Genomic DNA, 144,179 nt, shown 5'->3' on the forward strand with positions numbered 1-144,179 from the left:
CTGTCCCCAAATTGCGCCAGGATATCATTTGTGAAAAGGGTGTTTTGCAACCTTGAAGGGTGTCAGTGTCTCTTGAAAGCAGGTCTGGTTCTTTCGCTGCCTACCACGTGGCCAGCACTATACTGAAGGCTGTGGTCTATGATTCACCCATCCACTGTACTCAACGCTCACAGCCGTCTCGGATGGTGTGTAGCCTTGTGAATCCCATGGAAATGAGGAAGAAGCAGAGCCAGGGCACCAAAGTTGCCCACTGCCAAGGCTCCAGGCTCCCACCCACGGTGACTACGGTCCCTACAGCCGTGTGGGGTTTAATATAAATTAATCACTCAGCCTGCAAGAGAGGCTCTTTCTGCCTCCTTCCTCTCCCTCCATCTGTTAACACTGCAGTGCCGTTGATAGTCAGCACATCAAAACCTGTCAAATGGGACAAAACGAGATAACAACACAGAGATTAAACAGTTGCCCCAAGTCAGTCGCCTTCTTTCAGCTTAGAATTTGCTTTGAGTGGGGACTTCTCAAATTGGATCATAGGGTCTCAAAATGAGGAAATCTAAGCTCCAAGAGGGAAGAGACGGGTGCTCAGACTGGTCTTCTGAATCTAAAAAAATGCCTGCCTCCTAGCAGGCGCTTTATAAATGTTTACAGGGATGGCTGGGTGGCTCAGTCTGTTAAGCATCTGCTTTGGCTCAGGTCATGATCACAGGGTCCTTGGATCGAGCCCGGCATTGGGCTCTCTGCTTAGTGGGAAGCCCACTTCTCCCTCTCCCACTGCCCCCTGCTTGTGTTCCCTCTCTCACAGTGTCTCTCTCTGTCAAATAAATAAATAGAAGCCTTAAAAAATTTTACAAAAAATACCACAAATGGTAGAAATAATATCTCAGTGGCATTTGAAAGGTCATAGCCATTTTTCTATCTGAGTGAGCCTACACCAAGAACACCTGAAACCACGCTGATTCGCGTAGACTCAGCTCTGTTCCTCCTCTCTCAGCTCCACAAAGGCAGTAAGAAAACCCAGAGCAGAGCCCGCAGACCCTATAGGGGGCCCACTTCCCTGAGCGATCTCTTCCCTGAGCGATCTCTTTTCCCAAAAGGGAAATTTCAGAACAGACAGGACTAGGATGCCGCAAGAGAGGCAGTGAGGGACAAGGCGCATTGGAGGCGTTCGCTCTCAGGGCCCCCGGGTCCCTCCCTCACCTTACTGGCTCCCCTTACTGTGGGCCTTGCTCCAAGGGAATCCTTTCTGTCAGCCGGGAATCTAATTGCCTGTAGAAATGCAAACCTTCCCATGAAAACGTAAGATGCTAAATCCTTTGTTTTTACCTCCCTGCGGGTGAGTTTATCCAATTCCTTCCTGAATTGAAGGAATGACATCCATGCAATGATATTTAAACCATGCCCTGTTGGTCCAAATGTGTATTTTTTTTTCTAAAGATTTTATTTATTTATTTGACAGAGATCACAGTAGGCAGAGAGGCAGGCAGAGAGAGAGGAGGAAGCAGGCTCCCCGCTGAGCAAAGTGCCCCATATGGGGTCGATCCCAGGACCCTGGGATCATGACCTGAGCTGAAGGCAGAGGCTTTAACCCACTGAGCCACACAGGTGCCCCCAAATGTGTATTTTAAGCGAAATTTTTATCGAGCTAACTATAGACATATACACAGTTTTATAATGTGTAATGTGGGGGACCTTATTGTCTGGATCCAGCTTCCCGCAATGGTAACACCTTTCAAAGCTACAGCACAATACCACAGCTGGAACACGGACGTTAACGCAATCCATTGATTTTGTTCAGATCGTCATAGTTTTACTTGTACGCATTTGTGTCTATTTAGTTCAATACGATGTTGTCAGGAGTGGGCTCACATCCGCCACCACGGTCAGATGGTGAGCCCTTCTGTACGTTCCCTTTTACAACCACACCGTCCATCCTCCCCCCAACTCCCCTCCACGACCTCCATGGCCTCATGGGATCTTTCACAATTTGAGGGCGACATCTGTTCCTTTATATGAATTGACAATAACAATCTAATCATTGATAGTTACACATTTTTGTTGGATGCATCTTTTTTCTTTTCTTTCTTTCTTTTTTTTTTTTTTTCATGTTTCTTTTACTATTCCGGAAATCCACTTCACTTCATCTTTTCACACATCCAGGATTATTTTCATAGGATAAATTCCTAGAGCTCACTTCTCATTTTTTGAAGTCTTGATTGGATCACTCAGAGCCTACCTCATTTAGCAGCTTAACTCCAAAGGAAATCGAGGCCTTCTTCAAAACACTAAATCCATGAACAGTGGACAAAGACCGGCCAGGGCTAGGATATTCAAAGGAGGCCTGCAATTCTTGAAGGCAACTTAAAAAGGAAAGATGCAGTTACATTTGGGGCAATAGGAATATTACTGAAATTAAGTGTGGGTCGCTAGTTTGAAGACAGCAGTTATCTGGAAGTGTGAGCTCTGCTTTTGTTTATCAGACACCTTGCCTGGCAGCCTCTTCTGTTATGATGGAGTAAAAGTAAGGAGAGGAGGTCAAGGGAGGGCATATGAGGCCAGGATACCAGCCAGAGATGATAGAACCTTGAGGCACATAGCTCCCTTTGAGATGCAAAAGGCACTTTCAGGCAGGAAGAGGTCTGCCTCAGGGCGGCAGGGTTGGGGGTGGGTGGTGGTGGGGTGGTGGGGGGGGGTGCGGGGGGCAGGTGGGCAATTTCCAGAGGAAACCAGGTGAGACATGACCGTAGTCTGGATCAGGGACACAGGAGGGGTATGGAAGCTTCCAGAAGATATTGTCAAAAGAATTAGAGGAGGAAAACCCATTTAGAGTGAGAAAACTTGATTGTCTCAGAAGAAGTAGAGGTGTACGAATGGGCAGGGAGAGGATGACGAAGAAGTGGGTCTCACACGGACCTCCCGCAGAGAATGAGGTCTACCAGGAAGAAGGTGGAATATGTGCTGGAGGTTTTGCCTGCTCTGGGAGAATAGATTGAGTCACTGGGCACAAAGAATTCCCTTTTTTGTGTGCATGGGCGGTGCTACCCTGAGACCTGGGCAAGGGGCCCCTGTCCTGGGCCCTGTGATTCTGAAGGTCCCCTCTACAAGTTCTGTCTTTCTCTACGGAGCCATGAGTCAGCTGGGCCAAAAGATGTACCCATTCAGAGTCTACATCCACTGCCATGCTCTAGACCATCATGCTCTGTCATGTCGTAGACCAGAAGCCCAGAATTCCCTGCCCAAAGGGTCTCAGACCCAATCAAGAGCTCTTGTGAGCCTCCCTGCAGGGGAGAGGGGGCCTGTCCTACCAAGGGTAGGTAGGTGCTGGGTGTGCACCTGGGCCTGAGGCATGACTGTTTAGGGCTATGGATGAAATTCCATTCTGGGGGCTGGGGTGCCCACAGGCAGGTACATGGGGCCCTGCACGGTGAAGGTTGGAGCCTGTGGTAGGAAAAGAGATGGTGCAGGCTGTGGGCCTTGAGCCTTCACTCATACTTTTCCCCCAGCCTGCAATAGTTAGGGGCAACCTCTGGGTGAGACCTGAAATGGCTCTAACTGTGCTGCCTGCTGCCTTGTCCCATTGCCTGGAAATGCCTCTGATCTCATCTGGATTTTCCGTTGGAAATTGCTTCATTTGTCAATTTTGTCAGGCTCCCGAGTAATTACTATCCAGAGTTCCCGAGGTCTGCCCTGCACCACAGTCTTCGCCGGCCGTCCCAGCGTGCTGAGTGAGGCACTCCTCCCTGCCCACCTCTAATTCCTGACAAATGAAGCACGGTTTAAAGTAGGAGTGTTAGGGACTGCTTTCAAAGGACAAAAGGTCTTAACAGGGCAGCATTGCCCAGCTTATTATAATGCAATGGCTAATGTGTAGCCGAAGTCCAGAAATGCCCCTCACAACTCTGTTTATAACGCAGGCCCCAAAGGACTCCTCTGACCAGGAAAGGGTAGATATTCTGCAGGTGGTCTTGTGAAGGAAGGTGGGGAAAGAAAGAAGAGTGACAGATTTTCCTACCGTCAGGCGGCCCTGTTTTGATTTTTGATTTTCTTTTTTGTTTTTCTCAGAAGTAGCTGGCAAGCTCTTCTGTCTTCTGCCCCTTTCTCCAAGTGGTTTCCCAAAAACAATAAGATAATTGTCCCATGGCTTGAAATTTCTAACAGCGATCCTCCCCATTCTCCCTCTCTTTTGGCCACTCCCCACTGATCCACTAATAACGCTCACTTTTTAGTGCACAAACAGTGCCTCCTTTCCTTAGGAGGCAGGTGGAACAGGCATCTTTACAAACTATCTCCAAGTCCTGATGTGGTAAATTTCAAATGCTGTTTTTCTTTGGGGTGTGTGGTTCCCTTCATCCTTTTCCCCTTAATTTCATGGGCTTTGCCCCATCTCAGTTCTTCTTTAGGGACTCACATTCCCAACACGTGACCTGGATAAGCAAGGGTCTCGCTGAAGACCTTGACTCAAGGCCTCGGGGGATGGACTGAGTTAGCATTGGCTCAAGACAGGAAGGATGGCAGAACATCTGATAAGGAATGGCAAATGCTAGACTCTGGGCTTCTTCTGGGATTTCACGTGGCCCTATACTCATCCATTGCACCAAGTAAACCAAAATCCAGTGGTGAGCCCCAGGACTCACCAGGACGACTCAGAGACATAGCACCACATGCTCCTTAGTTCCTTACTGCATGCCTCCCTGCTCTCTGTTGGGGTTCATATAAGAGGCTGAAGGCTAACATATGACTAGGTCAGAAAAGGCAGCAGGCCTAAGAGTGAAGAGAAGTCGAGACAAATGATGCTCTGTTTGCCATATGTCAGCCACGATGGCTGATTAACCACAGGGCAGGCTGCAGTTTTCAGAGATGTAACACATACCAGGCTTTTTAATTATGCCCATTAGGACAGGACTCTGATTTCCCAAGCTCCCAAAAGACAGTTTCTATGAACTATAGACCTATGAGCTCAATGTTAAAACGCAGCCAAAATTCTACCAGGTTACTGAGGCGCTTGTTCCAAAGCATCTAGAAAAAGATGCTAGGGTCACTTACATCCAGCACGGGTCTGCTGAGGACAAACTGGAGCAGGTTAATAACATCTTTCTTTGACAGGGTCCTGTTGCGCTGGTCAAGAAAGACCATGCAGACTTCAGCAGCTGAATGACAAGGACTGTCATGGTCTGGTTGTGGACAGGAGAGAAACACATGATTGGATATATGTATACATGGGTACACTGGTACCTAGCTGAACATCTGGGCACCAAAGGCACTGTTTAATGAATGCAGAGAAGAAACATGTGCACACGTCTGATTGAGAACTCCCCCCTTCCCTGTGTTGCATTTGACTTTATTAGCTGTGACTTAGATGGAAATATAGATCTTCAGAGGACAGGAAGCTGTGGAAATCTCTACCTCAGCTGATAGATACATAGATACATTTTTCAAAGGCTGGATTCAAGAGTGGAATCAGGCAAGATGATATTTACCAAAAGCACCTAAGAGCATAAGAGAAGACATGGCTTAGCAGTGGCTCGTGGGAAAAGGTTTGGCAGTTTGTGCCAATAGAATCTGCAGTTGTGGTGTGACGTCGCCTGTAATGCTGCTTGGATCTTGGGCTATAATATTAAGGTAGAGGGTGGCTGCCTGGGTGGTACCTTAGCTAAGCAGGTAACTCTTGGTTGTGGCTCAGGTCATGATCTCAGGGCGGGTAATGAAATCAAGTGCCCCACTGGGCTTTGTGCTCAGCATAGAATCTGCTTGAGGTTCTCTCTCCCTCTCCCTTTGCCCATCCTGCTTGTGCTCGCTCTCTCTCTCTCTCCATCTTAAAAAAAAAAAAGAATCAGAGAGTCTGAAATTGAGGACATGATTTTCCATTCTGCAATGTCCTGGTCAAACATCATAAGAATTTTGCCTCCAATTCTGGACGTCATGCTAAGAAGCTGGAATGAAGAGAGAATCTAAGTTAAGTAAAATGACCTGAAACACTCAATCAAGGAAGGTTACAAGAAATGTAGATGAGAAGTTTCAGAAGTCGGAAGAGAGAGAGATTTACTGTGTGAAGTCTACCTAGACCTCTGTGATGCCCTCAATGTGCATATGTGATTTCAAAAGCTCTGGAGGACCAGGTTACAGTCTATATAAGGAAAGCTCTCCAGAGACGGAATGCTGGTTAATCCCAACACACAATGCAATAGATGAGTCAAGACAACACGTAACTAATAAAAGGCCCTCATGTAGAGTGGGAATAGGAAACTGGATACTCAGCCTGGTTTTAGAAACGCCCCAAAGCCCTTAATGGTCAGAAACATCATCTTTCTGCCCATTGCTTGAAACTCTGCCATTAGCACCCTGTCCCTATAGCTTAAGGCTTTGATTCCTGTTCTATGCAAACACCCATGAAGGTTCTATCAGTAAATTATATATAAATGTAAAAGAAAAAGAGAAGTGAAAAGTTTTAAGGTGGAGAGGGTAAAAGGAAGACAGAGGGGTAGGGTAAATTGGGGGATTTTAAGCATAGGAAACCTGTATTCATTTCTATTTGCATGCACCAAATCCTGGAAGGGGGTGCGGAAGAGTCCTACCGCTAATGAACTGAGATGATCCCACATTCACCAACCCCAGGAAAGGGCGCAGGGCTCCATCCGGCCTCGCTCCCAGCCCAGGTCCCGGCTTCAGTGTTTCCAGGCACAGGTGGGAGTTTCTGCTGCTGACTCAGAGCTGGGCACAGACCGAGTGCTGCATCTCCTGGGTCCTACCCAAAGATTCCCCCCAGTCAGCAAAACCCTGCATGAAGCCCCACGCCAGTGACAGCAGAGGGAGCAGGTGCCTGGCCCTCCGCAACACCCATCCTGGCAAGCTGGAAGTCTGGCTGGCATCACACCCAGCTCATTTCTGAGAGCTCACTAGCTAGCTATTTACTGGGAGGGAGCCTTGGCGAGAGGCAGTTCAGCAGAAATGTTGCCCAGGCCCATTCACCCACTCTGCTGTGGCAACAGAGGTTTATTGCCCTGGTGGAGTTTGCTTTATGATACAACATTAGCAAGCTTATTTTTCAGGCTGTTCCTAGCCCGAATGGCCAGGGAACAGGCGAGGCAACTCCTCCATCACCAGAGGCAGGAGAGAATGCTTATTGTATTTCCCTAACTCTGTAACAACGGAAATTTGATTTATTTTAGAGTTAATCCATCACCCTCTGGCATCCTTTCAAGACAGGGCTTGAGCATAATTGCAGGATCTGGAGAAAATGGGGAAGTCAAGTTCAATTTATTCTATTAACATTTAAAAAACATTTAATTACGATAAAAACTGAAAAGCATTTAATGTGAATAGGACCATGGCTTTATCTTCTCCATGTGTTCATCCCACTAATCACTCTCTCCCTGCTGTTACTGGCCTGTTAGAGCTTTGTTCCCTGGCTTTGAGGGTTTCCATGAGCCTTGGCTGCAGGGTCACCATGGCTGGCCACCACAGGGGGCAAGGATTTGGGATGTCCACTCAGCACATTTCCAGGCTTAAATCCGCGCATTCCTTTCTGGATGGCCCTTGCGCTAACTTCTCCTGATTTCTACTTTTCATATCTTCTCCAGGTCCCTCTTCCCATCTAGGGCCAGGGGAATGGGTGGGGCAGCTGTGGGTGTGGGGAGAGATGGCATGCAGGTGTCCCGCCTCCCCTTAGCTGTCCCCTCAACAGGCCCTCAGTCAGAGCTGGACTGTCCAGCAGCCAGAGGGGGCATTGTGAAACAGAGGCATCCAGGGACATGATTTTGAAAAAAAAAAAAATTATATTTCATGTCTTTCAAAGTCACCAAGGTAGTAATTATGGGAATGACTAGCCTCTTGTTAGATTTCTTTATATTTATTTTATGATGAGGTATTGCTTTTATTTTTAATTCATATAATAAGACTTTGGTAAGCAGACAAGGGGATCCCCCAGAGATCTAGATTCCTAATCTTGGAAGCTTTGAATATGTTGTGTGATATGGTAAAACCAAATAAATTAGGTTGCAAATAAATTGGGTTGTTAAATGTTGATTTTTAAAATAGGGAGATGACCCTGGATTATCGAGGTGGGCCCAATGTAATGATAAGGGCTGTTAAAAGTCAAAGAGGGAGCAGAACACACCACCAGAGTGAGGTGGTATGGGAAGGACACCAGCTGCTGTTGCTGCCTTAAAGATGGGGGAGGGAGTCATGGGCCAAGGAGGGTGAGCAGCCTCCAGAAGCCAGAAGAGGCCAGGAAATGGATTCTCCCCGAGTGCCCAGAAAGGAACAGAGCCTTGGTAACATGGAGACCTATTGGACTTCAAATCTACAGAACTGTAAGATAGTCACTCTATTGCTTTACCTCACCAGATTTGTGGTAATTTGTTACACAAGGGGTTGGAAGCTAATCTAGGCCCTGCCTACATCAAGGAGAGGAGAGAGGGGCTTGCAGCCCCATCCTCAATGCCAGCAGAAACATTCACTGCTAAGCATCTACCAGGTGAAAGGTGAGGCCCTGGGGCCTGGTCCTCGCCCAGCAGGAGCCTGGGAGGCGAGGACATGAGTGGGGCGCTCCGTGAGGGTCTGGAGAGGAAGTTTCTGGAGTTCACTTCCTAGCTGGGTAAACTTGGAAAAAGGTATTTAATGTCTTTGCACTCCACCTGCTCTCATTAGAATGGATATAATAATATTGTTGAGGATGACGAGAAGAACAAACGCGTTAGGATCTGTAGAGGAGACAGAACCGCGCTCGGTATGCAAGAAAGGCCAGGAGAGTGTCGGCTACCATCATCGTGACTGGTATTGTCATCACTGGACTCCAGGGAACTTAAAGAGTGGTTTAAAAAGTGACTAACAGAACATACTAATAAAAAAAAAGCTGCAGGATACAAAGTAAAAAGAAAAAAATGGGTTTCAAGAAAGGAAAGTCACAGAGATAATAAAAATCATGAATATTTACCAACCACTTCCCGTGGATCAGCACTGTGATAAGCCTGTATCTTTATGACACTAGGAGGAAATACCAGGGCAGGTGTAGTAACCGAGGTTTAGCAAACCAACCCGCCCAAAAATTAAGAGGCCAAGCAGGTATGCAAACCCATGCTTTTGCACTTTTAGCCACGATGATTACCTCTTCACAGGCAGGGAGAACACACGTTGGAAGAAAATCAAGAAGGGCAGGCAGGTTAGGAGAAGCAGGAGGCTGGTATGAGGGAGTAACTGGGGCTCAGGCTGGGAAGCCAGCGGGTACCAGACAGTGATGGCCTCGAACAGCAGGATTTTATTCTTTAGAGATGAGCGAGCCATGGAAGGTAAACAAATGGTATTCTAGGAGAATGAGTCCTTGCAGGTGTGCTGTTCATGGAATCAAAACCGGGGATCCCGGATGTAGACGAAGCACTTGGGGCATTCTCCCACGTGCTGAGGTCCTGAGGGTCTACGCTGGGGGGCACCGGACATGAGGAGTAGGTGAGGGAGCGAGGTCCTGTAAAGGAAGCATCAGCAGGACCTGGCTGGGACAGGCTGGCAGGACGGAGAAAGAGAGAAGAAAATCAAAGAGGAGAAAATCAAGCTAAAGGGGCTGGTATTTAGTCCTCAGAAAAGTAGGAGCTGAGGCAGGTGGGATTTGGAAGGCTGTGATTCTGATTCTGATTACTCCGAACCGTGGGGGTCTGTATGCGCGTGTGCACCTGTGTGTACACAAGATTACTGTCTTTTTGAACCTCAATTTTTTTTTTTTAATGTTTTAAAATGGGGATGACTGTGCCTGCCTTCCCCTCTCACATTTCCAAGGAGGTTCACCGGAGACCATCAGTGTGGAGGTGCTTTACAGATAAGGTTGTAAAAATAGAATGTACTGATTAATATTAGCCGCCCCGGCAAGACAACCAGACCAACGAGCCACTCCAGGATAGAGCCTCAGCTCATTGATACTCATCTGGATGAGGAGCTCAGGTTCAAGTTTTAGAAAACCAGTATGTCCACATGCAATTGAGAATCTTCCTTCAGAAACCACACGGAGCACTAACCACTAGCTTTCCCCGAGGCTTGGCCGCCAACCTCCCAAATGAGGCTTGGATGCCTCATTCCTAGCAACGGTGAAGCTGCTGCTGCTTTTTTTTTTTCCCCCCAGAAAACAGACCCATTAAAAAAAGCTCAGCGGTCGCAAAGGGAGCTCTGAGCCTTGCACAAAGGGAAGAGTCAGTATTGTCACACTGAAAACATAATTAAAAACAACTCTGCCTCCTTTATCTGAGACATGGAAGAAAAATGAGAGGGAAGACGACAGAAAGAAAAAGCCCTTATCTCTCATTTTTGTTAATGATTTTTTTTTTTTTTTTTTGGCCTTTATAGCAAAGGGTCACTGCCAAATTGTATCCATTGCAAGCTGATGCCTGAGTGTGCTGAGTTGAACCTGGCACACGGCTGGGACGGTTCTCCGAGTCTGGAGGGGTATAGGAAAGCCACCCACCACGGCGAGGGGAGGCAACAACAGGTGCAAAGCTGTCCCAGCGCACATCCTGGGGCAGGTTTGCTGCCGTGGCACTCACGGCCAGCTGCCTTGCCCAAATCCGCCACAGTGAGTTGGAAGATCGCTTCTCCGTGTCTCCATTCTCTGCCCTGCCTTCCTACAGTGTGTCCCCATCCCCTGCCACCTGGGGGACCCGGTGGTCACCTGCCACCCTGCCTTGTTCTCTTTGGAGCATGCCATCTCAATGTTGAACTATTCCCCCAATCCATTCTCCACACAGCTGTTCAGGTCAGGATTAAGTAGAAAGGAAGCACAATAGCAAAAACAGGAAAAAAGGAGAAAATCTGCTGACAAACAAGAGGCAGTGGACAAGCATCTCCCACCCTCTACATGCCACCACCTCTGTGACCTGAGACTTAAGTCCCCTTGCAGTTTCCTTTGCCCCTCTGGGCAGATGCCAGGCCTGAGCCCGAGCTCACCCTGCGGGGCAGGCTCCTGGCAGAGCAAAGCCACAGGCTGACCCCGTGGGAGGCCGATGGAGAGCTGTGCGGGTTAACAACACAGATGGTGGCCGGTGAGTGGGAAATTTAAGGAAAACAACCACACAAAGAGTTTTATGGTGATTTAATTAAAGCATTCAGTCACAGAGTCAATAAAAGAAGCAACTGGGAATGAGGAGGCGTGGGCACGGGTGAGAAGAATCTCTTGGGAGAAGATTGGACGGTGCAAGAGTTGACAAGGCCCAGAGTCCAGGAGAGAGGCTGTCTCGTGGGGGCAGGGTCAGGAGACATGTACCCCCTGACTGGAAGCTGGGAGCAGGGGAGGAACAGCACCTGTACACCCTTCCCTCCACGAAGCCCCAGGCACCTCATGACCTCTTGACCATGGTCCCCCCAGAGGCTTGACCTTGAAGATGAGGGAAGGCCCATGGAAGAGCGGGAACAGTGTTCTGCAAGGTAGAATGACAGCACTTACCCTACAGCTGGTCTGGGAGAGCAGAAACGTGGTTAGACTGGGGTTACTATGGTGGGGAACTTGTTCCAACCAGCTAACAGGAAATAGGTCAGAAAGTTAAAGAACATGTTTCAGCACATTTAGACTTTCGGCAGAGGACCGTGAAATCTCTTGCTTCCTACAGGTTCTTATTTTAATGAACCCAGTAGATCAAGACTTTTCCTTGAGGGGCGCTCAGCGTGAGCTGGTGGACCTGAGAGCTGCCTGCTCATTTACTAAGACCTGTCGATTCTAACGCCTTTATGCTCCTCCGTCCCCCACTGTTTTTCTTGGCTGTGGTTCAGACTCTAATCTTTTCTTCTTCTGCATTATTGAAACGTCCCCCTTAAATGGTCCCCCACCTGTGGTCTCATCACCTTCGCCTTCCAGCCCACCTCCTCCCGCCTTCCAGACCGATGCCTGGAAATCACGTCACTGATCAGCTCATGCAGCTTCCTAATATCCTCCCTGGCTTCCTGTCACCCGCGGTCTCATTCCTTGATGGTAAGACTCGCTTGGGATGGTTGGTGGAACAGATTCACAGGTCTCTCCCTTTGAGATTCTAATGTACAGGTCAAGGGTGAAACTCCTGAATTATGTTATAAATAAACATCCTCATTGATCTTGTGATCAGGGCCATGGGGGAGAAATGCTGTTGACAGTGTATCGCTGACCTTTCACTTGTGACGAAGGTCTATGCTGGGCTGCTGTGCACCTCTCCGTTCTAGCTATCTTTGTACCTTGAGAACTGAGCTGCATCTCTGGGCATCAGTTGCTGGAGGCCAGCCAGTGTGGGTTCTGAAACTGGGATCCCAAGCAAGAGGACTGTTCAGAATACCAACCGCAGGACAGTTCAAGTTCATCGCCCAACTCTGGGCTGGTAGAAGGCAGGATTGGGGGTGCACTTGTTGTGGGGAAAGAGAGGTTTATTTTCCTCTTTTCTTTCTTACAACAAAGATGAGAGAATAACATACTGTAGGTAGAAGGGGGAAAGCAATAAAAAAAAAATTATATAAATAACTTGTGTTCGCTGCCTCCTGTTGTTCTGAGACAAATAGCTTAGTAAGTAAACCAAAGCAAGGCAGACATTATGGTCCCAGCATTAAAACGAGCTTTGCCATGATTCTCTGAATTGCATGCACCTGAAGTTTCAGAACTCCAGATGGCAGAACAGTGAAGTCAGCAGAATTTGCTTGGACATCCTCAAACCCCTCCCTCTGGCTTCTCCTCTCATCCCGTGTTGCCTTGCTCTGATGTTTGGTGTTTTCACTTGGGGTCCAGATACTTGGAGCCTCTGCCATAGAGCCTTTCTTGGCAGCCCACCTGCCCCACTCACCCCTCTGCCTACCCCATTCCCATCCTACCCCCGACCCTCATTTCATGGCTTCATCACTTGCTCTCAAGATGGGGAATGATCTGATAAGCCAATCCCTACTAAGGTTTCAACGCCTGATAGTGCTCCCTTTTGGAAGTGTATGTTTTACTGGGGAATGTCTAGGAGACAAAACTCTACCCAAGGTTTAACTAATGGGCAAATTTTTGGAGAGAAAAAAAAAATTTTAGAAGAGTATTAAAATTAAGAAAAGATGGTTATCCTTTCCCATTGATGGCTTTAACCATTATATTCTAGCTGCTATCAGTGTACTGACCCCGAGTATGTACTTGACAGGCTGGCCTAGTGCGTTGGACTACAGAAAGATTGGTCTCTGACAGCTGGAGCCTCCCTGGATTTCCTTGGCCCACTAAATGTTAATATAACTATTGTCTGACAAAGGGGATTAAATATATATTTAATGAAAATGATAAAAATTGTTTTTGCTATCTCTAAAGAATTTTTCATTCAAATAATTTTCAAATTTTAAAAAAATTGGTGTCAAACCATATCTTTACGATTAGAGGTTTATTGATTTATGGTTTAATAAAATACTATGACTCCTAGTCTGCCTCCAGTGATCAGTGTCTTAGCATAAGAGTTTCCCTCATCCCTGGTGATTCTCCTGGTCTCCCATTCAGTGTTCTCAGCCACAAGCCCCAGTTTCCAGTTTGGGTCCTCTTCCCATGACCTGCTGACATGCCAAGATGGAAGGTTCTTTGCTGTCTTTTGTCTAAACAGTGTTTAATATGGACAGAAGTATCACTCCCTGTATTAGTTTCCTAGGGTTGTCATAACAAGGAACTACAAATTGAGAGGCTCAAAACAACAGAAATTTACCCTCGAGCAGTTTTGGAGGCTAGAAGTCTAAAATCAAGATGTGGCCAGACTCATGCTCTCTCTGAAGGCTCCAGGGAGAACACTGTCTTGTCTCTCCCTAGTTTCTGGGGGATGCCAGCAATCCTCAGCATTGCTAGACTTGTAGACACATCACTCTAAATTCTGCGTCTTATCTCCACAAGGCCCTCTCTCTGTGCGTTTGAGTTTTTGTTTTCTTGTAAGGGCAGAAGTCACTGAATTAGGGCTTACTGAGATTTAGTATGACTTATCTTAACTGATGGTATCTGCAAAGACCCTATTTCCAAACAAGGTGATATTCTGAGGTTCTAGGTGGACATGAATTTTGGGAGGATACAAGTCAACCTCATATATTCCCCTTGCCATTTCCACCCCTGGTTTCCAAGTTCTGTGTGCAATGAGCCCATCTAAATGCCCATCAATTTCTTCTTTTTCTTCCTGACTCCACTCTCTTTGCTAATGCCTTAAGCTCTTTCTGGAGAATAAAATGTTCTCACTCTGATTTTCCTATTGTGGGGGTTGAAAACTTTTTGCTAAAGAGGGCTGGGGCCAAGAGTGGTTGGTGCTTCAGTAAACTGATCCCCCATCTCCCTGCACACAAAACTTGACTTTTTTTCTCAGCCTGTGTTCTAGTCAGGTGTGGCCTTGAGACCCGGTTCTAATCAATCGAATCCAAAGGGAAATCACGTGCTCCATTCCAAGACTGGACCCTGACTACCTCCCATCCAGGATCCTGAAAGCTCTTTCTTTGTCTGCTGGCTTGAGTCAAATGGGCAGAGTAGTCTTGAAAGCTGGGTGCTAACAGTGGCAGAGCCAGGAATAGAAAGGAGCTGGATTTCTATATCACTTCCTAAAAGAGGGTGACCTGCAGGTAAGGAGCGCCATTTTGGATTTTATACAAGCAAGAAACAAACCTGGATTTTATTAAATTTGGGGGGTTGCTTGCTATAGGTGTAGGGGTCCAGTCCAATGTCACGTGTATATTAGCGGCAGAGGCATCGGCTTCAAAGACCCTTTTCTTTTGATTCTCATTCCAGTATTCTTGTCACTTAACTGTTGCACACCAGTTGAGCTTTAGTTATTCCTATGACACAGTATTTCTTTCTTTCTTCTTTTTTTTTTTTAAGATTTTATTTATTTGTTTGAGAGAGAGACAGTGAGAGAGAGCATGAGTGAGGAGATGGTCAGAGAGAGAAGCAGATTCCCCGTGGAGTTGGGAGCCTGATGCAGGACTCGATCCCAGAACTCCGGGATCATGACCTGAGCTGAAGGCAGTCGTCCAACCAACTGAGCCATCCAGGCATCCCGACACGGTATTTCTTTGTGACAAATTTTAAGACCATTTGTTCTTTGGCCTGAGTCCATGCATGGAAACATAGACATGTAAGGTCATGAGAATCAATGAGGATACTGATAAGTCCATTTCTTCTGGGTATCATTGGGTACCCCACCCATGATGATTTTTACTCTGTATCTTAGTCTGTTTCAGTTGCTCTAACAGAATACCACAGACTGAGTGTCCTCTAAACAGAAATTTGTTTCTCACAGTTCTGGAGGCTAGAGGCTGACTCCATGTTTGGTGGAGAACCACTTTCTGGTTCATAAATAGTTGTCTTCTTACTATAACCTCACAAAGCAGAAGAGATAAGGGAGCTCTCTGGGGTCTCTTTTATAAGGGTGCTAATCCCTTTCATGAGGGCTCCACCCTTGTGATCTAATCACCTCCCCAAAAGCTCCATCTCTTAAAACCCTCACAGTGGGCATGAGGTTTCAACATACGAATTTACAAGGGACATGAATATTCAGTCAACAGCATTCTGTGTTGGTTTTATGATTTTATCCAACTATGACCACTGAATTTCATTTAAAGTCCTCTTGTGCTTTCCCTCGGACACCGGTGTGCCCTTTGGTTCTCTCTGTGGAGAACTGTTTTACTTCAGAATGAAACTTCCTTCAACCATGCCTGGCTGCCCATCTAATTCTGTTTCCTCACTAGGTCTGAGACACTTTGGCTCCATCCAGAATGTCCTCCTTGATTACAACCAGGGGTTAACCTCTTGATTCTTAACCTTTTTTCCAAGGACCCTTCCCTTAACTTGGGGGTGTCAAGAACCCAAATGCCAGCTACAGAGCTAGCACATTGAAGTATCAATATCCTTCCAGATTTTCTTTCCTGGGGGGGGCGGATTCAGGACTCCCAGGGGAAGTATGTGAGACTGGTAGGGCCAGCATTGGTGTTTTGGGGCGTGGGCTGACTTTGATCTATTCCCACCCATACTTTGTGGATTCCTTTGACCTCTGGCTGGTTGACACTTCAAAGAGCTGCACATTTCTTATTCTACCTGAGTATTTCTAGTTTTGTTATATCCGTTAAGATTTTCCTTTCAACCAACCCTGCTTCCCTTTATCCCCTGATTTTAAAAAAAAAATCTTAAAGCTTATTTTTCTAAGCTGAATGTCATGGGGCCATTTTCTACTTTGTTTAGTCTATTTGTATCATCATTCTACTGTTCTCTTGCTTGTACAAGCTCCCAGTTGAGCATGAACATATCATTCCAAGCTACTTCCAGATCATTAATAAAGCTGTGAATGAAGACAGGTTCTTACCCCAAACCCTGTGGCACCAATTAGACACTTAGCCCCGCATGGGCTCCTTGGCAATTTATCATTACCCTATCGTCTTTCAGCCAGAGCTTAATCAATGAGGCTGGGTTCTTATCCAAGCCAATTTTAAGCTAAGTTTCTGAGGAAACTTTCTTGAGACCAATTGCCTTTCTGAACGCATCTACTGTCTTCCAGCTGCTCAGTTTGGAACACAAAAACCTGCCACACCATTTATTGGGCTTAAGAATTGTTGAGAGTGGTAGCATTCAACTCTTTTTACTTCCAACAACCTTCCCTGTCTTGAGGAAAGGAGATGGAAAGAGAACTAATTCACTGGCACTAGTCCCTCCTGTTATTACCGACACTGAATCATTGCTAGATGGGGTTGAAAGAGGGAGCACATCTTTCATTCTGGGTAAGACCTTGATCAACCAGTCCTGCCTCCCAGACATACCTGGGTGCAGAATCTAGCTAAGGATCTAGCCAAAGGAGGCCAATGACACAGGCGGGTGCCCACCCACCCATGCTTAAGGAAACTGAGGATCAAATCACAATTATTGAGCATGGATTATGTTTTGAGAATTGTGCCAGGGACACCTGTACAAGGCTAAAGAAGCTACCTACAGCCTACACCCTCAGATGGTTCCATGTCTGGAGGTGGTAAAGAGTAACCAGATTATCTGTCTCTCGCTTCTTTCCCCAAAACTGTCAGCCCCTACTAGGGCTTGAGATATTAGAGGGTCCTGACAAATAAAAATATATTCAAAATTATATTACCTGGCACAACAGTACATTAACATCTATGAATCCTTACCCTTCTCAGTTGGCCTAGGTTATTAGAGAATGGGATGTGAATGGGTACTTTTCTTGGATGATTTATTTAATTGAGAAACTGTCATGGAGGCAGCCTGGGTATCTGAGTCAGCTCCAGCACTAGGAATGTGTGGAGGACACCAGAACTGGGTGGAAAGCTCTCCGGGGCTGTTCTTCTAGAACACCTTCTCAAAAGATGCTGCTGGAGTCCCTGCACCAGGATCACGGAGGTGATCATGTAGCAGATTCCTACATCCTATCTTAGAAACTGAAGTTTCTGAGTATGAATCTGTATTTTGAACCAGCACACCTGGGTGGTTCTAAATCAGGAATTTTAAACCTGAGGTTCACAGACATGCTAGAGCAAGGTTCTCAACCTTTAGCACACAAGAACTCACCTGGAGAATGGGATCAAAGACAATGGGATATAAGCCTTACAGATTCTCCTCCAGCAGGTGTGGGATGGGGCAGGGAGCCTGCCTGGAGTCTTCCTTAGCATTCTAGGTGTCTAATGCGTGTGGTCTGGGGACCTCTCCATGAGTAACCCTGCCTACGGTTGTCTCAGGAATTCTAGGGTCTGCCAGCCCCATCCCTCCAGCCCATTCCCCAACAACTTACATGCAAAACTTCCACATACGTGTCTCCGTACCACTATATAAGGAAAGTCTTTTACTTTTTTCTAATCCCCAAAAACATTTAAGTCCAGCAAAAAAGGCTAAAACACATTGAGGTAGGTGCAGGCCCTTCTTACTGGTTCTGATACTTAATTCACCTCTGTGCAAGCAGTGCAGAAGAAAAAAAAATACATCTATCAGCCAGCAGCTGCAAAAACTGCTCCCTCAGGTAAGATGTTTGCTGCTCAAATGATGCAGAAACAGAAGCTGGAGGACAGGAGCTCGTGGAGAAGCATTCAAGCTCTAGGCTCCGATTCATCTATCTCCCTGCCCAGCCTTCAGGCATTGTTTTAGGAAAGACAACTTTAAGATTTAATAATACGACTAATAATTTGTTTGTGTCCCTCTTCTTGACCTGTCGGAAAGCCGAAAGCCCTGTCTTTTCATTTCTCTGTAGTTTTCACCTGCATTTGCCCTACCTAGCTCTGATTATAGCCTCGTCAGGTTTTGTTGTTGTAGTTTATCTCCTTTGCTGTTTTCAACTTATTTTGTGTTCCAACAGGAAAAAAAAAAAAAGGATGTGCAGATGTTGCTTTTATCTAGCAGTCAAGCTGGTGGAGAGAAACACAAAACACTTCAAGGGCAGGATTTTTGGAGTAAGCGCCAAGTCACCAACCAAAGCGGTCCAAGAACATTGCACAATGGAGGGGGAAAACTTGAGCTTTGGAGGCAGCAAGATCTCTGCAGCTGCCTCCTCTGTGACTCCAGGAAGGAAGTGGACACTCTCCCAGCCTCAGTTTCCCTCTCTGCCCATAGGCAGATGTCCTTGATCCCCTTCTGTGGTGTGGGGCCTGACATCTTCTTATCCTAGCCCAGAGGATTCGGTGCGTTCTTCTCCCTTCCAGTGGATGCCTCCCCACCCCCACTTAGGGAGCCGGCTTCTGGTTACTGCAGATTATGTGTAGAAGTGGAGGAAGGATAGATACCCCCACCTCCACAGTAAAGCCCTATAAGCCTCCGTGGAAGGTCTTCTCCCCCAAGTCTGTCCAATTCCCTGCTGATGGATAGCACCGCTCTTCTCGGCTTCACATGGTGCCCAGAATCACCGGCTGAGCTATCTTGGTCTCCCCACATCCCTGTCCCTCCCTAGTCCTGCAGGTCTCTAGAACCACGGTTCACTTTCTCAGTGCCTAGACTCTGTGCCTCCAAATGCCTACCATCTGGTGGTCAGAAAATGAGGACATCCCTCACCCTTACTAGGCCCTTCCCGTGGCAAACCAAGCAGTTCAGCGGTTTGACACTCTTTCTATTAAGTTCATCCTTCCTTCCCTTTTATAGGGCCTTTGAATGACTTCAGCCTTTTTCATGTCACATGTGAACAGTGCTCAATGGAAGAGGTCCTTGTGGAGAGGGCTACTGCGAGGGCCTTCAGCCTCCCCAGCGGCCAAGGGTGTGGTAAGTCACTAACTCAGTCAAGGCATGCCCACTGCACCCAGAGCAGGGAGCCTGGTCTTTGCAGACAGAAGGCAAGAAGAGCCAGCACACTTCTAATCTGTCAGAGGGGGAAATCATGCCTGTTGATGGGGCTGTACTCGTGTCTAAGTGAAATAACACCTATAAAACCACCCAGCCTGAGTGTCTTGGTATCAGGAGCTGTTTAAGGAGGGAACCTTGGTTAGACCTACCTTTAGTCTTCTCATTGATTCACTTTCTTGGCAAGAATTCTTTTTGCTGGGAATTCCTTTGCTTCTCTTCATTTCTGTTTCATTTTTAAAAGATACTCAGAAAGTCTCTAAACTTATTCCACTGAACCACATGGCTGAAGTTAATTATCCTCATTGTTTGCAAGGAGACGTAATTCACCGGGCCTTGAATGTGGTTGGCCCTGGAATGCACTACACTTGGCCTGTGACTGGCATCTTCTAAACCCACCTGCCCCGGTTCCTCGCCCTCACTCTCAGCATCTCACATTCTCCCTCTAGAGCCTCTTGCTTGCCGATGGCCTGTGTTCCACACGGGCTCATCTCATTCTGTTGTCAGTTACCACGCATTCCTGGATTAGACCAAGAGTTCCTTCCAACCAAGGGAGCCTATAACTCTCACATATAACTGCCCCAATATGTCAATTTCAATTGCTCTTCTGTGGAGAATCTCCTTTGCACATTATCACAGAACCACTAAATTCCAAAGGGAAAAATAATTTTTAGATTGGTTATGATTAGACTTATTATTTTCTTCCTCACTCTGCTTTAGCCACACCAGCCTCCTTTCTGGAACAATTTCCCCAGATACCCCCTTGGCCTCCACACTTAACTCTTTCAAGTCTTGACTCAGATGTCTTCTTCTTCAAGAGACTTTCCCCACTAGGCTCCAGTGCCACCTGACCTCTTCCCACTTTTTTTGACTTCTAATATTGTGTGTGTGTGTGTGTGTGTGTGTGTGTGTGTGTGAGAGAGAGAGAGAGAGAGGGAGGGAGAAAGTTGTATATTTATAGTTGCCGGTTCCCACTAGAATGTAAGCTCTAGGAGTGCAAGGATTTGTTCTTTCTGTTCCTCACTAGGTATCCTCTATATTGATATATATCCCCTTCTATGTATTCTGTATCTAGAATACACCCTGGCACATAACTACTTATATATAGTTGCTGAATGAGTGAATGAATGAATGAATGAATCACTTTGTCAGATAATATATGGGCTCAGAGAGGTGAAATGAAATAGCCAAGGTCACACAGCTACCTGAAGATAGAATTACGAAGGTACCTCAGAACTGTCACAAAGTTTATTGTCTTTTCCTCTGCCTTCAGCTGCCTCAATTATCCAGCACAACCCATAGCGCTCTGCCCTGAGGGTCACAGCTCCTAGGACAAAGCGAGGGGATACTCCAAGTCTGGCCTTCAGCAAGGATTAAAGACTATAATGCCCTTAATGTCTCCGTTATCTGCTTCTTTCACTATGTTTCGGCTTTACTGCTCCTTTTTCACCTCTTCAAATCTACCTCAGGACCTTTGCACATACAGTTCCATAGAATGCTATTTGTCCAGCTTCTCCATTGTCTCCTTTTTCATCCTTCAAGTTTCAGCTCCAGTGTGCTTTTTTGAGAATTTGTCTCTTATTACCTCATCAAATAAGTTTCAGTTTTTTCTCTTCATATTTTTCTTCATCATATTTGTCACTCTTGATTCCTGCTATTTGTTAAGTGATTCTCCTCCTGCAGCGCAAGGGCCACTTCTACTTTGCTCACCTTAGTGCAACCAGAGGCAACAGTGTCTGTAATGAATGAGACAGTGAATAAATCTGTTATCGAATAAAATGCAGAGGATGTAGGGATTATTACACATTATTTCATATTGGCCATCACAGCCACATTTTGAACACATAACATCTGAAGAAGCAATTACCAGTGGGTAAAAGGCCTTATAAGCTAACCACAGTTGTCCAAGGAGACCTCACAACATATGCCATTATTGTTTATGTTTGCTTGGGTCTGTTTCTAATTTGCCAAGTAGATCCCAGGCAAGTGACTTGATATATCTTCATCATGGTGGAAACCCAAGACCCAGAAAATATATGTCCTATTGCATATGTATATATATAACTCTGTTGGTCCCTACTTATAAATTAAGTGATATCAAACTGTAATAACACTTAAATTCATGTTCAATTCAAACATTTGGGGGGTGTCTTGTCTAATATCTGTCTTGTTAGGCTATACCTAATTGGAATTTGAAACTATTTTAATAGATCACTGAATACATATTCACTGAGAACTCATCTAGTGCCTCCCCCTGAGAAGAATCTAGGAGAGCTCTAAGATAATAGCCCTGTTCTCAAGAAACAGACTATTTAGTAGGATGAGTACACTTAATACACAAGATGCCTGCAAATAGGGTTATACTCCATAACGGGTGCATTTAGCAGGACTGACAGTAAGTACAATGGAATTCAGAGGGAGTAAAATAAATGTGTGCTGGAGTCTTAAGGGAAAGGTTTATGAATGAGGTGGCATTTAACTGGACTTTGAAGGATGGGGGGGTATAAATCAAAATATTTATTGAGTGCCTACTGTGCATAGATACTGTACTAAGTCCTAAGGCTGCTACGAAGAGTTATAAGACAGGGTTTCTGCTCTTGGCAAGTTTTTGATCTAGTTGTAGAGATCAGACATAAATTAGTGAAAAGTTAAATAACATCATGAGAGATAAATAGCAGCTTAAGACAACAGCAGCACAGGAGATGTCAAAAGGCATTGTGGGATTAATTACTCAAGGAACGGGGCTCCTGGGTGGCTCAGTTGGTTACACGTCTGCCTTTGGCTCAGTCATGATCTCAGGGTCCTGGGATTAAGTCCTGCTTCAGGCTCCCTGCTCAGCGGGGAGCCGGCTTCTCCTTCTCCCTCTGCATCTCCCCCTGCTCTCTCTTTCTCTCTCTCAAAAAATAAAATCTTGAAAAAAATTACTCAAGGCAGGATGTAGGTATTCAAAGCTCTAGGAGGTCAAAGAAGATGAGCTAGGAAGGCTTTTTAAGACACAGGACTTAGATTTATGCTGGAAGGATGGGCATGACTGGCTAAGATGATGGGAAATGAGGAAAGACATCTTCATGGAGGAAGAGTAGAGAATGACATCAGCAAAAATATAGAGGCAGGGAAGGAAAACCAGATGTCAGAGGAAAACTGAATGAACTAGATTGGCTACAGCAGATGAAAAATTGTGGCACAGAGTAGCAGTTAGAAGTAAAAAGGGGAGAGAGTTGAAGACCAGATCATGAAGGCAATGAAAACTATAGTCTTTTGTTTACAGATCACCTTCCCCACAATGAAGAGGCACTAAAGAATTTGCACAAGGGCATGGCATTTCTGAATGATTGTCTGGCAATGTAAAAAATGGAAGGACCGGGGCGCCTGGGTGGCTCAGTGGGTTAAAGCCTCTGCCTTCGGCTCAGGTTATGATCCCAGGGTCCTGGAATTGAGCTCTGCATCGGGCTGTCTGCTCAGTAGTGAGCCTGCTTCCCCCGCTCTACTTGTGATCTCTGTCTGTCAAATAAATAAATAAAATCTTAAAAAAAATGTATGGGAGGACCTGGCAAGGCCAGTGGTTGCCATTCACTGTGGGAAGTGGGTAGACATAAGAGAGAGAAACTGTGGAAGAAAAATCAACAAGTTTTCATGGTTGGATGAAAATGGAGTTGAAGAGTCAGTTGGGCCACATGTGGGTCTTGAATGTTTCATACCTGGATTTCAGGAGGAAATAGGTAATACCCACTCACCTACACACACGCACATTTATTTACAAGTGTGAGCTATTTGCCAGATGTCAGGCGTAGATGTTAAAAATACCAAGATGAGTCAGGCAGGACCCTGACTTCAAATTTCTTACAGCTTAAAGTGAGAGGCCAATAGTCTACAGGCAATTTCAGGGTGCCCCATATCTTCCAGAAACACTCATGGGCATTGTCATATAGAGAAGTGTAGGAACCAGGAGGAGGAACTTTTAGATTTCATTCATATGGAAAGGGATGTAGAATGTCATGTTAGATGCATAGAACTCCAAGTAAGAGAGGGAAGTGTCCAGAGGCAAAGGCAAATGTAGGCTTAAAGCTCAGTGCAAAGACGGGGAGAGAAATGTAGATCTGGAAGGGCTTTATTTAGAGTAGCTGTCTCCAAAAGAAAAAGTATTGAATGAGAGGAGATGGAAGCCAGAGTCTGAATCTTAGATTACAGTTATATTTAGAATGGACAATTTAGATATCAACTATGATGGGATAAGTACAATCAGAACAGAGTTGAGCAGTGCATATCACTTGACTTAGAGAGGTTTAACAACAGTGGGGGGCTGCAGTGCAGAGGTCAAGATGGGGGGATTAAGGAAAGGTTATGGAAAGGAACATTTGGTCAGAACGTTTAGGACCAGAGGATTCCTTACCTAACTAACTTAGTGGGAAAACTGGGTTACATTAATGCTTTTTTTAATCATGGCTTTTCAAGTGTGTCTTACTAATGGTAGTAAAGCGTCCAAGTTTATAAATGATCTGCTTTTTTATAATAATAAATCAAAGCACCTTAATTTATCCAAATAATAATTTTGTATTCACTGACTTGCATTTAGATACAGTTTCTTGGGTGGGAAAGAAAGGTAACTGACCTGGGAATTGGGCATAACTCTCAGCCTATGGCAGGCCCACCAACATTAGTGGTTCATACAAATATCAATGGCACTGGTGTGTATGGTTGAAAAATGCAGAGTGGGTTAGACAAACTATAGGTTCTCTTGGAACTCCGTATTTCTATCACACAGTGATTTGCCAGTTTAAGGTCATCGGTTGCAAGCTTCCAAAGGATGGGGAACATGTTTTGTACCCCTGCCAGATCTGACATACTGGTAAGCTCTTGCTCATTTTGTATAGGAATGAAGTCATGGAGGCCATCAGGAGTGCAGTACAGTTTCAACGGAGCAGAAAGAATTTTTTAGTCTTTGGCCAGGAAGATGATTAGAGATTGGAAAATGGAAGTAAAATAAAAGAGGGTAGCTTTTGTAAGAGCTTCCTATCTGTGAATGGTCATTGCTTCGCATTAGGACATACATCTGTGCTTGGATCAGAGTGACTTAGGTTGGGTATAAGAAAGCCCTTCCTGGCAATAAAGGCTGATAGGTACTAAATTGAGATTATCAAAAATAATGTGAATTGTAGACCTCTCAAAGTGTTTGAAAAATGAAAGCAATCTATGCCTGAGGTTTTAGCCCTCTTTCTTTCCCCTCAATGATATAACCATCCTGGCCTCAATCTCTCATTTCTCTCCTTGAAACATGCCTTGGAGTGAATTTTCTATTTATGAGAGTTTTGATAGTAACCACCTCTGGACCACTCTCGGGGACCTAACTCAGTCTATTCTATTTCCTAGAAAATGAAAATGACTTAGTGTATCTGCATTGAACACTAGACTGTGAATGTCACAGAGTAAGGTGCCACTGGCAATGAGCAGTGGGTGTGAGACGAGATGGTGTGTGTGTTCTATGTGACTGGTTCAGCCCTTCTTCCATTCGGAGAGCTAATGTGCTCGCTCTCTCTTCCTCAGAGGAAGATCCAGCATCACTGCTTGTTGTGAACTAAAAGTTTTGTTTTTTCAGTCAAATACGTCAGGACTGGAAATCATGGACGTGAGTCCGTGATACTTCACTTTCCCCAGCTCTTTCCTGCCCTACCCTCTGTTTACCTTCATCCTTTGATATATTGTCTTGTACCGTGACCCAGCATTCACTACAGGCATTGCTGGAGTCTTTAACAATGTTGTCTTCCCCTGACAGGTGGCCTTCAGCTGGGGAAAGGGTCAGAGAAATTTGAACACAAATTTTTGTCCTCTGCCACTTGGCCTCAATCTGGATACTCTCTCTTCTTCTCCCCTGTCAGCTTTCTACTCCCTTTTCCACACTGTTGCCTCTGCCAAGTTCATATTCAAAGATGCTTTGAACAGAACGCAAAGGCTGCCAGAGCTGATTATAACTGCACACGGATTTTGTTATAGGACATAGATTCTTCTAGCCTGAACATTTCAAATTGACCTATGAGAGGTAAAAAGAATGAGCATGTGATTATTTTTCCCAACCTTCTCTTCTTTCTTTTTGCTTTCTGTTTAGGGGAATACATTTTTTTTCCCTTCCCTGTGTGTGTCTATTTTTATTCTCTGTCCCCTGCACCCTTACTTAAATCTAACATATTGATGACTTCCACTCCTTACTCAGTACTCATTAGCAGAAACTACTGTTCAGTTCAGTAAAGGTGGGTATAAATTCATAGGATTCCCTAGAGGCCAGAGGAGGAGAGATTCAGAGAAAAAATGTCATTAAGCACTGATTTGAATGCTCTGTGCACTTGGGGCGTAGTTGTGTCAAGTGGGAGAAAGGGAGGATCTTGGGATCTGATCCAGGTGAGTTCCCTAGGTCAGCGGGACTCAGTGGTGTATGCATATGGCATGGATTCCAAGGACCATAGGGAGTTATGAAGGAAAGAATGTAAACTTGCAAGAGGTTGTCTGTGTTCAACTTCCGGCTGCACATCTCGCCAGCTGCTTGATCTCAAGCATGATCCTTACTGATCTGAGCAGTGTCCTTTGAAATGGGGTAGTAACAGTTCCTTTCTTACAAGGCTTAGGGAAGAAACTAGAGAATGCTTATAAAAACATTCAGAACAATGCCTAGAATATAGAAAGCAATCAATAAGTAGTAGCTATCATTATGTGTTGTTCCTTTTACTATTGTCTCCTGTAATCAGCAATTTATGACTATTATTTCTTCAGCTATCTCTGGGACAAGTTCTCAGTTCATGAAAATGATGTTCAAAACCAATCATTAGCCTTAGAAGAAAGGAGCAAAGACAAGGACAATTTGTTCCTTAGACAATTCTAATAATTCTAGATTGATAACAATTTATTATGTTTTCTGTATCACCCAAGGCATTAATCTGCTATTGATTTATCTCAGTTATATCTTAGTTGTGACGTGTGTGTGTGTGTGTGTGTGTGTGTGTGTGTGTGTACAGAGCATACTTAACAGGATGATGAGTGAAATGTTTCCTGTTGTGTCAGGATCTCTGCAGCGGGAGACTGGGGAGGTGGGGGCAGCTCACAGGTCTGAGAGCTGGAACACCAAGGAGTAGAGGAGGTCAGGCCTGAGCTGAGTCTTTATCAGAAGGTAGTGCTGTGGGTAGGCTCCAATGGCCCTCTGAAGAATTCACACACATGTCTGAGGAGAGACAGCCCACCACTGGGCGCCCACTGCATGGAGAGCTTCCATGGCCAATCTGGGTGAGTTAGAGAAACAGCCATGAGCAGTGGGGAAAGGACCACAACGGTGACCCGCTGTGTAAGCAGACATCTGCCTTCCTCTGTCTATTTTCTCTCCACCCCAACATTATTGGAAGGGTCAGGATTTTCAGGGTTAGGGCATAGAAGGTCTCAGAGTCATATCACAGCCCCGAGTCCCAACGTATTCTGGGTTAAATTGTGTCCCCCCAAAATATGTATCCCCTAGCCCCCAGCACCTCAGCACATGCTCTTCTTTGGAAGTGAGGTCATTACAGTGGACTCTAATGATAAGAAAAGGGGAAATTTGGACACAGGCATACACAGAATTAGGGTGATCTGAAGAGACACAGAAGAATGCCATGTGAAGACTGGAGTCATGGTACCCAAGTCCATGAATATCTGGGGCCACCAGCAGCGGAAGATCCAAAAAGTCCTCCCTGAGCACTTTCAGGCAGAGCATGCCCCTGCCAGCAGCTTGTGTTTGGACTTCTAGCCTCCAGAACTATGAGATGATACATTGCTATTATTCTAAGCCACCCAGTATGTGACACTTTGTTACAACAGCCCTAGGAAACTAATATGCGGCTCAGTGCTGTGGTGAAGGGAGGGAAGGAGACATGATTTAAGTCCACTGAAATTTGAAACTGGGCTGCATTTTAAGAGCCAAAAATGATGGGAAAATTATGGAACCTGCCTAAGATCTTATTAAAGGGTGTGCTATGTATTAGGAAAAGGAGGTTCTACAGAGCAAGATGGAAGCAGTGAGTGGAAAAAATACAATTATTTTATGTATACACCCCACCGAGTTCTGACGGCTCAATAAACCAGTTACACACAGATTCAAACGTTCTCTGCCCACCAGATGCTTGGGAACTTTGCCAGAATTATTCTCAGGCTGCATGCTTGTTGCCATGACAATGTAGGTAAGAAACAATCGTATAACTTCTCCAGCTTATAGACCAGAATCAGTGGTACGGCTAAATGCTCTAATCACTAATGCTTTGTGATTAAATCTAATGTTTAATGATGAACCCTTGGGACTGAATTCTGAATTCCAATAATGGAACTTCCTCAATGTAAGAACTGTTTCTTAGAGGAAAGACTCCCTTTCATATCTTGCCTTTGCCTCTAGATTAGGACAAAGAAGCTCCACACCCAAGAGTATCTGTATCATAATCTAATTCCCGGAGGTCTTCATCAAGCTCTGCCTGGATAATGGGCTTTGTCCCTCCTCCCCAGTACATCCCACCGAACTGCCCCATTAAGTTAACGCACAGCCCCAAGAAGGTGTGGGCTGCTAGCTGTGTTTCTGGGGTGGATGGCCATGCAGGATTTCTTCCCTGCTCCCTCCTGGAGACTGAAAGCAGGCAGGAAAGCATTTTGGCAGGCTGGGGAGTCAGTTATGTTCTTCCCACCGGACCTCAGTGGGGGCTTATTGCTGGAATTAGCACTTCCTCTCTTTCAGGACAGCAAGGGCCACTCAGCTATGCGTTCCTTGCTACAAACTTTCATTTTCTGTGCTTTAGGGGAGATGGAATTAATTCGTTATTTTCCAACTTCCTTGATAAACTAGATGGCCTGGGCATGACATTTGTTTTCGGAAATGGTGGCAATCTTAGAAGAGGAGGTGTTGAAGGAGCCGATAAGGGATAGAGGGTTGACTAGGGAAGGCAGGGTAAGATGTCAGTCTGGGCCTATTAGGGTGCTGTGGTGCCCAGAAAAGAAAAGAGAGGACACTGTGAGAGGTCTGAGCAGGGAAAAGGGAACTCTGCTACTTAGAAGCCTGATTCCTTTTAATATTTATCTCCTAGCCTCCTAGGTACTCTTGGTGGGAAACCAGATTTCTTCCTCTTAATAACTAATCCTTCTCCCCGTTTCAGTTGGGCCCTGGATGTTGATCCCAGGACATTTATTCCTGCTCCTTATAGTTGCCTCTGCTGGGGAGAGAGGAAAGGAAAAATGGAAGCCAGGATGAAAGAGATCTATTTCCTTTCTGTAAAACACGTTGTGAGGAGCAGGGGGTATTAGTAGGTACTTCTGTCTTTAGCATTGTTAAGAAAATCCTGTTTCTCTTTATAAATCAGGTTTTCCTGACCAATTTCCCTTTCCTAAAATCCATGTTTCTTGACCTCTGGGATTCTACCTTGTCTGGCTTCACTTTCCTCTTACGGGCCAGTTCTTTTCCATTTCCTTCTCTGGTGCCTCTTCCTCTACCAGTCCCTTAGGCACTGCTGTTTCTCCAAGCTCACTCTTAGCCCTCTGCCAGTCTTTCTTTCCAAGTTATTTCACTCGTCTCATCATGAGTTCATTATTTCACGGATGACTTTCAAACCTATATTTCCAGCCCAGGCCGTTTCCCGGGCTCCTGGCTCAGCAAGCTCACTTCTTACTAGAGACTTCTCTTGATCTGTAGGACATTCAGACACTTCAGATAGAAAACATCTGAAGTACTCTGTTCATTTCCACTCTCCAAACAGCTTCCTCTCTTCTACTGCCCCACAGTCCATTTGTTGGCAAAACCGGAAATTCAGAAGTCTTTCCTAACTCCATCTTCTGCCTCATTGCACAGCCAGCCAATCACCAAGTCCTAATAATGCCTCCATCTACACAGGCCTTGGCTCCACCCCCTTCTCTCCTTCTGCGCTGCCACAATCCAGATCACTGCCATCTGTCCTTCAAGGATGCATGCAAGATGTGTGAATTCTCTCGCAGGCTTGTTTTTTGGCATACCTTCAAAACAACATTGTTTAAATGTAAATTCGCTGTTTATTTAGAGGGAAAGCACAGAGAAGTAAGACCCGTGGAAGGAGCACTGAAATTACCTTCTATGGGAAGGGTTGGCAAACTAAAGCTAGTAGGCTGGCTCCCGATTTTGTAAAGTTTTACTGGAACACCACCATGCCCTTCATTTCTGCGTTGTTTCTAGCTGCTTTCATGAACAACAGCGGAGTTCGGAAGTTGAGACAAGCTGGCCAGCAAAGCGTACATATTTACTATCTGGTTCTTTACATAAAATATTTACTGACCTCTGTTTTATTGTTTTCAATGATTCAGCTGTGACCCCACACTTGGGTACCTCCTTACAAAATGATTCAGAAATCATCTGCCGTATTTCTACCATTACCCCTGGTAGCATTGGGAGGGGATGGCTGAGGCAGCACAACCACAGTGGGTGTCTTCAACAATGAGAGCACTTATCTAAGCCTTCCTTACATACAGTGTTTCTACTTGTCAGGTCATCTGAAACGTACAATTGTATCTATCTTAATACATTTCCATTGATGTTTTAGAAACATAGTGAGGTATTCATTTCCCCTCACAGATTGACACCCCAGGCACTATCAAGCTGGCTCCCTTTTACTTGGCTCTGATCTCATCAGAATGTTGCATCCACCTCCTATCTGGTGTTCCTGCCCCAAGTCCTGCTTTCAAAATCATTCTCTACCATGTAGATAGAATCATCTTTTCCAAATGCGTATCTGATGATGTTACACACCTGACAAGCCACGTTGCCGCGTTTACAGACTTTACAGTATATTCTGCACTCTGCAAAATTGTTTACCAGCCCTTTAGAATCTGGTCTGAACACTGCAATTGTTTACCAAGAATTTACTTTCTGGATCCAGCCTTGTTTTTGGCAGCATATCCTGTCCCTCACCCTCTCTTTTTATACTCCAGTCATATTTCTCTTCTTTCAATTACTAGATGTTACCAAGTTTTTCTCTTCTGGGTCTTAACTAATTATTTTTCTCTGTGCAGAACACTTTTCCTTCACCCTTGTCCCAACCTGGCCAACTTAAACTCCACCTTCACGGATCAGTAGAAACATTAGTTTCTCAGATAGGTTTTTTCTGTCTCCTGGATAAGATTAATCACGCTTAGGGCTGCCTGAGTGGCTCAGTTTGTTAAATGTCTGCCTTCAGTTCGGGTCATGATCCCGGGGTCCTGGGATCAAGTCCTGAATCAGGCTCCTTGTTCAGCAGGGAGCCTGCTTTCCCCTTTCGCTCTTCCTGCCTCGCCCCTGCTTGCGTGCTAGCTCTCTCTGGGTCAAATAAATAAATAAATTCTTTAAAAAATTAATAAATCATGCCTAATCTCCCTATACTTCCCTTTTCATGACATTAGTCATTCTTAGTGTTCAATTACTGGTAAGTTTCATAAAGACAGAGATCATGACAAGCTTGTGTCCCTCAAGCCTAAGTAACAATTAACAAGCACTCAAATATTTATTGAGTAGATAAATAAATGCTTCAATGAATGTATGAGTGCAAGAAAGAATGATTTGGTAGCTTTCCTATACTACTCCTTATCCCCCAGTTTCTCATCTAACTGGTAACTAAACCTGGGGCATTCTCATTTTCACCATCTCTCACATGTTTCTGCTTTTCTATCTTATACCTGGACCGTGGCTATAATGTCCTATTTGCCTACAGTATGGCAGTCTTATGCAATCTCCATAGAGACATTTGAGATAAATACCTATGTCTTTTCCTTTCTGGTCCACAGTACAAACTCAAAATCTTTTTCTTGTTTGATCAATTTCTGCAGCTCCATTTCTTCCCCATCCCTCCTCATGACCTATGCCCTAGCAACACCGAATTACTCAGAGTTCTTCAGATTATGCTAGGATATTTCATGCCTTGCAGCTTTTCCTCATCTTCCCTCCATATTTAGCACATCCGGTCTCATTTTGTCCACCGGGAAAAACGTGGTGTACTTTTCAAGACTCAGTTCAAGGGTACATCTTCCATGCAGGTCTGTGTCCCAGATGAATAAATGTCTATCACAGCACCAATACTACTTTTTTGTATGCATTTGTTTTTCCTGACCTTTCCCACTCTTGGGGATAGAGGACAGATCTGATTCATGTTTATATTCCCAGCAACCAGCCCAAGGTTGGCAATTTTTGCTGAAAAGCGGGATGAATGAAGATGATCTCTAATGTCTCTGCTAACTACAAGAGTCCATGCATTGGGGAACCAGTCCAAGATTTTCAGCACATTGAACCAGTATCCTGGGGGACTTTTCTAGAATCGCTATGAACTCCCTTTCCCTCTTTTGAAAGCCTGGGCAGCCTAGGTCTGAGCTCAGCATGACCTATATTGTTATAGGGAATATCACAACCTATTTGATGGGGCCTCCCTTCCTGTTGACTCTTCCTAGAGCCTTACCTGGAGAGTACAGTCTAGAACCCTTTTCTACTTTTTAGTGATACATATCTTCTCCTGTTTTTTCCTGTCATCCTCCTGGAAGGAGGAAGCTAAGTAGTGGAGGATTTCAAAAGGAGCCATGCTTGGTGAAGGAAGAGACAACCATGGGTTGGGGGTATCACATCAGGTCAGCTGCAGCAAAGCTGCAGAGTGCAGTGCAATGGTGGGCTGGAGGAGGATGGAAGTAAACAAGGGTCATGAGGGCAATTCTAGAGGGACTGACTTGGCTGTAGAACTGGCCTTGCAAGCCGTTGAATTATGTCATAAGCATTGGTCCAGTCTGAGGTGTGGAAATAGCATTTTGTTTTATTTTATTTTATTTTCAACTTACTCAGTTATCTTTTTTTTTCTCCAATTTATTTATTTTCAGAAAAACAGTATTCATTATTTTTTCACCACACCCAGTGCTCCATGCAAGCTGTGCCCTCTATAATACCCACCACCTGGTACCCCAACCTCCCACCCCCCCGCCACTTCAAACCCCTCGGATTGTTTTTCAGAGTCCATAGTCTCTCATGGTTCACCTCCCCTTCCAATTTACCCCAAAACACATACCCTCCCCAGTGTCCATAACCCTACCCCCCTTCTCCCAACCCCCCCTCCCCCCAGCAACCCACAGTTTGTTTCATGAGATTAAGAGTCACTTATGGTTTGTCTCCCTCCCTATCCCATCTTGTTTCATGGATTCTTCTCCTACCCACTTAAGCCCCCGTGTTGCATCACCACTTCCTCACATCAGGGAGATCATATGACAGTTGTCTTTCTCCGCTTGACTTATTTCACTAAGCATGATACGCTCTAGTTCCATCCATGTTGTCACAAATGGCAAGATTTCATTTCTTTTGATGGCTGCATAGTATTCCATTGTGTATATATACCACATCTTCTTTATCCATTAATCTGTTGATGACATCTAGGTTCTTTCCATAGTTTGGCTATTGTGGACATTGCTGCTATAAACATTCGGGTGCACGTGCCCCTTTGGATCACTACGTTTGTATCTTTAGGGTAAATACCCAGTAGTGCAATTGCTGGGTCATAGGGCAGTTCTATTTTCAACATTTTGAGGAACCTGCATGCTGTTTTCCAGAGTGGTTGCACCAGCTTGCATTCCCACCAACAGTGTAGGAGGGTTCCCCTTTTGGAAATAGCATTTTAAGAGGCCAGGTGTACAAGGAGAGGCTGCAGTAGCAGTTCCCAGGGCATGGCAGTCCAGGACCTTGGGAGAAGAGCGACTCTTCCCTGTTTCAACCGAATAAAGCATGTGACTAAATATGGTGAATCCACCCTTCCTATATGGAGGCAAAGATCGGAGTTCCAATCCCAATGGGACCGTAGAGGGCAAGCTAGGAACTGGGCCTGGAAAGGGGAGAATTGTCTTCCTAGAAGCATAGCAGATGATATGGGCACCTAGGACTCATTAAAAAAACATTAGAGACTAGAGACTAAATCTAGACACCACTCCGTGGTAGAATCAGCACCCAGATATTAGCAGTCTTCATGACTCTCTGGTTAGGGATGTGGTAGGTCAGCCTGAAGCTTGGAGTTCCTTAGAATATTTATAAACAGAATTTTAACTTTCAAGGTTTTGAAATCTTAAATGACCACAGGCAGATAGTAAACAATGAAACATAAATTTACCTAGGGATGTTATAGTTTTGGGGGTCCACCGAATTGGAATTAACTAGCTTTAAAATGTTTTAAAATAAAAGAATCCATCCTGGTGAAGTACGGTTAGATTGTCTAATGCACTGCTAATTTTACATTGGTACAACCCTTATGGAAAATTATTTGAAAATTCATGTCAAGCCCCTTTAAAAGTATCTGTTGCTGCTAATTCAGCCCTCATTTTTGCCTTTCTCTTCTTCCTAACACTGTCCAGTTTTTTATTTGGTTATTCATTTTACTCCAAGGGACCATGTGTCTTGGGGAAATTGACCACCTCCCTACCATCATGGATAGGCTCTGATCTACTCCAGCCAATCAGAGCATCCAAACACTTGGTCCATAGTCATTGGTTTGTGGACAGGCTTAGGACTTATATTCCAACCAGGATGAGTCTCAAAACTCTGGCTTGAGATGCAGGGACAGAAAGGTATTTTGTCCCTTTAGGTGTAAGTGAGAACACCCCTAGCCTTGACTGTGGCTGGTAGCCATCCTACAACCATGAGGGGATTCTGCCAAGGATAGAGTTGACTCTGTGGTTGACAGATGACAGAGAAAGAGAATGCATCTCTGATTACATCACTGAATCACCAGATCAGTCAACTGCTTCTGGAATTCTAATCCACATGTGACAACAAAATTGCTCTGTTTTTAAGTCAGTTTGAGTTTTGTTTTCTGCTATTTGCCATTGAAATCCTGCTAACTTTGACTCGGTAATTTCACTTCTAGGAATCTATTCTAATGAAATAATCATAAATTCATATAAAATACTTAAGTATAGCATTATTTATAAGAGAGAAAAATAGGAAACAGCATGCATAAATGTCCCCATATGGGTGAAGGTTAAATAAATTATATTGTACTCATAGGAAGGAATTTTATGAAACTATTACAAATCATGTTTCTGAAGCATATTTAATGACCCTGGAAAATGCTCACAGTATAAAATATAAAAAGTAAGATGTAAAATTGGATTCACATAATGCTATCCTATTATCTTATTTACATATAGAGAGATTGAAACCAAAATATTGACCATTGTTTATGGGTAATTTTTATCACCTTCTTTATGGGTTCCGAACATTTAATTTTTTTTTGAAATGTGCACATATCACTTTTATAATCAGAAAAAAGATTTAATAAACATTACCAATATTTTTACAGTTTTGATTCTTTGTCAGAGACCCCAAAGGGTATTAACAGATGGTAATTTTTTATTTTGCTGAGACATATATTCGAATCATGCTCTGGGAGGCTAGTGTGAGGGAATGTATTTCTAAACTCTGCTACCCTTCCAAAGGCCAGACCTTTTATAGAGCTCAGCCCTGGAGAAAAATTAAGCTTAGATGGAGCTGGGGCAGAATCTGTCACCTAACAGAAGCAAGCCTACTTCCCAACCAAAGAAAAGAAGTGGTGTCTTACTTGCTTCTTCTCGAAGCCAAGCTGAATCTGAAGTTACTTTTACTCCTTCTAGACTCTTCCTGCTCCCTCCTCTCCTCTTGCCCAGATTTAGGACAACCAGTGCATTTTGCAGAGGGGAACCAAAATACTCTGGAAAATGACTCACCCACAACCAGACTGTGATACAGCCACAAAGAAATAGGGCCATCCGCCCCTTCAGTTAGGGGTCTAATCCCCAAGGTAGCTTATTATCACTTGGAACTATTTTCCCCCAGACTGGTACTGGGGGCACGTACTGTGCCTAGATGGTCCTGCTACCATTGCTCTTCCAGCGCAACCCCAGTAGAAAAAGTTCTAGTACCTGAAGTCTGGGAACAACCAACCGTATTTCTCCACTCTCATCCAGAAACGGTCATATGAAATATCTCCTCCTTCAAAGATTCCGATCTTGGGGCATAAGTGTGAGAAGCAGGATCCCCTCCTTCCCTCCCCTCCCCTCCTTACTCCTCTCTTTCTTCTCCTCTTCCCCTTATTTTCCCTTGCTTCTCTTCCTAGTTCTTTCTTCAGTATCTTTAATGGCTCAGGTTTTCAAGAGCACCCCATTGTGGAGTAAGATGTCTGCCTTTTCCATTCTTCCCAACCACATAGGCATCTGACTGACCCAGTACTTCCTCACTGTTGGACTTCTGGCTTTGGCACTGACCCATCTTTTTTTTTTTTTTAAATTAATTAATTAATTAATTAATTTTCGGCATAACAGTATTCATTGTTTTTTGCACCACGCCCAGTGCTCCATGCAATCCGTGCCCTCTCTAATACCCACCACCTGGTTCCCCCCAACCTCCCACCCCTCGCTGCTTCAAACCCCACAGATTGTTTTTCAGGCACTGACCCATCTTCTCGGCATCAACCCCTCAAGGAGGCCGACGTCTTTGGAACCTTCTTTCAAAGTTTTGACTCCTCCTAGATGAGGAGATTTTTCCAGATGAGGCTACCTTCAGCTAAAAGCCATTGTGAGATTAGGCTGGCTATGCTGTTTCATGCTGGGCCTTCTCAGACACCTTTGTGCCTCCACAGCTTCTTTCTCCTTCAAAACTGTGATGTAATATCACCTGCTTACTCTCTAGCTTGGTCAGGGCTGGGGCTCAACTACATGCTAGAGTTGTGCCAGGAGATCACCTCACCTCACCTCCCTCACTCACCCGAAGTTCTCAGGGTCAGTGGCATTCCTCACTGAGGAGACACCTTCCAGCCAGGTAATGAGTCATTTATCTCACTGGCTCAGAGAGCTTCATTCCTGAGATGAGTCTCTTACAGGAGAAAGAGGAGCCCTAAAAAAATGGAAAGGTGGGGGACACCACTGGGGGTGCCACCATGGGTGGCATCGGACACAGCAAGAACTGGCCTCCCTGGGAGCCAGGGTCAGGTCTTGCTTACCTTGCTTTTTGATGTGGCACTGAGCACAGAGATGGATGCCCAGAAGTTAGCCTAATTCAGCCCCTCTCCAGGCCCCCTTTTAAGGAGAGGTCGTTTGTAGACTAAACAAACTTGTCTGTATGTATTTGTGAATTGCATCTCTGAGAAGTCACCTGAGGAAAGTGAACTCTGACTGCCCTATGGACATGCCCTATGGACATGGTTAGCATATCTCCATCCTCAGCTGAAGTAAATGTCGGTGCTCTTATCTTTGGGTCCTTACTATCCTTCAGTCTCTCCCCCTAAGATCAGGCACAACCACATACATTGCCTTCCCCTGTGTATGTGAGGATCAGATCTCTGCAGGCTACGGTGATGGGACCATAGATGGGAGCTTACAGCAGGCAGTGTTCCCCTTCCTTGCTCAGAGTTCCCTTGGTCATGTGTGCCAGGTGACACATCACACACTCCCACCCCCACCAGACCTCCTGACAGTGCTGGGACCATGTCCACTCTGAATGGATCACTGCACCCTTGATGCCTAGCTTCTCCAGATCTCAAAGACCAAAGAGAACTTCTGAGGCTTTGAAACCTCCCTGTTCCAGGGATTCAATTTGCCATGTACATACTGCCTCTCCTATGCCAGGCTCAGAGCAAGATGTTTTCATTTATCTCACCTTGCAGATTGTTCAGTAGTTATTATCATTATATATATATATATAAATATATATATTTATACATATAATAATATAAAATGGAATATATAGAATATTATATTACATATAATATAATATTATACGTAATATTATATTATTATTCCATTTTATAGATTAACAAACAAAGGATTTGAAATTTAAAGGACTTGCTCAGAAATCACCTGGCTGGTGGTGGGATATGATTCAAATGAAGATTGGCTTTACCCTAGAACAGTACTCTTCTCAGTACTCAGAATAGTACTCTTCTGAGTCTTTAGTCCTATTAAAAACAATGATCTTATCTTTGAACTTTACCTACATGATAAGATTTTGTGCCTCATATTCCAGTATATGGGGATCCAAGGATGTCTGGATGAGAAGAGAAGTGGTGGCGATGAAGAGAAGGTGGCGATTACTCACATCTGAGTTTCATTCTTCCTCTGTCTCTCTGTCCCCTTCAGCATTCTACCTTATTTTCACTGGGGGAAAAGGGAGAGAGTGTTGTGTAGTGATCAAGAGCAAATTCTTTGGGGGCACCTGGGTGGCTCAGTGGGTTAAAGCCTCTGCCTTCAGCTCAGGTCATGATCCCAGGGTCCTGGGATCGAGCCCCGCATCGGGCTTTCTGCTCGGCGGGGAGCCTGCTTCCTCCTCTCTCTCTGCCTGCCTCTCTGCCTACTTGTGATCTCTGTCTGTCAAATAAATGAATAAAATCTTTGAAAAAAAAAAGCAAATTCTTTGGATTCAGGCTGATGGATTTGAATCCTGGTCCTGCCACTATGTGACTTTAGGAAAGATACTTATCCTCTCTGAGTGTCAGTTTTCTCATCAATAAAGTAGGTATAATAATGATACCTATTTCATAAGTTTGTGATAATCTAATATAATAATATCTGTACAGAGATTATTACTTGCTTCATAAAAATGCACAGTAAATTGGCCGTTTGTATTACTAATAACTAAAAGCCACAAGGAGTGTGCGAATTTTTCCAACTACTGTGGCGAATAATTTGGTGATGTTTAGTTAAGTCAAAGGTGTACCTCCCCAATGACCCAGCAACTTTTCTCCTAGGTGTATGTTTGCATACACACATAACAATGCTCACGGCAGCAGCATCTATAATCACAAAGATTTGAAAACAGTGTACATATTTGTTAGTAGAAGAATGAATAAGTCATGATGTAGTCATACAACGAAATACTATACATCAGTGAAAATAAATGAGCTAATGTTCCTCAGATCAATATGGATACATTTCATGAATGTAATGCTGAGGGAGAAACAGTAGAACAAAGAATCATGGGAGAATGTGTTGAGTTTAAAAAATCCAAAAAATGACTCCACATTGACTAGAGATACACATACATGTAAAAAGAGGCACAGAGGGATGGAAAACACTGTATTTAGTCTGGGGGTGGGGAGGAAGAGTTCATAGGGGCATCAGTTCATTGGAATTTTTTTTTCTTGAACTGAATGGTGGATTCATGATGCGGTAGGCAGAATTCTAAGAAGGCTCCCACCAACTGGTATACAAACACCTTTTCCCAGTTATCAAACCCTAACTGAGGTTCTCCTGTGAAGGGATTTTGCAAATATAATTAAGGTCCCAAATCAGTTGACTTTAAGATAGCCTTAAAATAAGATTATTCTAAAATGGGCCTGAGGTAATCAGCTGAACTCATCCTGGCAAGAAAGATTTGAAGGACAGGAGGGTACACATTCTTTACCTCTTTGGTTAGATTTATTCCCAGGTATCTTATGGTTCTTATGGTAAATAGAATCAGTTCTCTCATTTCCATTTCTGTATTTTCATTTTTAGTGTATAAGAAAGCAGCTGATTTCTGTACATTGATTTTGTATCTTGCCACATTACTGAATTGCTATATGAGTTCTAGTAGTTTGGGGGGGTGGAGTCTTTTGGGTTTTCCATATAAAGTCATCTCATCTGCAAAGAGGGAGAGTTTGACTTCTTCACTGCCAATTTGAATACCTTTTATTTCTCTTTTTGTCTGATTGCTGTTGCTAGGACTTCTAATAATATGTTGAACCAGAGGTGAGAATGGGCATCCTTGTCATGTTCCTGATCTCAACGGGAAGGCTGTTACCTTTTTCTCATTGAGGATGATATTTGCTGTGGGTTTTTCATAGATAGATTTTATGAAGTTGAGGAATGTTCCCTCTATCCCTGTATTTTGAAGCATTTTCATCAGAAATGAATGTTGGATTTTGTCAAATGCTTTTTCTGCATCAATTGAGAGGACCATGTGGTTCTTCTCTCTTCCCTTATTGATTTGTTCTATCACATTGATTGATTTGCGAATGTTGAACCACCCTTGCAAACCAGGGATAAATCCCACCTGGTCATGGTGGATAATCTTTTTAAGGTACTGTTGGATCCTCTCAGCTGGGATCTTATTGAGACTCTTAGTATCCATATTCATCAGGGATACTGGTCTGAAATTCTCCTTTTTGGTGGGGTCTTTGCCTGGCTTGGGGATCAGGGTAATGCTGGCTTCATAAAGAGTCTGGAAGTTTTCTTTCTGCTTCAGGGATTTGATATGAGGGGAAGTCTTTGTTGTTGGATTGAAGATGGAGGAGGGCCGTGTGCCAACAAGCTGAGAATGGCCTCTGTTTGCTGAGGGAAGTCCCAGCTGACAGCCAGCAAGGAATGGGATCTCTGTCCTACCACTGCAAGGAACTGAACTCTGTTACCAATCTGAATGAGCTTGGAGAAGGACCCTGAGCCGCACATGAGATGAATAGTAAGTAGTGCACTGAAGCCTTGATTTCAGTGTGAGATCCTGAGCAGAGAACCCAGCCGTGCTATGCCTGTTGTCCCATAGAACTGTGAGCTCACAAACGAGTGTCATCTTTAACTGCTAAGTTTATCAGTAACATGAACTCACACAATTTTGTCTAATTTTTATGCATCTTAAATACTTCATAACATTTTTTGTATAATTTTTATGCATCTGAAATAATTCATAATATTTTTAAAAGCAGCTAGAATGAATTTGGAGCCGGGTAGTATTGTAGAGTTCTGGAAGCTTGTGTGTTTGACATACAGTAAAAACCCGAAAAGTGCTGAACTGGAATCAATTCATGTCACCTTGACCCTGCTGAGATGAATTCCATAACCAAGAAGGATTTACCATGATGGAACTGGGCATAGAAAGTGAGAATTGAAGTCTTTATTAAATCATATGAGTTGAATTCTGTGAGATTTTTTTAAGAAGTTCATGCGATCCAAGCAAATGTTCTATTATACTGTTCAGAATCTATTTGTCTATCTGAAGGACCTTGGGCTCTTAGGTCCAGTTTTTCCCCCTGACTTGAGGTTGGGAAGGGGTTTGGATGAGAGGATGAGTCATGAGAGGGGTTAGAGAGGGGAGGTCTCCCAAGAGTAGCTGTGTTGGGAGAGCCCATATTAGTCCATCTTGGGGAAATGTGCTTCATGCTGTATCTGCTGTACCAACAAGCACCCGCTCTTGTTGCATCATCAAGTCCTTGTCTTACTCAAACACCTCCTGATTTCAAAAGGTGATCACTGAACCTATAGTCTAGGTTTGTACCCTGGAATGACCAAGTCAAGCTGCAGCAAATGGAATAAATTGACCATGTGATTTTAAGTTTCTTATTTCTTCCCACCTTGAGGGATTTTTGAGCCACATAGCATCATTGCATGAAGGTGCTCCAGACTAGTCTAGCCATCTGCCTGCTACATAGTTCAACCCAGATGTTTTACTTGCAACCAAACTCAACACTGCCCCAAAGAATCTCATTCCCCACCCTCACCCTTCCCATCTCCCATGGGTGGACTCTTTCCTTTATAACGTCACTTTTCATCTAATTTCTTCATCAGAAACCTACAAGTGACCCCAACATTTCAAGTATTTTCCACAGTCTGTTCCATCAACCCATTACACCTCTCTAGAAGTTGTCACTTTTTTCCTTCCCAGGCTTGTTTTGACTTATTTTATTTACATATAATTTCAAACTTTCCATAAAAGTTGTAACAATTGTATAATTCCCATATGGCCTATACACAAGCTAGCTATTTATATTTTGCCTCTATCTCTCTCATGCCTAATGTGTGTGTGATTTCCATCTGTAAACCATTTCAGAGTAAGTTGAGAAATCATGACCTTCTACAACTAAATGCTTCATTATGTATTTCTGTATTTCCTTAGAAAAAGAACATTTTCTTATATAACTACAGTAGAATATTCAAACTTTCAAAATTTAACATTAGTATGATAGATTATATTTAATCTATAGTCCATATTCAAGTTTTATTAATCCTCCCAATAACTTTCTTTTTTTAATTAATTTATTTTTTAAGTTTCTTTTCAGTGTAACAGAATTCATTGTTTAGGCACCACACCCAGTGCTCCATGCAATATGTGTCCTCCATACTACCCACCACCTGGCTCCCCCAACCTCCCACACCCTGCCCCTTCAAAACCCTCAGATTGTTTTTCATAGTCCATATCAGAAGAGACCCCGAATTGCTAAGGAAATGTTGAAAAACAAAAATAAAACTGGAGGCATCATGTTACCTGATTTCAAACTTTACTACAAAGCTGCGATCACCAAGACAGCATGGTACTGGCACAAAAACAGACACATAGACCAGTGGAACAGAGTAGAGAGCCCAGATATGGACCTTCCACTCTATGGTCAAATAATCTTCGACAAAACAGGAAAAGATATACAGTGGAAAAAAGACAGTCTCTTCAATAAATGGTGCTGGGAAAACTGGGCAGCTATATGTGGAAGAATGAAACTCGACCATTCTCTTACACCGTACACAAAGATAAACTCAAAATGGATAAAAGACCTCAACGCGAGACAGGAATCCATCAGAATCCTAGAGGAGAACATAGGCATTAACCTCTTCGATATCAGCCACAGCAACTTCTTTCAAGATATGTCTCCAAAGGCAAAGGAAACAAAAGTAAAAATGAACTTTGGGGACTTCATCAAGACCAATAACTTTCTTCATAAGATTTGTTTCCCATGGTCCAATGTGTAGCCCAAGATTACAAATCGCATTCAGTTGTCATGCCTCTTTAGCTTCTTTTAATCTGAAACAGTTTCTCTGCTTTCCTTTGTCTCGCTTGACCTTGACATTTTTTCAGAGTACGGTCTAGTTATTTTGTAGAATGGAACACAGTCTGAGTTTGTCTGATGTTTCTTTGTGAGTAAATTAAGGCTTGGCTGTTCGGGCTGGAATATCATTTTGGCAGGTCTGTGATGTCAGTTTGTCCCAATCCTGGTGATATTAACTTTATTTGGTTAAGGTGGTATTTGCCAGTTTTTGTTTCCATTAAGTCATTGTTTCTTCTGTTGCAAATAATAAGTAACTTATGGGGAAATAGTTTGAGGATAGTTCCCAAATTCTCTATCCTGTCTTTCATCAAATTTTCACACAGTGATTTTAATATCCACTGATGGTTTTCTAAACATTTCATTCTCTCTGTGTTTACTCACTGGGGCTCTTTAATAAATATTTATTTATATCTGTAAAAACTTATGGATTCCTATTTTATTCAATGTGTTATAATCAATTACAGTCATTATTTATTTTGATGTTCAAATTGCCCTGATTTGGCCTGTGGGAGCCCTTTTCAGCTGACTCTTGTGTCCTTTTGATATCTTCCCACCATTCTTTGACATTTCTTACATTCTTATGCAAAAAGATATTTCAGGTTCATCTCCTCTTTTCCCTGCCACGAATGAGCCTTTTCTCCAACAAACGCTTATTCCTTTTTTTTTTCAATTTATTTATTTTCAGAAAAACAGTATTCATTATTTTTTCACCACACCTAGTGCTCCATGCAATCCGTGCCCTCTATAATACCCACCACCTGGTACCCCCAACCTCCCACCCCCCCCGCCACTTCAAACCCCTCAGATTGTTTTTCAGAGTCCATAGTCTCTCGTGATTCACTTCTCCTTCCAATTTACCCCAACTCCCTTCTCCTCTCTAACACCCCTTGTCTTCCATGATATTTGTTATGCTCCACAAATAAGTGAAACCATATGATATTTGACTCTCTCTGCTTGACTTATTTCACTCAGCATAATCCCTTCCAGTCCCGTCCATGTTGCTACAAAAGTTGGGTATTCATCCTTTCTGATGGAGGCGTAATACTCCATAGTGTATATGGACCACATCTTCCTTATCCATTCATCTGTTGAAGGGCATCTTGGTTCTTTCCATAGTTTGGCGACCATGGCCATTGCTGCTATAAACATTGGGGTACAGATGGCCCTTCTTTTCACGACATCTGTGTCCTTGGGGTAAATACCCAGGAGTGCAATTGCAGGGTCATAGGGAAGCTCTATTTTTAATTTCTTGAGGACTCTCCATACTGTTCTCCAAAGAGGATGCACCAACTTGCATTCCCACCAACAGTGTAAGAGGGTTCCCCTTTCTCCACATCCTCTCCAACACATGTTGTTTCCTGTTTTGTTAATTTTGGCCATTCTAACTGGTATAAGGTGATATCTCAATGTGGTTTTAATTTGAATCTCCCTGAGGGCTAATGATGATGAACATTTTTCCATGTGTCTGATAGCCATTTGTATGTCTTGATTAGAGAAGTGTCTGTTCATATCTTCTGCCCATTTTTTGATATGTTTGCCTGTTTCGTGTGTGTTGAGTTTGAGGAGTTCATTATAGATCCTGGATATCAACCTTTTGTCTGTACTGTCATTTGCAAATATCTTCTCCCATTCCGTGGGTTGCCTCTTTGTTTTTTTTTTACTGTTTCCTTTGCTGTGCAGAAGCTTTTGATCTTGATGAAGTCCCAAAAGTTTATTTTCGCTTTTGTTTCCTTTGCCTTTGGAGACATATCTTGAAAGAAGTTGCTGTGGCTGATATCGAAGAGGTTAATGCCTATGTTCTCCTCTAGGATTCTGATGGATTCCTGTCTCGTGTTGAGGTCTTTTATCCATTTTGAGTTTATCTTTGTGTACGGTGTAAGAGAATGGTCAAGTTTCATTCTTCTACATATAGCTGTCCAGTTTTCCCAGCACCATTTATTGAAGAGACTGTCTTTTTTCCACTGTATATTTTTTCTTGTTTTGTCGAAGATTAATTGACCATAGAGTCTCTACACCTTAAAGAACTGGAGAATCAACAACAAATCAAACCAACTCCACACATAAGAAGGGAAATCATCAAGATTAGAGCTGAGATCAATGAGGTAGAAACCAGAGATACAGTAGAACGTAACAATGAAACTAGAAGCTGGTTTTTTGAAAGAATCAATAAGATCGATAAACCATTGGCCACACTAATCCAAAAGAAAAGAGAGAAAGCCCCAATTCATAAAATTATGAATGAAAAGGGAGAGATCACAACTTACACCAAGGAAGTAGAAACAATCATCAGAAGTTATTATCAACAGTTAAATGTCAATAAGCTTAACAACCTAGATGAAATGGATGCATTCCTGGAAAAATATAAACTACCAACATTGAACCAGGAAGAAATCGACAACCTGAATAGGCCAATATCTAATAACGAGATTGAAGCAGTGATCAAAAACCTCCCAAAAAACAAGAGCCAGGACCTGATGGATTCCCTGGGGAATTCCACCAAACCTTCAAAGAAGAAATAACACCTATTCTCCTGAAGCTGTTGCAAAAAATTGAAGCAGAAGGAAAACTTCCAGACTCTTTCTATGAAGCCAGCATTACCCTGATCCCCAAACCAGGCAAAGACCCTACCAAAAAGGAGAATTTTAGACCAATATCACTGATGAATATGGATGCTAAGATTCTCAACAAGATCCTAGCCAACAGGATCCAACAGCACATTAAAAAGATTATCCACCATGATCAGGTGGGATTCATCCCTGGGCTACAAGGATGGTTCAACATTCGCAAATCAATCAATGTGATACAACAAATTAATATGAGAAGAGAGAAGAACCACATGGTCCTCTCAATTGATGCAGAAAAAGCATTTGACAAAATCCAGCATCCGTTCCTGATTAAAACGCTTCAAAGTATAGGGATAGAGGGAACATTCCTGAACCTCATCAAATCTATCTATGAAAGACCCACAGCAAATATCATCCTCAATGGGAAAAAGCTTGCAGCCTTCCCGTTGAGATCAGGAACAAGACAAGGATGCCCACTTTCACCACTCTTGTTCAACATAGTAGTAGAAATCCTAGAAACAGCAATCAGACAACAAAGGGAAATAAAAGGAATCCAAATTGGTACTGAAGAAGTCAAACTCTCTCTCTTTGTCTTTATATGGACAACCCAAAAGACTCCACCCCCAAACTACTAGAACTCATACAGTAATTCAGCAATGTGGCAGGATACAAAGTCAATGTGCAGAAATCAGTGGCTTTCTTATACACTAACAATGAAAATACAGAAAGGGAAATTAGAGAATCAATTCCATTTACTATAACACCAAGAACCACAAGATACCTGGGAATAAACCTAACCAAAGAGGTAAAGGATCTGTATTCGAGGAACTACAGAACACTCATGAAAGAAATTGAAGAAGACACAAAAAGATGGAAGACCATTCCATGCTCTTGGATCGGAAGAATAAACACTGTTAAAATGTCTATACTGCCTAGAGCAATCTATACTTTTAATGCCATTCCAATCAAAATTCCACCGGTATTCTTCAAAGAGCTGGAGCAAATAATCCTAAAATTTGTATGGAATCAGAAGAGACCCCGAATCACTAAGGAAATGTTGAAAAACAAAAATAAAGTGGGGGCATCACGTTACCTGATTTCAAGCTTTATTACAAAGCTGTGATCACCAAGACAGCATGGTACTGGCATAAAAACAGACACATAGACCAGTGGAACAGAGTAGAGAGCCCAGATATGGACCCTCAACTCTATGGTCAATTAATCTTCGACGCTTATTCCTTTTAATGGAGAATAGTATTTACAAACCAGGATCTGGGTTCTACACCACAGAACTAGAATATATGCATGTATATAATAGAAAAATAGGATTAATATATACATACATAGTAAATTCATGTGTGCTATAGGACACATTTCATCTCCTCTTTTTGTATGTATGATTCTTTTTTTTAAAGATTTTATTTGTTTATTTGACAGAGAGAGAGGTCACAAGTAGGCAGAGAGGCAGGCAGAGAGAGAGGGGCGAGCAGGCTCCCTAATGGGCAGAGAGCCCAATGTGGGGCTCAATCCCAGGACCCTGAGATCATGACCTGAGCCAAGGGCAGAGGCTTAACCCTCTGTGCCACCCAGGCACCATATATGCATGATTCTTTTCTCCAGTAGTAAGAAACTGACTCTCATGATCTTCAATTATATTTAATCATTTTTTTTCAAGTCTAGAATAAACTTAGAATAAAATTAGAATTCCTAATCTGTGCAACTATTAAAACTAAACTTACTAACTAGAGTCCAACATTTGATTTTTTAGGTAAAATGTGTAAACAGTGTAAATGTGCAGATTTTTTAAAAGATTTTATTTATTTATTTGAGAGAGAGGATGAGAGGGGCGAAGGTCAGAGGGAGAAGCAGACTCCCTGAAGAGTGGGGAGCCCAATGCGGGACTCGATCCAAGGACTCCGGGATCGTGACCTGAGTGGACGGCAATGGCCTAACCAACTGAGCCACCCAGGCGCCCAAATATGCAGGTCTTAAGTGTACAATTCATTAAGTGTTGGCAAATGAATATATTTATATTTATAAATATCCTATACTCATCAAGATATAAAGCCATTATTTCAGAATTCCCTCACACTCTTTCCTAGTCAGTACTGTCATCTCCCATAAGCCACCATTTTTTCTTATTTGTTTTTTCATAAAAGATTAGTTTTGCCTGTTCTAGAACTTAATATAAATGGAATAATACAGATACACTCTTTCATTTTTTTGCTTAGAATAATGTCTATGAAACTCATTCAGATGATCATTTGTCATTAATCCATTCCTTTTTCTTGCTGTGTTGTATTCCATTATATGCATATACCTTAATTTGTTTATCCATTTTCCTGCTGAGGGACATTTGGATTGAATGCAAATACTATGAATATTCTGCTATGAATATTCAGGTACAAGTATTTTTATGGGCATGTATTTTTATTTCTCTTGGGTAAATAAATATCTTGGTGTGGGATTGCTGGATCACAGGGTAGGTATGACACACTGCCTTTCTCAAATGTGGCCACAAGAGTGTTTTTGGTCCCCCATGCTCTTCCCTATTCTGGGTTTAGAGGTTCACTACTTGAACCTGGACAGACCTGTGTGATGGAAAAGCCAAAAGACATTATTTGACTTCTAATGCTAGATCATAAGATACCATGCTCTGCCCTATGTGTTTTTATTTCCCTTTTCTCAATGGTCACAGTCTCATACTTCCTATTTTTCAAGGCCTAATAAAAAAAGTAACTTTATGAATTTTCCAGTTTCATAGTTTTTTACGATGGAAGAGAAAGTCTAGGAAGATTTACACTGTCAAGAATGGAAATTAAGTTCAGTGGCTTAAAAAAAGTAATTCTCTGTATCATAATACCTGGAGGTAAGAAGTACAGGTTGACAGGGTGGCTGTGCTCCATAGGGTCACTTCGGGAGCCAAAGTTCCTTCTACCCTGCTGCTTTGCTTTCTCTAGGATGTTATTTCCATTTGCATGATTGAAGATGGATACAGTCTCATCTGAGTACCAGATAAACTCCTTGTCTTTGAACCTGGGAATGACCTACAAGAACTTTTGTTCACATCCATCTCATTGGCCTAACTAAGCTGCAAAACCCCACATCACTGAAAGTGAAATGTACTAGATAGATGGTTGTGTGACGAGAGTAAAGCTTATTACTTTGAAGAAGAGAAGACCAGAGTTTGGTGGATAACTAGTAGTCTGCTACACCACCTTTGGCCCATACCTCCAGAAAGAGCATTCTAAAATATTTAATGACTATGTAACTACTCTACCCAAAATGCTTCAATGGCTTCCTACCTCAAAATCTTTAGCTGGGCATGTAAGTCCCAACATGATCTGGGCAAAACCCATTTTTTTCAGGCTCAGGACTTCCCTTATCCCTTCACACTTCACTACTTTATGTCTTTTCTAGAGCTGAGGCTTTCTCCACCTCTATATTTGCACCAGCTTTTTCTTCCAGTTACAAATCCTCCCCTCTCTCCTTGCCTTTGAATTCCTACCCACTTATCAAGACACTTCCATTCCCCCAGGAAGTGGGCTCCCCCTGCATTGTTCTGCCATTTTGCATACTTTTGATATGTCCAGTGATTTGATGATAAATGTTTAACAACCATCTCTGTAGGAGAGAGAAATAATGATTTGCTTTTGCTAATTCCCATTATGTAAATACTGCCACCATTGCTGATTTAAAGCCACCAACTTAATGTCACTGGATGCAGAGTTGGGAATGACCTGGTATGAGCCAGCTCCAAAACACTACTGGCACTATATATATATGCACACACACACACACACACACACACATGAATATATAGCATATATATTCACATATATAATTCACGAATTCATATATATATTATATGTATTCATATGAATTTACATATATGCATTATATATTCATATATAATATATATTATTATGTGAGTATATATTATATATATATAATTTATCCCATTGCATTACAATTGTTTATTTATAATCTTTCCTCCACTAGTCTGCTGTTTTGTCAGGATAAAGGCTGTATCTTATTTATTATACTTTCCCCAATAGTATCTGATATATAGCAGGAAGTAAAGAATAAATGCATGTGGTATATGTTTTAGGAGAGGTGCACTATATTGGAAGGACTCAAAAGGAGGGAATACATACCATTGAGTAAATTGTAGTGGACTTTTCAGGGTTGAGAGAGGACTAGCCATGCTGTAGTACCTGTAGTAAATGAAGAATCCCACCTTTATCTCTGCAGCTGTCTTCCCTTCCCTTCCTATCCTAACAATTTAGGGAATAAATTGTTTAGGAAATTTAGGATAGGAAAACGTCACTGCATTCTCTGTAGGTTGACTATTCCCAGATTCTGTCCTTGAAGATTTTCTCTTCTCACTCTCCATCTTTTGCCGAATAATTTTATGAATTCCATGGCTTTAATTCTATGTTTAATGTTTAGCTCTCAATTTGTCCCCATGTGTCACACATAGTATATCTAGCTGTACCTGGATGGCTCCAAAGATATTTAATTCAATATACCCAAATCTGAAGTCAAAATCTTTTTGCCCCCAAATGTTTCTGCTCATGTATTTTTCTTTTAATAGGTCAGATCAACATCTGGCAATCTAAGATATATCCTAAGTCTTCTCTCTTTCTTTAATCAACAAATACAATTGATTATTTTTTTTACAATCTCAAAATATTTATTTCAAGTATACAATTAAATTATTTTTTATTTACTTTTTATTTATTTTCAGTATAACAGTATTCATTATTTTTGCACCACACCCAGTGCTCCATGCAATCCGTGCCCTCTATAATAACCACCACCTGGTTCCCCCAACCTCCCGCCCCCCGCCACTTCAAACCCCTCAGATTGTTTTTCAGAGTCCATAGTCTCTCATGATTCACCTCCCCTTCCAATTTCCCCCAACTCCCTTCTCCTCTCTAACTCCCTATGTCCTCCATGCTATTTGTTATGCTCCACAAATAAGTGAAACCATTTGATAATTGACTCTTTCTGCTTGACTTATTTCACTCAGCATAATCCCTTCCAGTCCCGTCCATGTTGCTACAAAAGTTGGGTATTCATCCTTTCTGATGGAGGCATAATACTCCGTAGTGTATATGGACCACATCTTCCTTATCCATTCATCCGTTGAAGGGCATCTTGGTTCTTTCCACAGCTGGGCGACCGTGGCCATTGCTGCTATAAACATTGGGGTACAGATGGCCCTTCTTTTCACTACATCTGTATCTTTGGAGTAAATACCTAGGAGTGCAATTGCAGGGTCCTAGGGAAGTTCTATTTTTAATTTCTTGAGGACTCTCCACACTGTTCTCCAAAGAGGCTGCACCAACTTGCATTCCCACCAACAGTGTAAGAGGGTTCCCCTTTCTCCACATCCTCTCCAACACATGTTGTTTCCTGTCTTGCTAATTTTTGGCCATTCTAACTGGTGTAAGGTGATATCTCAATGTGGTTTTAATTTGAATCTCCCTGATGGCTAGTGATGATGAACATTTTTTCATGTGTCTGATAGCCATTTGTATGTCTTGATTGGAGAAGTGTCTGTTCATATCTTCTGCCCATTTTTTGATATGATTATCTGTTTTGTGTGTGTTGAGTTTGAGGAGTTCATTATAGATCCTGGATATCAACCGTTTGTACTGTTATTTGCAAATATCTTCTCCCATTCTGTGGGTTGCCTCTTTGTTTTCGTGACTGTTTCCTTTGCTGTGCAGAAGCTTTTGATTTTCTTTCCTAAAACCATCCACTATGTTTTAATCTTGCCTCTGTAACTCCTTTGACTTTTATCATCTATCATCTTAATGGTGACAAGACCTCCCAACTTCTGTCCTGTCCCCATCTCACATCCCTTAAAGATGTTCTCCATGGTGTTTCCACAGTGACCCATCTTGAGTGCTGATCTAACCACCTGATCAAAAAGGTCTACGTCCCTCACCATTTGACATATGTAATGGACATATGTCCATTTTCGGTCTGGCCCTTAATTCTTGTTCTTATCTCCTTCTTCCAACTCAACCTTTATAAACAGTTGTCTTCATTCTTCATCTTCTATCTTTATATAGAATGACCACCTATCACTGTTCCACAGTAGTCTTCCAAATCCGTTGTCAAGTGTCACTTTCTCTATGAAGTCTTCCCTAATTCCTTCTCTGAAGATAGAATAAATAACTCTCAAATTTCTTGCCAAATTTCTTTCTAGGCTGGCACATACTATGCTGTATGTGCTCATTGTTTTTACTTGTTTATCTCTTCCGCTAGACCATAGCTCCTGTGATGGTGAGAGCCTTTTCTTTTCCTCTTTCCAACCTATCTTTAGAGATCCTGATATGGTACCAGTCGATAGTGAGTGCTTATTCAATACTTCTTTTGTTGTTGAAATAGAGTGTTAAAACCACAGTCAAATACTGCTCTTATGCAATATTTAAAAAGTGGAAATTCTAGCTTTATAAAATGAAAGTGACTGACTAGTGAAGAAGATGGGAAGGAAGCTTACGAGCCTTTTATGTCCTTTTTTATTAGGTCTGAGTATCTCCTAATTCATTAGTAATGAAGAAAAGGAAGAATGCTGGCAGGCTTTTTATCTCAAATCATTATAAAACAGAATATTTTTTTCCAAAAACTTCTCCGTGTAAAGCACCATTAGATTCTGCCTCTGAAATCAACATTCAGGAAGTGACTTGGGTCCTGACCCAGTCCATAAATATGGCACAATGCAGCTGCTTGCCTGCGAAGCCCATTCACCACTCTCGTGTATTTTCCCAGTAAAGAGTTGATTCATGTTGCAGGTAGAACAGAAAGCATCTCCACATCTCAGTGTGTGCAGAACAGAGCTCGCCATCTGCCCTCTCAACCCGCACTCCCCCCTGTGTTGCCTATTTTCGCTAATGCATCACTGTCCTCCCACCACCCAGGCTCAAAGCCTCCCTGTTATCTTTCCTTCTCTTTCTCTCTCCCCAGTCCCCCAACAGCCTGTCTGTTGTCAATTCTGCTTCCTGTTACCTCTCACACCTGTGCCTGCCTCTGTTCCCATTGCTGCTGCCCTAATTCAGAGGCTTGTTACCTCTTGCCTGGACTACAGTGATAACCCCTGAATGGTCTCTCTGCCTCACTCAGATCAGTCTCACATATCAGGTCAATCTGCCTGAAACAGAGCTTTCATCACGTTCCAACCCTGCTAAAAGTGGTCGGTCATTGCTCTATTCCAGGCAGAATGAAGTCCACATTCATTCAAGGTGTGGCCTTTGCAACATGATTTCTCATTACTCCTTTTATGCTCCCTATACTAAGTCAAAGGACTTTCTCTTTATTCACTCACTCATTCATTTATTTAATAGCTTTTTATTGAGCTACTGAACAAAGCACTGAGGATACAGAAAAGAAGGGCAATATTTCTGATCTCAAGCAGCTTACAAGTTCTGCCCCTTTCCACCTCTAGGCTGTTAACATTTCTGTCTCCATCACCTGGAATGCCCCCCCAGCCCCCATCTACAACTGCCCAGATTCTGCCCATGCCTCAATGCCTCATTGCCTCCCCTTTCCCCTGATTCAAATATCACCTTCTTCCTGAGGCCTCCTTCTGTCCCATGTCTCACTCTCCAGGCTGGAAGAAGTCAATTCCTCCTCTCAAAGGTTATAGAATGTCACCTGCATTCTCTGAAGGCTATGTATCATTTTCTAATAAAAACTATATGTTCTTGAGAGAAGGATCTGTGTCAGTTTCTCCTCTGCATCCAAAAGAACATTCAATACAATTTTGTGCAAATATTAATTACTCAGTTAAATTTAGTTGAGTAAACCAGTATCTCAGAGATGCACTAAGACTCTCTAAGTCTTAGATTTAAGAACTAGAAAATAGCCCTTTTCTGTTCTTTGCTCCTAATTGTCAAAAAGACTCCGGCTTTTTCACTCCCCATGCTCTTTTTGTCCTGGGCATAATGCCCAATGCCACGTGGATTGGAGAGTCAATGCAGAGGGCCGGCTGGATTCCTCAAGAGGCCTCCTGACTTTGCATTTCTGGGGCTGTGCTGTTTCAGAGCCACAGGGAAGCTCCATTCCTTGGTGCCCTAGATTATTCAGAGTTACCTCCTCCCCCTTCTGGAGACAGGGTAGCCTCAGTCATCTGGGGGGTCTGTGTACCATTCCTGGGTGGCAAAGGCAAGTCTGGCTTAGAGCCAGAAGCTTGGGTGCACAAGAGAGCTTGGACAGCTTCTCCAGCCTTGTGCAGGAGGTAAGAGGGCAATGGCTGTGTGACCAGAGCCAGAGGCTGCAGTCACTCCAGGACATTCCAGATCCTGGGCAGGGGGGGTCCCCAGTAAGAATCACAGCCTGGGGGCAAATTCGTGGGTAATGAATGAGATACTGAAAGTGAGTCTCCTCTACATCCAGGGCTCCCAAGGGGTGGGAGACTTCATTGGCCCCTTCAGTAGCCTTCCATGGATGGAAGGGTCAGTTCACACCCCTTGGCATTGATTGATCCTCCCAAATCCAGCCCCACCTACTTTTCTTAATTTAGCCACCACCACATCACTGGGAACAGCTTCTAGTCCCCTCACAACAGACTGCTCTTACCTACTCAAGCATAGCCTGCTTGTTCGTGCCCCAGGGTCTTTGCCTCAACCTGATGCCCCGCTACCGATCATCTGCTCCATTCTCAGTCTGTTCAAATCCTCTGCCTCCAAGGCCTTACCCAAATGCCACATCTGCTCAGCCCCTTCGTTCAACCACCCCACTCAAAGGCAACACTCCAGTTTTACCACTTATTTTCTTGTGTTCTGTCTTGTAGATAGATTGTTGTTGCTAACTCTGTCTCCTTAAATGCTTTATGAAATTCTTCAAGATAGCTACATTTTATTCGGATATGCACCCAAAAGTCCAGTGTAGCTCCCAGAATTCAGAAGCCTTGTGGATACCCAAGAAAGGTTTGTTAAATGGATATTCAAGTGAAACATATCACATTGGTCAATAGCATTAATGTGCTCCCAGGCACGTTTTCTACCTTGTAGAATGGTGAGGCAAATACCAACGCCTGTCTCCCCTGGAGAATCTCGCTCATGTCTTGGCCCTGAGGGCGTTTTCTGTTCTCTTTAGTGCAGTTCTAGGTCTGTGACCCAATTCTGTGAGTTGTCGCTCTTCCCTGGCTCTTCTAGTTCATCCCTCACTCTGACAGTTGGGGCTCACCTATTTCCCATCCTAATTTCTTTGGACTGGGTACGTATTTGGCAGGTAAGTGAAACATAGCCTTGCTCTGAGACAGGGAGAGGGCAGACACCCAGGCTCCGGGGGCAAGTACGCTGCCCCCCATCCTCTCTGTCTACCTTCCGATCACCTCCCTTGACTTGCACATTTTCAGAGTGCTCAGAGCCCTTGGGCAGTGTATGGGAAGTGTGAGGATATTTTGCTGTACCTTCTATAGCTTCCATGGCCTCATGGGCATTTATCCCATTTCCAGCAAATCTGTGAATTTCTGAGAGAGTTGTGTCTTACAATATTCTAGTATCCAAAGCACAATATAAAATGTAAGTCCCTATACAATGATCATTGTTGAATTTCACAAATCCAGCTTCTGATCTGGGCGTCCTCATGAGTCATGGGCATCAAAGTGAAATGCTATGGTCTGTAATTAAAATACCTTCACTGCAATTTTATCTATTATAAAAAATAACTGGAAATAACTTAATGCCTAACAACGAGGTTCAAGATTCAGTAAATGATGGTGTATCACTGTGGTGGGATGTTATGCGGTTATTAAAATGGTAGTTACAATGTCAGTGGAATGCTATGAAAAATATGATAGACTGGTAATTGATGAAAGAAGAGGAAAAAAATCATCTGAAACTATAATTGTCACTATCACTGTGTCCTATAACACCCCTGGGGAGCTGATATGCAAAGATGAAGCTGGTATTAATGTTGTAGGAGTTTAAGTGATTTTTTTCTGTGTCTTTAAGATTGTGGCTATATTATTTTTGAATAAAAATTAGGCATAAACATAATTAATATAAAAAAATATATAAACCATTTCACTTGAAGTTTAGGTCATTAATAGTGCTTAAGTCCATCTGCCAAAAGAATGGAAATGCATAAAGGTGATTTTTGATTAATGCCAAGGCCTATACCTATATAATTTATACTCTTACCAAATGAATTTTGATAATTATGGAGATAACACTGATAATCTTTGACTGTTATCTTGAAACCTGAAAATCAGTATGGAAACTGCAAAAAATCTTGAGGGCCCTATGGAAAATACGCTAACTCTAGTAAAGTCAAGAATCTCAGGGCAGAGGACTAGTGCCACCTGGGGACTGGCTGGTCCCTAATTATGTAGTACATGGTGACAGAGTGGACAGGGACATTGTTAAAGAGCCATGACATTTTGGGAAAGTCAATCAACCTAAATAGGTAATTTCCTTCATCCAGCTGGTCAGTCAACCCCATTCAACAAAACCCAGTGAGTGAATTTCTATTGGGTGGCAGCATTGAGCTCAGCCCTGGGCCACCCGTGCTTTCTGCCAAAGTGAGTTCACAGAGATAGTGGGAGGGTAAAATGAAATAATGTATGTAGAGGCTGTGTGGGAAAGCTGCACAAAATAAATGTGAGCTATTATTAAGAAGAACGTAGAGCATCGCCGGTCTGGTTAGTTCCACAATGCTAACAGCTGATTCGGATCCCAACAAAATTGAGACAATCAGCTACTAACAAAGCTGGGAAAAACAAAGCCCTGATTAAAATGGGCTGCAGCTGACTTTTCCAAGCATCCCAGCTGGCCTCATTCGGGTTCTTACAGCAAACCGTTGTACCTCCAGCAGGGCACGGATCACCCTGCCTAGGGCACAGCTCTATCTTGGGCACTTGTCTCTTCTCCTCAACTGTCACCTCACCCTTAGGAGCCACTTCAAAAAGGTTTGTTTAATCTGAAGGCTGTGTGTGTGTGTGTGTGAGAGAGAGAGAGAGAGAGACAGAGACAGAGGTAGAGGTAGAGGATTTTCAATCTTGATGAGTAATTTATGACTTAACACCAAGGCTGGGCAGTGTTTCTCCTCTGAGCTAGCGATTTACCACTCTCTTGAAATATACAAAATGCCTTTAGAAGGAATTGTAAATGGACCTTGGCTATTTCCTGAATATGGTTCCTCTTCTCATTCAGGAATAAATGAGATGAGGTAGTCTAACACCTTACTGAAGGACTGGGGAGAAAATACAGAGGAACAATCAGCGAAAAAGAAAAAGAAATTGACAAGAAACAGTGGAAAGGCAATCCAAGCTAATAGAGAATCTCATTTGTAGATGAGGCACTGTCCTGTCTCTTTACCTTTGTGTCTTCCCTCTCTGAAAATTACTACAATAGGGAGGGGAAGATGATGTCTAAGGCCAGGTGCTTAGTGCTTCCTTCCTGAAGGCAGAGGGCTTAGAAACATTAGTCACTGCTAATGAGGTTTGATTTAATGAATCAATACCAACAATTCCAGTCCTTTTTTTTTTTTTATTGCTGAGTCATCACTTATTGGCATGTCGGTCATTTATAAACTTTCCTTCTTCATTGCAGCCCCAGAGTTAGCATTGTGTAGGGGCAGAAAGAGATGGGTGTGGACAGCAGAATGTCAGTGCCCTCACAGTTCACCCATTGCGTGCTGGAGTTTAAAGTGTGCAAAGAGGTTCTCAGGGTCCATGACTAGCCAACAGAGACTTCGTTATTTTTAAAAAATAAATCCAAATTAAGATAATAATACTATGTATGGAGCTCATACATTGTCAGCTTACTCTGTTCAGATAGAGTTTTGTCAAAATTTGTCCCTGTAAATGCTGCAGGGTCACAGAGCTATTAAGTTGCAGAGTGAGGATTTGCTTCCTAAGCATGGAACTGAGAACTCAATAGGAAATGCTCATATCGATTATTTATCCTGTTATCAGATATTGACTTAGCATCTACACTAGGAAAGGCACTGGGACAGGAATTAGAAGGAATATAAAACTTTCTACAGCCTGATTCCACTTCTTACCAGACTTCAGGGTCATGAGGGTCACTAAAGCAATAAATTAAGGTACTACCTTTCCCACCATCACTGTCACCAGCACTGTGACCATCCCCACCATAGTTTACCGGCATCACTAACACCTCCACCATCACCCTGGCCATCATCACCACCACCACCACCACTGATGCCAAAAACATTTATGGAACATCCAGTATTTGTGGCACTTCTCAAAAGTGGCAGCTGGGTCATAGCTGGGGCACGCTGAGGGATGATGTGGGGCCTGAGTGAAGGTGATATGTGACAAACCCTCTTTCTTCTTAGCCTTGAGCAGACTATAGATGCTGGTCTCCCAGGAGCTGTCAATCCTAGGAGAATGGTTACAGATCATGCTTTCAGAATGGAAAATGAGCATGATTTGTGTAATGTTTTAGGAGGAGTTGATGGCCAAGGTTTCAATCTCTCTTTCTGGGAGCCCGTCTATGCTGACTTCTTTCTTCTTGATCAAGGCCCCACCAACCTGTGGCAAAGGGAACCCTACCACATCAGGCAGCGCCTCACCTCTATAAAACTAGAGGAGATCCTGAACACACGAAGGCAGTATTTTCATTCCAACTATAACCACTAAAACACACACACAAGATGGCAAATGCAGAACCAGAGAAATAAACTGAGCCAGGGTCTACACTGGGAAAATATATAAATTTCATGTACACAGCTACAGTATTCAGAGCATTTCTATTCATTACATTAACTTAATCATGAAGCCAGATGAAAACATAGATGGAAAGCCATCTCTAAACCAAGGAATGTCTGGGACTACCAGAAGCTAGCACAGAGACGTGGGACAGATTCTGCCACACAACCTCAGAAAGAACCAACACTGCCAACACCCTCCAGAACAATGAGATAACACATTTCTGTCTTTTAAGTCACCCAGTTTATCATACTTTGCTTTGCTATGGTGGCTATAGGCACCTAGTACGTTAGCCAAATCTTAGGCCCAAACTATTTCCCACAGACCATCTCTGAGTGTAGCACAGTCCTGGCATTTAACACTCAACCATAACTACTTGTTAACTGACCTACTGTTTGACTAGTACTTGATAAATGGTACTACGCTAGACTCTGTGATGTTACAAATGTAACATGACTTCACCCTCGAGAGACTTCTAGTTTTTGTGTGTGACAACACATAAAGTCTAGGTAACTAGAAGGCAGAACAGAAAAGTGTGAAACAAGATTTAAAAAAAAAAAAGGTGAAAAGAAAGGAGCTATCACAGGAAAAGTCTCATGGAGGAGGAGGGAGGTTGTAAAGTGACACAGGTAAAGGTTTTCTCCTACTGCTCGAGAGCTAGGGGACACCACTAGTAATCTGATGGCTCTTGACTGTGCTGCTGGGTTTAAGGGGCCTTGGGGGTCAGAGCAGGTGTTCAGTCTGGGATCCTGGTATGCTGCTGATAGGCAGGAAGACGTAGGTGACAGAGTCCAGGCAGCCTCTATGTGTTGCTTCTCCTTCCAGAGACTCCTCTGGTGCTAACATGAGGTTATGAGAAAGCTGAGTGTTAGAGATGACCTGGGGCCTTCTTGCATACAGGGTGTGGAAGCTACACAGAGTGCTCATCACTTGCTTTCTCTGCTGTCATGAAAACTCCATTAGGATCTGGGGCTGGGAGTGGAAGGTATAGTCCACCACTGGCTCTCCATCTAGTGCTGAATAGATGGGATGCTTTTCATCACAGGCTTTGCACAGCCTCAAGAATCTGCCTTGGTCCATTTCCTAGTCTCAGAACCTCAGAATGCTCCAGGATGTGTACCTATGGGACACTAGGTAGAATATGACAAGCATCACAAGATGGGAAGGAAACTCAAAAGAAGCAGAGACAACAGTTCTCCAAGTCAACTGGTGGGGGAAGAGATGGGAGGGTTGGAGGAGGAGTCTCTCTTCCTTGTTTGCCAGACTTAACCCTCAGGGCTCAGAGCAAGTCCTGCCCTGAACTTCAGGGCTAATAACTCAGGAAGCACAGGTTCAGAATATTAGTGAGGCCCCTGGGACTGTCAATGTCATAAAGATGCCCCCTTGTTGATCCTCCAAACAAGCCTGCCACCTCCTGTCTAAAACCTTTGCTGATAATCTCATGTAGAGCTCATGGCTCCACACTGGCATTTAAAGTTCTGCTGAGCATGACGTCATCCTGCTTTACATTTTAGTTAAATGTTGACTTCAACACCTAAATATAAGTACCCTGAGATTAGGAAACAGGTACAATTCATGTTTTTCTCATTCTAAAGACTGGCATGGTCCCATTTATTTAATAAGCATTAGTAAAAAGGTCAACAGAAATTTATTGAATGCCTATTAAGTGCTGGGCAATATGCTATGATCTGGAAATCAGTACTTCGAATAGGAAGTGTTAACAGATGGGATAAGATCTGCTCTTATTGCTGACCTCTATTTCTCTTCAGTCTCCAGCCCTCTGACCTTATTTACCACATCCGTGGGCTCATGCCCCCTTCAGCAAATGGTAAGTAAGACACTCCCAGATTGTGCTGGGAGACATTTCAATTTGTAGGTTTTCTGATTGTGATGTCTTATATTTATGGTCAGAACAACTTGCTAGGTCCTACCTGTCCCTTCCTTGCCCCAGTCATCTGTTCCCAACTGCTCACCTAGAATTTTGCTCCTCTCATTAGCTGGGTTTACTGGCTTCTGTCTTTTCACCTAACTCTGACCAGAGCTCTACCTTGACCATTGGCTCATAGATGCCCCCTTGAATCTGGCTCTATCAGTCAGGCCAAGCAACTATGAGTCTTTTCTCACCATCTGTTCTGGGTTTCCAGTCTTTATGACACATATCTGTCCTTAGGTAGGTTTTCTTCTCAACAGAAGAAAGGAAGGACCTGATTATAAATATGTATTCCATTATAAGTGTACTCGATTGTTGAAACAATAATAATTTATTTATGCCATATCAAATTAAAAAAAAGAAAAAAAAGAATGAAAACATCCACCAAATTAACATATAAGGTGGTGAGAGAAAATAGAGTTAAGTGTTCTAAGGTCTTTACACTATCTGTAATAAACATGATTATTCATTAATTTAAAAAATTGTATAAATTATGTATGTTATATTTTTTAGTATAAATCCTAGAAGAATAGAAAGAGTATACAACTCCCTAACTAATAAAAGGAAAATATAAGTAATAAAAATAAATAAATCCATGGGACACCTGGATGGCTCAGTTGGTTGGACGACTGCCTTCGGCTCAGGTCATGATCCCAGAGTCCCAGGATTGAGTCCTGCATCAAGCTCCCAGCTCCACAGGGAGTCTGCTTCTCCCTCTGACCTTCTCCTAGCTCATGCTCTCTCTCACTGTCTCTCTCTCAAATAAATAAATAAAATCTTTTAAAAAAATCCAAAATAAGGCAATAATAGAAAGAAAAAGAAACATATTAATAGAGCAAATATAAGCACAAAGTAAGATGGCAGACTTTTAGCTCCAAAATATTAGATCCTACGCAAATTTCAGTGAATTAAAGTCTCCAGTAAACAACAACAACATCAAAGCTCAAAGATTTTCTGCCTAGATTATATATGATACATATTCCTGTATATAGTATTTTGGAAGACATGTCTAAAACATAAGGATACAAAACAGTGGGGGCATCTGTGTGGCTTAGTTGTTCAACATCTGCCTTTGGCTGCCTTTGTCATGATCCCAGGGTCCTGGGATCGAGCCCCACATTAGGCTCCCTGCTTGGTGGGAAGCCTGCTTCTCCCTCTCCCACTACCCCTGCTTGTTGTGTTCCCTTTCTCATTGTGTCTCTCTCTGTCAAATAAATAAATAAAATATTTTTTAAAAAAGGATACAAACTGGTGAAAGATAAAAAGATGAAAAAAATATAGCAGGTAAATACTAATCAACAGATATCTTAGAAGGGTTAATTAGTTATGAAGAAAAATTGACAAGCACCTTTAGAGATAAAGATATAATTTCACAATGACATGCTTTAATTAACAAAAACTATTACAATTTAAAATAGGTAAAAAGCCTAAAAAAGAAGAAAGCTTCAGAATGTATACGCTAAAAATTGATGGAAGCACAAGAGGAAAAAATTATAATCAGGATGGGAGATTTTAATGTACTTCTCTCAGTCATGGATACACCTTACAGAAAAACTCACAACAAATTTAAACCAGATAAAAAGTTGGCCTAATGGATATAGGACATTGCATCATACTATTGCAGAAAATGTATTCCTTATAGGCACATATATCTTTATCAACTACTTCTGGACTTTGACTCATCTCAAGAAATTTTATTGAACTGAAATCATTTTGAGCATGATCTCTAATAAAAATGCAGTGAACATTTTTTGATATGATTATCTGTTGAGTTTGAGGAGTTCTTTATAGATCCTGGATATCAACCTTTTGTCTGTACTGTTATTTGCAAATATCTTCTCCCATCCCGTGGGTTGCCTCTTTGTTTTCTTGACTGTTTCCTTTGCTGTGCAGAAGCTTTTGACTTTGATGAAGTCCCAAAAGTTTATTTTTGCTTTTGTTTCCTTTGTCTTTGGAGACATATCTTGAAAGAAGTTGCTGTGGCTGATATCGAAGAGATTACTGCCTATGTTCTCCTCAAACTCAACACACACAAAACAGATAATCATATCAAAAAATGGGCAGAAGATATGAACAGACACTTCTCCAATCAAGACATACAAATGGCTATCAGACACATGAAAAAATGTTCATCATCACTAGCCATCAGGGAGATTCAAATTAAAACCACATTGAGATATCACCTTACACCAGTTAGAATGGCCAAAAATTAGCAAGACAGGAAACAACATGTGTTGGAGAGGATGTGGAGAAAGGGGAACCCTCTTACACTGTTGGTGGGAATGCAAGTTGGTGCAGCCTCTTTGGAGAACAGTGTGGAGAGTCCTCAAGAAATTAAAAATAGAACTTCCCTAGGACCCTGCAATTGCACTCCTAGGTATTTACTCCAAAGATACAGATGTAGTGAAAAGAAGGGCCATCTGTACCCCAATGTTTATAGCAGCAATGGCCACGGTCGCCCAGCTGTGGAAAGAACCAAGATGCCCTTCAACGGATGAATGGATAAGGAAGATGTGGTCCATATACACTACGGAGTATTATGCCTCCATCAGAAAGGATGAATACCCAACTTTTGTAGCAACATGGACGGGACTGGAAGGGATTATGCTGAGTGAAATAAGTCAAGCAGAAAGAGTCAATTATCAAATGGTTTCACTTATTTGTGGAGCATAACAAATAGCATGGAGGACATAGGGAGTTAGAGAGGAGAAGGGAGTTGGGGGAAATTGGAAGGGGAGGTGAATCATGAGAGACTATGGACTCTGAAAAACAATCTGAGGGGTTTGAAGTGGCGGGGGGTGGGAGGTTGGGGGAACCAGGTGGTGGTTATTATAGAGGGCACGGCTTGCATGGAGCACTGGGTGTGGTGCAAAAATAATGAATACTGTTATGCTGAAAATAAATAAAAAATAAATTTTAAAAAATGCAGTGAACAGACACTTCTCAAAAGAAGACATACAAATTGATAACAGACACTTGAAATAATGTTCATCATCACTAGTCATCAGGGAAATTCAAATCAAAACCACAATGAGATATTACCTTATACCAGTTAGAATGGCAAAAATTGACAAGGCAAGAAACAAATGTTGGAGAGGTTGTGGAGAAAAGAGAACTCTCTTACACTGTTGGTGGGAATGCAAGTTGGTGCAGCCACTTTGGAAAACAGTGTGGAAGTTCCTCAAAAAATTAACAATAGAGCTACCCTATGACCCAGCAATTGCACTACTGGGTATTTACCCCAAAGTTACAGATGTAGTGAAAAGAGGGCCATATGCACCTCAATGTTCCTAGCAGCAATGTCCACAATCGCTAAACTGTGGAAAGAGCCAAGATGCCCTTCAATAGACAAATGGATAAAGAAAGTGTGGTCCATATGTACAATGAAATACTACTCAGCCATCAGAAAGGATGAATACCCAACTTTTGCAACAACATGGATGAGACTAGAGATTATGATAAGTGAAATAAGTCAAGCAGACAAAGTCAATTATCATATGGTTTCACTTATTTGTGGAACATAAGGAATAACATGAGGAGATTAGGAAAACGAAGGGGAAAATGAAGGGAGGGAAATTGGAGGGGGAGATAAACCATGAGAGACTATGGACTCGAGGAAACAAACTGAGGGTTTTAGAGGGATGCATGATCGGGGATGGGTGAGCCTGGTGATGGGTATTAAGGAGGGCATGGATTGCAGGGAGCACTGGGTATTATATGCAAACAATGAATCATGGAACATTATATCAAAAACTAATGTTGTAGTGTATGGTGAATAACATAGCATAATAAAAAAATAAAAGGTGCAATAGCTGAAAAAATGCAATTAAGCTAGAAATTTAAAAAAAAGTTAACAAGAATATTTTCATATGATTGGAAATTTAGACACACACTTCTAAATAATCAAAGAAGTATAGCCAAAAAGAAAGTTTAGTGTTAATCAGAACATATTTTGAACTAAACAACTGTGAGTATGCTATTTAAAATTCAGGACATACAGCCAGTAGCATGCTGGAGTTGGCTTGAAAGAGCTTATAAGAGCCAACAGTTAAATATTCAGGAAATTTTCCAGCTGATTGTTAACCCACTAGCAGCTTGAAATCAGTCATGGTTGGGTACTTTCAACACAGATATATGGAATTGACATGCTACAAATTAGGACTTTATCTTTTTTCTTTTTTCCTTTCCTTTCCTTTCCATTCCTTTCCTTTTCTCTCCCTCCCTCCCTTCCTCCTTTCCTTCCTTCCTTCCTTTCCTTCTTTCTTTCTTTCTCTTTTGCTTTCTTGCTTTGTTTCTTTATCACAAGTTAGTTACCAGAACAGCAAGAGATGCAGTTAAAACATTATATTGAGGGAAATTTATAGCCTCAAAAGTATGAATTAGAAAAAAACATAGGCTAGAAATTCAATTTTGGGAACTAGAAAATACAAAGCAATATAAAAACAAAGAAAGTAGAAGAAAGAAAACAATTAAGAAATAGAAAAATATTTTGCAAAATAGAAATATATTTAAAAAAACAAACAAAACCAAATGTTGGTTCTTCAAAACTATGAATGAAATTGAAAAACTTCTGGTGAGATTGATTAAAAAAAATAAGAAATTGACAAATAATACCTGGAGTGAAAAAGTAGACATTACTACTGACACTGCACACATTGAGAAGATAATAATAGGATATATGCCAATGTATGAAAATAAATATTAAATGTATACCTTCTTGGAAAAATATAACACACAATAACCTTCTCATGAAGAAATAACAACCTTGAATTTTTCTTTAGCTATTAAAACAAAACCTTCTTATCCAGAACTCTCTAGGTCCAGATGGTTTTTACCAGAAAGTTCTATAAATTTTCGAGAGAGAAATATTTCCAACTTATACACATTGCTTTAGACAATAGAACAAAAGGACAAATCTTTCATTATGCTTTATGACACTACCCCTAATCTTGATTCTAACACTCCACTAAGGCAAAATGAGAAAGGAAGATTAAAGCCCAATCTCACTCATGAATGTAAATGCAAAACATAAACTGCAATTAGTAAACTAGATCCAGCAATATGCATAAAAAATACACCATGACTAATTTGGGCTTATCTGTGGAATGCAAGATTAGTGTAACTTTGGAAAAGCAATTCATGTAATTCATCACATTAAAAGAAAAAATTGAGAAAAATGGTGTGACTAGCAGAGATGCAGAAAAAGTATTTGCTATAAGTCAACATCCATTTATAATGAAACTCTTATCAAAACAAGAATAGAATGAAATTTCCTTAATTTTACAAAGGGTATCTATACAATTTTATGGCAAACATCACCCTAAATGTTGAAACTTTGAGAGTTCTCATTTGGAAATTTGGAACAAAAAAGAATTCCCACTTACACTTCTATTTAACCTTTGTCCTGGAGTTGCTTGCCAACTCATTAATATAATAAAAAGAAATAAAAGCTATAAGAATTGAAAAGTGGGGGAAAATAACTGTCACTATTCACAGATGATATGATTATGCATAGAAAATCCAAAGGAACCCACGAAGAGATTATTATAATTATTGTGAGGGTTTGACATGGTTATAGTATTCACATTCAATACTTAAACAATAAATCTAATTCATATAATCGAGTGACAAATTGCAAATGAAATAAAAGAGCTACCATTATAATCACATAAAACAAGATGATATCCTTGGGAATAAGGCTAAGAAAATATTTTTGTCCAAATGTCTACAAGAAAATTACAAAGTATTATTGAGAGACATTAAAAAAGAAAATGAGATAAGTAGAGAGATACATGAAATTTATGAATCAGAATAGTCAGTTTTTTGAAAGATATCACTTGTTCTCAAATTGTTATAATGTGATGCAAACCTACAAAGCTTCATGAATTTGTGTCTTTTTTTTTTTTTTTTTAACTTGGCAGGCTGATTTTAAAATTTAGATGGATAGGGGCACCTGGGTGGCTCAGTGGGTTAAAGCCTCTGCCTTCGGCTCAGGTCATGATCTCAGGTTCCTGGGATTGAGCTCTGAATCGGGCTCTCTGCTCAGCGGGGAGCCTGCTTCTTCCTTTCTCTCTGCCTGCCTCTCTGCCTACTTGTGATCTCTGTCTCTCAAATAAATAAATAAAATCTTTAAAAAAAATAAAATAAAATTCAGATGGATATACAAAGCATTGATAAGAATATCCAAGACACTCTTGAAGAATAGGGAATCCACTGGCTCTCCTAGATACCAAGATCAGTGGGGGAAGCAAGGATTTTTTCAGCAAATTGTTGGGACAATTAGGTATACACGTGGAAAAAAGTTGGATTTTTACCTCATATTTTACTATAAAAGTTGATTTCAGTGGGTTGAGATGATAGCTGGAAGGAAAATCTGTAACGAAAGATATTGTTATGATCTTGGGGTGAGGATTTCCTACATAAGCCACCAAAAAACCCTACTAAGTACAAAGGAAAACATTTGTAAGTTTTTTCTACATTGATATCAAGACATTCTCTTCAACAAATGGCAACATTAAAAAAGATACAAGTATAAACCACAACACAACACATATAACAAACAACAGACTGGCATTCAAAATATTTAAAGAATCTCCCCAAATCTCGAAGAAAAGGCAGAGAACGCATTGGAAGAATGGGTAAAAGTCTTAGACACTTCCACAAAAGGAAATATGATTACCACTAGATACATGATTAAGAACCAGTGAAATCAAATATGATCACAATGGGATTCCTTCCACAAATACCCGTTAGATGGACAAAAGTTCATCAATGAAGAGACGACAGAACATTGGGAACTTTTCCTGACCAAGAGTGTTGATTGGTGCACCCATCTGGAAACAAGTTATGCATTATTTAACATATTACCCAGAAATGTAAATACCCAAAAATATAACCCCTAGGCATATACTCTACTAAATTTTGGTCATATATACCAAGTAGCACAAGAATATTCATAGTAGCAATGTTTGTGATAACTATCACTTTGATAAACCCAAATATCCATCAACAAAAGAACAGATGAATTACACTGTACATAATTCACAGAACGGAATACTATTCAGCAATGACAGTGCTCTAACACATGCGGGTACATGGGTGAATCCCACAAACCCGATGCCTAATGAAAGAATACAGACAGAATAATTCCACTCATATAAACCTCAAATATGGGAAGCAAAATTTATTGTTTAGAGTTGCATACATAAGCGCTAAAACCATAGACAAAGTCAAGGAAATATGATCACAAGAGCCAGCATGGTGGTCACCTCCAGGAACAAAGAGCAAAGCTGTCATCAGGAAGAAGCCCATGGAATCTTCTGTGAGGCTGGCAGTGTTCCTTTTCTTGTCCTGGCTGGTGGATATGTGGGTGTCCTTTTGATTTTTCTTCTTCTTCTTTTTTTCTTTTGTTAAACATATGTATGTGGCTTCCGTGCTTTTCTGTATGTGTACCCATACTGCATTACTTTTTAAAAATTGCATGGGTTTGGGAGAGATGATGATATCCCTACTGGATGGTGGTTTCCCTTTGTTGATAGACGTGGAAGATACTTGACCCACCAAAGCTGGCAAATGGCCAGGCTAAACTTCCGGTAAGTACTGCATGGAAGTACTCCTGGATTATCCACCTGGGAGCTGAGGACACTCAGAGTCTGAGTCAGAACTTCCGACAGAACAACTTGTATAGGCATTCCCATTCTTCATTCCAGCTTCTCTTGCGACAGCTCTTGGCACCAAACAGTCATTTAATGTAAACTGAGCACTGTGTTAGGTACTGTAGATATGAAACTTACTAAGTCATGAACTTCAAGGAGTTTACCACCCTTAGAGGAGAGGAACGAGGTCACTGATCACAGCAGGCTGCTGGCTTGTCTAAAAGTGGAGATGAAGTAAGGAGTTAGATGGGTCTTCGATAGGACAACCTTCCCAGAAGAGATGACACCTGAGCTCTGTTTCAAGGATAATTGCCAGGCAAATGTGGAGTAGTGAAGGATAGTTCAGGAGAGGGGAGCAGCATGTCGGTAAGTAAGAAACAGCAGCTGCATTCTAGAAACAGCAAATGGCTCTGACTATCCAGAAAGCTCTTGAGTGCTTATGTAAGGTCGAACTTAAAAGGAGGTTTACTACATGAACCCCATCCTTTCCTAACCTGCTGCAATTACGAGTTAAATAAATCTTTTCAGCTTTAAGAAAGTATTCCTAGAAGGGATATCCTAAGGTCTAAAAATCAATAGTAACATCAATACATTTTTACTAAGAGCCTACTATATGCAAAATAGGTGCTGGACTGGCAAATATGGAAGGCAGGGTTGGGGAGTAAGACAAAGAGTATTCCTAGGAGGCTCACGAATATGAAAGTGACAATAATGCTTGATGTTTATGTAACATTTGGCCATTTGAAATTTTTTTCACAAATATCTCATTTGGTTTGGGGTAGGGAGAGGAGTTCTGACAAGGGGTTTTGCCTATGACTGACACCATGTCCTACAGGGCTTCTCTGGTCATGGGCTGCTAACCCCTCTTCTGGGATTTATTAGAGTATGAATGAAGGTGAGACACTCTACTCTCCATGTGCTCCAGAATATAGTGGTTTAGCCCTTCAGGGTTTGGATTTTCATTTGGATAGAATTGCTTTGAAGTCCTTAGCTATAAGTTTTTGGTTTGTTTGTTTGTTTGTTTCTTTGTTTTAATAAGGGCCAGTTCAATAGAGTTGTTACCTATAAAGCACTGATAACAATGATAATCTTATATGTGTAATCCAGAGGCAGCCAGAAAAAAAGTTCTATCCAAGATGTTTCTCCAGGTTGTATGATACATCTGATAAGGGGTTAACATCCAAAATATATAAAGAATTTACACCACTTAATATTTAAAAAAAACCCCACAAACAACCCAATTAAAAAATGGGCAGAGGACTTGAACAGACATTTCTTCAAAGAAGACATACAGATGGCCAACAAGTACATGAAAAGATGCTTAACTTCACTCATCATCAGGGAAATGCAAATCAAAGCCATAATGAGATATCACCTTGCACCTGCCAGAGTGGCTGTTATCAAAAAGACAAGGAATGACAAGTGTTGATGAGGATATGGGGAAAAGGGAACCCTCGTGCACCGTTGGTAGAAATGCAAACTGGTGCAGCCACTATGGAAAACAGCATGGAGGTTTCACAGAAAAAAATAAAAAATAAAAATACCATACAATCCGGCAATTCCATTTCTGGATGTTTATCTAAAAAAAAAAAAAAAAAAGATGAAGACGAAGAAGAAAAGAAAGGGCTAATCTGAAAGGATATGTACACCCTTATGTTCCTTACAGCATTATTTATAATAGTTGAGTTATGCGGACAACTTAAATGTCCATGGCTGGATGGATGTGTTAAGAAGAAATGGTGATACATGCAACGGAATATTACTCAGCCACAAAAAAGAATAAGGTCTTGCCATTTGTGACAACATGGATGGACCTAGAGGGTATTATGCTGACTGAAATAAGTTAGAGAAAAATGCCGTATGATTTCACTTATATGTGGAATCTAAATAATAAAACAAATGAACAAACAAAACCAAACAGAAATAAATTCATAGATATGGGAAATAAATTGTTGGTTACCAGGGTTGGAAAGTGTTGGGGACATGAGTAAAATAGGTGACGGAGATTAAGAGGCACAAATTTCCAGTTAGAAAATAAACAAGTCACGGGGATGAAAAGTATAGCATAGGGAATATAGCCAACAATATTGTAATAACTCTGTAGAGTGACAGATGGTAACTAGACTTATGGAGATCATTTTCTAATGTATAAAAATACCAGACCACTATGATGGACACCTGAAACTAATAGGAATTGTGTGTCAATTATACTTCAATAAAAACAATAATCACAAAACAAACAAAAAACAAATGTCTGTTACCCCATTACATCCCCTAGAATGGCCACATTAAAAAGCAGAGATAATACGAAAGTGTTGCTGAGGATTGTTGTGGGGAAATTAGAACCCTCATATATTGCTGGTGGGATTGGAAAATGGTGGAGCCACTTTGGAAAATAGTCTGGAACATCCTTAAAATGTTAAACACGGTGATTCCTTATGACCAAGCATTTCTACTTCTAGTCATATATCCAAAAGAGAAGAAAATACAGCCACACAAAAGCTTGTACACTGAAGTTCATAACAATGTTATTCATAACAGCCAAAAAGTGGAAACAATCCATGTGTTCATCAAGTGATGAATGAATAAACTGTGATAAATCCTTAAAAAGGATATTATTCAACAGTAAAAGGGAACAAAGTACATGCTACAGTAGAGATAAACTTTGAAAACATTATCCTAAGTGAAGTAAGCCAGACGTAAAAAGACACAAAATTCTACATTTCTACAAAATGTCCAGAATAGACACAGATCCATAGAAATATCAAGGAGACTAGGAATCTCCTGGGGCTGGTGGGTAGAGTGGGTATGGGAAGCAGGTGGGGAAGATGGGGGGGGGTGGCCATCTGTGGATACAGGATTTCTTTGTGGGGTGATGAAAATCTTAAAGTTGGTATGGTGATGTTGCACAACTGTGAATATACTTAAAACCATTAAATTGTGCACTTTAACTGCATGAATTGAATGGTATGTTAATTACATCTAAATAAAGCTGTTCAAAACAACGACAACAACAACAGATATTCTACTAGGTTTATCTTGGAGTCAAGATATGTGGTTTGAGCATTGGTTCAATCACCACATAGCTGTGTAGCTTTAGGCAAGTAATTGAACCTCTCTGAGCTTCAGTTTTCTCACCTGTAAAATAGGGGCAATAACCTCTGCCCATCTCGGCGATATGGCATGAAATGAGATTAACATCTGAAAGGGGTTTCCAATGAAAAACCAGTTTGTCCCAGACAAGGGAATTATTATTGCTGTTGCTTTGCCCTTTTGTAGGATCTGCTTGGTAGGTCTATTGTCAGGCAGTGTTTATTTTTTATTTTTTTGTTTCCTGCAAGGTGGCTCTATATTCTGTCTACCAAATAGCAAATTGCTACATTGTTTCTTTGTTGTTTGACACTTAGGTTCTCAACCTAATATTCTGTTTACTTAAATATTTCAGAGTCTCTTAGCATTTCAAAAGAGTATTTTTAAACATTAGCTATGAAAAAAACAGAAGAGGAAATAGAGGCACAATTGCTCACTCTTCTAGGCTCAGCAGTTACCTACTGAATTATGCACATATACAGGCAGAGAAAAAAGAACCAACAAAAACAAGATGCATTCACTTACAAATAGAAATATGAATGATCTATAAATTTGTCGATCTGTGCCGGGCCTTGGTAGTTAATTTTACATTCGTAATTTCACCCCCATATGAAAGCCAGGCATTTAAATGACAGTTGCCAAGGAAAGCTTTTGTTAGCTTCAACAGTTTTTCGGAAGAAGTTTCTGCTTCAATCTGATGGTCAGTCTTGTTATAAGATACATAGTGACAAGTGCCCCCTACAGCTTTGAGAAATGGAACCTGGGATATTTTATCTGACCTTGAATTCTGGATCTTGACGTCCCTGTCTTTTCTTTGGTAATATTACAGCCCTCCTGCGGTTCGGTTCTAGAGGACATGTGATTAAAATGTTATTTTTAGGGAATACACAATTTCTTACATTAAAATTCCAAAGCCCAAGAGGGCAGCTTAGACTTGTAACTGCGTGATGTGATCGGCCACTGGTGTCCGACAGACTCTGAGCGAGAGGGAAAGAGGGGAAGTGCCTGTACACAAAATGTGCCCCCACCTTGAGAGAAGGGGGCCGGAGTGCCAGCCTCCAAACACACCACCTTGCCTGGTGCTCCCCAGAGTTCATAACCTCATCTGTGGGAACCCACTGTCCAAGGGATATGTCGTTTCCTTCCTGAAGAGGGGCCGTGGCCCAGATGTCAGGCACGCGGCTGGCTGTGGGGAGAGGCAGGATGGCGAGTTTCTTGCCTCATTTGGCGCAGGCGTCAGTTTGCTGTGAGAGGATTCAGAGAGCATGCTGCCCAGGGCAGTGAATAGAGGTGCAGCTCTGAGTGAGCCTCACGCCCTGCTTCCTCATGGCTTCCGGTAGCAGACATGGACGGAAGTGTCCCACCAGGGCTCACTGGCTCCTCATGTCAGATCAAGGCCTTCTTTAGGCCTGACCTCTGTGACTAATGCATGCTCTCAGGGAGACACTGGCCCAGTTGGCAGAAGCCCAAAAGTCTGTTGTCTGGGAAGTTTGAGTAATGGAGAGTTCTCTCTGGTTAATTTAGATTAACAGGGGCTCAGCTTAATCTGTTCTTGGACATTATCATATTGAGCATTTGTGTATTTCCGGGTTTCAAGGGATTGACATTTATTTACCATTTATTTACTGTGTTTCTAGTGTTTAGGTTCCTATCTTAAAGAGATTGAAAATCTAGTTGATAGACAATCTAAGACACATGAAACAAGGAGTCTTGATTATCAGGGAAACTGGGATTTAGGAAAAACAGCAATGCAGAGATCGTTGGGGTCAGAGATGGTTTTCTGGAGGAGGCAAGGTTTCCCCTGGGCTTTGAAAGACCAGCAGGATTTATCTGGCTTTGAAGGAGAATAAGAAGAATAGGGGAGGGAGAGCAAGAGCATAGTTAATACCAAAACGAGAGAAAAGAACTGACTCTGCCTGCTCAGAAGGCTCGTTAGGACTTTCGAGAACTCCAGGATCCTTCTAGATCACAATGCGCAATGTCCAGGAGTATTGACAAGTAGAGGGTGCGGCTGATGGGTGGGCCTCCAAGAGAGAAGAGTGCTGACAGTCTGCATTTCAGTCCCCGAGTCTCCTTTTGGAGACATGAAAACTAGGATATTTTAAAAAGCAAGTAAAAGAAGCTTTATTTGCTGGACTAGTGAAAGGACAGGGTATGTGTCCTGTTGGGGAACTAGCCTCTTACCCCAGAGCCATCCTCACTCATTTGGTAACCACGGGTCACGCAGGAAATAGCTTCATGCCCTACTCTGAAAAATGGAACTAATAACAGGTCCCCCTGTATGTAAACAAAACTGCACTGGGGATAAGCACTGTGCGTATTAGCCCTTATGCTCGCTGGAAGAAAAGATTAAAATAGGTTTGCGAAATTATGATGATGATTACATATGACTGGGGACTGGGGGGTTGATTTTTCAATTAATTGATTTTATAAGTCATTCATGGTGTGGGGCTACAGAATCCGAAAGGAGTGGCTTCGAATCCCAGATCAATCACCCACTGCCTGCACCACCTTTCCTTCCTTCATTAATGAAATATGTATTAACCTTTTATTATGTGTCCCGATAGGTTACCTATGCATGTTGAGGTCTCAGTTTCCTCATCCATAAGATAAAGATTAAAGTATAAAACTCTTAGGGTTTTGATAATGTCTGGCATATGGCAGATTGTTAATTCATACTATTTCTCCTTTAGTTAATGAGTGAGGGAGTTAAATAAGGCATGGTTACTTAAGGAGCTTAAAGCATGTGATAGGATGGGAGAGGGGTCTGTGGCAGATACTAATGCAAGGCAGAACACCGCTAGTGTAGAGATGGGGTATGAATGAGCGGAGACTGTCTGGATGGACATGATAGCATTGACTAAGGGGCCGGGGTCCTGGTGATTGAATGGGAAATGTGGATTCTGGGCAAACAGGATGGTGTGAGGTGATTCGAGGAGATGTCCCAAGTCATAACTCACACTAGTTACCCCTTAGTTTAGCATTGACTTTTGGGAGAAGATGCAAGAATGCCTCTATCTTTTTCTTTATTCACATATTCATCCATTGACAAAATGTTTATTACTCCACTCCCTGTGTTGAGCATTTTCCTAGCACTGGGAATACCACCAAAGAATTTGCTGAGGAGTGGAGAAGAAAGACAAGTAAAGAGGCAATTATAAATCACTGTGATGAAGACCAAGATGGTCATTATCTGACTACCTCCTGGGGGTCACACAAAACTGGATGTTGGCCCTGGATTCTCCATCTCTGGCTATCTTATCTTAGGGAGGAGAATAAATTCATTCAGTCTCCATGTCCCCTCTGCCCTCTAGCTCATTGGTTTGAGGTTCCAGTGAGATCATGTATTTAAAAGCTCTTTGGAATCTATATTATGCCACATACATGTGTATTTTAATATATTAACCATCAATGAATCCATCATCTTATATTATCCTACCAGATCTGACCATGATTTTAATGTTCTGTAAAAAACAGTAGCAGATTTTATTGTCTTTTTTGTTTCTTGAGGTTGCTTCTTTTTGATGTGAATCTCCATAAAACCTTATGTATTAGTTCCTTCTGCTCATGTAGTTGTATCCATGCCTGTGTGTCTGCATCAGACTGGATTTTAGGATGGACTAATAAGGTTTTAAACTGCCTTGGGAAAGGGGTGAGGGGACTGATAATTAATGAGGAAAAGACAAAGGCATAGTGATTAGAAGAGAGAGTCAAGCATTACAGAAAGATCACAGTAAGAACACAGAGGGTGGGGCTTAGCAGTTTAAGGGGCACAGAGATGCAATAAAATGTAGAAGAATAAAATGAGTTGGGAGCAAAAGGCAGAGAAAGAGACAGGTGCAGCCATCCAGCTGGTGGAGGGGAGAAGAAGGTGCCTCCCATTTTAAACAGCTTATGTCCTCTAGCTGCAATATTTCTGCTGATGTCTGAATAGAGAGAAAAATGTGTGTGTATGTGTTTGTTAATAACAGTTATCTATTTATAGGTCTTAAATTATATACCACGAAAGCCTCTCTGAGACAAGATGTGTTATTTGGCTGCCAGAAGAAGTTAAAGAAAAAAAAAAAAGGCACCAGTAAAAAGGGGGGTCTTCTAGATGTGTTTTTTTCGTTTTCCTCATCCTCTCCATCCCTCTTCTTATGGTTAATGACAACTGTCAACTCTGTTTTGGAGACAAACTCCAAAAAGGTGAAGAGGAAATTATTAAGATCTTCCTCCAGAAGGAGGGGCCTCCATGGCATTCCCGAGAATGGCGAGAAACCCAGATCACATCATTTTCCAGCAGAATCCAAATGGGAATCAGACAGCACCATTCCTAAGATCTTCATGTTTCAGAGTATGAGACTGAGGCCCAGCGCACTTGTCCTGCCCAAGGCCTCCATGCCAGCTGGGACAGAAGAACGTTTGGTAGTTTTTTCCAGTGCCCTGTCTATTAGGATGGCCACCCAGCCCTTGCTCTTTTATCAATTCCAGTTTTCTCACTAATCTATGAAATGAGAAGTCTTGGTGTCCTTTCTCCTCTGACTTCATCTTTCCAGGGAACTACTGGAATCCCCTCACAACCTCAAGATGTCCTTCAGGTAACAGGGCGTCCATACTTGATTCTAAGTTCACAGTCACAAGAGGGTGGTGAAGAGCAGAGCTTTGGGTGTCAGGTATTCTGATGACTGTGTGACTTCATGTAGGTTACTCAATTTCGATACCTCCATTTCCTCATCAGTAACATGAGGATAATAATAGAACTCCACTTCATGGGACACCTGTGGACATTGAGTGAGGTAATAAGAGATAGATACTGAGGTCTTTTTTTTTTTTAATTAGTGTCATAATATCCTAATGGGTTGGAGGAGTTAAGATTCCAAGCTAAGGGCTTTCAACGTGAACCTCAAATGCAGTGACCACTCCTCTGGAAGGATCTTCCCAGTCAGGCTGATGATGGAGAAGATGATGCCAGCCAGCAGCCTGCCAAGTCATCTACTGATAGTCTTAACAGAGGACGGAGGACATCAACGATAGGGAAGAAGGACAGTGGGGGTGCTGGTGGGGAGGGAAGCAGGCAGAGGCAGTCAGTGAGTATTAGTGGCTCGGCCTCTTCATTTGAGAGGAAAGAATCCATGTCTTCTGTCTTCCTTCTCTCTTTACGGGTCTTGGGTGTCATCTTCAGGGTGAGGAAGAGAGACTTTGGGGGGTTTAGGAAAAGAGACCACTTGCCAAGTTCTGTAGTCTGAAATACCCTCTCCCATCTCACAGATCAGCCCTCCAACATCCACCATATAAAGCTTGACTTATGTCCCACTTCTCAATCATATTTTGCTAAAGATTTAATGTTTTCATTTATGGAATATTTATGACTATTATTTTATCGGACTCAATGACTCTTCTGTGATTTGAGAGCAGATTATAGTTGCCATTGGCAGAGAAGTCAGACGACTTGCCCAAGATCCTGTCTTTGGTCATTGTTCTCTAAGGGAGTTGGGTCGGTGGTGGTGGGGGTCTTCCTACTACATCCCCGATAGTCCTTGACAAAAGCTTCAATCTTTCTTTGGCTCTCATAGATATAATACATACAGATGCACATGCACATGCATCAAAGCATTTCATATTAAGAATTTCTGGCTCAGGGTTAAGCTGAACAATATATTCTTTTTCTTTCCTTTCCCCTTAAGGGAACATAGGCCCTGAAACCTGAGTCTGAGAAGATCTATTAAGGGAGGCATACATGAAACCTTCTATTAAAATCTAGCTCTAAGCAAAACATTCCATTCTGACATTTCTTGTAAATAATCCAAGGAAGGGGTTATTGTCTTATATATTTTATCTCCTATACTAGTTGTGACGGGGCCCTGAATTTAGCAGGGTTTCAACAGGTGATGTCCTAGGGTGGGAAGTGAGGTAGGGAGCCTTCTTGGGAGGCTTCCAGGGCTGCTATGAGCAGGGATGATAATAACAGGAATAGTTACTCATGGGTGCCATAACTCTACGTGAGTAAGGCATGTTACAGACACTATCTCTAATTCTTAAAATAACCCCCAAAGGAAGGGATTGTTCCTATTTTACAGTTAGGGAAACTGAGGCTTTAAATAATTGGCCCAATCTAGAGTTCCCTAGTTCTGTGTGGCTCAGACCACCAGGCCACCACTTTTCATCACATGGGTTCCAGCACAGACCCTGGTGTTTCTCTCCATTGGCAGGGTCATTCTTCCTCTGTGTGTGTGTCAGGGTGTGCACAAAGGGCCCTGGCTGAGTCCCTTCTGCAGCCTCAGCAGGGGGTGCCATTGGCAGGCTGAGAGTGCGGTGGGGCCTGCGTGGGCGCCACTGTTGGGAGAGCTTGAAAAGTGGGAGGGGAATCTTCTGTTACTAAGCAAGGACCTAGGAGCTGTTGTCAAGGAAGGATCCCAGGCCTTCCATAAAAGGAAGGTCTCCCTTCCCCTGCTGGCAGGGGAAGTGCTGCCTGGAGCACTGAGTCTGACAATTTCCCCAGCCCACCTGCATTTGGGCAGCTCTGGAAAGGAGGCCCAGGGAGCGAGGGTGGTGGAAGTGACCTGGAACAAGTAGATGGTACCTTTGCTTGAAGGAGGCTGGTGGAGAGCAGCAAGAGGAGGCAGGGCATAGCCAAGCACCAGAGTTGTGCCCACTGGCTGAGCCCCATGACCACTCTCCTGCCCTCCCGTCTTGTCCCCGTGATCCACCCTCTGAGAGCTACCTGGGAGATTTTTCCAACATGACATAATTCTGCTTAAATGTCCTTCAGGGTTTCCATCACCACTGGATAAAAGCCAGCTTCTTTTGCCTGACCGGAGAAGGCCTTTCCTTGACCTGACCTTGGCCTGCTTTACCAGGCCTTCATATTAGTACTCTTTGGTGATTTCTAAGTGCTTGTTTGCCTCCAAGCAGAGCAGCGTTTCCTGTGCCTCTGTGCCTTTGCACGTGCTATTTCTGATCTGGTGTTCCTCTCCCCGCCCCCCAAACCCATGCTGTCTGGGAAGTCACACTCGGATCTTCAGCACATAGAATTCATGCTCGTGCCACGCCACTGCTCTCAGCAGCTTGTCAGTGAAGACACCATGCTTGACACCACTACCTTCCTTCTGAGACCCTGGGCCACCACAGCCTGAGGCCGGGGGGAGCTAGACTTCAAAGACAGTGCTGGAACAGCCATGTTCCCAGTTTAGACTGTGCCTCTCTCCACTCCAGAACTGCTGACGAAAAGTGCCAGGGACCTGGGTGGTCTCTCTCAATCTCCCCATCATTCTGCTGTGTCCTCACCCAGCAGAGAGGAACAAGGGAGCCCTCTGGGGTCTCCTTTATGAGGGCCCAATCCCACTCATGAGGGCTCCCCCTTGTGACCCAATCACCTCCCAAAGGCCCCACCACCAAAGACCACCACTTTAGGGGTTAGGATTTAACAACTGAATTGGGGTGGGGGAAGCACACAGCTACTCAGTGTGTAGCCTCCATTACCTCACCTCACCCTGAAGCTCCTGGGGAGAGTAAAGGATATGAGATTTAAATCAAGTTTGAGCTCCAAGTTTAAAGCACCAGTGATTTTTTTTTAAACCTGAGAATGATGAAGCCCAACCCACAATGTTACTGAAGGAAAGAAAAAGGAGGTTGGGAGGCAGTTTATATCCGGCAGGGTTGAGACTTCCCTCCAACTGCCTACATCTGATTCTCTTTCCAGATTTTGACCAACACTCCATTTCTCGCTCCCTTCCACCCCTCTCCCAAGGGGAAGTGGAGAGCTGTTCTCCAAGGGGCTGTGTGAAGGGCACACCTACCTGCCCGGCTGCTGATTCATGGTGAGCTTTCACCACAGGTTTCCCTTGACGGACAGCCGGGGAACACCTGCGCTGACGGGTGTCTTCATCATGTCCCGAAATCCTCTTGGCCACTAAGGCTGGTTTGACGATGCCGATGCCCATTTTTGCTGACGAGGCTTGGAGTTACACCATTTGCCCGAAGTCACCAAGCTAGCCATTCTGAGGCGTTCGGTCAAAGCCACATCTGGTTCTCCAGTCCACATTCCCTTCCTCTACTGCTGCTGAATTCAGCTCAAAAGAAGTATTTCTTAAGCACCCACTGTGTACTGGGCCCTAGGCACAGAGCCAGAGAACGCAGATGAGGAATGCTCAGTTCACGCCTTGGCGCAGCTCCCCTTATGCTGGGGGAGCCGTACCCCGCAGAAGTCTTCAGTGTGGACTGAGGCAAAAGTGGTGGCGGCTGTATGCCCTGGGGGTGATGGGGGCCGGAGGAGGGACTAAGCTCTACCAGGAAAGGGGGATGCTTGAATAAACAGCTGAGTATTACTCACCAGCTGACCCAGGTGAGGGGCTGGTGGAGGGGGAGGGGAGGCTTTACCCTAGAAGAAGACTAAGGAGCCCAGGGGTATCTCCCCACACAGGTGCAGACTGGGTGGCTTGGTTATAATTTCACCTTCCCCCTCCTGCTCTGAGGACATAATTAGTTATTTGCTCTTGAGTCTCCATCTGTGTCCATGCCAGGTATTTTTATTTTATCTTATTTATTTATTGGGCAGAGATCACAAGTAGGCAGAGAGGCAGGCAGAGAGAGGGAGTAGCAGGCTCCCCGATGAGCAGAAAGCCCAATGTGGGGCTCCATCCCAGGACCCTGGGATCATGACCTGAGCCAAAGGCAGAGGCTTAACCCACTAAGCCACCCAGGTGCCTGTGTATTTTTATTTTTTAAGCTCTATCTCAAAGTAAGGAACAGAGCAGAAGTCTTCAGTGTGGACTGAGGTCCAGAAGGAATTTAAAGCGCTCCCTAAGACCGGGTGCAGGTGGGGAAGGCTTATTGTAAGGGGCAAAAGACACATTTCCAGGATCCTAGAAATGATACCGCACAGATGGAAACCTGTGGTGACTACCCTAAGGCTGGTTCTGCAAGGGGCCAGGGGGAGGCATAGGTGATCACGGTCACAAGACTGTGTTAAGGATAATGTGGCTGGATGAAGGAAAAGTCAGGCATGTCCCTTTACCAAAAGCACCATATCCAAAGTTGGATTTACTCGGCGATGTTCGAGTTTTATAGTTCCCAACTCAGGGCTATGAAAAAAAGTTGACTTTTGAAATTCCTGCCAGAAAATAACCATTTTATTAAAAGGCTGAATTTCTCTGGTCTTTAAGCTGTTTTTGCCATTGAAATAATTGTTCTTTTTGATACACTTTCTGAACTCAAGCTTTCGTAACCCCACAGATAAAATACCACAGCCGAAGAGACCTTGAGAGCTAGAGCCCAACCCTGGATTAGCTTACGAATTCACTGAGAAGACAACATACACATGAAACACTTAAAAATGCCTAACAGGAAGGAGTCAAGATGGCAGAGAAGTAGCAGGCTGAGGTTACATCAGGTAGCAGGAGATCAGCTACATAGCTTATCTAAACATTGCAAACACCTACAAATCCAATGGGAGGTCGAAGAGAAGAAGAACAGCAATTCTAGAAACAGAAAATCAACCACTTTCTGAAAGGTAGGACTGGCGGAGAAGTGAATCCAAAGCGATGGGAAGATAGACCACAGGGGGAGGGGCTGCCTCCCGGCAAGCGGCGAAGCAACGGAGCACAAAATCAGGACTTTTAAAAGTCTGTTCCGCTGAGGGACTTCGCTTCAGAGGCTAAACTGGGGTGAAGCCCACAGGGGGTCAGCATGGCCCCAGGTCCCGCAGGGTCACAGAAGGATCGGGGGTGTCTGAGTGTCGCAGAGCTTGCAGGGAAGCTGGCTAGAGAGACAGAGCCAAGGAGTGAGCTCTCAGCTCGGGGTTACCTTGAACCGCTCGCAGCCTGGGTGAGCTCGGAGCGTGGCCGGAGGCCAGGGACATGGGAGTTATTGGGCGCTATTCTCTGAGGGCACACTGAAGAGTGGGGCCCCGAGATCTCGGCTCCTCTGGGCCAGAGATTGGGAGGCCGCCATTTTCATTCCCATCCTCTAGATATCTATAGAAAGCGCAGGGAACAAAAGCTCCCAAAAGCGAACCCGAGAGGATTACTCAGCCTGGCCCCTGGTAAGGGCGGTGCAAATCTGCCTGGAGCAAAGACACTTGTAAATCACTACAACAGGCTGCTCCCCCAGAAGATCAACAAGAAATCCAGCCAGGACCAAGTTCACCTACCAAGGATGGAAGGTTCAATACCAAGGAGAGCAGCAGAATTCCAGAGGAGGAGAAAGCAAAGCACTGAACTCATGGCTTTCTCCCCATGATTCATTAGTCTTGCAGTTAATTTAATTTGTTTTTTTCTTTTTTTCTTCTTCTGCTAAATTTTTTTTTAACTTTTACCCTTTTTCTTTTTAATCTTTTTTAGTTTATCTAATATATATATATTTTTATTTTTTATAGTTTTTCTTTATTCATTTTCTTTTTTTAATTGTTCTTTTTTTTCCCTGAACCTCTTTTCATCCCCTTTCTCCCCCCCCCCCACGATTTGGGGTCTCTTCTGATTTGGTTAAAGTGTATTTTCCTGGGGTCTTTGCCACCCTTTTAGTGTTTTACTTGCTCCTTCATATACTCTTATCTGGACAAAATGACAAAGCGGAAAAATTCACAACAAAAAAAAGAACAAGAGGCAGTACCGAAGGCTAGGGACCTAATCAATACAGACATTGGTAATATGTCAGATCTAGAGTTCAGAATGACGATTCTCAGTGCTCTAGCTGGGCTCGAAAAAGTCATGGAAGATATTGGAGAAACCCTCTGGGGAGATATAAAAGCCCTTTCTGGAGAAATAAAAGAACTAAAATCTAACCAAGTTGAAATAAAAAAAGCTATTAATGAGGTGCAATAAAAAATGGAGGTTCTCACTGCTAGGATAAATGAGGCAGAAGAAAGAATTAGTGATATAGAAGACCAAATGACAGAGAATAAAGAAGCTGAGCAAAAGAGAGACAAACAGCTACTGGACCATGAGAGGAGAATTCGAGAGATAAGTGACACCATAAGATGAAACAACATTAGAATAATTGGGATTCCAGAAAAAGGAGAAAGAGAGAGGGGAACAGAAGGTATATCAGAGAGAATTATTGGAGAGAATTTCCCTAATATGGCAAAGGGAACAAGCATCAACATCCAGGAGGTGCAGAGAACCCCCCTCAAAATCAACAAGAATAGGTCCACACCCTGTCACCTAATAGTAAAATTTACAAGTCTTAATGACAAAGAGAAAATACTGAAAGCATCCCAGGAAAAGAAGTTTGTAACATACAATGGTAAAAATATTAGATTGGCAGCAGACTTATCCGCAGAGACCTGGAAGGCCAAAAAGAACTGGCATGATATATTCAGAGCACTAAACAAGAAAAACATGCAGCCAAGAATACTATATCCAGCTAGGCTATCATTGAAAATAGAAGGAGAGATAAAAAGCTTCCAGGACAAACAAAAGCTGAAAGAATTTGCAAACACCAAACCAGCTCTACAGGAAATTTTGAAAGGAGACCTCTAAGCAAAGAGAGAGCCTACAAGTGGTAGATCAGAAAGGAACAGAGACAATATACAATAACAGTCACCTTACAGGCAATACAATGGCACTAAATTCATCTCTCTCAATAGTTACCCTGAATGTTAATGGGCTCAATGCCCCCAATCAAAAGACACAGGGTATCAGAATGGATAAAAAAACAAAACCCATCTATATGTTGCCTACAAGAAACTCATTTCAGACCCGAAGACACCTCCAGATTTAAAGTGAGGGGGTGGAAAACAATTTACCATGCTAATGGACATCAGAAGAAATAGGGGTGGCAATCCTTGTATCAGATCAATTAGATTTTAAGCCAAAGACTATAATAAGATATGAGGAAGGACATTATATCATACTCAAAGTATCTGTCCAACAAGAATATCTAACAGTTTTAAATATCTATGCCCCCAACGTGGGAGCAGCCAACTATATAAACCATTAATAACAAAATCAAAGAAACACATCAACAATAATACAATAATAGTAGGGGACTTTAACACTCCCCTCACTGAAATGGACAGAGCATCCAAGCAAAAGATCAACAAGGAAATAAAGGCCTTAAATGACACATTGGACCAGGAGGACATCACAGATATATTCAGAACATTTCATCCCAAAGCAACAGAATACACTTTCTTCTCTGGTGCACATGGAACATTCTCCAGAATGGATCACATCCTGGGTCCTAAATCAGGTCTCAACCGGTATCAAAAGATTGGGATCATTCCCTGCATATTTTCAGACCACAATGCTCTGAAGCTAGAACTCAATCACAAGAGGAAATTTGGAAAGAACCCAAATACATGGAGACTAAACAGCATCCTTCTAAAGAATGAATGGGTCAACCAAGAAATTAAAGAAGAATTGAAAAAATTCATGGAAACAAATGATAATGAAACACAACGGTTCAAAATCTGTGGGACACAGCAAAGGCAGTCCTGAGAGGAAAATATATAGCAGTAAAAGCCTCTCTGAAGAAACAATAAAGGTCTCAAGTATACAATCTAACCCTACACCTCAAGGAGCTGGAGAAAGAACGAGAAAGAAACCCTAAACCCAGCAGGAGAAGAGAAATCATAAAGATCAGAGAAGAAATCAATGAAATAGAAACCAAAAAAGCAATAGGACAAATCAATGAAACTAGGAGCTGGTTCTTTGAAAGAATCAATGAGATTGATAAACCCCTGCCCAGTCTCATCAAAAAGAAAAGAGAAAGGACCCAAATAAACAAAATCATGAATGAAAGAGGAGAGATCACAACTAACACCAAAGAAATACAACAATTATGAGTAGCTCTACGCCAACAAATTTGACAATCTGGAAGAAATGGATGCATTTCTAGAGACATATAAACTACCACAACTGAACAAGGAAGAAATAGAAAACCTGAACAGACCCATAACCAGTAAGGAGATTGAAACAGTCATCAAAAATCTCCAAACAAACAAAAGCCTAGGGCCAGATGGCTTCCCAGGGGAATTCTACCAAACATTTAAAGAAGAACTAATTCCTATTCTCCTGAAACTGTTCCAAAAAATAGAAATGGAAGGAAAACATCCAAACTCATTTTATGAGGCCAGCATCACCTTGATCCCAAAGCCAGATAAGGATCCCATCAAAAAAAAAAAAAACTACAGACCAATATCCTTGATGAACACAGATGCAAAAATTCTCACCAAAATACTAGCCAATAGGATTCAACAGTACATTAAAAGGATTATTCACCACGACCAAGTGGGATTTATTCCAGGACTGCAAGGTTGGTTCAACATCTGCAAATCAATCAATGTGATACAATACATTAATAAAAGAAAGAACAAGAACCATATGTTACTCTAAATAGATGCTGAAAAGGTGTTTGACAAAGTACAGCACCCCTTCCTGATCAAAACTCTTCAAAGTGTAGGGATAGAGGGCACATATCTCAATATTATCAAAGCCACCTATGAAAAACCCACGCAGGGGTGCCTGGGTGGCTCAGTGGGTTAAAGCCTCTGCCTTTGGCTCAGGTCATGATCTCAGAGTCCTGGGATCTAGCCCCACATTGAGCTCTCTGCTCAGCAGGGACCCTGCTTCCTCCTCTCTCTCTGCCTGCCTCTCTGCCTGCTTGTAATCTCTGTCTGTCGGGTAAATAAATAAAGTCTTTAAAAAAAATTTAAAAAAAACATGCAAATATCATTCTCAATGGAGAAAAACTGAAAGCTTTTCCACTAAAGTCAGGAACATGGCAGGGATGTCCATTATCACCACTGCTATTCAACATAGTACTAGAAGTCCTAGCCTCAGCAATCAGACAAAAAAAGGAAATTAAAGGCATCCAAATTGGCAAAGAAGAAGTCAAATTATCACTCTTCGCAGATGATATGATACTATATGTGGAAAACCCTAAAGACTCCACTCCAAAACTGCTAGAACTTGTACAGGAATTCAGTAAAGTGTCAGGATATAAAATCAATGCACAGAAATCAGTTGCATTTCTCTACACCAACAACAAGACAGAAGAAAGAGAAATTAAGGAGTCAATCCCATTTACAATTGTACCCAAAACTATAAGATACCTAGGAATAAACCTAACAAAAGAGGCTAAGAATCTATACTCAGAAAACTATAAAGTACTCATGAAAGAAATTGAGGAAGACACAAAGAAATGGAAAAATGTTCCATGCTCCTGGGTTGGAAGAACAAATATTGTGAAAATGTCTATGCTACCTATAGCAATCTACATATTTAATGCAATTCCTATCAAAACATCATCCATTTTTTTCAAAGAAATGGAACAAATAACCCTAAAATTTATATGGAACGAGAATAGACCTCCAATAGCCAAAGGAATATTGAAAAAGAAAGCCAAAGTTGGTGGCCTCACAATTCTGGACTACAAGCTCTATTACAAAACTGTCATAATCAAGACAGCATGGTATTGGCACAAAAACGGACAAATAGATCAATGGAACAGAATAGAGAGCTCAGAAATAGACCCTCAACTCTATGGTCAACTAATCTTCAACAAAGCAGGAAAGACTGTCCAGTGGAAAAAAGACAGGCTCTTCAATAAATGGTGTTGGGAAAATTGGACAGCCACATGCAGAAAAATGAAATTGGACCATTTCCTTATACCACACACGAAAATAGACTCAAAATGGATGAAGGACCTCAATGTGAGAAAGGAATCCATCAAAATCCTTGAGGAGAACACAGGCAGCAACCTCTTCAACCTCAGCCACAGCAACATCTTCCTAGGAACATCGCCAAAGGCAAGGGAAGCAAGGACAAAAATGAACTATTGGGATTTCATCAAGATCAAAAGCTTTTGCACAGCAAAGGAAACAGTTAACAAGACCAAACTACAACTGACAGAATGGGAGAAGACATTTGCAAATGACATATCAAATAAAGGGCTAGTGTCCAAAATCTATAAAGAACTTAGCAAACTCAACACCCAAAGAACAAATAGTCCAATCAAGAAATGGGCAGAAGACATTAACAGACATTTCTGCAAAGAAGACATCCAGATGACCAACAGACACATGAAAAAGTGCTCCACATCACTCAGCATCAGGGAAATACAAATCAAAACCACAATGAGATATCACCTCACACCAGTCAGAATGGCTAAAATTAACAAGTCAGGAAATGACAGATGCTGGCGAGGATGTGGAGAAAGGGGAACCGTCCTACACTGTTGGTGGGAATGCAGGCTGGTGCAACCACTCTGGAAAATAGCTTGGAGGTTCCTCAAAATGTTGAAAATAGAACTACCCTATGACCCAGCAATTGCACTACTGGGTATTTACCCTAAAGATACAAACATAGTGATCCGAAGGGGCACATGCACCCGAATGTTTATAGCAGCAATGTCTATAATAGCCAAACTATGGAAAGAACCTAGATGTCCATCAACAGACGAATGGATAAAGAAGATGTGGTATATATACACAATGGAATACTATGCAGCCATCAAAAGAAATGAAATCTTGCCATTTGCGATGACGTGGATGGAACTAGAGGGTATCATGCTTACCGAAATAAGTCAATCGGTGAAAGACAACCATCATATGATCTCCCTGATGTGAGGAAGTGGAGATGCAACATGGGGGGTTAAGGGGGTAGGAGAAGAATAAATGAAACAAGATGGGATTGGGAGGGAGACAGACCATAAGAGACTCTTAATCTCACAAAACAAACTGAGGGTTGCTGGGGGGAGGGGATTTGGGAGAGGGGGGTGGGGTTATGGACACTGGGGATGGTATGTGCTATGGAGTGCTGTGAAGTGTGTAAACCTGGTGAATCACAGACCTGTAACCCTGGGGATAAAAATATATGTTTATAAAAAATTTTTTAAAAATCTAATAAAAAATTTTTTTAAAAATGTCTAACATTGTTCATTAAGTTTTACGGCATAAAACTACTTTTACCTCTTGTCACCCAGGCTCTGGATGCCCATACGTGTGAATATGGTGCTTCCCACAGGCAGCGTGCGCACGGACCAGCAGTCTGTGTGGCTGCTGTTAGCCAGGAAGCCATCTTGGCATAGCTGGTCTGGGACCCTTCCTCTGTCAGGGCTGCCTCGGAGGCACCGGTTCCCTGTGAGAAATGGAACAAACGGGCTGCTCTGTGAGACCATCAGCAGCACAGGCGCTCATGGATACGGGTGGTGGGGAAACAGGAGGGATGGAGGCAGAACACCCACGATGAACACCTGGGACTGATGCCTGGGAACAGCTAATATGGCGGTTGTGAGGCTGAGACAGGAAAACGAGTGTGACCACAGCAAGGAAGCCAATGTAATTGCTTCGGGGAACACATTATTATCATCTAGAGCTCTTCTTCTCCTCTCTCTCTGTATGTAGGTATGTATGTATGTCTCTTCCTCTCTTGGAATCTCAGTAAACTTTCTTCCTCTGGCTGCTCCAGTTTCTTTATGTATTTCTTTCTTGACTTAGTCCCTTGAGGGGTCTCTCCTCTCCCTGATTCTTCAGTGATCACTTATCTCTGGTACCCTTGGCCTAGTGTGTCTCTCCCTCTGCTTCTGCTGCCTTTAGCCTTCATTCTTTCCCCTCTCTGTATAGTTTTCAAATATTGGCTAATAATTTCAGGCCTTACTGCAAAAGGAAATACGTTGTGAAATTTTGTGTAAAAATTTCTATCAAGAGTACACATAAATACCTAACTCCTCTATCTATAAGAATTTCCCTTGGACACTTCCAACTCTGATTCACCTCTCTAAATCCCTTCCCGGGCCACCTAGGATGGTCAGGGAAACATTTAAATGTCTGGCCCTGACTGTGCACCTTCTCCCTAGACTGTCCCCTCTGTCACCCTGGGTCCTGTGCTCCTCTTGCTGACAGGGATTACATGGCCTCCCCCTCTCTCCCCTCTTCCCTGCCTATCTTTCTGCCATTGCCCTCTCTCTCAGTGTCCATGAGATATCAAGTTCCTGGACCAGTTATCCAAAGCCCATCTTGCAATGTGGTCAACTCCTGCTGATGCCTCTCGTCTCCCGGTGACTCTTAGTCAGAAACATCAGCCTCACCCATAGGACCAAAGCCTCATGCCCGGTTTCCAAACAGGTCTCTTCACGAGACTCAGATGGAATGTCTGAAACTTAGATTCTGGGGCTCAGCACCGGCCTAAGGAATCTAATGTTAATGCCACTGTGAAGAATCCTGACCTGGTTTAAGGTCACCAGACACTGGGGGGCTCTGTGTGGCATGGGGATTGGGGACAAAGTTAGGAGCTGGTTTGCAGCACTATGCAAAGTCACCTCCTTCCACGACTATCCCCCCTGGCACCAGGTTAAAGTTAATTCTGGAACTAGGGCAGGGCAGTCGGAGGCCTGCACCCCATCAAAACCCAGCTGAATGGTCCATGAGATCTGAATCAGCCGGAAGCAATGGCTCTGGTCCCCAGAACCCATGCCTCAGTTCCACCTGGCATCACCAATTATCTGAGCCTCTGACATAGGGTTTTTTTTTTTTTTAATTCCCTCGAAATAGGGCTATAATTAAATCCAAAATTGTGCTGGGGACTTTATAGTCATGGCAAAAGCAGAACACAATGTCTGCAGACAGAAAAAAAAAAAAAAAAAAAAAAAAAAAAAAAACCCCACAACAACCCCACAACCCTCTTTCAATACAAATTAATTATTCGCAGCTCGTGTTCCAGTCCTGGTGGTGATGTGGGGAATGCATATGAAGGCACCAGAGGAGGACCTGCAGAGGCACTGGAGGACAGCTCCCCACACTCCCCTGGCTCTGCCTCTTCCCATTGCAGCTCATGTGAACCGCACCCCCCCCCCACTTCCTTCCTTCCCTTGGAGTAACTGCTTCTTCTCTGCAGCGTTGTGGGTCGCTGGGATTTTTTTCCCCCTTCAGGGTTGAGAAATTGAAAGCAGCCGCATACAGGGCTGGGAGAGGTGAAAGAGAGACAAACACAAAAGGAGAGAGAGAACCTGTGATCTGTCATTCCCATTCAACCTCTTTCTCTTTTACGAGGAGAAATTCTCACTGACAGGGACTCTAAGAATTCTGCTGGGAGCGTGTACCTTATGCTTCCTGCCACAGGGGCTGTGCAGGCTCTAGCTCGGGCTCCCACAGTGAGCCATGGAGAGAGATGAGTGAGCCGAAACCAGTGCCCCATAATATCCATGTGACAGATCCCGCTACTGACTAGGTCCTGGGACCCGGCCTTTCCTCGTGTCCAGAGCAGGAGTCCAAAGGTGCTGTGGACCAGGAACAGGATTCTAACATGGACAAGCCTCCTGGAGAGTAAGTACAGTGAAAAACCAGAGAGACAAGGACAGGAAAGGGGAGACGGTGGGGTTGGGGGTGCTTACCCTGTAAACTAGTCACCAGATTGGACCAGGAAAATGGAAAAGGATTTGCAAAAGAGCAGGGTTGGATACCTTGTGATTGATCTGTGGAGGGAGTGGAGGGAGGGGCAGAGGAGTAGGAACCTGATGAAAATTGCCCTGTCAGTATCTAGGGTTTCATCCTGCTTTAGATGAGGTCTTCACCATCCACTGTGCCCAGACGAGGGTCACACCAGGCTTCACTGAAAGCCAGGGTCAGAGTGCCTAGGGCTGTGCATCATCTAAACATGAGGGCACAGAGGAGAAGGGGCTTTCTTAGCAGGACGCAGCAGTGGGAGGCTGCCCTGGGGTCAGGCGGTATTCATGAGGGGCAGCTCGCCTGGGGCACACTCACTCAGTGTAAGTAAGTAAGTAGCAGATTCAAATTTAGCCCATAGAAGTGGCTGCCAAGGTACAATATAAGAACCATCTCTGGCTTAGTAAGGGGTGTAGACAGGTAACTCTGAAGCTGTAGAAAGAAACAGAGGCTGTGGAAGGGCTGGTGGGATGTTACCGGTGACACTATTGGATGTGGGGATGACCACAGTCATCCTCCAACTCTAAGTTCTTTAAGATACTCTCAGCAACTCTTGCCTTGGGTAGAAGATTGAATGACATGCTCTCCAAGTCCAAGATTTGGTGATTCTGCTGAGTCAGCCAGGTCCTCCTGTGTTGGGGGGATGATAGGGCTTCATGAAGACCACCACATCCTTATTTCCCACTGATGACATTCAATCTCCTCTTAAAACATGGCATGCTCTCACTTTGCTACGGGTGGGCAAAGCCTAGGTGTGATAGGTCTGCCATGTTCCATTTCTTTTAGGGCAGATTCCCCCCTTCCGTACCACCTTTCACCCAACTCCCTTGCTCAGTTTCATAGCGTATCAAAGGCTCAGATTTCTTGACTTGGGAAGAAGGGAGGCCTTTCTTTAACTCAGGTGACTAAAAACTCTGTCAAGCTCCCCGATCTTGGGCATTAAACAATGACTGCCAGTCTTCCAGCTAGAGTCAACACTCTATCACAGGTCCTAGCCAGGGCAGTAAGACAAGGAAATAAAGTGTAAAGGGTGAAAAGTAAGAAATAAACCTATCACTAATTACAGATGGCATAATAACTTATGTAGAAAATCCAAAAAAATCTACAGATGAACTATCCGAATTAATAAGTCAAACTACCAAGAAGGCTGGACTTAGGATCAATATGAAATTATTTGTATTTTATAAATGTGCAACACATTTTTAAATGGAAATATATTTAACAGTTACAGTTTAAAAGCATCAAACACATAAAACACCTATAAATAAATCATAGAAAGTTGTGTATTTCCATCACACTGCAGACCATAAAACATTACTGAGACAAACTTGAGACCCAACAAATGAAAGAATATATGCCATGTTAATGTACTGATAAATTGTAAAGGTTTAAATTTTCTCGAAATTGATCTATAGATGCAGCATAATCATAATAAAAATTCTAGCAGCTGTGTGTGTGTGCGTAAACTGGAAAGCTGATTCTAAGGTTTATATTGCTATGTGACAGGATGAGGAAAGCAAGACATTCTCGAAGAACAAAGCTAGAGCCCTCATACTACTGCTCAAAGCTTATTATAAAGTAATTGTAATTCAGACAATGTGGTATTGACACTAAGATAAATACACAAATAGAACAAAATAGAGCCCAGAAGTGGACCATGAGTATGAGGTCACATGGATTATGACAGTGGGGAGAAGGTGTTCCTTGCAGAAAACTGTGCTAGCTTGATTGGAGATCTGAAGGGGAAAACGGGGGCACCTGGGTGGCTCAGTTGGTTAAACTTCTGATTCTTGATTCCTGCTCAGGTCATGATCTCAGAGATCCTGGGATCGAGCCCACGGCAGACTCCCCGGCTCAGCAAGGAGTCTTCTTCTCTGCTTCTCTTCTTCTCTCTCTACCCTCCCTGCTCTCTCTCTAAAATAAATAAAAAATATTTAAAAAAATAAATAGGAAAAATGAATTTTATTTCACCCCCATACTCCAAAATCAATTCCAGGTGGACTACAGATTTAAACATGAAAGTAAAACTACAAAACATCTAGAAGAGAACATAGGAACATATCAACATAAGCATGGCACAGGGAACAATTTATTAGCTAGAAAATAAAATCACAAATCATAAAGGGGAAGTGTCATAAATTGGAATTCATAAAAACTGAGACCTGTTTATCAATATCAAAAATACTAAGAGAAAGAAAATGCAAAGCACAGTGTGAGAACTTATTTATATTTTTATATCTTCTCTATATCCAAGATATACAAAAGATCCCTAAAAATCAATAATAAGAAAGACAGACGACTATTTATCCAGAAAAAAAAAATCAGGTAAAAGACATGAATAGTATTTTTGAGGATGTCCAATTGGCCCATAATCATTTAAAAAGGAGCATAGCCTCAATAGTCATCAGGGGAAACCACAGTGAAATTCTACCATATACCACCAGAATGGCTGAAATTAAAAATCTCGAACCATTAGGTATTGTGACTATGTGGAGCCACCACACTTTCAAACCCTGCATGTGGCTGTGTATGTTTACATGACCATTTATAAAACTCTTCACTACTATCTACTAAAGCTAAACATGATATACTTTATAGCCCAGCAATTCACTTCTAGGAATATCCCCAACAAAATACAACCCTACGGGCATCAAGAGACATGTATAAGAAAGGTCGTAGCATTCCCAAACTAGAATCAAATGTCCATAACAGTAGAATGGATAAATATAGTTATGTTGTTATGTTGATGCAATGGAATATTATTCAAACATTTGCTATTCACAACAGATGAATGCGTCTCAAACTTAATTATTTCGCAAAAGAAGCCAGGCACAAAAGAATATACATTATATGGTTCCATTTATATAAAGTAAAAATAGGCAAATTTAACCTATGCTATTAGAAGTCAGGATAGTGCGTTACCCAATAGGGTTCGAGTAGGGCTTCTGTGGTGTTGGGAAGCTCTATTGATCCCGGTGCTGGTTATTCAGCTGGACCCTCTTTGGGAAAATTCATTGACCTTGACTCATGATGTGTATATGTTTCTGTAAATATGTTGTAAGTCAATAAAAAGTCTACCTAAAAAATAAAGAACTGTGGAGGGAAGTCCTCAGAGCAGCATAATCCCCCCATTTAGGGAAAAGAAACAATAGAGAAACTGAAGGTCGAGGAGGTCAGAGGTTCAGCCTAGCATTAGAAGGCAGAATGGTGGCTGCCCATACGGGTGCAACCTGAAGGTCAGCCTCACATTGTCGTCACAGCGTCAGACATCCCAGCACCAAAGATATAGCCACTTCTATGAACTTTCAAGAATCCCCCGGAAGGCTTCTTGTCCTGTCATCAACTAAAACATCAAGGAGACCTCCTGCCTGTCAACCTTGTAAGCCCAAGCTTCCTGGACATAGACGAGGAGTGGGGACAGCATGTGTGAATGGAAGGCAATACTGTGCAGATTTGCAACCTATCATACACTCAGGGTGGACCCTAACTATGGCTTTCCAGATCAGTCATTTCATTTCTTTGCATTCGTAAATAATTATGGAGAAGCTTCTGTGTGTTGGCGTTGCAGCAAATGACTGATATGAACAAGGCAGGTGTGGCCTTTGCCCTCCTGGAGTGTACAGCCTGGTGTATGGGCACACAAAACTGAATTTCCAGTTGGTGGGTGAGCTGACCGCTCAGCAAGGCAAGAGCCAATCTGGGCTTTGGTTCCTAGTCCTCTGAGCCCGCAACTGACAAGGGGACCTGCCGGGGACCGACTGAACCCCTCCCCTGGCATGTTGTTCAAGGTGAACAGGCTCGATCTTCTCAGGGCGCAGTGTGGAACCTGAAAACTTACTCTGAGATAGTTGAGGAGACATGGGTGAGTCCTCTCTGCAAATGGATTCGGGCCCAAAGTAGGAAATGTTCATAATCTCACTTTATGTCATAATTATTGTGTACTTGCTCCTTACTGTCGTCAGCCAAAGGGGGTTTTATCAGTGTATATTTCATTGTAAATGTTATGTAAGTGATCATGGAAATTTGTCACTGAAGCAACAGCAGGAAGAGCCAGGCACGCTGCGACACGTTCCCTGTGAGGAAACACAGCCCACAGCGCCCAGGAGGGGACGGGCACACCGCAGACCCGGGGCTGCAGAGCGCCTTCCCCCGACAAGGCTCTCACAGCCTCACGGGAGCCTGTTGGCAACACTGCAGCCTAATTCATCTTCTCGGGAACTGAAGAAAGCCCAATTATCAGGGAGGAATTTCATCAAAAGAACCAGATCACACCGTGCGTGTGTGGGATTCACACTCACCCACTAACGTATCCGGTTCCATTTTATTTATAAGACATGTAAAGTTCTTATGTTCTAATTAATAAAACGTAATCATCTTTTCAGTAGAAAGCAATTCTGTGGCTTTTTTTTCGATATGAAGACAAGTGGGAGTTCTTTTGTCTCAACAAGCCATGTGTCCCAGACTCCGTACCGGTGGTGGAGGAGGAGAAGTGGCTTTGGCAGAGTGCAGTCACCCCCTCACCCCTTAAGCTGGCTCAGCAGCATCACTGAGCTAAGCTGATCCCTCATGAGTCTCCTGACTCATGATGATCATCTGAGCCACTCCATCAACTCTTGTTTCTCCCATAGACGTTGAATGAGTTCCTTTCCCATGTTGTGTCATCATGCCTAGGATCACTCCACCAGAGGCCAACCTCCCAGGCCACCGAGCACTGACCATAAGGGCAATCTCTGAACAAGCCTGAACCTGGGGACCTCTCCTTTCAGACTTGGTCCCCCTGGCGATGATCATTCTGGACTGTGGGCACATAGAAGTCGAGAAGGGGCGCACTCACTCCCAGCTCTTCTCTTCCTGATACATCACACTGACTATTATTAGCATGGTGCTAAGAGCTAGCCAAGGGCCCCTCAATACATGGTTTCTGGGTTGTTTGTGTAGTAACCAGATCTGGGCACAGCTCCTTTTACTAAGAGTGTGTGTTCATAATGTGTGTTCCTGCCTTTCTTGGCACTGTGGGCAGGCTGTCCACAGTGGAACTCCCTTGTAATTCATGCCCAGTCTAGTTGAGACCTTGCTTTGGGGGAGAAGTACAAAGGCCACGGGCCCTGCACGTTGTTAAATTGGCACCTTGCAGGAGCATGCTGTATTCCCGACAACACGTCTGGGTTTGCAGGGAAAGAGTCCACAGGCTGCAATTCAAAGATCACAACAATGTAATGTCTATTAACACCCCCGAGGACTTTAATTGTCAAGCCTCAGGAGGCAGCTGGGGCAGGTGAGGTGTTTGGGGTTTTCCTAAACTATCTTGGCTTTTTTCTGAAACAAAGAATCGTGAGATGACTCAATGGTCCATACAACGAGAAATGTGGGGATAGGGCTGTGTGCCCACTGACAGGTGAAAGCAGAAAAAAACTCATGGAAGCAGAGTGAACACTCCCCAGATTTCTGAGAAGAGGTCTAACACATGGTACAGGCAGCCTTCAATCTTAGGACATACTCAAAAGGGCTCAGTGGACTGTTGGGGTCTGGGTGGTAAGTATTTTGAGTCTCTACAAATTCACTTGGTGAGATTCCAAATAAAAGCAAGACTTGGGTAGGCTATAGATAGATGAAGCTAGAAGACATTGATTTTTGAATTTAATATAATCTAGGGACATCTGGGTGGCTCAGTGGGTTAGGCCTCTGCCTTTGGCTCAGGTCATGGTCATGGGGTCCTGGGATGGAGCCCCACATGGGGCTCTCTGCTCAGCAGGGAACCTGCTTCCCCTCTCTCTGCCTGCCTCTCTGCCTGCTTGTGATCTTTCTCTCTGTCAAATAAATAAATAAAATCTTTTTTTTAAAAAAAGGAATTGTTTAAATTTAATATAATCTACCATCACCTTAAATAAAAGGCCATACAAATTCAAAGAATAGATGAGTGGAAAAATTCTTTGCAAATGACCAAGGTGGTTCAGGCTGCTGGAGTCTAGAGCTGTGTATAAATTTTATAATCAACTTAAACACTCCTAAAGACTCAAGAGCTGGTAATTCTAATCTAAACTTCCTAAATAATCTTAACCAAATAAGCCCCAAAGATAAAAATTTTTAGTTATACATGCAGAGAAAAATGTTAGCTGAGAATAATATTGACAAACAGTGATGAGGGTCCTACAAGAGGCATGAAATGGAGATGTGCTGCAAGCCTCAAGGAGAGAGGAGAGAGAAGCTTCACTACTGGACCAAGTAGGAGAACATTTACCCCCAACTGTCTTCTACGATTAAGCATGGGCTGGATGCCAGTTGCCTACTGCAGGGAAATCAAGTGAGCATTAAGAACCCAAAAGAAGATGCCCAAAATGAATATCTGGGAGGTGACTGAAAGAAAGACATTTAGGTGAGTTGGCAAAGTAGAGAGCAGAGTATATGAATATACTTGAACTCTGAAAGTAGCTCTCAGCTAAAGCCTGAAAATGCCAAGGCAGAAAGACCCCCTACCTCCTTCTCTTAGCCCCAAGACTTGAACATTGATTGGAATTAAAAAAACAAAACAAAACTGTGAGTTCCTGGAAGGATTCTCAGTCTCCATATTCAGTGGATAAAATATGTGATTTTAGAATGTGTATATTTCATCCATATATTCATACATGCACACAGCATATATATAGCGATCTGTGGCTCAGTTTATGGCTCTAACTAGCATTGAGACAAAACTCACCAGGTAATGGGACAAATTATTGTATCTGATCAGCCAAAAAGATCCTGCCCTAGGCTTTGTTCCACATCCCCTCAGATAAACTCTACTAAGCATAAAATGCCCCCCCACTCCATACAAACAGCAGAAGGACCTCCAGTGAGAAGTTTAATTTCCCATAATGTGGTTGCTTCAAAGAGACCTTCTTTTTGTTAAATTAAAGGTGACATTAGATTAACTAGTGGCATATATGTGTGTTTAAATTTTTACTCATTAGTCTTGACTACCTGTAAGACTATCTACTCACCATTAAAAGGAGCCAGGACATGATGGAGTCATGATCAGTTGATTTTAATTATGGGGCATGGAAAGTTTAAGTTCTGGATTATCTTGTACCAGAAAGCAAAGAATTGTTTAAAAATGGATGGCATTATGTTTAAAGTACAGAGGAGGAGGGGCACCTGTGTGGCTCAGTCAGTTAAACAACTGATTCTTGATCTTGGCTCAGGGTCATGAGTTCAAGCCCTGTGTTGAGCTCTATGCTGGTCATGGAACCTACTTAACAGGAAGGAGGAAGAAGGAGGCAATTTGAAGGGGGTCACAATGGCCAAAGTTTCAAGCATCAAAAAGAATAATAATAGTGAGAGATTATAATAATATGAAGAATAATATGAAGAATAATATGAAGAATCCCTGATAAGTGTAAAATATTGCTGAGTCTAAAATATTGCTATAAAAAAAGGGAGGTGGGCTTTCCTAAAAGAAGAATGCCAACTATAGATATAGAAGGAATGATAGAATTATGATGAAACCATTTTATAATCACCTAAGTAAATTAGATAAATACCATTGATGGGTAATAAAGCCACTGGGTGATTACTGGAGTAAGATATTCACACAATCTCAAAGTATTGCTCTATACAGTATATGTTAATTACAAATGAAAACATATGACATCTTGCAATGGGGAAACCCAGAAGGCACCTTCTCAACCAACTGAACCTATTCAGCATTATCAATAATGGGACAAGCTGATGTTCTGTCTCCTGATCTGATGCACTAAGAGGTCACAACATCACCTTCATAGTATTCTTGGCAAAAATGCTTAATCTACTCATGAGAAAATCATCATATAAATCCAAATTTTGAAAAATCTATAAAATGACTAACCTGAACTTTTTAAAATGCCCATGTGATGAAAGATTTTCTTAAAAAAGTAAAGGACTACTCTTAATTAAAAGAGATTATAGAGGGATGGTGGGATGGCTCAGTTTGTTAAGCAGCTGCCTTTGGCTCAGGTCGTGATCCCAGGGTCCTGGGATTGAGTTCCACATCCGGCTCTGGCTCAGCAGAGAGCCCACTTCCCCCTCTCACTCTGCCTGCTGCTCTCCCTGCTTGTACTCTCCCTCTCTGTTAAATGAATAAATAAAACCTTCAAAAAAAAAAGAGGCTTTAGAGATGTATCAAATAAATACAACATATGAACTTTGATTAGATTCTGGATCAAATGAAGAAGGAAGGTTGTGTAAGACATGGGAGACTAAGAGAACTAATTTGAGCTCTAGATTAGAAGATATTCTTGTATTAGTATGAGTTTTTTCTTTTTTTTTTTAAAGTAGGCTCCATGCCCAACATGGGGCTTAAACTCATGATCTTGAGATCAAGAGTTGGACTCTCTACCCACTGCACCAGCCAGGTGCCCCCATATGAAATTTCTTGAGCATTATCATGGTTGTCTTTAGGAGATACTTGTTAAAGTATTTGGGGATAAATTTTAATCATGATACCTGTAACTTATTTTCAAAGTTTGGTGGGGGAAAAAGAAGATGAATGGATATGTGGGCAAAGTGAACACATGTGGTAAAATACTAACAACTGGTGAATCTGAGTGAAACATAAATGAATCTTCATTGTCAGACTTTCCATTATTTTGTGGGTTTGGGATTTTTCAAAATAAAAAGTTGTGGGAAATTTGCTTGCAAGGCTATGGAAACATGAGGACATGCCTTTTCAAAACAATTTACATTCTCTGGTATACTAAATGGAATATGCTAGCAAAGCAATCAAACACCGATGTGTGGCCAAAAGGAAAATATTCCTTCTTAATATTCCTAAATTAGTAACATTTCACCCTGGGGGATTACATATGTGCTAGTCATTGTACTAAGTGCTTTAGTTTCATTTGACTCTACAAACACTTTATGGGATGGGCACTGTATTGGAGATGAGGAAATTGGCTCAGAGTGGTTAATACTATGCCAGTGCCAAACAGTGAGTGGAGAAACTGGAGGAGAATCACCTGGCTGACCCCAAAGCTTGGCTTTCAGCTTCTCTTTCGTGCTCACTCTGTGACTAGTACTGGAGGCCCTGACCCTGTGCTGAAATTTAGGTGACATGAGGTATATGGATACAGATATATACAAATTCATGTATATTTCTAGGAATATATATAATATATGTTATATGTAATATATATTATACAATTCACATGTAATAACCAATTATTAACTATATATAATATATTACATTATATTTAATTATTATATTAAATATAATAATTATATATGACACATATTTATATATTGTATATGAATTATATAATAGATAATATATATATTCCTAGAAATATACATGAATTTGTTAGAAATTAGAAAGAAATATAATTTTATAAAATTGTATTCTGAATACTGTTAATCTGGGTAGTCATCAGTTATGAAAAAAATTATCAAATTATTTAAAACTGTTACTTAGTATCACCAGCTAAATTTGTTATGCTAATCCAATACTCTGAGTTACTGTATATACCATGGGTTACCATTTTTGAGACAAAAAAGATCATTTGGAAATTACTTATATAAAATTTTACCAAACAAAAAAGTGATTTGTAACAGCAGCAGTATAAATAACAAGACCGTCATTTACTGATCTGTCTCTTTCAGCTTTTCAAAAATGATTTTGCAGATATTATCTGATTTTTTATCAGTTCCAGAATGTCATGGAGACAGGTGTCAGGGCTGTCAGAATGGAGCTCTATCGAAACAGATTTGATGGTATCTCTCGAGATTTTCTTTAAAAAATACACTGCTTGTGGCTTGTTTGCATAAATATTGAGGAAAGAGTGTGCATTTCTGTCTCTGCTGGTGAGTAGAAGATCTCATTTTTAGGAAACCAGATAAAATAATCTTAATAGATCAGGACTCTATAACAAACGAAGGTATTTTGGCCTCTGGCTGAGAAAAAGTAAACAGAATAATTCCAACCAAGCTTTCAGAGACATTTCAGATCTTTGGATAACCTGAAACAATGGACTTTGACACCAACAACGTGAAATCTGGTATTCTAGGAGGCAGGGTTGAAGAGTAATTAAGAAAATGGTTTTAGGAGTTAATTGGTCCAAATTCAAATTTTGGCTTGGCAATTTTCTAGCTATATGAACTTGGCCAAATTATTTGACTTCCTTGCCCCTCCATTTTCTTACCTAAAACGTGGGAAAAAAAGGAGTGTCCACCTCAATGCCACCCAAATTAACACTTCGCTGAAAAACAGCCCAGTAATGGAATAAAGGAAGTCCATGCCAAGAAACAAGAACCTCGGAAACACTCTCTTCCACCCAAGGTTCTGAGACACCACGAGTCCCAACAGTGTAGTACAAATGGCTCAGCATGCCTGGCATTTCATGAAGCCAGCCTTGGGAAAGTCTTTTGACAGGCAGCAGATGAAACATTCCTGAAAAAGACTTGGAATATTTGGGACTTTTCAGCCAGATTTACAGTCTTTTGATCATAATTAATTGCAAAGTTATGCTTTTTTTGCTGAGATATGCTATAGCCACCAGGGCATGAATATCTCAGATGACAAAGTGCCCTTTAGGAAGCTTGCAAAAAGTAACAGCCACTGCTTCCCAGTCGACCAAATGATACCGGTAGGGGTTATAAAACAAACAAGCAAACAAAACAAGGGGCGTACAATTCAGGATTAAACATCAGAACTTACATGAAACTGAAAAGTAGGCAGTCTGTTTTGACAAGTCTCTTTTCTCCCCTCCCCAACTCAACTCCCACACCAGGGCTGTCTTGCTGCTCTCTGAACACCGATAAGCCCCAAGCAGTGCAAGCCTCGTATGCCTGCCCTACCAGGCAAAACCTGCCAACCCAATAAAAATCACTAGTATCCTAGCAAGTAGGAAAATAACTGGATTAAAATTATTCAGAAAGGGTTGCAAGTCATTGATAACTTTGGACTTTAATAATTTTGAACTTTAAAGGAGGGGGGGCATGTATCCCTAACAGGGTTGAGATGTGAGGGAGGTATTTTAAGAAAGGGATCTTCTGGGGACTGCTGTGGGCCTCTACAGCTCATACGCATGTGGCCTCAACATAGAGTATAGGTTTAGCTTACTTCTCACATTTGCCAACCCCGTGTTCATTCATAGAGTATGAAACTAATGCCCAGTTGATGAGCTGGGGCCACCATGGAGCCACAGTATGTCAAAACAGAGACCTATCAACAACTAAAAGTGACTGGACTTATAGACAAATATTGCCACAAAGAGGTAAAATGACTTGGAACTGGTTGGTCAGAAACTGGGTTCATTTCTTCCATGTCACCAACTGGTAGGCTTGTAGATCAGCAACTAAGACTCTTCCCAGAGTGGTGCAGGACCCCGGACACATCAACCTGAATGTTCATCCCTAAGCCCCAGTTTTTCATTCAGGACAGGCCAGAAGAGGGCTCTGAAGGGACAAAATGGCAGACGAAGCAGGAAGTGGTTGGGAGTAGGAGAAGTTCTACCTGCTTTGCACGGGTGATGGCAGGTGCATTTATGAACTGATGACATGTATAGAAGCCTTTCTCCCCTTTATTGTGTCCTTGTTCCTTATCTGCTGCTTCCTTGAGTCCCCACCAGCATCTATAACCTGAGCTGAAGGGTCTCTGTGCCCTGATGACAAAGGCTGAGGGCACTATGGCATACTTCTATCTCTATTGATTGTTACTGATCTCTATAGAAAGTTAACCATGGGTTCCAGCTAGCTAAGCATTTTCTCAACTGTGGCACGATGCACTTGGACTTCATTTGTGATAGGCCCCTCATTGAGCAAAAAAGCTGGTTTCCTTTCTCCTGCCAGAAAACCTGGCTCTCTCATTCGCCATATTTTCTGGGTCTGCTGGACTCAGCTCAAAAACGCCCCAGCAACGTCTGTCTCTAGGGAAAAAGCAGTCTCTGAGAAAGGACAATTAAAGGTAGCCTTTGTCTCTGACTTTTACTGGCAGTTGTATGCAGGTGAAGTCATAGAAAAGGTCACGGCCCACGGCTTACAGCCCACGCACAACACGATTGTGCAACTGAGCACTTCCCACCAGTGCTTCCAGTTGGAATAGGGTCTTTGAAGGAGACTCCCTCATGGCACAAGCTGGGGGAGGAGGATATAGGCCATTTACCTACACAATGAGGCAAACGTCCTACTTGCTAAGTCTGGAAAGGTGGATGGCAAGAGTGGTGGCACCCATTTCCCTCAGAATACAGTTTGTCTCTTTGGTTGCACTTCCTCCCTGGTGTCACCCCTAGACAGGACCATCCTGGAATTAAAGGTCATGACTGAAATCATATGAGTCAAAGAGTGCTCCACAGAAGACAACTAGTAATACATTCAGTGATGTTTTCTCAGCAAATGACATCACTGACTTCATTGCTTTTGTGTAGCCCAGAAATTCAGATTTAGCTCAGAAATCCCAGGGAAAGAAAAGGAAGAGGGGGTCATTCCTTTGACTGCTTGCTGAGAGTTGGATAGGGGTTATCATGGGAAATATTGCTTGAACAGCTTATCACCAGAATAGGCTTTGACCTCTTTTTATGGTTGTTTTTGTTTCCCAGACTCTAAGTAAGAAAGCCTTGAGCACCACTCAAATCTCACATTTAATTTAGAAAAGGTATTTAAAAACTCCCAACACATCAAAACATATGAATCATTTATCCTGTGCTAATGCCAAGCATTAGTTGTAGGGCTAGCATAATCTCTGACATGAGATGTAAAACCAAAAATAAAGGTATCAATCAAAATCAATTTTCGGCATTTCTTGAGTTGGCAAAATAAATAAATACATGTAAAAATAAAGGTAAAAGAAATAAAGGTAGAGAAAACAATTGTCTTTATTATGGGTAAGAAAGTGTGGTTATCTAGTCCTCAAAGTATCAAATGTCATTTATTAATTGAAATATAAGGTTAAGAATATCACATTCATATTGCAGCTATCACATCCCTCTGTTAAATATAACAAACAACTGAAGCTGTGTGATTATTTCCGGGAAAGTTCTTCTTTTTTTTTTTTTTTCCCTCTTGGTACACCTATTTCTTATTATGACCCTCAGCATCTCCAAATTATATTGTTCAGCCTCCAGGTGAAATCATTGAAGGATCCATTGGCTTTAAGGATACATAAAATAAATATGTTTCCAATGGGGCAACTCCCCATTCTCTAGGTGCTGTGGAGAAATACAGAGGATCCCAGGGCAGTTTTCACATATTCCTGTTCTTTGTCCAGAACTCCACAACTAACATATTCAAAAGCTTCATACCAGCTCCCAGGACATTTCCTCCTTGTCTACTCATATCTAGATCTTGTTTACTGTCTCTATTCTTTCATAAATTCTTTCCTTCCCTTCCTGCTGCCATTCTAGCCCAGGTCCTCATCACTCCCATCCTGGATGGTAGTGTCAGTCTCCTGACTTATGCCACCTTTCCATTACTGTATGATGTTCCCCTGTACTCAAGACCTCCTTGAAGTAAGGTGTGAACACATAACTTGCCCTGGTCAGTGAAACAGGGGCAGAAATATGAGCAGGTGTAAACAGTGCCTCCTGCTCTCCTGCCTACAGTAGAGAATTCTATCATTCCAGAGTGAAGCCTGTGCCACTGGGCTCCCTGATAAGGATTTGGTGGAGCAGAATCCCTGCCAGTGTGGTGTGAATGTGTGCAGAGATGAGAAATCAGCTACCTTTGTGTAAGCCACTGAGATGCAAGTTCTGTTTGTTCTGTTAGTCAGCTTAAGCTGAGTAACTGCATCCAGTCCCTTCCTCCTCTAATTCTCTTTGTACACCCTTGGCAGGGTAATCTTCTCAAATCACAGGCCAGATTGTTCCCTGATCAGAAGCTATCAGCAGTTTACCATTTTCCACAGATATAAAACCTAAATTTCTGGCTTTCAAGAAACTCTGAGCTTTGTTTTCAATCTCCTTTTCCAACTTCTCCACCGCAGCCATGTTCCAACCTAATGGGAAGACTTTGTGTCACTTTCAAACACTCATGTCTTGACTGGGCATGTTACCTTTCCAGGGTGCTTTTGTTCTGATTGCATTTTCTTGAAATTTTATCTTCCTTTAAGCACAGGTGCAAACAGTAAGACTTACCTAATTCTGAAAAGTGGGTACGTATTCTTTCTCTTCTGGGATCTCTCAGCAAATTGTATCCAATATGTGGTGTCTATCACTTTCTATTGCATAATGCGGTTATCTGTGTATTACATCTCACACCCCCATTAAACTATATGCCACATTAAGGAAGATAAAAGTATCATTTATTCTTACAGTTCTCTGCAATGCCAAGCTGTGGAGTTGCTGAATCAATAATTCATGAATTAAATACTGATCTTCAGGGGAGGACCCTGGAGTTCTATTTAAATCCCAAATGACCATAATTCAGAAAGTGACTGGAAATGCCACCCGTAGAGCACCTATGCATTTTTCTGGTGAGTCTCCTTCTTTGGTGGGAGATTGTGCAAGGCTACCTCTGGGTGAGGTATCAAAGAGAGCCTGGTTCCCAGGGAAGACCGATTAGACATCAGGCCCACATAGGTTAGGTATCTCAACCCTTCAAATAATTAAAAACTTGAGGAAATCCTAAGGCAAGAAAAGAAAAACATATTTAAATAAATAAAGAGTGTATTAAAAAAAAAAAAGGAATTGGCGCTCTTGGGTTCGGAGGGACATGCTGATCAAAGAAAGTTTCTCAAGGGAAGATAGCACTGCCACTGAAGAGCCACTTTATGGGGTGAAGACGAAGGAAAAAGGGTGAGACAAAGTAGAAAAGGCTGGCTTGTAACAGCTAATCGAGGGCTGCTTGAATGGCCATCTGGGGGAATCTTCAGTCTGACGACACAAGACGGTGGGATACAAAACAGACACTAGTCTGGAAAACTGCAGATGGGGAAAGGTGATGCCTATGAGGGAGTGTTTGTAACTTTGGTGCCATGGGGATGGAATCTTACAGTTACAGCTTGAATTGGGCAGGGCCTTCCCCCACAGGAAAATCAGCCACCAGCTAAAGATCTAAGAGGAGCATATTCTTGAGATGGTACAGACAGACAGAGGAACCGGAGAGGTTCACCTGGTCTGGATGCTGTGGTTAGTCTGAATCCACCATCCATCCGATTATGTTTACCATCTGGCCCAAATGAATATCACAGAATCAAGGATCCCACAGCTAGGCCAACCAAGTCATCTGTTTTCAGACCTTAGTTGAAACAAAAGGTATGACACAGTTATAGAAATTACCAGTTCACATTGATTTACAAAATACTGTTTTCTGATTACAATTTTGTTTACCTCAGAAAGATTTTTCTTCAAGTAGCTAGACCCTGTTCTTCCTGAATTTAGGAAAGAGGTGGATTCTCCAGTTCCCCTTCTCCCATACACATACCATGACAGGTGAGCAGGCAGTGGAGTGTTGGGAGATACTTAGATTTCAATGAGGTAGAGGTAAACTAATTACACAAGCTCAAATGCCTAGAAATGGGGAAGCTGTAGAAAATGGGGGTAGCAGTGGGTCAGATCCCTCATCCTGTGAACTACTTCCCTCCACTTCATTTTCATTTCTTAGACCTGTTTACTTTCTCATTTCTCAGGGGAAAAACAGGCTTTTCATTTGTTTGTTTGTTTGTTTTTGTTTTCTTGTAAATAGGATATTAAGAGATGTTGAAACAATACATTGAGTCATCTCTGAGCACTTAAGAAATTTTCACCTTTCTTTGGTCTTGTCAATAAATTTTTGAAGTGGCAGGAAGAAGGAGAAAAGAAGATACCTCTCAAGGGACATGAGAATAGCTACTATATTCTTACTCAAATCACTGAGATTTTACATGTTTTTCCCTCAGTGGTTATGTTGGGGGTGAAGCTGGAATTAGAGCTTAAAATACATTGGGTATATGAATATAGAACAGGACAGACTGAGTCTAATGAATTCAAGAGGCTAAAAGACCAGACCAGAAAAACCCACCAGGACTGAAGTCTTTAGAGTTAACAGCCAGGAAGGGAACAGAAATTCAAATCACAAAAACACAGGGTCTGTGGCAAAGCAGTGTGGTAGGAGAGAAGAGGACAGGCCTTGGAGTCAGCTTAACCTGGTCCCGGATTCCATATCCTCCGCTTGTCTTGAACAAGTGGCTTAATCTGCTATTCATTAACGAGTACTTGAATTATGAGGACATAAAAGGAGGTCAGAAATGGATCCATCTTTATTTAGACATCCACTAACAAATTTGAGTTCTCCCTCTACACTAGGTGCTCAAGAAATAATGATGAAAAAACCAGGAGCTCACCTGAGAAACTCATAATCTACAGAGAGTGGTAATGACAGTGTAACAAGGAAAGATATGCACAAAATTCATGGGGCCCTCATAAGAGAGGGAGGTTGACAGAGAGATTTTGAAGTTTGCTAGAGTACATCATGATAGAGCAAAATCACAGTTTGTTGTTCATAGTTGTCCCAGTATATTCAAGGTGCTGTATTAAATTAGCCATAGAGGGATGGCTTAAATAACAAGTATTTATTTCTCACAGGTCTGGAGGCTGGTAAGCCCAGGATCAAGGCACTGGCAGTTTTGGTGTCAGGGAAGAGCTTACTTCCTGGTTCATATACTGCTATCTTGTTGCTGTGTCTTCATGTGGTGGAATGTGGGGAGGCAGCTATCTGGGATCTCTTCTGTAAGGACAGTAATCTCATATGATAGGGCTCTATTTTCATGGCTAATTGCCTCTCAAAGGCCCACATCCCAATCCACCACGCTGAGGGTTAGGATCTTATGTGAATTTGAGGGAGTGTGGGCGGAGCACAAACGTTTAGTTCCTAACACTACTGTTTACCATGGCTGCTCTCTTTTACCCCACTGGAGCTGTGCAGAGCTGGAAAACGGCAGATGGTATGAAGCTAACAGCTGTTCACTGGAGTTCCCAAGCCCAAGAGCTATCAACGACTTGGATATCCAGATCAACTCCTTCATTTAAAGATGAAAGGCTAAGGAAGGAGGAAGTAGAGTGACTTGCTCAAGCAAGTTGCTTGGTTGTTGTTCAAGTTAGACCTGATACCCAGATCTTCTATCTCAAATAGTGCTCTTTCCACCTCATCATATTGTCTCCTACAGACAGTACTTCTTAGACAGCAGAACTACTTCTCTAAAGATGGTAGGAACCAAGAAATTCCATAAGCATTTTTATGGTTGGTAACAATTTTCATGGGTAATAAGACTTTCAGAGACTACAGTCTAAAGCAATGTGGCCCAGTAGAAATTTCTGCAATGATGGAATGTTCTACAGCCGCATCGTCTAACATGCTGGCAACTAGCCTCATGTAGTCACTAGCACATTTGAATTTTGAGTTTTATTTAATTTTAATTAACTAAAACTTCAGTTTCAGTACCCATATATTGCTGTGGTTACCACATTGGACAGTGCAAGTCTTAAGCATTGCCTATACTTTTACCTGTATCTGGGTATATGATTATCGTTTTCTGGTTCCCTGTCTTTGCACCTTGCAAGCTTCCCCTTCCCAGTCTTTAAGCCCTAATGACAGATAAAGAACTCCATCTTCACTGGTAGGTCTACTATAATTAATCTACTAAAATATGCCCATTTTACCTACATTGTATTTCTAAAAGTACTTATCACATTCTATAATAATATATAATATAGAGTATAATAATAGTTATTATGATTATTATCATTTGTTAGTATATTCTATTTATCTTTTACTCACCCTAAGTGTTCTACTGGGATTATATCAATTTGTCTCCCCAAGAACCCAAAAAGTATGCTCTATTACTCTTAACAAGTGGCCAGAAGGCAAATCCATCTTTTTCCAAATCCATGCTTCTTACTATCTTACACTGTGTCTCTAAGAACTGAGGATTTGGTGTGTAATCCTCTGTAGCCTGAGCAGGGGTGATTTTTATTCACTAATTCAAAAATATTTATGGACTGTCTTTTAAGTGCCAGGCACCATGCTAGTAAAGGACATACTGAGGAATTGAATTATACCAGCCAACACCGAGCTTGCCTCCCAGTAATGAAACGCTGGTTTTCTGAGAAAGAAATTTGGTAGTTTTTTTCTAAGTAGCTAAGAATTCAATGCTTACGTACTGTAGACAACATTTATCCTGGAGGCCATCTCTTTGATGTTTGAAATGTGTGGTAATACTCTTGTGGCTAAGATTCTTTTTTCCCATTAATATATTATGTTTCAGTCACTCGAGAGTTAAACTTCTAGAATTTCACCATGAACTTCACCTATAAGCCAGTTTCACAACAGGTCGGCTTAGAAATCCTGCAAATTAGTACTGAAGCATCTGACCACAGTTCTGTGATAATTTTGCTAAGCTATTGTATTTGTGAAATTTAAATTCATGAACAAAATGACTGTGAATATTGTTTAAGAATCTAAAAATGTGGGGGCACCTGGATGGCTCAGTGGGTTAAGCGACCAACTCACTTGCAGCTCAGGTAGTGATCTCAGGACTGTGAGATCAAGCCCGGTATTGGGCTCAGTCAGCATAGACCCTGCTTGGGATTCTGTCCCCTTTGCCCTCTGCTCCCAAACCCCGTTGCATGTGTTCTCTCTTTAAAAAAAAAAAAAAAAAAATCTAAAAATATTATTGAATAATTAAGTGTGACAAAATGGGAGTGATGAGAGTCCAAAATAAGATGTCATATTACATCAGATGTAGCGTATCATAAAATTTGAGATACACCTTGACTATACATACTAGAAAAAATGCCAACACAATGTATTAGTGCTTTTTATTTTTATTTAATACTTTTTAAAAGAGCTCTTAAGCCTATTTAAACATAATCAATTTTTTTTTTGTATTACTGATGTGCATACATCAAAATGTAAGCCAAATAATTTGGTTAGGGAATCCCTAAAACTGTTCCATATTGAGAATTTGACTTTTTAAAATTGTTTTCAAATCAGAGTTATCAACATTTATGTTTTTCCACACAATGACAGTTTCTGCATCATCAGAATAAGTGGAATGCAGAATTTCTTAAAAGATTTTCTTCTGGGATTTTCTTCTGAGCGGCTGAAACTCTTCAGCACATTTTGAAAATGGCACCTGCTGTTTGGTATATGTCAATTTGGGGGCACACATCAGTGAACTAATGTAACAAAACTTCATCTACTATAGGCACCTTCCTTCCTTCTGTCTTGTAAAGCACATGGTGTTGCTTTGCAAAGAAATCAAGAATTGTGTTCATTCTGCCAATATCAAACATGTACTTTACTATTATCAAATCTTTGCCCTGTTCTGTCTCTGTCCCTTTCTGTGTATATACAATAACTTTTTGTTTCAAAGCCAAATCACAGTGTGCTCTTGGTGCACAAAGAGTAATAGTTATCAATGAAGTAGCAACGAGGCACATAGCCTACAGGGACTTGGCCTGATGGGAGAGTCATAAGGTCATAGGCACTGTTACCCAGCCCTGGGCCCCTACACACCTCCCTACCCTCCTCCCCACCCGGAGTCTGAAGGGTACTAGTTTGGTGAGCTGCAATGGTGTTTCCAATATTGTAAGTCTGAGATGTTTGGATTCCAGGGCTGATGATCAAGTTTATCCACACATTGACTTAGAAAGAAAACTCCCCAGCTAGGAATCCTCAGAAGCTCACACAGGGCTATCTACTTCTTGTGTTCCTAGAAGTAGTGCTCTGTGAAGCAAAAGGACTCTTCAACTTTCAAGGTAAAGGGTGAATTCAGCTACTTACCTTGAGCCCTGGCAAACTAAGTTATAATCTGGCTTTCTGTCTTTTCCCCCCTGTATTTAAATGGCTCTTATCTTTCTCACCAGATACTAGGGAGTTAGTAAAGCAATCAAAGAGTATGCAATACTTACTATGTTTTGTTTAAAAAGGTGAGATCTAGTGTCTCACAGTTATGGGTATCTTTTATTCATTTATTTCATCATGTATCTCAACTGTATGAATTAAGTATCTCGTGTGTGCCAGGCACTGGCACAAAATGCCCCCAAAGCCTGCTCTTATGGATTTTCCAGTAATGGTATGGGAGGCAGATGTCAAGCAGACAAGTCAAGTATATACTCTAGTGTAGATGCAGAGTGGGCAGTAAGGACTACAGGGGGAAGCAAAGCTGAGAGGAATGTGTGGTAATTACAGATTCCTTTCAGCCCATCGCGCCAGAAGGTGATCACACTGGTTTGTCCCTGGCAGCCTATCAGCCCCATGGTGGCTGTCCCCAGGCAAGCTCCTAGTTCATACAGGTCGTCAGTCAGTCTTCTCCATGAGCCCTGACACCACGAAGGGCAGGTTTGGACACTTCCCTACTTCCTAGACCCTGTGCTGGAAGGATGTCAAGTCTCTCAACAGCAGCCACATGAACCGACTAAGTCCTTTTTTTGTTTGTCTGTCTGTCTGCCAAAGCCCGCTGGCCCCAGAGCTATGGTGAGCCACCAGTGTCTTTTCTGGCTGCCTCACCACTGCTTCCAAGTGGTTCCAGGCTCCGGGGGTGAGCCCTGCAGCTCATGCAGTGAAGACAGGCTTCCCAAGTTCCACCACGGCCTGAGGACAATTTTCTGTGTCTTGGCTGCCTCCTGCCGAGCTCTGCTTCTTCCTCTGCCAAACAACTCAGTCTCCACACAATCATCATTTCTCTTCTCAGATGTTTCTCTTCTTTTTTTTCCTTCGAAGATGCATAAAATCCTCTCCTCGTGTTGCTATAGAAAAGCATGACGTTTCCAGCTTGGACTGACTTGAAGGCCGTGAGACTGAGCACAAGGGAAGTCGGTCTGGGCGTGTCCCTCACTGTCTCACCCGTGCTTCTTGCCAGCGGGCCTCAGCCCTTCAGGCCTGTGCTACGTGGAAAAGCTGCTTTGATGTGGACAATGAGGAATGCCAGCTTCCCAAACCCTGTGCTGGGCCCAGAACAGGAGCTGTCGTCCTTAGTCCTCTAAGAAGATCCAAGTTCTTTGGGTGGATTTTTAAAATTGGGTCTCAAAGTATTTTTCAAATTAATAGAAGGGACTGAGAGTTGAGTTTCAACATTTCTGGAGCTTCCATTTCATCAAAGGAAGAGGTGGGGTTTTCCCTGCAAGCCCTGGGCCACGAACCTGGGGTTTCAGAAGCATGAGAGAGGAGGAGGTACAGGAAACCAAAGTTTTGCCTGGCAGGCTGTCTTCCCATCTTAGAGTGGCCTGGCATCACCGGAGACCAAAAATAACACTGGAAACTGGGGGTGCTGGCCTCCCAAGGGAACAGGCTACACTCCCAGGTACCCTGAGGCATCCAGGCTGGAACTGTGTGCTCAGGGGTCAGACGCCGCCCCTCTTGGAGGGAAGCATGTTGGGAGAGGCCTGCAGGCGGAGGAAATCTCAGCAATGCAGCCCACAGCCCCCTGCGTCCCCAGCAAGCTCCCCACTCAGGGACTGGGCTGTGCGTGATGAACTTTCTTCAAGCCCACACAGTTTCAACAACACTCTGCTTAGACACACAATGAATACCTTGCGGGAAGGATGGCAGTGGGGTGTGGAACACAACAGGGCACATTAAAAGAGGCAGAGGGAGCCTGCAGCTCAGTGCCTTTCAGAAGGGAAAGGGGAGGCTAATAAGCCAAGATTTAGGAGAACAAGGGGACAGTTACTGGTTGCATGTTCCCTTGACCAGGAAGGCATGGCCTCTCTGCATGAGGGAGGCATGCAAGTACCAGAAGCTTTGGCATCACCGACGTGGAAGGTTGTAGTGCTGAGGGGCTCATATTTCTGCCAGGAACCTTGGGTGCACTTTCTAGGATCTGGCCAAATATGAAGGAACACGGGAAGGTCTAAGAGAGAGGCATCTGGTAAGTCAAGATACACTGTTGATAATATTAATCCGTTGAAGGAAAAGAGGAGGCAAATACATAATGATACGTTGCCGATTTCTTCAATCATACCTGTGGCATTAGAGCCCAAGGAACTATGTGTACCCAATACACGGCTTTCTTAGAATGTAGGCACCGATGCCTGGCTATCTTATAGATGGGGAAGAAAGATAATCTGGAAAGTTAAAACCCCATTGTAGCAACTGGGCTCAAAGCCAGAGCCCCAGTCTCCCCATTCCCAGACCAGAGCTATGTCCGCTGGCCGCTCTGCTGCTCTGGCTGGCAGAAGAGATGGGACAGATGGAGTTCAGGGGAGCATTTAAGCAGAGGTCAAAGAAATGGAAGCTGAGTCTGTGGAGGGGTCAGGCAGGACTGCCACACTTGCGGACCAGACTTGCCTGGAATAGGTGTCAAGGAGGAGACTGAATTGAGAACCAGATTACCCCTGGTCTACTGCATTGAATAGTGTTCCCCCAAATTCATGTCCATGTAAAACCTGGGAATGGGATCTTCTTTGGCAAGAGGGCCTTTGCAGATGTCATTAAAGACAGAGTGGGTCCTAAGTCCTTCATGACTGGTCTCCTTATAAGAACAGAGACTTTGGACACAGAGATGCAGACACAGGGAGACAGAAGCAGAGATTGGGGGATGGTCTTCAAGGCAAACAGTGCCAAGGACTGCTAGTAACCAGCAGAAGCTAGAGGAGGAGCCTTCCCTAGGGCCTCTGGGGGGAGCACGGCCATGCTGACATCTTGATTTTGGACTTCTGTCCTCCGGAATTGGGAGAGAATACATTTTTTTGGTTGTTTTAACCCACCTAGTGTGTAGTACTTTGTTATGACAGCCCTAGAAAGCCAATACGCCTGGGATCAGGACCCTCTGCAAGGTGGCAAGGGTGTAGCCCAAGGTGTGGGTGATCTTGACATGAAACTCATTTCTCTGATTATGGCCCAGCAACCCTTCAGCTGCTCCCTGATGTTCTAGAGCCTCAGTTCTAACTGTGGGACTGTGGAAGGCTGGCGAGTCTGTGGTGCTTTCTCCTGCTGCCACAGAGAGGCCTCCCCAGTCAAATCTCGTCTTATTCCTGTGGCCTGCAGAGCTCTATGCCTCAACACGGAGCATTTTGCAAAGCAGGGAAACTGGAGAGGCACCTGCAAAACTCATCATGTGTCTTAGCCTTAGCGCTTTCCTCGTGGAAACCTCCACCCCATTCCCCTGGGGCACATGTTACCTCATGCTTTCTCATCAATGCTGATTTGCATGAAGCACCCCTGCCCACCTTCATTCTTGATTGCAGACTCACACAAATAAGAAACGTTGGAACGGCAAAGCTGCCCTTCTGCAATCAAATGCTTCTTTCCTCGCTCAGATAATGGAGATCATCTCTTTTTTCCCTGGGGTCTGCCTACTCCCGTCTCCTACCCCAGCTTCTGGCACACACCTGCTAATGTCATCTTCTCCCTCACGACTTATAGTACAGCTGCCCCCCCTTATCCACAGGGGTACTCTCCAAGAGCCCCAGGAAGGGTCTGAAAATGCAGACAGTACTGAATTCCATACTATATTTTTACCTAGACATACCTCCATATGATAGAGTTTAATTTATAAACTGGCCACAGTAAGAAGTTAACAACAACTAATAATAAAAGAGAATAATTGTGACAGTGTACTGCAATTAGAGTTCTGTGAATGCGGTCTCTCTCTCTCTCTCATAGTATCTTATTGTATGGTACTCACTCTTCTCCTGATGATGAGATGATGCAAAGCCCACGTGATGAGATGGGGTGGGGGGAAAGATGCAGACATTGGGATGTAGTGTTAGGCTACTGGTGACTTTATGAGGGCAGTTAGTAGGATCGGTGAGTACAGGTGACTACAACCATGGAAAGCGAAACCATGGATAAGTCACGGAGGCTCTTAGAGCTACCTATTGCTGTATAACAAATGATCCCAGAATTTAGCAGCTGAAAACAATAAACATTTATTACTTCACGCAATTTCTAAGGGTCAGAAATCTGGCCCTTAGATGGTGTGCTGTCAGGTCGTGCTGACTAACCAACTTGACAGGGGCTAGAGAATCTGCTCCAGAGCTCACTCCTGTGGTTACTGGCAGAAATCAGTTCCTCACCATGATGGCAACTCCAGTCTCCTGAATGTCCTTATCACACGGCAGCTGGCTTCCCCAGCACCCACGATCTGAGAGTACATACAGGAAGGCAACCAAGACAGAAGCCACACTCCTGTAGAAGTTATCTTGGCAATGACGAGCTATAACTTCGCCCATGTGCCATTGGTCACACAGACCAAACCTGGCATAAAATGGGAAAGACCACACAAGAGCGTAAATGCAAAGAGTTAAGGATCTTTGGGGGCCATCTCAAAGGCTGCCTACCACATCTACAACAAAATATTTCCTATGTTTTCTGAGCATGGAGAATGAGACAGATTACTTATGGCCCCCAGAGTCTGGGAACTTGACCAATTCCATCATTTGGTCCCACATGGTGGATCAAATTCCTCCATTTTCTTGTCCGCCATAGACAATAATTGCAATAGGACTAGGAAATCTGTGGTGCTTTGTTCATTTCTCTTTGGTCAGACTGTCTGTATTCAAGTCTTGCCTCCTTCACTTACTAGCTGCATGATCCTGGGCAAGTTACTCAGCTTCTCTGTGCCTTAGTTTTATTATATATAAAATGGGCTAAAATCCATAAGATTATTACATGGCTTTCATGATATAATACATATAAAATGGACAGCACAACCTTAAGTGTTCTGTAAATTGTAGCTATTGTGATCACTATTGAGACATGTCCTGTCTAAGGAATCAGAAAGGAAGTAGAAGGGATTATCTAGTGGAAAACAATAAAACATCAAAGATACTTTGCTGAATGTTCTACTGTGTTCTGTGCAGCCTTGGACTTTTCGAAGTCACTGTTACTCCAAGCAAATATTCTTATCTTCCTGTGATCCTTCTTCTCATGAACACAATAACATTGATTCATGTGCATTTTTTAGGCCAACCACGGTCTGCCCAATTGTAGCCTGACCTGTGTGTTTATAATTCAGTGCGGGTGATCTGCCCCAATACACACAAAACCTTAATTTGAGCCTTTTGGCTCAATAGATTCAACTGTAAAAAGAAACAAATTAAAAACCAATGAAGTTAATAAAAAATTTTGAATTAAAATAAAACTTCTTTATTAAATCCATTATTTTTTAATATCCCTTTCCTGAGTTTGAGTCAGTCACATTTGCCAAATTTCAACTAGGTCAGCCCAAATGCTTTTTATTTACAATGTATTCATTAGTAAAAATACCTACACCCCACTGTTTGGAAACCCTCGCCAAGTGGGTTGGATGCTGCTGGTTTAAGCTCTTTGACATTTACAACCCTGGAGACCCTCGTTATTTGGATCAATGGCTCATAAGCCAGACAGCACTAAATACTTGGTTGGACATTTCCTCAATTATATTTGTGAATCTAGAATTATAAAGTGAGACAATCACAATACAAAGAGTCACAAAACTCCAGGCTTAGCATTAGAAAATGAAGTAAAGGTTAATTCTAAAAGGGCAAAAAAAAAAAAAATGGTCAAGAACCATTCATTTACTCTTCCTCCTGTTGATAGAGAGCATTCCCCAGGATGCAACGAATGGTTCTCTTGAGAATGCTTGAGGGAGGCTACGCTCTACAGGTATGGTGGGCTGCCATGTCACACCTCAAGCTGAGCTTCCGTCAACATTTCAGGGCAACTGCCACGAACATCCCTCAGCAAGTTGTTAGGATAAAGAACGCAGAGTTTCCCTATGTCTGATGCTTCTAGATCAAGGCAGTTGCTGCTGGCAAGAATCCTTGAGTCTCTTCACTTGTTAGTCTCCTAACAGCTAACAACCTAGTGCAGAAAACTGTGACTCTTTCTCAGAAATGGCAGGCATGGGACAGGTGGCTCAGACTGTTAATGGCCAGAAGACGTGGCAGTCAGGCCAGAGAAGCTCTGATAATAAACAGGATTCGTTTCCAACCGGTTGTCTGCATTACTTACCCTTTTCCTTTCCGGAGGGCCTGCTGCCTGACAGAGAAATTCATGATTGTGGAAAATTGCCAAACTCAGCAAATTTCTCCAAGCAAATAATGATTCCAATAAAAAGCGTTTCAAGTTTGCAATGATAATAATAATGAAAATGTAATATTTTGTGCACCTAAAGCGTTTCTCATCCCCTCCTCTGCTATTTAATATGCAAGGTAGATACATTTGCATATGCTTATAGGAGAATGTGTGCAGCATATACTGAGTACATAAAATGATCCAATGAAACACTGTCAGTTGTTTAATTTCCAAAATTTATTCACTTTGCCTCTGTTAAAAATTTAATCCCAGATATTACATTAACCTCTACTAATCTCATCAATTTCACCCATTTACATTCTCAGCGTCACGCGTGTTATCCATGAATACCACACAGATGGCTAAGAAGTTGTGGGCATCTTCGCCTGAGTATGTAATTTCTCAACCAAAAAGCTAAAGCAGAAAGAACCCAAGGGACAAGAATAAACAAAACATTTGACACTGAGGATTGTACCTGGTTTCTGTTATCTCTACCCACTTTCTCTGAGGTCAGAGGCACATGAACCAGCACGCACAAGTCTGACTTTATTCAAATTTAAAAATGAAATCCTAGAAATACTGAATTCTGCAGAACTGAAGGTTCTTGCAGCCATGGCGACTCATGAACACAGCAAAAGGAATGTATTTGATTTGGGTTTTGGCCTTTAAATGTGCCACATTAATCTCTTTTGGGGCCTCTCTCCTGATAGGGTTCCACTGAGAGTATCAGAGTCAGAGCTGTAAAGCAACCCAGGCTCTTTGACGAGGAAGGCTGATTCTGTGCAAAGTAGAGCTGTTGTTTTATTAAGGATACACGAGAAAATAAAACTCAGCTTCACAGAGGGACTGAGCACAGCCATTGGTGGTGGGTCAAAATTCAGTTATTACTGGCCCTTTGAAGATCTTTGATCTCTTCTGAGCAGATCAAGAGAAGTAGAGGCAGGAGATTAGGACAGGGCTGATCAGCAGGAGGAGAAAAAAATCGGAGAGAGGAAATCCAGTTCAGCAAGCATTCACTGACCTAACTGCTAAAGACCAATCTCCATGAATTTCCTGCCACAAGAGGATGTGCAAACAGAACGTCTTAATAGAATGTGCTAAGGAATAGTGTGAGGTTTGCTGGGGAAATCAAGAGGGGCCACTGAAGACATCATAGGGTTCTAAAGAAGGGTTTAGGAACAGATAAGCCTTAGCTGAGAATCAAGATGTATAGCTGGGAAGAGTGGTTTAGAAAAAGTGACGGCATCTGAGAGAAATGGAAATCACAGGGCCTGTGCTTGGAATTTCTGGTGCTTCATTACTATGGGGAGTGTTGGGAGAATGGAGAGGTAGAGGGGGCCAGGTTATATGCCATGAAGAAGCAGCTAATCAATGTTCTGTTGGTAGTGTGGGAGCCACTGCAGGTTTGGGTCAGGGGGGCAATGGGGTCTGAACTGTGTCCAGCCGGGTCGAGAGTCCAGCTTGCAGGTGATTTTAATAGTTCGAGATAGAATGGCAAAAGCTCAAACTAGAACTGTGTTGGTGGGTGCTGTGGAGGGACAAGTTAATTTGGAGACAAAGACCAATGGATAATCAATCATTTATTTGCCACATGGGAAGAAAGGGAAAAGCAAGGAAGAAGAAGTTTCTGGAACAGTGGTTCTCAAACTGTAATCGCTGGACCAGCAGCATCAGCGTCCCCTAGAACTCATTAGAAACACACCTTTGGGGGCCTTCAACCATCTCAGGTCTCCTGAATCAATAACTGCATCATAAACACTGAGGCTGGAACCAGGCAACCTGAATATTACCAAACCCTCCAGGGGATTCTGATACAGTTTGAGAGTTTGAGAACCGCCCATCTAGAATAATCTCTAGGATTTTGCATCAGATTTCCGGGTCAATGAAATTGCCATTTGTTGGGGGAGGAGATACTCTAACATGAATAGAGAGGGTTGTGCTTGATTTGGGGGTGAAGAGAAGGCAGGAGGTCAGGAAAAAGGAAAAGAAGTGGTGTGATACAAGCCAAGGAAATACAGAAAGAGTGTGAGAGGAAGAGAGGTAGAGAAGGAAGGGGAATAGAGGTGAGTTAGATCCCTGCTTGAGGTTAGCAGTTGGCAGAAGGAAAATTTTGAAAGCTGATTTGTTGCTCCTAGGAGAGCAGGGGAAGGGAGAATGCAGCCGGCATGGTGAGTTAGCAATTTTTTTTCGAATCATTAAAAAACCTGTTTCCCCAAACTGTCAATTGTAACATATCCAGCTTTCTGTACCAAGGCACAGGAGCCACAATGGCAGGATTTGAGTGAGGATCTCCCTATGCTTATTTTGCTGAAGAGATGGAAGTATATGAAGAAACACGGTGCCCAGGTTCATGAGAACCTGGGTCTGGATCTCTCTTTTGCTCTGAACGTGCTTCATACTATATGCAGACAGCAGAGATGATAGCACTTGTAGGTCATGGCAAGACTTAGCCAAGGGATCAGAAAGGCCCTTCTGACAGGACAAGCAATTTGCCCCTGAAGTTTTCTGTCGCTGTGCCAGTTTGGAGCTCAGTTTGGAGCCAGTTTGTGCCCCCTTAGTGAGTGCTTGGGTTGACCTGGGGAGGATGGCGGCCATGATGGAGGTTGATGGGCAGCGAGAGGAAGGGTGGTTCTCCTGATCTGTGGAGTGCCCCAGACTGGGATAAAGCCCCCAAAGAGAGAGAAGAGCCAGTTCATGGGGGGAGTGGTAAAAGAAGAAAGTTCTGCCCGCATCCAACCCTGCGTAACATAAAGAGAGATGAAATAGCATCCTCATACCTTTGAAATAGAGTTACTTGCCTAGGACATTCATGTCTGAAAATAGAAGCTTTAATGTACCAAGGAGGCCACTAACTCAGTAATGACAGATGTATGGAAGCTTTTCCTTAATATGGTATCTGAAGATAAAAGCAGCTCAGGGTAGACACATATTTTAAGTGCTGTCCTCCTAATACAAATCCATCATCAGTTAGCTGTGCTCTCTGACCGGCTTTTTAGCAGTGAGAATGGTTTGTGCTGATGAATCCACATGTTCTGTGCCAACATTTCCAAGACCTTGGCTTTGTAACACCATGTTCCAACCAACTGTTCCTTTCCCTGCTCTAATTTATTCTACACATCTCTGCCAGATTGATTTTCAAAAGTAGGTCCCATGTTAGTCTTCTGCTCAAACACCCGCGAAAGTCCCTTCTTACCTATACAAGTGAACACAGATTTTTCAACTCTGCCAAGTTACCTGAAATTCCCATCACTAATGCCGATTTTTCCTCTGAAAGCCAGTCTGACAGTGTGTCATTAGGGAAGTGTTCTAACTCCTAGGAAAGACAGCATGTCTGCTCCTTAGTCCCAGATAAAAATTCAACAGTGGGTGCATTTAACAGATGAACAGAAAGAAGGCTCCTGGTGGGACACAGGATGGGCCCTTTCAAATTAAGCTTTCTTCATGCATTTAAGCATTTCGTGTGATAGAAGTTTCAGATGGTACATAGTCATGGGAGGGGGAGGAAGGAAAAAGTTGTGGTCTCCAGCACGGTGTGCTCTTCAGGGTCAAGGAGCCTTGATGAACACTATGAACCACCCACTTCTCTAAAGCATACTTGGACTCTTCAACCAGAAGGCAGATGGACCAGGAAGCAGCAGGAGGGGCCTCACTACAGCCCACGACATCTTTCAGTGACATCTATAGAGCCCTGCTCCCCTCATAGAGAGATGGAGTTGGGAATGTCCTACTGCAGCAACACGTCTGGGAAGGCTGAAGGGACTCTGCCTCCATGCATACTCTTAGCTGCCTGTCTGCTGTGGGCTCCCCATTGCATTCCGGGACAGACTTCTAGGCTAACATTTAAATAATAAATGTGGTACTGCCAAGAAGCTGTCAGGCATTTTCTTGAAAATGGGCAAGCCAATGAGCGCACATTCCTGGTCTCCAGGGGGGAGATCAGCAGAAGCATCGGTGTCCGAGAAGACAGCTGAAGATGTTCTGATTTCTTGCTCCTGGAGGAGGGTGCTGGGGTCTTGGTGGAGTCCTTTACCCAGCTGATAACCTCAGGCACCTCCCCTCCAGACTGGAGATAATGTGATCAGAATGATGAGACATGTGAAATACTTAGAGCTGCACCTTGTACACAGTCAGCCCTCTATGTAAGTGCTTGTTTGTTGGGGCTGCTGTTACTAGGGGTGGGAGATGAGACTGGGTTCTGGATTCTGGGTTCGGGTCCCATATCGACTTTGCTGGCCATTAATTTTCCGATTCTTCATCTGTAATATGGGCATGATAATACTTTCTTCACAAGATTGCAGTAGAGGTAAGTAAGTACACTTTGAGCAGAGCTGTCCAATATTACATATTTTAACTGTCAAATATCAGCCAGTATTCTACTTACCTTAATCCTCACAATGCCTTAGTGCTATGCCCACTGCCTCTTTCTGTTCTCTCTACCCCACACTCATGTAGTTTTTTAAATTCTGGTATTCACTGTTCTAGGAAGTAGCATGACTCCCTGAAGACTTCCTTCCTACAAGCTCATCCCATTCTCTTTCATTTCTCAATTAGGGTGTAAGGGGGACTTAGACTCAGTATTGTGCCACCCTAATAGTTGGTTCCCCCTCCCCCCCCTTCCCCCAGACTCTGATTCAATTCAAATGCAATAGGATCTGGTCACCGTTTTTGTTTTGTTTTGTTTTGTTTTTTAAAGTTCCCAGTCTTATTCTAATGGGCTGTTAGGATTGTCCAGACTGATTTGAATCAAAAGAATGAAAGAAGGAGAGGTCATGACACACTAGATCACTCACCGAACCCACCAAAGCCTTTTTCAAAGGAAGCAATTGTAGAACCTTGGTAAATACTCCAGATTGTTATTGGAAGAACTCTGTGTTTGTGGAACGCTTAAATCATCTCCAAGTGTTCTTGGCTTCAGCTCAGGTACCTGGGTGCTGCTTGCTGTGGGCCTTGCTCGGGAGCTCTGGTACGGTGGGCAGCAGATACTACTCTCGGGACTTTTGGCATTGAATTTTCAGCTGCACATTTTTAATAATTGCTCAAGCTGCAAAGGAAAGGGAGCATAACTCATTTCAGAAGTGTTCCAGCTGCTGAACTATAGACACTTAGTATTTCTTTCTGTATCCAGAGGCAGCTTTCACAGTCATTGCAAAAGGTTCTTTGGCACAGGCTAAGGATTTTGAAGTTCATTCTGTAGAATCAGAAAGCTGTAAGATTTGGGACAAGAGAACAATATGGTGACAGTGGAATTTTATTTTATTTTATTTTTTATTTTTTGTAATAAGTGATTGATAAAGATTTTTTTATTAACATACAGTGTATTATTTTCTTCAGGGGTACAGGTCTGTGAATCATCAGTCTTACACAATTCACAGCACTCATCATAGCAAACACCCTCCTCAATGTCCATAATCCAGCCACCCCAGACCTCCCCATATCCCTCAACAACCCTCAGCTTGTTTCCTGAGATTAAGTCTCTTATGGTTTATCTCCCTCCAGGGTCCCATCTTGTTTCATTTTTTCCCACCCTTTCCCCCACAACCACACACCCTGCCTCTCAAATTCCTCATATCAGAGATCATATAATAATTGTCTTTCTCTGATTGACTTATTTCACTTAGTATAATACTCTCTAGTTCCATCCATGTCATTGCAAATGGCAAGATTTTGGTTTTTCGTGGGTTTTTTTTTTTTTTTTTTGGATGGTTGCAAGTATTTCATTGTATATACATACCACATCGTCTTTATCCATTCATCTGTTGATGGACATCTAGGTCCTTTCCATAGTTTGGCTACTGTGGACATTGCTGCTATAAACATTCAGGTGCACATGCCCCTTCAGATCACTACATTTGTATCTTTAGGGTAAATACCCAGTAGTGCGATTGCTGAGTCATAGGGTAGCTCTATTTTCAACTTTTTGAGAAACCTCCATACTATTTTGCAGAGTGGCTGCACAAGCTTGCATTCCCACCAACAGTGTAGGAGGGTTCTGCTTTTTTTGCATCCTCATCAACATCTGTCATTTCCTCACTTGTTAATTTTAGCCATTCGGACTGGTGTGAGGTGGTATCTCACTATGGTTTTGATTTGTATTTCCCTGATGCCAAGTGATGTTGAGCACTTTTTCATGTGTCTATTGGCCATTTGGCTGTCGTCTTTGCAGAAATCTCTGTTCATGTCTTCTGCCCATTTCTTGATTGGATTATTTGTTCTTTGGATGTTGAGTTTGATAAGTTCTTTTTTTTTCTTAAGATTTTATTTATTTATTTGACAGACAGAAATCACGAGTAGGCAGAGAGGCAGTCAGAGAGAGAGAAAGGGAAGCAGGCTCCCTGCTGAGCAGAGAGCCCAATGTGGGACTGGATCCCAGGACCCTGGGATTATGACCTGAGCCGAAAGCAGAGGCTTTAACCCACTGAGCCACCCAAGTTCTTTATGGAGTTTGGATACTAGCTCTTTATCTGATATGTCATTTGCAAATATCATCTCCCATTTTGTCAGTTGTCTTTTGGTTTTGTTGACTGTTTCCTTTGCTGTGCAAAAGCTTTTGATCTTGAGGAAGTCCCAATAGTTTATCCCCCCCCCCCCGCCCCCGCTTCCTTTGCCTTTGGCAATGTTTCTAGGAAGAATTTGTTGCAGCTGAGGTCAAAGAAGTTGCTGCCTGTGTTCTCCTCAAGGATTTTGATGGATTCCTGTCTCACACTGAGGTCTTTCATCCATTTTGGGTCTATTTTTATGTGTGGTGTAAGGAAATGGTCCAGTTTCATTCTTCAGCATGTGGCTGTCCAATTTTCCCAACACCATTTGTTGAAGAGACTAACTTTTTTCCATTGGACATTCTTTCCCACTTTGTTGAAGATTAGTTCACCATAGAGTTGAGGGCCCATTTCTGGCTCTCTATTATGTTCTACTGATCTGTGTGTCTGTATTTGTGCCCCTGCCATACTGTCTTGTTGATTATAGCTTTGTAATAGAGCTAGAAGTCTGGAATTGTGATGCTGCCAACTTTGGTTTTCTTTTTCAACATTTCTCTGGCTATTCAGAGTCTTTTCTGGCTCCATATAACTTTTAGGATTATTGGTTCCATACCCTTGAAAAAAATTGATGGTATTTTTATAGGGATTGCATATGTAGATTGCTTTAGGTAGCATAGACATTTTCACAATATTTGTTCTTCCAATCTATGAGCATGGAACATTTTTCCATTTCTTTGTGTCTTCCTCAATTTCTTTCATGAGTACTTTATAGTTTTCTGAGTGCAGGTTCTTTGCCTCTTTGGTTAGGTTTATTCCTAGGTATCATATAGTTTTGGGCACTATTGTAAATGGGATCAACTTCTTAATTTCTCTTTCTTCTGTCTTGCTTTTGGTGTATAGAAATGCAACTGATTCTTAAGCATTGATTTTATATCCTGACACTTTACTTAATTCCTGTATGAGTTCTAGCAGTTTGGGAGTGGAGTCTTTCGGGTTTTCCACATAAAGTATCATAATATCGACAAAGAGAGTTTGACTTCTTCTTTGTTGATTCAGATGGCTTTTATTTCTTTTCATTGTCTGAATGCTAAAGCTAGGACTTCTAGTACTATGTTGAATAGCAGTGGTGATGGTGGGCCATGCTGCCGTGTTCCTGATCTTAGGGGGAAAGTTCTCAGGTTTTTGCCATTAAGAATGATATTCGCTGTGGGTTTTTCATAGATGGCTTTTATGATATTGAGATATGTACCCTCTATGCCTACACTGTGAAGAATTTTGATCAAGAAAGGATGCTGTGTTTTGTCAAATGTTTTTTCTGCATCTATTGAGAGTATCATATGGTTCTTGTTCTTTCTTTTATGAATACATTGTATCACATTGATTGATTTGCAAATGTTGAACCAAACTTGCAGCCCAGGCATAAATCCCACTTGGTGGTGGTGAATAATCCTTTTCATGTACTGTTGGATCCTATTGGCTAGTACTTTGGTGAGGATTTTTGCATCCATGTTCATCCAGGATATTGGTCTATAATTCTCCTTCTTGATGAGGTCTTTGTCTGTTTTGGGATCAAGGTAATGCTGGCCTCATAAAATGAGTTTGGAAGTTTTCCTTCCATTTATATTTTTTGGAACAGTTTTAGGAGAATAGGTATTAATTCTTTTTTAAATGTTTGGTAGAATTCCCCTGGGAAGCTATTTGGCCTTGGGCTCTTGTTTGTTGAGAGTTTTTTGATGACTGCTTCAATCTCCTTACTGGCTATAGTTCTGTTCAGGTTTCTTATTTTTTCCTGGTTCAGTGTTTGTAGTTTATATGTCTCTAGGAATGCATCCATTTCTTCCAGACTGTCAAATTATGGTTTATAGTTGCTCATATTATGGTCTTATAATTGTTTGTATTTCTTTGGTATTGTTTGTGATCTCTTCTCTTTCATTCATGATTTTATTTATTTGAGTACTTTCTCTTTTCTTTTTGATAAGTCTGGCCAGGGATTTATCAATCTTATTCTTTCAAAAAACCAGCTTTTTGTTTCATCTATTTGTTCTACTGTTCTTTTGGTTTCTATTTCATTGATTTCTGCTCTCATCTTTATTATTTCTCTTCTCCTTCTGGGTTTAGGCTTTCTTTGATGTTCTTTCTCCAGCTCCTTTAGGTGTAGGGTTAGGTTGTGTAATTGAGATCTTTCTTGTTTCTTGAGAAAGGCTTGCATTGCTATATACTTTCCTCTTAGGACAGCCTTTGCTGTGTCCCAAAGATTTTGAACAGGTGTGTTTTCATTTTCATTTGTTAACATGAATTTTTTTTCAGTTCTTCTTTAATTTCCGGGTTGACCCATTCATTCTTTAGTAGTATGCTCTTTGGCCTCCATGTATTTGAGTGCTTTCCAACTTTCCTCTTGTGGTTGAGTTCTAGTTTCAAAGCATTGTGGTCTGAAAATATGCAGGGAATGATCCTAATCTCTTGGTACTGGTTGAGATCTGATTTGTGACCCAGGATGTGATCTATTCTGGAGAATATTCCATGTGCACTGGAGAAGAATGTGTATTCTGTTGCTTTGGGATGGAATGTTCTGAATATATCTGTGATGTCCATCTGATCCAGTGTGTCATTTGAAGTCTTTATTTCCTTGTTGATATTTTGCTTGGATGATCTGTCCATTTCAGAGAGGGATGTGTTAAAGTCCGCTACAATTGTTGTATTATTGTCGATGTGTTTCTTTGATTTTGTTATTAATTTGTTTATATAATTGGCTGCTCCTATGTTAGAGACATAGATATTTAAAATTTTTTGTTGTTGGACAGACACTTTAAGTATGATATATTGTCCTTCCTCATCTCTTATTATAGTTTTTGGCTTAAAATCGAATTTATCTGATATAAGGACTGCCATCCCAGCTTTCTTTTGATGTCCATTAGCATGGTAAATTGTTTTCCACTCTCTCACTTTAAATCTGGAGGTGTCTTTGGTCTAAAATGAGTTTCTTGAAGGCAGAATGTTGATTTTTTTTTGTCTTTTTTTATCCATTCTGATACCCTATGTCTTTTGACTGGGACATTGAGTCCATTTACATTCAGGGTAACTATTGAAAGATATGAATTTAATGCCATTGTATTGCCTGTAAGGTGACTGTTATTGCATATTGTCTCTGTTCCTTTCTGGTCTGTTACTCTCAGGTTCTCTCTTTGCTTAGAGGACCCCTTTCAGTATTTCCTGTAGGTCTTGTTTGGTGTTTGCATATTCTTTTAGTTTCTGTTTGTCCTGGAAGCTTTTTATTTCTCTTTTTATTTTCAATGACAGCCTAGCTGGATATAATATTCTTGACTACATATTTTTGTCATTTAGTGCTCTGAATATATCATGGCAGTCCTTTCTGGCCTGCCAGGTGTCTATGGATGGGTCTGCTGCCAACCTAATATTTCTACCATTGTGTGTTACAGACCTCTTGTCCTGAGATGCTTTCAGGATTTTCTCTTTATCACTGATACTTATAAGTTTTGCTATTAGTTGGGTGTTGACCTATTTTTATTGATTTTTGAGGGGGGGTTCTCTGTGCCTCTTGGATTTTGATGCTTGTTCCCTTCACCAAATTATGGAAATTCTTGCTATAATTTGCTCCAATATACCTTCTGCCCCCTTCTCTCTTTCTTCTTCTTCTGGGATCTCAATTATTCTAATTTTCTTTTATCTTATGGCATCACTTATCACTCAGATTCTCCCCTCATGGTCCAGTAGTTGTTTATCTCTCTTTTTCTCAGCTCTATATTCTCCATCATTTGGTCTTCTATATCACTAATTCTCTCTTCTGCCTCATTTATCCTAGCAGTAAGAGCCTCCATTTTTTTAAAAAAAATATTTTATTTATTTATCAGAGAGAGAGGGAGAGAGCGAGCACAGGCAGACAGAGCGGCAGGCAGAGGCAGAGGAAGAAGCAGGCTCCCTGCTGAGCAAGGAGCCGGACGTGGAACTTGATCCCAGGATGCTGGGATCATGACCTGAGCCGAAGGCAGCTGCTTAACCAACTGAGCCACCCAGGTGTCCCAAGAGCCTCCATTTTTTTATTGAACCTCATTAATAGCATTTTTTATTTCAACTTGATTAGATTTTAGTTCTTTTATTTCCCCTGAAAGGGATTCTCTAATATCTTCCATGCTTTTCTTTTGAGCCCAGCTAGCATCTTGTTAATCATCATTCTGAACTCTAGTTTTGACATCTTACTAATGTCTGTATTGATTAGGTCCCTAGCCAATGTACGGCCTCTTCTTCTTCTTCTTCTTCTTCTTTTTTTTTTTTTTGAGGTGAGTTTTTCTGTCTTGTTATTTTATCCAGATAAGAATAGATGAATAAGAGAACAAAATACTAAAAGTGTAGCAATGACCCCAGAAAAATATACACTAACCAAATCAGAAGAGACCCAAAACCGGAAGAGAAGAAAGGAGAAAAAAAAATACACACACACACACACACACACACACACACATACACATACATACACAGCCACACATTTGATTTTGGGTGTATTTTGGTCTGTTAGAAGAAACTGCCTTCCAAAATTTTATAGAATGAAAAACATATATATACAAAAAATAAGGGTAAACATGATGAAGGGATGGAATATGACTGTAAAGATGAAAATCCAAAAAGATTCTAAAAAAGGAATTGACAAGGTAAGAAGTTGGTTGAAAAAAGGAAAAAAAAAAAAGAGGAAAGAATGTGATCAGGCTGGAGATTAGAACAAAGCCATGCTCTAGATTTAGGGTATATTTTGATCTGTTAGAAGAAACTGTATTCCAAAATTTTAAAGAAAGAAAAACCCATATGTATACAAAAAAATAGGGTTAAATACAATGAAGGGATAGACAAAATTATGACTATGACAATGAAAATTAAAAAGGATTTTTTAAAAAGATAATGATAAAAGAGTTAAAAATGGTTAAAATGGGAAAGAGGAAAAAATTAAAGAAAAGAATAAGAAGAAAATAAAATTTTAAAAACTTAACTTTGAAAGACCACTATGGAAAATAGTGTGGAGATTCCTTGAGAAATTAAACATAGAGCTAGCCTATGACCCTGCAATTGCACTACTGGGTATTTACCTCAAAGATATAGAAGTAGGTAAAAGAAGGGCCATCTGTACCCCAATGTACATAGCAGCAAAGGCCACAGTCACCAAACTGTGGAAAGAACAAAGATGTCCTTCAAAGGATGAATGGATAAAGAAGATATGATTCATATATACTATGAAGTATTATGCCTCCATCAGAAAGGATGAATACCTAACTTTTGTATCAACATGGATGGGAGTGGAAGAGATTTTGCTGAGTGAAACAAGTCAAGCAGAGAGAGTCAATTATCATATGGTTTCACTTACTTGTGGAGCATAAGGAATAACATGGAGGACATCAGGAGATGGAGGGGAGAAGTGAGCTGTGGGAAATTGGAAGGGAAGACAAACCATGAGAAACTGTGAACTCTGAGAAACAAACTGAGGGTTTTGGAGGGGAGGGGGTGGGAGGTTGGGTGAGCCTGGTGGTGGGTATTATGGAGGGCACATATTACATAGAACAGTGAAAAGAAATTTAAAAAATTTTTTAAAAAAACAGATTCATGGGGGAAAAGCCGTAAATTCTATGTGTTGCTTTCCCTTAACTCTGGAGTTCCACAGTTCTCACTGATCAGTGAGCTCAGTCTTGGCTGGATGCTCTTGCTGATCTTCTGGGGGAGGAGCCTGTTGCCATGATTCTCAATTGTCCTTGCCCGAGGCAGAATTGCACCACCCTTGCCAGGGGCCAGGCTAAGGAATCTGTTCAGGTCACCCTCTGGGGCTTTTGTTCCCTGAGCGCTTTCCATAGAGCACTGGAGGAAGGGAATGAAGATGGCGGCTTCCCAGTCTCCAGCCTGGAGGAGCTGAGTGCTTGGGGCCCATTCCTCAGTGTGCCCTCGGGGGAAAAGTGCTCAATCACTCCCATCTCCCTGGTCTCTGGCTGCACTCCGAGCTCACCCAGTCTATGACCGAGTGTTTCTGTCTCTGAGCACAGCCCTGTTTGGAGTCTCCAAACCCAGCAGATTCCTGCACCGCTCCTGTGCCACTCCTCCCAATGAAGGAAGGTGAGTCTCCCTGGTTCTGCCATTTGTGGGGTTCCTGCTCGAAGAGTAGTGACTCAACTGTGCCCAAATCATGGTTTAAGGTAACCCACAAGCTTAGAACCCCTCCTTGGCTCTGTCTCTGCAGTGGCTTCCCTGCTTTGATACCTGGGAGCTCTGTTGCACTCAGGTACCCCCGGTCTTTCTGTGACCCTTGGGGTCCTGAGGCCACATTGTCCCTGAGAGGACTCCACCCCCCCCCCAGGTTAGCCTCTGGAGTGACACCCCTCAGTGGAGAAGACTTTTAATAGTTCTGATTTTGTGCTCTGCTGCTCTACCGCTTGCCAGTAGAGCTTGCCTCCCCCTGCCGTTTCTCTTCCCGTATATCACCTGGGACTCACTTCTCTGCACGTCCTACCTTCCAGAAGGTGTTCACTCTCCTGTCCCTACAGCTGCTGCTCTTCTTCTCTTTGATTGCCTGTTGAGTTTGTAGGTGTTCAGAATGGTTGATAACTATCTAGTTGAACTCCTGGGACCCAATGGTACTTAGTCTCATACTCCACCACCATCTTGCTCCTCCCTGACAGTGGAATTTTAAAAGGATGGATGGTGGTATATAGAATAGATTGGATCAGGGATGGTATCATGTAGAATGAATGTGGGCAGAGATTATCATTAGAAGGTAATCGAAGTCATCTAGGTGAGAAGTATTGAGGCAGAAGGACGACTAGACAATAGGATGCAAGGATGGTTTCTGTGGGTTTGGTCTGTGGCTGATGAGGCTGGGGCTTGAAGGGTGGGAGAATAGTACTCCTTTCAACGGGCTATGGCCCCATGGAACCTAAATTCCAAAGCTCAAAAGCCATTGCTTCTCCCTTATGCAGCAAGAAAATTACTTAATCCCAAGAATGTGCTAGTTGTAGGCACTGTTGGTATGATGAGCAGTGAATAGACAGAAGAACTTGCATGGCTCTCTAATGGGGAGCAGAGAGGAGGCAGACATCAAAAAAATAAATACATTGGAATTAAGTGCCATAAAGAGGATTAGAATAAAGTGGAATGGTGGAGTAACTTGATGGCCTGAGGATGTGGCATTTAACCTGGGAACTTAAGGATAGGAAGGAGCCAGCCCTGTGAGAATTGCTGGAAAAGCATCTCAGGCAGATAACAGCAAGTAGAAAGGTCGTCAAGACCTTGAAAAATCTGAAAAAACAAAAAGAGCTGGCACAAGAAGAGTGTAAGAGCTGGGGCACAAGTGTTCTCAGATGAGGTTGGAGGGAAAGGCAGAGGCTAGTTCAGTGAGGGATCAGTTGGTCAGTCTACTGAGTTAGTTGATTTGCTAGTTCAAGTGTGGTGATACAGGGAACAATTGGAGGAGTTTTTAAACGGGAGGTAATAGGGGCGCCTGTACTAAACCCTAGGCTTCCAGAAATAAATATTGGGGGCACCTGGGTGGCTCAGTAGGTTAAGCGTCTTCCTTCTGCTCAGGTCATGATCCCAGGGTCCTGGGATCGAGCCCAACATAGGGCTCTTTGCTCAGCAGGGAGCCTGCTTCCCCCTCTCTCTCTGCCTGCCTCTCCGTCTACTTGTGATCTCTCTCTGTCAAATAAATAAATAAAATCTTTAAAAAATAAAAAGGGAGGTTACATGATCTGATTTGTATATTTAAAAATCATGTTCTGTAGAGAATAAACTGTAGATAGGGTGAAAATGCCAAGGATTACCTTGGCTTATATTAGGGCAGGAGCAGTAGAGATGGAGGGGATGGGTTGATTTGCAATATATTCTAATGATGGAATGGACAGGATTGGACGATTTAGATGTAGTGGTGAAGGGTAGAGAGAAACCAAAATACTTGACAGATTTTTTTTGGCATGAGTAACTACATGCTATTTATTGAGGTCAGCAAGTTTCAAGCAGTGGCAAGTGATGGGGTAGGTTATCTGAAGTTCTCTGTTCATCATGCTAGGGTTAAGATAATTATTAAACTTTCAAATGAAGTAGCCAAATAAATAAATATAAATATGTCATATAGGCAGCTAAGGTGGGGAAAAAAATTCAAGATAGCAATAAAGTTCAAGATAAAGTGGATATGCAGCATAGGTAATGCCATGAGATGGGGTGAAGGCACCTAGGAAGAGTGTGCATATAGAACAGAGAAGGGGGCCTGGGGCCAAGAGCTTGGACATAGGATATTTTGAATTGAACACAAGAGGAAGAGTTGGCATAACTGTCTGTAAGGAAGTGACTAGTGAAGAAGGAAAGAAATACCAAGAGAGTAAGGTATCATGGAAGCCAAATAAGAACATGTTTCCAAATGGAGAAGATGATCAACTGTGTGGAATGCTAAGGAGAGAAATACAGAAACAGAAGCAACATGGGAGTCATGGCAACTTAGGTCAAATGTAGTCTCAGCGGAGAAGTAGGACTGGAAGCCTGATAGGAGCACTGAAGAAAGACTATGAGGACAGGAAATGAGAAAGCGACCTTAAGAACATCTTTCAAGAAGTTTTGCTCTATAGATGAGAAGTGCAATGAGAGTAATTGATGAGGTGTAGTGCTGGAGAGGAAAACTGTGCTTGATCTCAAAGTTAAGTGATACCGGAGCAGTATGATTCAGTGGAGAGGAAATATTAATGAAAGCAGGAGAGAGTGGAAAGTGTTGCAGGGCTGAAGTCCTTGAAAGTGAGAGGAGATAGGTCCAGAGCACAAGAGAAGTGGTGGTTCCAGAGAAGAGCAGGAAGGGAGGGTAAAGGGCAATGGTACTGATACCAGAAAGGTGGTAGAACTGGGGAAAGCGAGATAGAATTGCTGTCCAATTGCTTTTTTGTCCCAATAAAGTATGAGGGAAGGTCATTAATTAAGAAATGAATAGGAAGAGAGCTAAGGATATATGGTCTTTAAGAAGAGAGGAGAACCATAATTCTAGTAATTATTTCCATTGAACTTATATGTCTCAGGCAGCACACAGATGCTTTACTCATTAGTTCATTTAATTCTCTTAAAAATCCTATATGGTGGCTTCATTATTATCCTCATTGTATAGATGAGGAAACGGAGGCACACTGAGATTAACACAGTAAGTGACAAAACAATCGTGTGCACTAGTTCTACAGACAAGTATAAAACAGTAATTTGGGGGAATGTATAAGTAGCAATACTATGGAAGGATATAAGATTACTCATTATCAGTGTTGATGCCAATTAAAATGTGTGATCATGAATTAAGGTGAAACAGCACAGTATGCTATTTGTTTGTTTGTTTGTTTGTTTTAAAGAGATCACCAGTTAGGGAGCAGGCGTAGAGTAGGCAACAGTTTGGTTTAATGAGGCTCAGGCTTTGCCTGGCAAGTTGCCAGGAAAGGGAAGAGGCCAAAGGAGTTAATGGTGTCTGTGGGGGAATGAAGGTGAAGGTGAGGCTCAGACATATGTAGGACGGAGATGTGTGAGAGTCAGAGAGAGTGGGAGAAGTGGCAGGTTCAGTGGATGGGAAGATCACTCTAGGTCAAAGCCTTGCTGCAATGGCAGTGGAAGAGAAATTCAGCTGGGAGCATGGGACAAGGTCCTTGGATGCTGGAAAAAAGAAATCCTGAGGAAGATGCACATATTGGTGACCACAAGGTCAAAGGCAGCAAATCCTATTCTCCCTCTGTTTCCATTCTTCTCTCCTATAGCCCTCCTGTTGACTCCAGACTCCTTCTGTAAATTCGCATTTCAACCTCCCTTCTCCATACCTTTGCTCATGTCCTTTTCCTGGCCTGGGATATTTTTCTTTCTGTTTCTCTCATTTAAATAATATTCATTTTCAAAAAGAACCTTTCTTATTACTCCCCTCTTCCTCTACCCTGATGTCTTTAGCCAGAATTTTCTTCTTCATTCTCTTGTGGCACTATTTAGACCATCAATATAGTAACTAGTATATATTCCCTTTCAGTGAGGCATTTGTTCTCATGCCTTTGCTTCTACACTATGTTTTAAGTGCTCAAGGACCAGAACTCCACAATTTGGTATTCTTGTCCACAGTTGGCCTTGTGACTTCTTTTGAGTAGAAGTAGTATGAATATAGAATCTAATCTCTGGAGTACAGGAACTGTGTAGTAGATGCTCAATAAATGTCTGTTCAATTGAATTAATGACTCAACACATTAGGAACATCATTTTCTACTTCTCATATTGAATTTGTGCTCCTATGTATCTATGAGCCAGTGTTCTTCAAATCCTTTCTCTCTTCTGTATGAGATTAATAGTTCAAACCTAGTATAGTTCTCCATCGTAGATCATAATAATGATAATACCATTAAAATCCATATACTTCTCACTCTGTGATAAGCACTATTCCAAGTACTTGTTTTACATGTTTTTTTTTTTTAAAACATTTTTTTTTATTTATTTTTTTTCCAATTTATTTATTTTCAGAAAAACAGTATTCATTATTTTTTCACCACACCCAGTGCTCCATGCAAGCTGTGCCCTCTATAATACCCACCACCTGGTACCCCAACCTCCCACCCCCCCGCCACTTCAAACCCCTCAGATTGTTTTTCAGAGTCCATAGTCTCTCATGGTTCATCTCCCCTTCCAATTTACCCAAAAGCACATACCCTCCCCAATGTCCATAACCCTACCTCCCTTCTCCCAAACCCCCTCCCCCCAGCAACCCACAGTTTGTTTCGTGAGATTAAGAGTCACTTATGGTTTGTCTCCCTCCCTATCCCATCTTGTTTCATGGGTTCTTCTCCTACCCACTTAAACCCCCATGTTGCATTACCACTCCCTCATATCAGGGAGATCATATGATAGTTGTCTTTCTCCGCTTGACTTATTTCGCTAAGCATGATATGCTCTAGTTCCATCCATGTTGTCGCAAATGGCAAGATTTTGTTTCTTTTGATGGCTGCATAGTATTCCATTGTATATATATACCACATCTTCTTGATCCATTCATCTGTTGATGGACATCTAGGTTCTTTCCGTAGTTTGGCTATTGTGGACATTGCTGCTATAAACATTCGGGTGCACGTGCCCCTTTGGATCACTACGTTTGTATCTTTAGGGTAAATTCCCAGTAGTGCAATTGCTGGGTCATAGGGCAGTTCTATTTTCAACATTTTGAGGAACCTCCATGCTGTTTTCCAGAGTGGTTGCACCAGCTTGCATTCCCACCAACAGTGTAGGAGGGTTCCCCTTTCTCCGCATCCTCGCCAGCATCTGTCATTTCCTGACTTGTTGATTTTAGCCATTCTGACTGGTGTGAGGTGATATCTCATTGTGGTTTTGATTTGTATTTCCCTGATGCCGAGTGATATGGAGCACTTTTTCATGTGTCTGTTGGCCATCTGGATGTCTTCTTTGCAGAAACGTCTGTTCATGTCCTCTGCCCATTTCTTGATTGGATTATTTGTTCTTTGGGTGTTGAGTTTGTTAAGTTCTTTATAGATTTTGGACACTAGTCCTTTATCTGATATGTCATTTGCAAATATCTTCTCCCATTGTGTCAGTTGTCTTTTGGTTTTGTTAACTGTTTCCTTTGCTGTGCAAAAGCTTTTGATTTTGATGAAATCCCAAAAGTTCATTTTTGCCCTTGCTTCCCTTGCCTTTGGCGATGTTCCTAGGAAGATGTTGCTGCGGCTGAGGTCGAAGAGGTTGCTGCCTGTGTTCTCCTCAAGGATTTTGATGGATTCCTTTCTCACATTGAGGTCCTTGATCCATTTTGAATCTATTTTTGTGTGTGGTGTAAGGAAATGGTCCAATTTCATTTTTCTGCACGTGGCTGTCCAATTTTCCCAACACCATTTATTGAAGAGGCTGTCTTTTTTCCATTGGACATTCTTTCCTGCTTTGTCGAAGATTAGTTGACCATAGAGTTGAGGGTCTATTTCTGGGCTCTCTATTCTGTTCCATTGGTCTATGTGTCTGTTTTTGTGCCAGTACCATGCTGTCTTGATGATGACAGCTTTGTAATAAAGCTTGAAGTCCGGAATTGTGATGCCACCAACTTTGGCTTTGTTTTTCAATATCCCTTTGGCTATTCGAGGTCTTTTCTGGTTCCATATAAATTTTAAAATTATTTGTTCCATTTCTTTGAAAAAGATGGATGGTACTTTGATAGGAATTGCATTAAATGTGTAGATTGCTTTAGGTAGCATAGACATTTTCACAATATTTATTCTTCCAATCCAGGAGCATAGAACATTTTTCCATTTCTTTGTGTCTTCCTCAATTTCTTTCATGAGTACTTTATAGTTTTCTGAGTATAGATTCTTAGCCTCTTTGGTTAGGTTTATTCCTAGGTATCTTATGGTTTGGGGTGCAATTGTGAATGGGATTGACTCCTTAATTTCTCTTTCTTCTGTCTTGTTGTTGGTGTAGAGAAATGCAACTGATTTCTGTGCATTGATCTTATATCCTGACACTTTACTGAATTCCTGTATAAGTTCTAGCAGTTTTGGAGTGGAGTCTTTTGGGTTTTCCACATAGAGTATCATATCATCTGCGAAGAGTGATAATTTGACTTCTTCTTTGCCGATTTGGATGCCTTTAATTTCCTTTTGTTGTCTGATTGCTGAGGCTAGGACTTCTAGTACTATGTTGAATAGCAGTGGTGATAATGGACATCCCTGCCGTGTTCCTGACCTTAGTGGAAAAGCTTTCAGTTTTTCTCCATTGAGAATGATATTTGCAGTGGGTTTTTCATAGATGGCTTTGATGATATTGAGGTATGTGCCCTCTATCCCTACACTTTGAAGGGTTTTGATCAGGAAGGGATGCTGTACTTTGTCAAATGCTTTTTCAGCATCTATTGAGAGTATCATATGGTTCTTGTTCTTTCTTTTATTGATGTGTTGTATCACATTGACTGATTTGCGGATGTTGAACCAACCTTGCAGCCCTGGGATAAATCCCACTTGGTCGTGGTGAATAATCCTTTTAATGTACTGTTGAATCCTATTGGCTAGTATTTTGGTGAGAATTTTTGCATCTGTGTTCATCAAGGATATTGGTCTATAGCTCTCTTTTTGGATGGGATCCTTGTCTGGTTTTGGGATCAAGGTGATGCTGGCCTCATAAAATGAGTTTGGATGTTTTCCTTCCATTTCTATTTTTTGGAACAGTTTCAGGAGAATAGGAATTAGTTCCTCTTTAAATGTTTGGTAGAATTCCCCCGGGAAGCCATCTGGCCCTGGGCTTTTGTTTGTTTGGAGATTTTTAATGACTGTTTCAATCTCCTTACTGGTTATGGGTCTGTTCAGGCTTTCTATTTCTTCCTGGTTCAATTTTGGTAGTTTATATGTTTCTAGGAATGCATCCATTTCTTCCAGATTGTCAAATTTGTTGGCGTAGAGTTGCTCATAGTATGTTCTTATAATAGTTTGTATTTCTTTGGTGTTAGTTGTGATCTCTCCTCTTTCATTCATGATTTTATTTATTTGGGTCCTTTCTCTTTTCTTTTTGATAAGTCTGGCCAAGGGTTTATCAATTTTATTAATTCTTTCAAAGAACCAGCTCCTAGTTTGGTTGATTTGTTCTATTGTTTTTTTGGTTTCTATTTCATTGATTTCTGCTCTGATCTTTATGATTTCTCTTCTCCTGATGGGCTTAGGGTTTCTTTCTTGTTCTTTCTCCAGCTCCTTTAGGTGTAGCGTTAAGTTGTGTACCTGAGACCTTTCTTGTTTCTTGAGAAAACCTTGTACCGCTATATATTTTCCTCTCAGGGCTGCCTTTGTTGTGTCCCACAGATTTTGAACCGTTGTATTTTCATTATCATTTGTTTCCATAATTTTTTTCAATTCTTCTTTAATTTCCCGGTTGACCCATTCATTCTTTAGAAGGATGCTGTTTAGTCTCCATGTATTTGTGTTCTTTCCAAACTTCCTCTTGTGGTTGAGTTCTAGCTTCAGAGCATTGTGGTCTGAAAATATGCAGGGAATGATCCCAATCTTTTGATACCGGTTGAGTCCTGATTTAGGACCGAGGATGTGATCTATTCTGGAGAATGTTCCATGTGCACTAGAGAAGAATGTGTATTCTGTTGCTTTGGGATGAAATGTTCTGAATATATCTGTGATGTCCATCTCTTCCAGTGTGTCATTTAAGGCCTTTATTTCCCTGTTGATCTTTTGCTTGGATGATCTGTCCATTTCAGTGAGGGGAGTGTTAAAGTCCCCTACTATTATTGTATTATTGTTGATGTGTTTCTTTGATTTTGTTATTAATGGTTTATATAGTTGGCTGCTCCCACGTTGGGGGCATAGATATTTAAAATTGTTAGATCTTCTTGTTGGACAGACCCTTTGAGTATGATATAGTGTCCTTCCTCATCTCTTATTATAGTCTTTGGCTTAAAATCTAATTGATCTGATATAAGGATTGCCACTCCTGCTTTTTTCTGATGTCCATTAGCATGGTAAATTCTTTTCCACCCCCTCACTTTAAGTCTGGAGGTGTCTTCGGGTTTAAAATGAGTTTCTTGGAGGCAACATATAGATGGGTTTTGTTTTTTTATCCATTCTGATACCCTGTGTCTTTTGATTGGGGCATTTAGCCCATTAACATTCAGGGTAACTATTGAGAGATATGATTTTAGTGCCATTGTATTGCCTGTAAGGTGACTGTTACTATATATTGTCTCTGTTCCTTTCTGATCTACCACTTGTAGGCTCTCTCTTTGCTTAGAGGACCCCTTTCAGTATTTCCTGTAGAGCTGGTTTGGTGTTTGCAAATTCTTTCAGTTTTTGTTTGTCCTGGAAGCTTTTAATCTCTCCTTCTATTTTCAATGATAGCCTAGCTGGATATAGTATTCTTGGCTGCATGTTTTTCTCGTTTAGTGCTCTGAAAATATCATGCCAGCTCTTTCTGGCCTGCCAGGTCTCTGTGGATAAGTCAGCTGCCAATCGAATACTTTTACCATTGTATGTTACAGACTTCTTTTCCCGGGCTGCTTTCAGGATTTTCTCTTTGTCACTAAGGCTTGTAAATTTTACTATTAGGTGACGGGGTGTGGGCCTATTCTTATTGATTTTGAGGGACGTTCTCTGAACCTCCTGAATTTTGATGCTCGTTCCCTTTGCCATATTGGGGAAATTCTCCCCAATAATTCTCTCCAGTATACCTTCTGCTCCCCTCTCTCTTTCTTCTTCTTCTGGAATCCCAATTATTCTAATGTTGTTTCGTCTTATGGTGTCACTTATCTCTCGAATTCTCCCCTCATGGTCCAGTAGCTGTTTGTCCCTCTTTTGCTCAGCTTCTTTATTCTCTGTCATTTGGTCTTCTATATCGCTAATTCTTTCTTCTGCCTCATTTATCCTAGCAGTGAGAGCCTCCATTTTTTTTTTTTTTTAAAGATTTTATTTATTTGCCAGGAGAGAGTACACAGAAGCAGGCAGAGAGGCAGGCAGAGGCAGTGAGAGAAGCAGGCTCCCTGCCAAGCAAGGAGCCCAATGCGGGACTCGATCCCAGGCCCCCGGGATCATGACCTGAGCCGAAGGCAGCGGCTTAACCAACTGAGCCACCCAGGTGTCCCGAGAGCCTCCATTTTTGATTGAACTTCATTAATAGCTTTTTTTATTTCAACTTGGTTAGATTTTAGTTCTTTTATTTCTCCAGAAAGGGCTTTTATATCTCTGGAGAGGGTTTCTCTAATATCTTCCATGCCTTTTTCAAGCCCGGCTATAACCTTGAGAATTGTCATTTTGAACTCTAGATCTGACATATTACCAATGTCTGTATTGATTAGGTCCCTAGCCTTCGGTACTGCCTCTTGTTCTTTTTTTTGTTGTGAATTTTTCCGCCTTGTCATTTTGTCCAGCTAAGAGTATATGAAGGAGCAAGTAAAATACTAAAAGGGCGGCAACAATCCCAGGAAAATATGCTTTAACCAAATCAGAGGAGATCCCAACTCGTGAGGGGGGATTTTTTCCCCCCTCACGATTGGGTGAGGGATCTCCTCTGATTGGGATCTCCTTTGATTGGGATCTCCCAATCTCTTCTGATTGGGATCTCCCAATCTCTTCTGATTAGGATCTCTTCTGATTTGGGGATAAAAAGAGGTTCAAAAAGAAAGAAAGAAAAAAAAGAAAAAAAGAATTAAAAAAAAGAGATTGAATTAAAAATTCAATCAAGAATTTAAAAAAGAATTAAGAAAAAAAAATTGAAGAGATTAGGATCTCTTCTGATTTGGGGATAAAAAGAGGTTCAAAAAGAAAGAAAAAAAGAAAAAAAAGAATTAAAAAAAAAGAAAATGAATAAACAAAAGTATAAAAAAGAAAAATATATATATATTAGATAATCTAGTTAAAAAACGTTAAAAAAGAAAAGGGTAAAAGTTATAAAAAATTTTAGCAGAAGAAGAGAAAAAAAATGAAAAAGAAAAAAATTAAATTAACTGCAAGACTAAAAAATCACAGGCAGAAAGCCATGAGTTCCGTGGTTTGTTTTCTCCTCCTCTGGAATTCTGCTGCTCTCTCCTTGGTATTGAAACTGCACTCCTTGGTAGGTGAACTTGGTCTTGCCTGGATTTCTTGTTGATCTTCTGGGGGAGGGGCCTGGTGTAGTGATTCTCAAGTGTCTTTGCCCCAGGCAGAATTACACCGCCCTTACCAGGGGCTGGGGCTGAGTGATCTGCTTGGCTTTGCTTTCAGGAGCTTTTGTTCCCTGAGCGCTTTCCGTAGAGTTCCGGAGGACGGGAATACAAATGGCGGCCTCCTGGTCTCCGGCCCGGAGGAGCCGAGAGCCCAGGGCCCCGCTCCCCTGTGCGCCCTCAGCGAACAGCTCCCAGTAACTCGCGTCTGCCTAACCTCTGGCCGCGCTCCGAGCTCACCGAGCTTGCGACCGGTTCAAGGCAACTCCGAGCTGTGAGCTTACTGTCGGCTCTGTCTCTGCAGCCAGCTTTCCCGTTCCAATATCCGCAAGCTCTGCGACACTCAGACACCCCCGATCCTTCTGTGACCCCGCGGGACCTGAGGTCACGCCGACCCCGTGTGGGCTTCGCCCCGGTTTAGCCTCCGGAGCGATGTCCCTCAGCGGAACAGACTTTTAAAAGTCCTGATTTTGTGCTCCGTTGCTCCGCCGCTTGCCGGGAGCCGGCCCCTCCCCCCGGGGTCTATCTTCCCGTCGCTTTGGATTCACTTCTCCGCCAGTCCTACCTTTCAGAAAGTGGTTGTTTTTCTGTTTCTAGAATTGCTGTTCTTCTTCTCCTCGATCTGCCGATGGATTTGCAGGTGTTTGCAATCTTTAGATAAGCTCTCTAGCTGATCTCCTGCTAGCTGAGGTAGTCTCAGCCTGCTACTTCTCCGCCATCTTGACTCCTCCCTTGTTTTACATGTTTTAAACACACTTAATACTCATAATAATGTTAAGAAGTGCAGGTTATTAGTCTCATTCTATAGAAGAGAAAAACCAACATTTAGAGTGGTTAAGCAATTGTCCAGTGTCTCCCAGGGGGCTGGCAACAAAGCTCATTACCAGTAATATTCAGGAAAGTTCACCCTCTTAACCAGTATTTTCTAACTATCTGGTGGTGACCCACAGGAAGAAATATTACAGTAGGACCTACCACACACACACACACACATACACACGTGCACACACATGTGTGCACCCAATCACATGCACACACACACGCACCTGAAACAAAAGTTTCACATACTAATACTGATCTTTCATTCCACTGTGAAGAATGTTCTTTGGTCTTTTCTGTTTGATTTTGTTCCGCTTGAGTTCATTAAAAAGGCTAGACAGAACTCCTTAAACTGATTTCACAACTTACTACTGGGTTGAGACCCAGGCTGAGGAACAGTGCTCTAAACCGATGTGTTTCGCTGATGTTCCTTGACTGGAATAGATGAATGACTCAATCCTTCAGTTCTCCACGGCCACCAGACCAACGTTCATTTCTTTACAAATGAAAGCATGGTAACAGGCATATACGGGAAATGACATGGGCTGAAGCTGGTGTTTAATTACACAGCGCTGAGCATAAGTTAAATGACATATTCCCTTCTGAGGTTTACAAGTAACCCAGCTACAGCATTGCTGGAGTTTTAGTTAAGACAATTCTAATTGAAAAAGAAATATAATTAAGTTCAGAGAAGTCAACTGTCTCTGAGCCAAATCGTTCTCCTATCTAAGGATCTTTACTCATTTGTATTACACTGACTAAGCAACTTCTGGGTAACCAGAGCCCTGAATCCAGTTTTTCTCAGTCATTCCTTCTCTTAGTTACTGACTTACCAACTCATTTATCTGGAAAAGATTCATTAAGTGAAAAACTAAGCAGCGTGCTGAGTTTTCAGGATGGGCCCTGTTAACGCAAAGATGTCTGGTCCCGGACTTCGTTATAAAATTCGGTGTCACAGTGCCAGAAAGGAGAAGTGTTGCAGCCACTGTGGGAGGATAATTGTGCCTGAAGTGAAAGACATCAGGGAAGATCTCAACAGAGGAGATGGTGTGGGGACCCTGGGCCGGAGTCTTGCTGAGTAATAAGGATGTGATGTGGGAGGAGCTGGGGAAGATGGGGGTGAGGTGGAGAGAAAGGGGAGAATGTACCAAGGAGTAGAAGACATGTGTGAAGGAAAGATCACGGCATCTTTAATAAAATGCACCTCGGTGGAGTGGCCGGTGCTTGCCGGAAGTTGACAGGACACGAGGCCAGAAAGTGAGCAGGGTTTGACGATGAAGTGTCCATGGGATGCAAGGAATTTAGACTCCATCTCGTAGGTGCCAGGGAGCTCAAATTAATGAATGTTCGGTTCTTGAACGATATACTGCAGCATTTGAAAGAGATGACAGGGATGCTGTGTGGGAGTGGTGGGGAAACCGGAAGCTTCCCACCCATAACTGGGTGTGCTTTGGACCACCAGCAGATAGTAGTGCCATCTGCTAAGGTAGGGAGGGGCTGCAGGAGAAGGAAGAGGTATGGAGGAGGGACTAGTTGAAGCCACCAAGAGACCTCCGGGTATAGCATGTAACAGACAGGCAGAAATATTATCCTGGCGCTTGGACGTTGGTTTGCTCACAGCCATAGATTTGGAAACTGTGGGTTGGGGTTGGCAATATAAGGATTTAGGTGTAAGTGAGTGTGTGTGTGTGTAGTAAAAATCAGGGGGCTAGGGGCGCCTGGGTGGCTCAGTGGGTTAAAGCCTCTGCCTTCGGCTCAGGTCATGATCCCAGGGTCCTGGGATCGAGCCCCGCATCGGGCTCTCTGCTCAGCAGGGGAGCCTGCTTCCTCCTCTCTCTCTGCCTGCCTCTCTGCCTACTTGTGACCTCTGTCTGTCAAATAAATAATAAAATAAATCTTTAAAAAAAAAAAATCAGGGGGCTAAAGGCCGGGCCTCCCAATATTTAAGAGATGGGCTGTAGAGAAGAAACATAGTTAAAAAAAAAAAAAAATCCCTGAAACCTGCCAGGGAGGTGGGAGGACCGTTTCAAAGGATGGCCATTACTGAACACTACCAAGGAAAGGGACTTTGAACAAGTAATTCTCCATGGTCACATAACACAGAGGAAGCCAGGAAGGTGTTTCATTGGCTTATTCAGAGCAAGTTCAGGGGTGAGGGGGTAGGGAGGTGAGGAGGAAGTCAGGTGGCAAGAAAGGGCAGCCCAGCATTACAACAGTAGGAAAGGAAGCAGGGACGGCATAACACGGTGATTAAGGGGGACGCTTCAATGATAGATTCATCTACTCAGCTAATATCGATTGAACATCCACTCTGGGGCATTTCTTTAATCCTGGGAATATATCAGTAAACGAGAAAAAGATGAAAATCCTTTTTCATAAAACTTATATTCTCAGATGACATGAGTTTGAACCCTCATTCTGACCCTCCTTGCTTATGTGGCCTTAGTAGGTTATGTCACCTTTTTTTTTACCAGTCCGTAGAATGGGTATGATGAGAGGACTGGGTAGTCCTGAGAAGAATAACATGAGCCACCCGGTCCAGTGAATGGCATCTAGTTCTCTCTCTCTTTCTTCTAGTTATCTCTCAATAAATAGGGTATGGTTGCTTTTTCCAGAGACTTAGCTGTGATGGGAATTAAACGAGATTGTAGCTATAAGTGGACCCAGAAATGGAGAAGGACATTTCTTAGTACAAGAGAGGCCTGGATTATTTATGTACCCGGGAAAAGAGTGAGCTGAGTTGTGAAGAAAGATAATTTGTGGCCTGAGAATCTGGAGGAGAGTACAAGGCCATGTGCTGCCATCCACACCCGATTTGGCACACCACCCAGAGGCTCAGTGAAGGGAAATAAAATGACCCATACTTTCAAGTGAATGACCTTGCCTGTGAGCTCCTGGGGTCCTTTATTTCTCATGGTCTTGCACTGTTTCTGGATTCCGAGCTGCCTTGCCCACACCTGGAATCAGCCCCCAGTGTGCTGTTGGCACACTTCACAGGAAGCGGCCCCGTTACCAGGGCGACCATTCACCCAGAATTCCAGCATGCTGTTTTTCATATCAACTTGGAATTTCAGAGCTTGGTACATTGCGAGGTTTCTTCCCTCTCCAGATTCAGGAGCAGTGGGGGTTGTAGGAGCCCACGAGCTGTGGAGTCAGATGGACCTCACAGCTGTCACCAAAGCTGTGTAGCCATGGAAAACAGGGTTCCTTACCCTCACCCAACTTTTGTTCCTTCCATGGAAGGCACGAGACCAATAATACCTACTGCACAGTGTTCCTGCCTAATTCAGCCTGAAAATGGAAAATACCTGACCCGCTGCCTGGGGTCACACAGGGGTCAGGCAGACCCCTCAGAAAGTGCACACAACATACTTGGTTTTCTCTTTTCAGTTAGCCCTGAAATGTACAATCATGTCATAACAATAGAAATGATCAACACAAAGACTGGAAGAAGATGACATGGTCATTCGCTTGACAATTTCTTCCCTATAGGACAGAAATCATAGTAGCTACGCCCTGACCTCAGCATGGCGAGGAAAAGCTGACACAAGTAGGTGGCGGCACACCTACCTGCTTTGTCCAGTTATTGCTACTATGAAGGCAAACAGGAAAATGCCCAGGGCTGCTAAGAAACCTCAATATTGAGGCAGTTGGAGCAGTGAGGTGGGAAACCGAGGTGCATTCTCTGTTGGAGGCTGGATAAGAAAGTTAAATCTAAGGAACAGCATGCCACTTCAGTAGCAAGCAGGGCTGTCGGCAGACCATCCAGTGTTTCCGAGAAGGCTGATTTAGAGACCCTACACACACTGACCCCGAGACACGAGCGATCCTCAGCTTGGTGCTCCCAGAACTTCTGAGGCAGCCATGTATGGTTCTGCAGCAAAACCATTAGCATGAAGGAGGGTGGAAATAAAGACACATCCGGATAAGTCGAAGGTTAAAGAAACACGGGCAGGGCAGGGCAGGCCACTTGGGGACCTTCCCTCATACTGTAAAGAGGGAACACAAGAGTTAGTGCCTGGCAGATGTCGACAGGATGTCCTGCAGCACGTGTCGCAACAGCCCAGGGTTGCTCGGGGGCCGGGGTGGGGGCGTGCCTCCTCCGTCAGACTCAGCTGCTCCAGGCTCTCTTGAGTGAGTGGGTGTGCTCACTGCCCCGAGCTGGGCTGCCCGGCTTTCTGCCACTCTCTTTGGGTTTTTTGTTCCTATCTGATTTCTGTTTGCCTCCCCTGCACCTGGGAATCAGTCACAGGGACAGGATGCTGAAATGCCACAGCCACAGAAAGCTAGGCAGCCATCCAAATGCTATGTTAGCAATAAAATTAACTGGTAAATGAGGACTTTTTTTGGAGAAAATGGGCCTCTTATTATATTATTTAGCCAGAGCTGGTATGCCTTCCTTCCACTGAGTGAGACCCAGGGAAAGGGACCCAGGGTTTGATCCCTTTAAGCCCTGGGCACTGCTAATATTGCTTTGGTCTGCCATGATGGTAAGCCTGGCTTGGAAGTCAGTGAAGGTAGAAGAGAAAAAGAGACAGTAGTGCATATACTGTTCCTTCTTTCCACCCCTCTCACCCAGCTGTTTCCCCAACACACCACACATACTCCATACACTGAGCCTTTGCACTGGCCATTTCTACTGCAGAGAATGCTCTTCCCTGCATTCTTCGGGGAATGACCCTGGAATCTTTGGGGATGCTTTAGGGCTAGCTCCCACTGCGCTCACATGGAACATTCTCAGGGAGGCCTCCCTGGCCCCTGCCCCCAGACTCTCTCCCCCTTTCTCTGTTTCACTTTTCCTCACAGCACGAATCCCCATCCTGTGTCCTAGCTCTCTCACCTGTTTGCGGATCACCTCAAAGGGATTTTTGTCAGGTCTGACCATTGCTATATGTTCAATAACAAGCATTTACCTGGCATTGAGTGGATGCTCAAATATTTGTTGAGAAAAGGAGCAGATGAAAGGGAAACTAAAAATGTAAAGAAAGGCAAAGTTGGCGTCTCCTGCCCCAATCTCTCCATTTCCTTTAACTAGCATTGTTTCGACTTGGCCTCTGCCCTAAGCCCCTTCTCACACCTCTGAGGGTAAAGAAGCTTAGCCATGGCGGTCTCTCTCACTGGAACCTGCTGATCTAGTGTGATGTTGAGACAAGGTAGAAAAAATGGGCATGTGAGTGACATGGCATCATGTCAAGGAAAGAAGGGGTCATCATCAAGGAAAGAAGAGGTCACATTTGTTGGGGTGACTGGAAAAGGCTTCAAGGAGGAAGTGATGTCTGAGGGAGCAATTTATGGGGTGGAGGAGGTAAGATATTGTGATTTATTTTATTTTTTTTTTATAAGCATGAAGGCATACCATTTATTTTTGTATCTCCCACAGTGCTTCAGAATAGCACCTAGTACATAGTAGATATTTTTTTTCCAATTTATTTATTTTCAGAAAAACAGTATTCATTATTTTTTCACCACACCCAGTGCTCCATGCAAGCTGTGCCCTCTATAATGATATTGTGATTTATAAGAAGAAACATGTATTTGGTCTTTGTCCCCATACCTGGCACAGAGCTTTAGAAGCTCTTGGAATTTCCTAAGGAATAAGAGACGGAAAGGTGTGTTTTGTTATTCACAAAAGGCTCCTTTCAACTACACCTAAGACCCAGGATAACCATAGAGTGGGGGCCAGCTGCCAGAGGGAGCAACCCTGTGATTGGAGGGTTGCACCCTTCAGATCCATGTTACCCACCCCACCCATCTCTGGGAAGAGGAGAGGGGTCAGAGATGGACTTAACCCATCATGGCCAATAATTTAATCAGTTATGCCTCTACAATGAAACCTCCATGAAAGCTGGAAGCTCTGGTGGGATCTTCTGGGTTGGTGGACACCTCGAGGTACCACTGGGCAAGTGGAACTCGTGAAGAGGATACAGGATCTCCGCACCCCTTCCCACAGCTTGCCCTGTGCATGTCTTCCATCAGGCTGTTTCGAGTTTCATAATAAACTGGTAATAAAGTAGATAAAATGTCGAGG

Source organism: Neovison vison, chromosome 12 (genome assembly GCF_020171115.1).
Source record: "Neovison vison isolate M4711 chromosome 12, ASM_NN_V1, whole genome shotgun sequence".
Taxonomy (NCBI): Eukaryota; Metazoa; Chordata; class Mammalia; order Carnivora; family Mustelidae; genus Neogale; species Neogale vison.